At 49.3% G+C, this 126,515-nt stretch overlaps 1 protein-coding gene and 3 long non-coding RNA genes across 9 annotated transcripts; 2 read left to right on the top strand and 2 right to left on the bottom strand.

Annotated features, from left to right (window-relative positions):
- The first annotated feature begins 38,536 nt into the window (after positions 1-38,536).
- LOC128797713 (uncharacterized) lies at positions 38,537-39,344 on the top strand. The gene is made up of 3 exons (XR_008434222.1): positions 38,537-38,625; positions 38,732-39,090; positions 39,219-39,344. It is a non-coding gene; the product is annotated as an uncharacterized LOC128797713 (long non-coding RNA).
- MAP2K6 (mitogen-activated protein kinase kinase 6) lies at positions 38,953-102,812 on the bottom strand. 5 transcript variants are annotated; one of them, XR_008434218.1, is made up of 14 exons: positions 102,688-102,812; positions 76,154-76,220; positions 75,225-75,273; positions 70,969-71,082; positions 68,535-68,654; positions 67,678-67,794; positions 67,189-67,240; positions 64,192-64,319; positions 63,630-63,707; positions 61,792-61,931; positions 58,093-58,138; positions 54,848-54,963; positions 48,750-51,740; positions 43,183-48,715 (listed from the first exon to the last, which is right to left on the bottom strand). XR_008434218.1 is itself a non-coding variant. In XM_053960506.1 (13 exons), exons 1-12 carry the CDS (start codon positions 102,701-102,703, stop codon positions 54,886-54,888), a joined length of 1,005 nt encoding a protein of 334 aa, XP_053816481.1. In that variant the 5' UTR covers positions 102,704-102,812; the 3' UTR covers positions 38,953-39,036; positions 54,848-54,885. The 5 variants fall into 5 exon arrangements, 4 of the variants coding, with proteins under 4 accessions (XP_053816481.1, XP_053816480.1, XP_053816479.1 ...); XM_053960506.1 differs by lacking the exons at positions 43,183-48,715; positions 48,750-51,740 and adding an exon at positions 38,953-39,036; XM_053960505.1 differs by lacking the exon at positions 48,750-51,740 and having other exon boundaries at positions 43,183-47,007.
- Positions 102,813-115,846: 13,034 nt separating this feature from the next.
- Positions 115,847-117,829, bottom strand: LOC128797711 (uncharacterized). 2 transcript variants are annotated; one of them, XR_008434220.1, is made up of 2 exons: positions 117,732-117,829; positions 115,847-117,123 (listed from the first exon to the last, which is right to left on the bottom strand). It is a non-coding gene; the product is annotated as an uncharacterized LOC128797711 (long non-coding RNA). The 2 variants fall into 2 exon arrangements; XR_008434219.1 differs by having other exon boundaries at positions 117,723-117,829.
- Positions 117,830-117,930: 101 nt separating this feature from the next.
- LOC128797712 (uncharacterized) lies at positions 117,931-124,251 on the top strand. Its single transcript, XR_008434221.1, has 4 exons — positions 117,931-118,005; positions 121,064-121,195; positions 122,359-122,466; positions 124,182-124,251. It is a non-coding gene; the product is annotated as an uncharacterized LOC128797712 (long non-coding RNA).
- Positions 124,252-126,515: the final 2,264 nt, after the last annotated feature.

The raw sequence follows: 126,515 nt of genomic DNA on the forward strand, positions 1-126,515 counted from the left end.
AAAAAAAAAAGCCAAATCGCTGCCTACCTTTGGTGTAAAGACCCAATCAACAGCGTTTAGTGCATGAATCACATGGGAAGCCACACTCCCAAAGTCTCCTTGTTATTATTAGAAGAATTGAAGATAAAGTTTGATTCTACACAATGGGAAATTATTGTAGAGAGGGAGAGGGGCCTAAAGAGATAGCACCAGGTTGGATGTGGAAACACTTTATGTTTCCTCTCCCTTGAAATCTGAGTGCACTTCTCCCAGGTCGGCTGGAAAGGAACAGGTTTGAAGCTGTCACTCAACATTTGTGGAGAGGAGCCCTCCCTTTTCCAGATGGGATGCTCCCCGATACTGTTCTTCATCGTGGAGTCATGGAATGGGCTGGAAGGAACCCTACAAATCATCTTGTTCCACCCCCTGCCACGGGCAGAGTGACCTGAACCATTTACTGAGCTCTGGTGGCCACAGCTCCATTCTCACATGTGGGGACAGGGCTTGTCAAGGTCTGTGTGAGTCCAGCACATCCCTCTGGCTGCCCTGGCTGTCTCCAGACCCTGGCAGGGGGCTCAGAGACCTTGGCACGAAGTCAAAATCACCTGTGGCTTCGATTTTAGCCCGTGGAAAAAGCTGCCAACTTTGTGTGAGGAATTACAAACCACAAGGGTTTGAGTAGTGTGGTGGTTGAATTAACACAGGGTGAAAAAGTGGAATTTTGGGGTTTTTAGAATGGGGTTCAGGGGACAAGATGGAGGGATTTGGGCGTGTCCTGACCTTCTTCTTCTTCTCCTTCTCCTTGCCCTCCATGTCTCGCTGTGCTGGTGACACTTTTCTGTTGGTTTCAGGCACAGACACACTGTCCAACACCAATGACAGACATTGGCACGTTGTTGTAACCACGGCACACGGAGTTTTTGGTATAAAATGGTAACACCACCCTGAGGGCAGACAGAATGCCATGGCCGAGCTGCTGGACAGAGCTCAGCAGGGCAGAGAGAGAATGTTCTAGAGAAGGGAAAATGAACATTGAGAAGCCGACCCTGCACATTCAGACTCCCCCTTTGGCTTCACGGGCTGGGAAAAGAGGACTTTTACAATCTTGGGGTCATCCCAGCACTACAGACCCTGAGAAAGGTCCCTTTGGCAGGAGCTGCCAAGGCCACAGCCTTACCCAGAGCATCTTGCTCTGGAAAGGGATGGATAGCTCAGGGTGCACCCGAAGCTCACGCTGCTGGTGGTGAGAGCAGGTCGATGGAAAAAGGAGCAGGAGGGGCTCTTGGTGTGGAGTTCCAGCTGTGGTTTATTGCACCTACACACTGACGGGTCCAGGGACAAGGAACCAGTGACACAGGAGGGTTATAGGGGTTTACAGGGGACGGGGGAGGTGGAGCATCGGGTCTGAGCCAATGGGTAAAGGGAGCAGAGGCGGTGTGTTGTTTTGGTTTTTTTTGAGTTTTAAAGTTCTTTTAAAAGTTTTTTATGCTTTCTGATGTTTATGTATTTTTACTGTAGTTTTTATACATTGTTCACATAATCAATGATTGTTTTGTATTCTTTTTATTCCTTTAACCCTCCAGTGACACAGGAGGGTTATAGGGGTTTATGAGGGACAGGGGAGGTGGAGCATCAGAGCCAATGGGTAAAGGGAGCAGAGGTGGGGTGTTGTTTTGGGTTTTTTTTGAGTTTTAAAGTTCTTTTAAAGGTGTTTTATGCTTTCTGATGTTTATATATTTTTACTGTAGTTTTTGTATGTTGTTCATATAAACAATGATTGTTTTGTATTCTTTTTTGTGAGTGGAGAGAGTTGATGGACTGTTGGTTTAACCAGTGTGGTTGGAGAGGTGGCAATTTCACCCTCCAACCCACTGTCCCTTTTAGAATCTCATATATTACAGAGTTAGAAAATAAAATTTTCTTTAATTCTTTTCTTCTTTCTTTTACATGTAACGTCTGTGTGAGAGTTATTTTGTGTTGTGGTGTAACGGCGGGGGGTTGTAGGGTAACAACCAGCTGGGATCCAGGGGAGGAGCTTTCAGCAGAAAAGTGTCTGCAAACAATCATGTCTGGTCCTACAGTCCTACAGTCCCTACAGGTAGGGAATGGAGAGCAAGAGGGAAAGCAGGAGTGGGGAACCTTCCAGAACTGGGGAGGAGAAAAGGGATGATGTAACTGGGGTTATTAACGTAATAACTGGAGTAATTAACATAAAAGTACAAGGAACTGTGGGAGAGCATCTCTTTGGGTCACCCCGTCCTAAAGGTGGGTATCTTCCCATGGCATCCCTGTCTCAGCATCTCCTTTGGAAATCTGGGATGCAGCAGGTCCCAACTCCTGCTGACTGCTGCTGGCAGCCCTTTTTGGGAAGCATGAAATGGGAAAAACAGCCAAGGGTCTGTCCACAGGAAATGGACAGAGTTGGGAAATGTGGGATTATTTCTCCTAGAAAAAAGTGAATCGCTGTTGTGAAGGATGAGATCCCTGTCGCCAAACTGTGTCGTCGTCATTGTCCCTGCCCTGGGGCATCCCCTGTGTGTGACGCACGGTGTGGTCCCTGTCACCTCCCATGAGGATGATGTTGGAGCTTAGGGATACTTTAGGAGCACAAAACACTTCCTTGTGAAGTCTTAAGCTGCCTCTGCCTCGAGCACTGCAATCAATACAAAGGAAAATAATACTTTTGTTTTGCTAATCTTCTGTAGACTTGGTAAAATATATAATAGGTTCCATTAAGGCCGAGTTAGTTAATTACTAGGTAGGAAATCCAATATCTTCTCAGGGTTATTTTCCAGTTGTCATTTTGCAAGAGAATTTTTGCTTTGACGTCATTGCGAGACAAAAAACACTCTGTGGACAAAAGAAACCACAAATCGGGGGGAAAAATACATCAATATTGTTTTTCTTATAGCCTGCCACTCATTGGGTGGAATTTTGTGCAATATTGTGAGCCTGCCTCTGGCAAAGCTCCGTTTCCAACCCAAATGTGTGCAATAATAGGAGACAGCTCATGGAGCCATTCCTGGAAAAGCTTTGCAGACTTTGCAGGTCCTTTCAGGGCCACCTTCAGGTGCTGACCAACACCTCAAGCATCACTCCTCGTTGAGGAAAAAATAAAAATATACGTGGGCGTTTTCACGCTGGAATTCAACGTCAGCATTGAATTAATTTTCCGTAAATTCCGCTGCATCCCTACACAGGTGTAAATCAATTCCATGACCTTCCTTGGTTAACAAGGATATTCCCATTACCAGGATGCCATCCTTGGAGCAGAGAGGTAATTATGCTGATTAATATTAATCTGATCACCCACTGCATCTATTTTCCTGCTTCAGCAGGAGCTGAATTAAAATGCAAACTGACTTTAGCAAGGTTTCTAATCTGATTAATTACTATTCAACTTATTTACATACAAAGCCATAAAAGCACCCATCAAACCAAAATACCTGGTCATTTGTTCTGCATGGTTTTGTGGAAGTACTGACTGCAAAAGTTCCTGCAAAAAAAATCCACTATTCTGTTGGAATCTGCAAGGCTGAAGTGGAAGTTAAATATAATTTGATGTTGGTTTTTTTTTTTTTTTCCTCTGGAATTTTGTTTTGGAAGAGAACCTGAGGGGAAAAATTCTGACAATGTCAAAATATTCTGTTTTGACTATTTCAGAACAAAATGTTTAGAGTTTCCTGTTCGAGATGGATTTTGTTTTGAATTTTTTGGTTTCGTTATATTTTTTTATAATAAGTACATTATATTGTACGATAGAAGGGAAAGTTCGAGTGCCATAATGAAAATAAATGGTTTTATCTACAGAAAACATTTTCTGGAGTGTTTCTATGGAAAATGTGATTTTGGAGCTCTGCACAGATTCAGGTTTGTAACAAAGGGCTGGAGGCTGCGTTGGCCTTGAAGGACTCAACAGGGAGAACCCGGCCTCATCTTTCATAGTCCTGCTGAAGGACCCACCAGATCATTTTTTATCAGAATCCCAGCTTGGATTCAACGCCCCAGGTGCTGTTTTATGAAGGGTAAATTGATGGAAAGTGGCACATTTGCTTCGCTTCCTTTTCCCACCTGATTCCTTCAGACTTACAGGCAACGATGACAAATGATGAAGGAATAAACAAAGTTTATGGACTTGTCCCATCATGGATGGGATCCTTCACCAGCCCGTCAGACATTTGTGACTCAGCTCAGGGAGAAGGGAATTCCCTCCCAAGGAGACCCATTAGAATTACAACAACTTTTCAAAGGCATTAATAGAATCACAGAATGGTTTGGGTTGGAAGAGACCTCAAAATTCATCTCATTCCACCACCTTCCACTATCCCAGGGTGCTCCAAGCTGCACCCAACCTGGCCTTGGACACTTCCAGGGCTGGGGCAACCACAGCTTCTCTGTGCCAGAGCTGCACCACCCTCACAGGGAAGAAAAAATATTTAATTTCATTCCCTTTGCCTTCTCATTGCTGCTTATTTAAAGGGTTAAATGCCAGCTTTGGACCTGCTCCCTCTGGCACACAAAATACCAGCACTCCCTGGGCTGAAAGAAGATGTGTTATATTAATAAAATTATTTCCCAAATGAAATTTAAGCCTGAAGAAAAACCCCAAACCCAACAAGGTTTTTCCATGGAAGGAGAAAATTTGTTTGCCATAATTTGCTTTGCTTCTCCCTGTGGTGATGGCTGCTGGGAGGAGTCTGGGAGGAAGGAAAGAAGCTCCTGGGCTGAAAAGTTATGGTCTGAAGGCATAATGATGAAGGAAGCTTATTTTTAAACCCTTGCTGAATAATTAAATTGATGATGGGGCGTGACCTTGCTCCTGCTGCCCCCTCCCAAGCTGAAGAGGTCTGAGCAGCCCAGGCTGGATCCTCACCTGGCCCAGCAATGCCAACAGAGACCTGGAGCCTGCAGGTCCTGTTGGCATTGCTGGAAAATGGGAATTTGGAAGCTTTTTGCTGCAATCTGTGGTTGTGATTCCCAGCCCTGCCAGCAGTGCCGGGAATCCAACCACAGCCTGGATTGTAATCCGATAAAACCCTAACAGCCCCTCACAAATTGAGGGCCTCGCTCACGCTGCCGTGGCCTCCTTGCCCTTTTAAGTCTCAGTGAGGCAGGAGCACAGGCAGGGAAAGCAGATCCCAGATTCCCCCTTTTAGCTTTGAGGAACACAAACAAAAATCGGATTTTCCCGATAAATCCAATTTCCAAGGGGTGCTTTGGAGCACCTGGGAGCTGCGGGGCTGCATGGGATGAGCTCCAGTGCACCTTCTCTGCATTCCTGCCCAGCATCCCTGGTTTATTTCTGGGGAAACGCCATCAGCTGTGAATCTGAGGCTTCTCCCACGCTGGCAGGAGCGAGCTTTAGCCTCAGACTGGAAACCTTCCAGTGAAACTTCCAGCTGGGCTGGTTCCTTCCCTGTGGAATCCTCCCAGGGCGAAGCTCTCTCCCCTCGGATGGAGCTGTGTGGGTGTGGATAACCCACGGGAATTGCAATTCTGAGCTTTGTGCCCAAGAAGACATAATTTTAGTTAATTTTAGTTTGCTTCAGGGAGTCCTGAGCACCTTCAGGGATCTGTGTCTCTATGGGACACAGATGGGCTCCCCAGGGACACTGCTGCTCCCCGGATCCCTCTGCAGAGAGAGTTTCCATAACTCCGGGGTAGTTGATTTAGAAATTCCTTCTTGTTTTTGGCAGAGTCGTGCTCAGGCTGAGCCCCTGCACCCCAAACACACACAGCTCATCCCCCTGCCCCACTGCTGAGCGTTCATGCTCAGCCCCACATCCCATCCCTCAGCCCCACATCCCATCCCCTCAGCCCCACATCCCATCCATCAGCCCCACATCCCATCCATCAGCCCCACATCCCATCCCTCAGCCCCACATCCAATCCCTCAGCCCCACATCCAATCCCTCAGCCCCATATCCAATCCCTCAGCACCATATCCCATCCATCAGCCCCACATCCCATCCCTCAGCCCCACATCCCATCCATCAGCCCCACATCCCATCCCTCAGCCCCACATCCCATCCCTCAGCCCCACATCCAATCCCTCAGCCCCATATCCTATCCCTGAGCCCCACATCCAATCCCTCAGCCCCATATCCAATCCCTCAGCACCACATCCCATCCATCAGCCCCACATCCCATCCCTCAGCCCCACATCCCATCCCTCATCCCCACATCCCATCCCTCAGCCCCACATCCCATCCCTCAGCCCCATATCCCATCCCTCATCCCCACATCCCATCCCTCATCCCCACATCCCATCCCTCAGCCCCACATCCCATCCCTCATCCCCACATCCCATCCCTCAATCCCTCATCCCTGAACACCTCAACCTCTTCAAAGGCACCCCAGACCTCCGGGGAGTCCCTTTGATTTGGGATTTCCCCAATCATCTCGGAGTTTGGGGCTGCCTTTGCAGCACCCTTCTGTTATCTCCTCCCTTGCGGCTTTTTTTTCCCTCTGTGGGACTGAATCCTGAGAGGGAAACATTTGGGAATTGTTATTTTGGGCTGATTTATTCAGCTGTGGCCTCAAGAGCTGCCACAGAGCTGCCACTTCTGTGCAGTGGGGTCGAGGAGGGTTTGCCACATTCCACATTTCTCTGAATGATTCCATAAATAGGTGTCGACCCCCTCACAGCTTTAATAAAACAGGATAAACATGTTTCAACAATGTTTTTTTTTCTTCTGTCTTGATTATTTTAATGTATTTTCCCTCAAAATTACAAAACAAACAAATTAAAAAGCACAATAGTTTTCAACACTTCATCAGAAAGACATTAAATTATCAGTTCCTTCGGGTAGGTAAATAATGGGGAATTACAATTTGAATTTTGCCCCTGACAAGAAATAATTTTAATTTCTTTAAAGGAGTCCCCAGCACCTTCATTTTCCAAGAGCATTTCTGAAAAGTCAGGCCTGAGAGAGATCAGCCTGGATTTCCAAAACTGAAGAAATCTAAATGAGAAATCAGCTTAAATCGTTGGTCTGAAACGCCTCAGGCACCTCCCCTGCCCCTCTTCTTATTTCCCGGAGCACAAACTTGAGTGGAGCTCATTATCTGCCTTAATCACCCATAGAATCACAGAATCCTTTTAAAAGGCAGAACCAGCAAACAAAAGCAGCTGGAAAGAAAATTTCAGGCGTCATAAAATAACGATTTTCGATAATGCCATCTTGATTTAGGATTTCTCTTTCAAAAAAAAAAAAAAAAACTGTACATCTTGATTATTCCTGGGAGATATTAAAAAAAAAAAAAAAACAAAACAAAACACCAACAAAAAAAAAAAAAAAAAAAAAAAAAAAAAAAAAACAAACCAAAACAAGCCTAAACAACCAATCTTGGTGGTATTTTTGTCAAGTATTTCCATTATTTTTCCAAAGGAAATGGTTGATTTTATAACTGCAGATGCCTTTTGGTGAGCTGTTCAAAAAAAATCCCAAGATTTTCCATTCCTTAGCCAATCCAGGCTCACTCTTGCATCCACAGAAAGGTGCTGCCATCATAAAACTGGGCCACAGTGTTTGCATTTTTATGATGTTCTCATAATTACTTTCTTCTCTGTCTCTCTGGTGACTAATTAAAAAGCAGCTGATCTTCAATGGAAACTTTAAGAACATCCTGTTTTGAGATTATTCTGCTGCTGTGGCCCATATTTTCTGCTTTTTTTTTTTTTTAAGCTGAGGATAATTCTACAAAAAATAAGCTCGTTGTTGTGTCTGGTGGGACGTGGTGCTGATGAATTCTGGAGTGGTCCTGTTCTGCACGGCATCATAATGTCACCTACAGCCATCTGATGTCACAGTTGCACCAGAATTTCTGCACTCAGGACATCTCTGTATGTGAAAAAATAAAGCAAATTATCCAGCTGTGGAAAATACGGCTCTGAGAACGCCCCACACCTGGCTAAAATAATAGCAAGAAATGAGTATTTTTTTTGGTATTCCCTCTTTTGTGGGGATTAATCTGAAATAAAAATGTTTCCACCAAGAGGTGCCTTTTGATTTCCAAGCCTGGGGGCTCCAGCAGGACCCCCCAGTCCTGCATGATGCCAAGAACCCCAAATGTCTCATGAGGTTCCACTGAGGTGAGACCAACCTGCTCCTCATCTCATACCCATGGTCATCATCATCATCATCATCATCATCATCATCAGACCCTCTTGCATTTGAGTGGAGTGACAGATTTGTCTTTACAAACCAGCTGTGGGTCTGCTGGTGGATAAAACCAGCACTGAGAGATAAAAGAAACAATGGGAAGGATTCCACAGATTGATGAATGGAAAATATATTTGCCTTTACAAACAAACGGAAGGTTTGCTGATAAATGGAATTGGTTGTTGAAAGATGAAAGAAACAATGAGGAAAAAACATAAATTCTATAAGAATTAAAAGTTAAAAGGGAGGGTTATACATTAGAGGGAAATCTCTGGTATCAGGCATTCTGGGAAGTCTGAACCTCTCTGTGTGAGTCCAGCACATCCCTCTGGCTGGCTCCAGACCCTGGCAGGGGGCTCAGGGACCTTGGCACGAAGTCAAAATCACCTGTGGCTTTGATTTTAGCCCGTGGGAAAAGCTGCCAACTTTGTGTGAGGAATTACAAACCACAAGGGTTTGAGCAGTGTGGTGGGTGAATTAACACAGGGTGGAAAAAGTAGAATTTTGGGGTTTTTAGAATGGGGTTCAGGGTACAAGATGGAGGGATTTGGGCGTGTCCTGACCTTCTTCTCCTTCTCCTTGCCCTCCATGTCTCGCTGTGCTGGTGACACTTTTCTGTTGGTTTAAGGCACAGACACACTGTCCAACACCAATGACAGACATTGGCACGTTATTGTAACCATGGCACACGGAGTTTTTGGTATAAAATGTGAACACTGCCCTGAGGGCAGACAGAATGCCATGGCCGAGCTGCTGGACAGAGCTCAGCAGGTCAGAGAGAGAATGTTCTAGAGAAGGGAAAATAAACAACCTTGAGAAGCTGATCCTACACATTCAGACTCCTTTGGTTGCACTGGCTGGGAAACGAGGATTTTTACACTCTCGGGGTCACCTCGACACCCGGACCCCGAGACCTCTCAAGTACCTCAGGCAATGGGGAAAGAGAGAGGGAAATGTGGCTTGGAAATTGGGATAAAAAGGAGGCTGCATCCTCCAAAAATTGGAGAGAGCCCAGGGGAATGCCCCGTGGCCTCTCCCTTTATTTGAATAAAGTTACAGGACTCCTCTGTCTCCTTTTTGGACATAAACCTCTGATGTTTGTGGATTCATTTTCCTGAGAACAGATATAAAATTTATTTTAATATTTGTGAGAAGCCAATATTCTAATATGTATTTATAACACCGTGAAAGTGTTTCTATGGAGGGCATCCAAATTTATGACAAATTGTGCTCGTTTCCAGCCAAGCAGGGATCCTCTCCAGGGACGTGGGATTTGGGGGTGAGCAGCTTCCATCAGGTCTGCGCTGCAGGCCTGGAGTCAGGGGTGTAAATTACAACTTGAGGTGGCAGAAAGGCTCCTCTGGACACTGCTGAGGGACTTCAACCCCAATTCCCACTGGATCCAATGTGTCAGGAAAATGAATCCACAAACACCAGAGATTTATGTCCAAAAAGGAGACAGAGGAGTCCTTTTTCTTTATTCCAATAAAGGGAGAGGCCATGGGGCATTCCCTTGGGCTCTCTCCAATTGCTGGAGGATGCAGCCTCCTTTTTATCCCAATTTCCCGGCTGCATTTCCTTTCTCTCTTTCCCCATTGCCTGAGGTACTTGAGAGGTACAGACTTCTCAATACACCCAATACCAAAGATTTCCCTCTAATGTATAACCCTCCCTTTTAACTTTTAATTCTTACGGAATTTAGGGTTTTCCCCATTGTTTCTTTCATCTTTCAATATCCAATTCCATTTATCAGCAAACCTTCCGTTTGTTTGTAAAGGCAAATATATTTTCCATTCATCAATCTGTGGAATCCTTCCCATTGTTTCTTTTATGTCTCAGTGCTGGTTTTATCCACCAGCAGACCCACAGCTGGTTTGTAAAGACAAATCCCTCATTCCTCTCAATGTGGTGTTAAAGTAACTTTGTTGTAAAGATATAGTTTTTATTTCTGTTGTTAATTAAGCGTAGACATAATAGTAAAATTGCTGATATAAGTACACTTGTGTTGAAATACCTGCTTGGATGAGATAACATCCAATAAACATATGAAGAAGACACCTACTACAGATACACAACGATCAACGATCAGACAGTGTGGGCTGGGGCCAAAGTTAAAAGTGATAATAAAAAAATAAACTAAAACCACAACCAAAAAATACACCTACTCTAAAAAAGCAGACCCAAAGAAAAACCATAATAAACAGTTCTTAGAATACATAAATTAGTTAAAACAAAAGTTTACTATACATAAGAATCTATGAACATGCAACAGGCTGAGGTAAAAGGAAAAATATTTAAGAGTATCTCCGAAGACAATGGTGTGGTCTTGGCTGAGTGCCAAAATGCACCTGGTTGTATTAACCTTTACTCTATAATCCTTTTCTCCTATTATCCTTTTATTCAACTTTTTAAATTTTCACAAGAGAATAAACATGTTTTTCACACATGATGGATCCATCTGTGACGAGCAGGGGGAATTTGTGCTTTCTGCTCTGCCTGGGTTCAGCTTTCACAGCTCCACTGCCTGCCAAAACAACAACCAAAAAACCAAAGCAACCACCCCCAGAGAAGCTGTGGGATCACTCCCCAGTCCTTGGGCTGGGAGGTAACTCGGAATTAAAGGAAGAACCCAAAAGTGACGGGTCCCACCCACAGCCCTTTGCCCTTTCTGTCCTCATGGATTGCTCACTCCTCAGAGCTGATGGCGTTCCCAGGTTACACGTGACACTGAACTGCTCCAAAACAGGGTGCATGTCACCTTTTAGGTCTGCAATTCTCCTGCAATTCACCCCTTGGAGCTGGGACTGTCTGTCTGCCTGCCAGGCAGAAAACAAGACGTGGGCAGAGAGTTTGTTTTTCCCACTGGGTGACAAATTTTGAGACTTCACCACTTCTCCTTCCCTCTGCTCGCTCCTCCGGCTATTTTTGGATTCACTGGTGTGGCTGTTGCTGCTTTCTGGCCAAAGCTGCTTTGCAAATGACCATTTCCCCCTGTGTTTGCTGAGTGTAAACATCTTGCAAAACAGAACTTCTGCTTCCAGGAGCTCTGAGGAGCAGCAGAGGAAAGGGGAGTTGCTCAGAGCCCGGCTGGTCTTGTAGTAACAGCAAAGAGGTTCTCAAATTAGAAATCTGGCTGCAAGATTTCAGTGTCTCGGGCTACTGGAGCCGTCAATGAGTGAGGAAATAAAGAAGAGATGGAAAAAATAAGCCCTGCAGGCACACAAGAAACGCTTCAGTACTGCACTGAGCATGGTGGTGGGATATTTCCTGTTTTATAGGGTAAGGAAACATTGGTATCCCCCTTGTAGCAGCTCCGTGGGGAGGAGTGTCCCAAATCCACACTCCTGGACTGCAGATAAAACACAGAAGAAGTCTCACTTCAGTCCTTCCTTGCAGCCAGCCTGGATTTTCTGCATCTGCAACACCAACACTGCCTTTGCCCAGCAAACATCTCGCCTCTCCCACCATGAGGGCAGGGTTTGTTTTCCTGCCTTTGCAGCCACTTTCAGAGAATACTTAAAAATACTTAGAATTTAAAAATAAAAGCCAGGTTCTGCCAAAAAACCAGGTGTCCCCTCATTAATTGTCCATCCCAGGGATTTTACAGCGAGTGACGGGACAATGAACACATGGGAAAACACAGAGCTCTGATCCTGCATTGTTCCTCACATTTTTATATCGATAAACACTGACTCACCTTCAACAGCGTAATCAGAGACAATCAAGGGAAGTACGTGGGGATCTTGTGATCTTTGCTGACTTTGTTTTGTTTACGACCCCAAAACACCGCAGAAGACAAGTCCTTAAGTGTGCCCCGTGTCTGCAAAGTGTGGGCTACAAATGGGAAAGAGATGAAAAAGCAGGGAGAGCCTCTTTCTTCACACCGGAGCTGCAAATGTGGGGTCGGAGTTCAGCATTTCAATTCTGCACACACTGTCCATTTCTTGTGGCTATGACTTCTTTCAGAGAGTGAAAAAAACACCACGTTTTTCCCATTTGTCTTTTTCTTTCCCACCAAAAAGGCTGTGTCTCATAACATTTGAAATGCTGGGAAAGCACTTTTCTGACTTTTAAAGGAAAAGTCGTGGAATCAGCTCCAAAAGGGCCCAGCCATGCTCACAACTGATCAGCATCAAAGGGAACATTCTTCTCCTTGTACTGCTTGCTGTAAAGGCACCAATATTCCAAAATTTCAGTGGCTCTCTGGGCATTAGGAATGTATCCTGAACAGCATTTTGATAAAATTCAACAGAGAAATGACCCTAAAAATACTGTGCAACCAACATGTCCTGAGAAAATGGTGATGGGATCCCAAGCTCCACACCCTGATGGCTTTTGCAGGGAATCAGGGAGGATGTGCAGAGCTGCCAGACCAGCAAAGGCCGGGAGATCATTTCTACAAGGTGTAGGCACGGGCAGGGATGCTCCACATGGCAAATCCTTCCTTGCAGAAGTATTGCTGGGTATGAAAACTCTGCTACACCCCCCCCAAAAAAATCAGTGGGAATTTCTTGTTATTCTCACAATCATTAGAAGTGTTCTCATTAAAAAGGAAAGAGGCAAAAAAGGCAGAGCTTGTCCCGTGGGCGGTGTGGCTTGTGCTGTGTGAAATCTGCCAGGATTTCATCCCCTCAGAGCCTTCAGTGGAGCTCAGATTCCCACATTCCCACGAGGCTCAGGGTGATGAGATGGGAGCGCTTGGAGTCCCCAGCCAAGCTGACTGCACAGCTCTGAGGGGGATTTTTGGTGACAGCAAGGCCTGGACAAGATGTGGTGATGGGGAAGAGTCAGAGCAGGGGCTCCCAGCACGTTTTACTGCAAACCACAGCCCAGGCAGGGGCAGGGACGGACTCTGAGGGATCAAATCGTGCCAAATCCACAACCTCCACGACCTCCACAAAGAGCTCCACGTCCCCTGTGACCCAAATGCCACTGGAAACTGCAGCCAGCTCTGCCACCAAGAGCACAGGGCATTTCTCTTGGTTCTCCTCTTTCCTGGAATGCTGTCCTTGCTCAGGGCCTTGCCCAGGCCGAGGAAGGACCCCAGTGAACCCATGGATGTTTACCTGCTCCCAGGAAACAGCTCAGCTGCTAAAGCAGAGCCCTCACCCTCCCTGTGTTTATCTGTTCCTACTTTTACCTGCTCTTCCAAGAAAAGTCGCTTCTCTCTTTCCCTTAATTTTCCTTTCATCACGCACAAACATCCCACCCGAATTTCTCGTCTCTTTTTCTTTTTTTTTCCCTTCTTTTTTCTTAGTTACCACACAACAAAAACGTTTCTCTTGCATCATTTTTGTCACTCAGGCAGAGCAAACCATCGCTCCTCAGTGCATCCCCCAAAAGCCAGAGCAGAGTGACTCAGGCAGGCAGGGTTTTATTCAAACCATTTGTCCTGTGGTCAGAGCAGATTAAAGGCAGATCAGGTTGCCCTGGGAGCAATGTTGGGACAGTGAGAGTGAGAGATGTTGGCGCTTGCTCCTCAAACCACAGGCAGCTCGCGTGACTGCGGCTTCCTCCGGCCTCTCCTGCCTCCTGCAAGTGCCATTTCCACGTGGGAACACCTGTGTGCCCCAGGGATGGGGGAGCAGAGTGTCCCTGGCCACAGGTGTGTGCGGGGCACGGCGGTGGGATGGTCCCAGGGTGGCCAGTGCACTGCAGGGATGGCCAGTGCACAGCAGGGATGGTCATTAAAGATCAGGGATGGCCACTGCACAGCAGGGATGGCCACTGCACTGCAGGGATGGCCAGTGCACAGCAGGGATGGCCAGTGCACAGCAGGGATGGCCAGTGCACTGCAGAGATGGCCAGTGCACAGCAGAGACGGTCACTAAAGATCAGGGATGGCCAGTGCACAGCAGGGATGGCCAGTGCACAGCAGGGATGGCCAGTGCACTGCAGAGATGACCACTGCATGTCGGGGGTGGTCACTAAAGATCAGGGATGGTCACTACACTCCAAGGATGGCCAAGACACAGCAGGAATGGACAGTACACACCAGTGATGGCCACTTCACAGCAGGGATGGCCACTACATACCAGAGATGGCCACTATATTCCAGTGATGGCCACTTCACACCAGTGATGGCCACTGTATACCAGTGATGGCCACTTCACACCAGTGATGGCCACTACAGACCAGTGGTTGCCGCTACATACCAGTGATGGCCACTTCACAGCAGGGATGGCCACTATACACCAGGACAGGCAGGTCAGAAGGAGGAAAGGGTAAAAAAGCACATTCAGCCTCTCCTCATCCCTCCCCATTCTGGGGTACCTGCAGGTTTTTTGCCCTGGCCCATCAGCAGAAGGGTTAATTCAGTCTGAGAGCGTGGGTCAGGCCCACCAAAGGTTTTGGGGTGAAAACCCAAAGCCTCCTGGGAGATCTGAAAGAAAGTTCATGCGATGAGCTGGCTGTTGTGTGCAGAGGTCCCTGCTGCACCACGAGGATTGGAGAAGGATCCAGGAGGGTTTAAAGTGATTTAATAATTCCTGTTACAGTGTCACCCCATGCACTCGGTGCAGACACGGAGGGAGATGAAAGACAGTAAACCCCAAACCTCTGGAGCTTCTCCTGACCATGATTTCACACTCTGGAGTGCTCAGGGCCGGTCCTGAACCCTCTGCTCAGCTCCCAGCACCCCGAGCCAGGCTCCCTCTGTGCCAGCACAGCTGGAGATTGCACCACCGAGCAGCCTGGGGATGGAGCTGGCTCAGAAAGAGCCCAGCAGCAAAAGAACATTTGGTTTAATTTGGAGGAGCATCATTTCCCTGATCTGGCTCGCAGCACGTGCCAGCACTGGAGGAGCAGGAGCTGCTGCAAAGGGAAGGAACCAGGCAGGGAAACACCTCGTGCTGCCATCCCTGCAGGTACCCACAGCCTCCCCGAGCATTAACTTCATTTAGGAATTTAATTTAGGGCTTTATTAGCTCTACACAAAGCATTTAAAGCCCTGAGTCTGGCAGCAGATGGTCAGGGTCTCTTCTGGCTCTCACTGAAACACAAAGGATAAAACCACAGAAGTGCTGTAAAAAGAGAGAATAAACACAAACCTGCAGTGGGAACTGCTGCAAATTGTCCTTTTTGTGGCTAGAAAGGACATTTCTAGGGGTTTATATATGTTTTGATATATTTATATCACATTGGAGACTGGCTACCTAAGTGCAGGCAGTGCTCATGCCATGCACCAGAGATTTATACAAAACCTTTCTCCCAAACTGACCAATCCAGCAACTCATATAAACAATCCTTTTCCCCATATTAGAAAAAGATGTTGAAGGCTTTGATGAAGTGCCTCATCTTCCTGAATCCCCCCTTTAGATCCAGGGCATGGGGTTGCAGTCTGGGATGCATTCAGTTAATGCCAAATCAACTCATTACCCAAATCCTTTGAGAAACAAAGCCTGGCAGCTTTGCCTGGACTTTTATTATGGATTACAACTCTTGTGATCAGTTAATCCAAGAAATTACTCAGTTCTTCCAGTTGACAAAGTCAAAATATGATTGCTCTTCAAAGAATGCAAACTCAGAGGAATTAATCTCTTCATCTCGGGGATTTAATCATTTTTTACTAATTTTATACCAAAATATTGCCATGTGTGGGCTCCATAAATCTGTCTCACCCTGTTAGCAGTTACTTTTCCCAGATGCTTTGAACTTTGAGAAGAAGTTTCTTAACCAAAAAACCACAGCTGCCACATGTTGTAATTTCCTCTTTGGGGGCATCTGGTGCTGTCTTTGCAGAGGTTCTGCCAAATTTTCCCCAAGACTTTTTCTCTCTTTGTTGTATTTCTCAGTATCTTTGGGATTTTATCCCAGAAAACAAAGCCGCGCTGTCAGCACCTTCCCAACCCCCCTCCCCCTGAAAGATGCAGTTGCATAAACTCAGGTTTAGATACAACGTTTAGCAAAGAAATTACATTTCCCAGCCCTTTGAACTCTCCTGGACCAGATTTCCAATGATTATTGGGTGTTTGACTTTTTGCCTGACCAACATCAGTGTCAAATTCAGGCAAAAAGTTGGGGGGGGGGGGGGGAAGGAGGGAGGAAAGACTTCCGTGAAACAATAAATTAAGAAGAAAAAGAATAAAAGGTCATGATGTGAAATTTACCTTCATGTTCCAGTGCCCAAAATTTCCCCTTGTGCCTGTGAAGCGTTTCTCCCGACTTCAAAGGCGTTATTTTGGGAGGTGAGTAGGACTTGGCCCCAATCCCTGACGACAAACATGGACATTCCTTGGGTGACCTCTCAGCCCAACACATCAAAGGTTTTGCTGGAGTTGCACCTACAAAGAATTTGTCTGGAGAGGCACAAAAGCTTCTCCATTGTGGAAGCAGCAGGCACCTGCCAAAATACACAAAGCAACAAGCAGGAGGCGGGGAAAGATCCTTGGGCTCTCAAAAAGGGGTCCTGGGGGTGGAAACAAGAGGAATTTCCACTGGGAAAAGCAATGTGGGAACTCTCTGGAGCCCCCAGATCCCATGGGAAGTGGGTATCTGGAAAATGCCCTGGAGATGGGCTGAGATGCCACACGGAAAGTGGGAACAGTGATTATGGGGTCCGGATGGTTTTGGGGTCTCCAGCGTGCCCTGGGAATTCTGGAGGAGCCAGGGAGATGCACTGGAGGATGCTGCCTCCCTTTAACTCCCTTTAACTCCTTAAACTCCTTTTAACTCTCCAGGAGAGTTCAAAAGGCCGAGAAATGTAATTTCTTTGCTAAATGTTGAATCTAAACCTGAGTTTATGCAACTGCATCTTTCAGAGGGGTTGGGAAGTGCATAGACTTGCAGAGGGGTCCCTTTGAAAATTTTATCCCTTTGTTTTCTGGGATAAAATCCTAAAGATACTGAGAAATCCCAAAGGTTCTGAGAGATACAACAAAGAGAGAAAAAGTCCTGGGGAAAATTTGGCAGAACTTCTGCAAAGACAGCCTCCCTGTGAAACCATCACCATGAAAAACACCCCAAAAGTTGGTGTTGCAAAGCACAGTTTGCGCGAGTAAATTCCTTGGGAATTCCGGGAGCTCCTCACCACAAACTGCTCCTCCTCCCCAGCACTCAGCACTGCTGGGGGCTCACAGGTGCTCCAGAGGACACTGCTCTGCTCTCTCCAGCCCAGAAGTCTCCCTGATACTGGGGAAAGAGGAAAGGTTTGGCAGGAAAGGTGTTCCAGCACCGCCATGGGCTCCTCAGGTGAGTCCCAGCATCTCCTGCTTGGCCTCGGGCACACGTGCCCAGGTGGGATCCCAAAAACAGGAGAAGTGACACAAACCACTGCACTCCCACCCAAACCAGCTCAATTGCTCGGATGCCTTGAGAAGGCTGAGCTGGAGCAGAGGCTGGACAGAGCTAAAGGATAAAGCAGGGATTTATTCAAAGGATCTCCTCCATGGATCCACCTTGGGCAGCACCAGAGCCCAGCCAGGGCTGCACCCAAGAGGAACCAAAATGGTCCCAAAATGCACGAGCGCTCCCGGGGGCTCTCACTGGGATCAGCTCTGCTCCATTTGCACCTTGCAGTTCATTGTCCCATTCCAGCTCCAGCCCATGCACTCCCATCCTGCTTGTTTTTCTCTCTCCAGCCCACGCTGTTTGTGCTCCTGGGCCTGAGCTTTGGATCATTTGTCCTTGGTGCCCAGCTGGAGCAGGAATTGTTTTGTCTCCCTGCTCTGTGCACAGAGCTCAGCATCCCCTCATGTGAAGCCCAGACCCACAGACTGAAGCAGCACAGGATGTGAAAAATAGAAAAGTTAAACCTGAGGCATCAGCTCCATCTCTTGTGTAGATTGCAGTAAAAAATTGGTTTAAATAACTCCCTATTCCCAGGTACCAGGTACCAACCAGCAGCAAGGTGCTGTTTCCCAGGAAATCACAGCACAGTTGAAGTTCCAGCAGGAATCTTGACTCATTGTTTTCCAATTACCCTTGGGGAGCTGTTTCCCTGTGTTCCCATCTAAAAGTTTATTCTCCTCCTGACTAATATGAGCAGCAAGTGACGGATTTTATTTGGAAGATATTGCTCATTTCTCCCATTGCTCTGTTGTTTTTTTTTTTTTTAACTGGCTTTTTTGGGGGTTGTTGTTTCTTTTTTAAAGCACAGATAAAATGAGCTGAGTCTGAATTTTGTTTTGCTTTCTGCAGCTTGGTTTTAAGTGGAAATCTTGTCATAATGAAGACACTGAGAGGGGAGTGTGAGTAATCTGAGTTTATCACCTCCTTCCTGCAGAGCAGACGTGGCTTAGGTTGTCAGAACACTGAGAGCTGGGATATAAAACATAGCCTGAAAGTAAATGTTTGATTTTTCCTCTTAGATTACACTGGAAGGAATCTTTTTCCTAAAAAAAAAAAAAAAAAAAATCCAAACAAACAAAAAACCGACCCCCCCCCCCCAAAAAAAAAAAAAAAAAAAAAAAAAAAAAAATAAAACACAACAAAACAAAACCAAAAAGCAAATTTGGTCTAAAAGCTGCCATGGATCAAGAGGAATTTTAGGGAATGTGAACGTGCAGAGCTGAAGGGATGCAAGAGGAGCAGTCCTGGTTGGATGAGGTCCTTCTCTCCTCCTCCTCCTCACACACCAGTGGAGCCACCACTCATCCCATCCCACAACCAGCTCCAGGAGTAACAGAGGATGGATCTGTTCCATAGGATCCCAGAATATCCTGAGCTGGAATGGACCCACAAGTCCAACTCCTGGTCCTGCACAGGCACCCCAACAATCCCACCCTGTGCCTGAGGCATTGCCTCAGCATTTTCCTTGGAGTTCCAGTTGTTTTCCACCTTCCTTGGATTTATGGCCTTGCCTGGGGTTGCTCCTCTCTCCCATCAAGGCTGGTGGGCAGGGTTTGTAGTGTCAGTGCTATTTAGGGCTTGGATTTCAATTCCCACGAAGCACAGAGGGAGTCACGAGACATCTCCACAGCCCCCGGAGGTGGCTGCTCAGTGCAATCCCAGCTGCAGTGCCTCTGCTCTGGGAGCAGTGCAATATCCTGTCGGAATGGCAGCAGGACAGCTTTGCAGACACATCATCTCATGGAATTCCAGCGGGAAATCCAAAAAGGGAAGAAGGAAAAAAAGGCCAACCCAAGCTCCAGGAGCTCAGCACCTCCAAGAGCTGCACCACCCATCACAAGCAATTCCTTAGCAGGGTCCCTGCTTTCCTTCATTAATGGTCCATTTGACTGCAACTTGCAGGAGCAGAGCTCGGTAATAGAATTAATCTTTGACTATAAAGGAACTGCTGTGAGGCTGAGGAAAATTCACCTTCTGGAAAGTGCTTTGTCTTGTAATGGGCTGCTCTGCTCATATGTGCTCTAATTCCAGTGCAAAGAGGAAAACCATTTGGAAGGGGATGTTATTCCTCAGGGCTCCCTGTTGGAATTCATGTCACTGTAGAAGTTATTATTGTAATAAAAAGTAAAAATGAGTTCTCAAAATACACTCGAGCCTATTATTCAGGACAGCCTGGAAGCAGAACCTTAATGTTAAGCACATGCATGGATCACTCTGAAGTCAAAGCAAGGGGATGGATTGAGGGGAGCTCTTTTCCTGACTCAGGAACTTTTCCTGACTCCACACTGATCCTCCAGATATTATAAAAAGACAGGCACGAGCTCACAGGAAAAAAAAAAATCCTAATCACATTAAATCAGTGGTAAATTGCCTTTTACCGTATTGCAGCCCAGTTTAGGACAGAGTAAATGATTTTATTTGTTTATTTTTTGGGTTTAGAACCATTTCTGGGCCAGCTGTGAAGCCAGGCATGCACAGGGGCACTTCGTCCTACACCCCATCCCACTGCACACACACATTCCCAAAGGGATTCATCTCCACCTTTAACATTTGGTTGATTTTCCTCTTCTGTGGGGGAAGGTTCCTCCAGCCCCTCTTGCTCTGATGGTTAAAAAACTTCCCCACTGCACCCAGGGTCAGTTTTGCCTTCTCCCACAGTTTCCAGATCCTCCCATTATTTGCAGGTTCATCCTGATGTTCTTTTACACCTTTAGAGCCTTCACTGCACAGGGATGAGCCAAGCCAGCCTCTCCTGTTTTCCTGTTAGAGGGGAGATCCATGTGCCACTAACACAGGTGACCTCAAGGGGAGCATGAAAATCCCTGACATTTAAGGAGCAAATGGAGGGAAAGCAGAAATGCAGAAAATGTGGCAAATATGGACTGAAATTCTGGAATTTCAGATCAGATTGTTCCGAGGATTTCCAAAGTGAAGCAGTAACTCCTGCGAAGCATTTTAACAAACCCTCTCTATGGCATTCCTCATTAAAAAAAAAAAAAAAAAAACAAAACCAAAACTCATACTGAGGTCAGCACAATGTATCTGATCTTTTATTTGGTTCAACTTCCAGCAGCCTGAATTCAGGGGGAAAATTTGTAGCATTTTGGGAAGATTTCCCAGCCGTGGAGAGTTGTGAAGAGCCAGCCTTGTGTGCAGGGACAGGTGGTGCCACCCAGGCCAGGAGAGCTGCCCTGATAAACCCAGCAGGCAAATTTCTTTCATTAACAATGAAAAGACAATAACATCCACAAGGTATGCCCATGCAAACTTAAGGTTTTTAAACAACGTATAAATTAAAACTGATCTATAATTATATAGAAATTAAAAAAGCTGGAGACTGTTAAGTGAGATCCTGAAATTGAGATGCAAAGTAGATGCCCACAGCAGTTTTGCTTTTGATTTTCAAACACAGTGGGGTTTTTAATCCTTCCCATGAAGTTAAAAAAGCCACTACCCCATATCTGCACCTGCCAGATCTTTGGGATCCACGACCTGTCCCTGCTTTATCCTCAAATCCACCGTGCACCAACCGTGGCCACTGCCAGGAACACGACTCATAGAGGAATTTCTCCTCCTCCCCATCTTCTCAAGGCTCACTAAAAGAACTCCACCAGGGAAAAGTCAGGAGTGAAGTGTCCTTCCTTCCTCCCCTGCAACTTGTCGAGACACTTAAAGGAATTTTAGGAAGGCAAACTCACTTTGAGCATCAGCCTGGCGGGGGCGGAGAGCTGCCAAGTTATTATTGCAGCATTTTGTTATTATTTAATAGGAAGCATCCCAGACATCTTAACAAACAGGAGTCCCTTGTGGCTCTTCTGCTCAGGATTCCTTGGATCCTGTGACTCAGCACTTTATCCTCACAGAAATGGTGTGGAAAACACGACTGGAAGTTTTTTCCTGTGAATCAGCACTTTATCCTCCCAGAAAACGGTGTGAAAAATACGACTGGAAAAGGCAACAAGCAGCATTCATAGATGAGAAGAGCTGGGGGCACTCGTCAGGAAAGCCTTGGTGGGTCCTGTGGAGCCCCCAGACCTGTGGGATTGTCCTTTCCAGAACAAAATTATCCATCCCACTGCCCACAGGAAAGATGCTGCTCCCGCTCCGGGTGACCAGGATAACAAATCCTCCTGGAGGGATACTCCAGTGCTTTCCCCAACCTCCTCGTGGTGGCCACATGAGGGCTGCAAACTGGTTTCACACCAGCATTTGCTGACAGCGAAATATAATGGAAAACATTTCCGTGCAACAATGCCAACCGCATCCTAATGGCATTTTATGTAACCACCCCGGGATCATCAGATTCCAGTTCAGCAAAACCAACCAGTGGTGCTCCAGGGGTGGCACTGCTGCCATCCCTGGGCTCCAGAGCTTGTCCCTGTCCCACCCTTGGGCGCAGGAAGTGCCGTGGTGGTGGCCCAGGGGCAGGTCTTGTGGCCGGATCCCAAGGGAAGGGAAAAGAAGGAATTGCAATTTGGTTCAGTCTGGAATTGGCCATCCCTGGGGTGTCAGTGGGTGTTGGGAAGCCTGGAATTCCTTGAGCTTCTTCACGAGCAGCTGGGCCTGGGATCCTTGGACTTTCCATCTTAGATTATCCACAGGATGGTCTATGGGATCACAGAATCATGGAATGGTTTGGGTCGGAAGAGATCTTAAAAATATCTTGTGCCACCCCCTGCCATGGCAGGGACACCTTCCACTGTCCCAGGGTGCTCCAAGACCCACCCAGCCTGGCTTTGGACATTCCACGGATCCAGGGGCAGCCACAGCTGCTCTGGGCAACCTCAGGGCTTTCCCAGCCTCCCAGGGAAGGTGGAAGAAAGGAAGGGGACAGGAGGACCCGGCTGTGGGGGACAGGAGGACACACCCTGGCAGTGTCACCGCACACCCCAGCATCTCCACCACCACTAAAATCCCAGCAGGGATGTTCCTCCCACAGCAATGAGCAGATGCCCAAAGGGAGATCTGAGCTGGCCCTATTTGAGTGTTGGATCCGTGACCTCAAAAAGAAAATTTCAAACTCCAGGAGCCTCGTCTTCCTCCCAGATATTTCCTAGAGAAGCACACAGAAAAACTGGATTGAACAAAATGATTTCTCACACTTTATGAGTGTTGAAATATGAATATTTACATCACACTTCAGCTTTTTTGAGCCATTTCTAGCTAAACACCATTTCTGGCATAAAATACTGGGCATTTTCTACTTTGATTTTTTTTTTCTTTGCAAGAGCATCCAACTGTAAAAACCTTCATTTTAATGCAAATCAGGGATGGATGAAGCAGCAGAGAAAATTTTGCTCCCTTTTTGGGGACTTTTGTCCCAACTTTTGCTCCCTTTTGCTGGCTGAGGTAGGCAAGGAGGCACTTTGAGTCCTACTGGTGTTTTCCTCAAGCATTCCCACAATTATCCCTCAGCCTTCTGCTCCGTGTCCTGAGATTCAGAAGCAAAAAAAAAAAATGACAATACAGGAAGTTTTGGTGGATTTTCCTTCCTTTGAGCTGTTGTGGGGCTGCTGTGCTCCTCCTGAGCTCTCAAAGAGCCTGAAGGGTTCATTTTCATCCCTCCTCTCCAGTTCTGCCTCTCTACTCCAATCCAGGGCATAAAAACACAACCAGTCACACCAGAGAAGCATTGAAAAAATCCAGGATCCAGCGCTGGGGCAGCAGGAGGAGCTTGGGCTGGGGCAGGACAGAGCGTGCAGCCACCAGCCAGGGTGAAAAAGTAGGTCCAAGGTGATCAGAGTGAAAAACAAACCCGCCACGTCCCATCCCGTGCCACGCCACGCCGGGGTTGTTGTTTTCTCCTCGGAGGTTGCTCAGGAAGTTTGCAGCAGGATACGCCGCTGACCTCTGCTCCGCTCGCGAGTCGCGGCAACGCTTCGCTCACCTTCTCTCCCACCACAAACAGAATGCTTCCTCCCCGGGAATCTGGCTCTGCCTGCAGGTTTCCTGTGCTGGGCAGCAGTTTAACCCTTCGGGATGTCCCATGTCCCATTTTGTCCAGTGGGATCCCTTGGGGAAGCAGCTTTGATTGGGACTCATTGGCTGCCAGAATGCTCTCCTCAGTTATCTGAGCTTTGTGGAGAGAAGGAAGGAATAAATGATGAAAAATAAAAGTTGTCTGCTTTTGTTTTTTGAATTAGTCAAAATTCAGGTCTGTGTGGGGTGCTCTGCTTGGTGCCATGACCAAGGAGTCTGGAACACCAGAGAATGCATTCCAGAAATGTGGAGATTCTACCACCTGGATGCAAAATCCAGAAAAACTCTCTTCCTGGTGAGGAATCCTCTGGAAGGAGCACAAGTGAGTCTGTGGCAAAGCCCCAGCTTTGTCCCAAGAGATGCTCTGTCCAATGTGCTTATTTCAGCCCCAAATGAGCTTTGGATTAATCATGAACGGCTTGGAAGGTGGAACTCCCATCCTACAGGTACATTCCAGCCCCAAACATCTCCTGGGAAGGAGGCAGGAGTTATTCTTGCCCTCCACCTCTGCAGCACTTGCCGTCGCTGGGTCCATCCAGGGATGGATGGTTGGAAGAAGCAGTGGGACAGCCCCATCCAGGGGGCTCTGGTGGTTCCTACTTGGTTTAATTTCACTTTGTAGCTGGAGGGGCCATGGGGACACAGCAGCAGCTCGAAAACAGGCTCTGGAAAGAGCGACTCACTTGCTGAGCCATTGAGGATGTTGTTTATATGTGAGATCCTGTTTTCTTCCTCCAGCAAAGTGCTTCTCCTCCCAGGTGCATCTCCCGTGGCTCCCCGGGGCGAGAGCGGCTTCCTGGCAGAGTGACCCCGTGGGAGAGGCCGGGATCAGCCAGGGGGACAAGCCCCTTGTCCAGGGGAGAAGCCCCCCAGCCAAGGGGCTCGGGCTGACCAATGTGAGGTGGTAAATAAAGCCCCTGTCACTTCCCTGGTGGGAGAGCAGGACCTGGGTTGAGCTCTCTGTCATTTGGGTCCATGTGGGGCTCCTGGAATCCTTCAGAATCCCTGGAAACAGCCCCAGGTGCTGGGGGAGCTCAGGGTGGAAGGGGCCATCACCACCACGAAACCCAACACTGCCTGGGCAAGCCCTCAGGATCCAAGTGTGCAGTGGGATTTTCCAGAGCAGTTATTGCAGGCAACACCTCAAAACGATGGAAGAGTGGGCGCTGGTGGCACCCATCTCCAGCAGACACCTGCAGGAGCTGCTCTGCACAGTGCGGGTGGCAAGGAAGGAGACTTGGAAGTGGAAGAACTGACTCAGGGGGACAGGGCAAAAAATGGGATAGTCCTGATTATGCTCCAAGAGTTTGGAGAGGAGGCGTGAGCCCGGGGGGGCTGCGGTGGCACACACGAGGACGTGGTGGTGTCACCATCCCAGGGGGGTCCAATGATGCCCTGGGGGGGATACCCAAAACTTTCCCCCACCTTCAGCACCTCCCAATTGCTGGAGGCGCTGCCTGGGCTGGCACGTCCCTGGTTACAGGAGGGGAGGACAGGGCCTGGCAGAGCAGCAGCTGCCAACATGGGAATGTTTGAACAAGGAGCGAAACCTCATTTAAACAAATAAATAAACAAGCTGACATCCTCCGGGCCCAGGTTTATGATAATAAAAACAGAGCGCGCAGCTTGTGGGAGGAAAATACATCGTGTATTTTCACATCTCCCGCTTCCTCCGAGACCGTCGCAAGAATTTCCTCCGAGTCCATCGCTTCCTCCTGACATTTCTGAGCTCAGAAATCCCTATCTGAGCCCTAGTGCCCTCTCCTTGGTGAGTGACGCAGGAAGAAGAGCCTTTGAAGGATCCCTGTCAGGCAGATTTTCGTGGCTTTGAGGCGCTGGAGGCAGGACAGAGACGAAGCAGAGCTGGGGATGGGGACCCAGCACATCCCAGCCTGGGGGTGTCCCCTTTTTCCAGCCCCATAACAGCCCTGGAGGTCTGTGCAGAGCAGCACTGGGCAGCTTCATTTACCCACGTGATGGTGTCCTCCAGGCAAGTTCTTCCTGTTGAATTCCAAGGAATTTTCTGGTGGAATCATCGTGGAATGGTTTGGGTTGGAAGAGATTTAAAGCTCGTCTTGTTCCAGGGCAGGGGCACCTCCCACTAGACCAGGTTGCTCACAGAGGTTCTGAAAAAGGAAGCTGCAACTGGGACCTGCACCTGCACCTCGAGCTGAACCAATTCCATCTTTATTTTAAAATAAAATCCTCTCTTCCAGTCTGCAGTGGAGGAATGGACAGAGACATCTCCCACACTGATAACGTGGGGTGTAATCAGGAACTCAGTGCAAAGTCATGGTTTAGGAACGGGAAAAATTAGGCAAGAAATTTGTTGGAGTCACAAATAAACCCTTGGAGATTTTAGTGTTATTTCTGTGTGAGGGTGCTTAAAATTTTCTATGCTTTCAAAAATTTTCCTGGTGTTCACATCCTTGAGCAGTACTCAGTTGTTTGCACTAAGTTGTGAATGAGCTTGGGAAACTAAATCTAAATTTCAGTAAACAGGTTGTGGAGATGGGAGCTGGGATATCCTGGAAAGCCCCAGCTGCCCTGAAAAGGAAAAATAAAAAGGGAAAAAAAAAAAAAATCACAAGTGCATTCCAGAGTCTTTTAAAAGGAGGTCAAGTTGTCCCAACTCTGGCTCCAGCCAAGGCAATTTTTTTCCTAAGGATCAGATAATTTAGGCACCTCTGCCCTAAAGCAGTGACCTCCAGCTGTCCCCAGGGGCCGTGTCCCCAGGGCAGTGCCATCCACACCTCACCAGCCCCGAGCCTGAGAGCAAGCCCCAGCAGCACTATCACAGGGGGAAAAAATAAAGTCACCTTGGGAAGAGAATGCTTCCCATTTTTTGGCTCTCAGAGGTGTCAAAGGAAGCAATCTGACGTCGAAGGGCCGGAAAAAAACAGCTCCTTGGCTGATGTTGCTGCTGCACGGCGAGGTCACTCCACAAGCTATCAGTGGCTTAAAAATAAATGCAGCGTGGAGGCTGCCATTCAGCCATATCCTGTATCCGAAAGCTGCAAGCAGGAAGAAACTGGAATGACCTTCCCTCCCCCCCGCCCCCCCCGCCCCATTCCCATGGTTTTTTTTTCTTTTGCACACTCCTGGCTGTAAATCACTGAAATTTCTGCATTACAGAGGTTGAAAGCAGCCCGATGAAGGGCTGCCACGGGTGATGCCAGGCTGTGTGTCACCTCCCTGGTGTCCTGCACAGGGCTGGGAGCTGTGACACGGAGCTGTGGCAGGGAGCTGTGACAGGGGACGTGCTCCCAGGTGTCCCCAGGGGCTTGCTGCGTGCAGTTTGTGTGTTCTCTGCCTGGACACCTGGGCTGGAGGCCGAGCTGAGCCTGCACGACAGCTCTGGGCACGGATGGAGGGCGGTGCGGGGGTCACCATCCCTCGATGGTTAAGAAATGTGTGGATGTGGCACTTGGGGACAGGGTTTAGTGGTGGCCTTGGCAGTGCTGGGTGAGTGGTTGGACACAACAATCTGAAATACCTTTTCCCACCCCAGTGACTCTGTGATTTGATGATGATGATGATGATGATGATGATGATGGTGATCGGCTCACACCCCCGTGCTGCCTGCAGAGCGAGTTCTCAGACACGCACACGGGAAAAGAGAAATTCCTCTGTGCAATATATTTAGTAGCTTCTCCAGCAGGTTAAAAAGACATCAGAAACCCATCAGTATTGTCCCAGCGTAGCCTGTCCAGGCAGGAGTCACTCACACAGAGGATGAGACACGGGAGGTGACACTGCTGGGGACACAGGTGATGCTCCCTTGCTCCAGGAGCAGCTCAAGAGACGCTGCAGCAGCTGCAGATCTGGCCCTGTCCACTCCTGGTCTGTGTAATTCACCTTTTTTTACCTTCCTCCCTTCTCCAGCCTCCATCAGGGATGGGAAGGAAGCCCTGAACGAGGAACGTGGGGCAGGCAGGGTAAGAGCAGACCCCTCTGGGAGAGGAGCTCCCAGGTAGAGGTGTAAGATTTTGGGTACTTTAAACAGTCCTTGGCCAGGTGATCCTCACCTGAGAAGACCCCAGGGTCCCATTTCTGCTCCGTCACCCAGAGGATTTTGGAAGAGGCCCCGCAGCCAAACTGGGAGCTCTGTGGGAATGGGCTGCCCAAGCTCTCTCCTTGCAGTAAAATCAGAAATACTGATTTTTTGCCCTGCACTTCCAGTCTTAGTGAAGCTTCCTCAGTTAATGCCAGGGATGTCCATGACAGGGATTATTTGGGGAGCCTGGCCATGCTGAGAAGTTGGCACCAGCATTACCAGCATTACCAAACTGCTGGAAGCTTCTCCCCACCACAGCAGCACAGCTGGGGTTTTACTGAACCAGGGCTGTTAAAACTCCTGCTGTCCCTTCTGCAGCCGGCTCTGGTCCTTCCCAACCCTGTCAATCCTTTTTCCACCCAGCAGCAATGATGAGGATCACCAAGGTAAAAATCTGTGGGCAGAAAATCAGCTTATGAAACCCGTTTACATTTTCTCCTGAGAAACTTCAGAACACAGGAAAGAATCGACACCCAAACAGAGAAAGAAAGAGGAAGAAGATTTATATCTCCTCTGCTGAGAGGATCAAAACCAGCCGTGATGTAATCTGTGATGGAGCCCACAATCCCCTTTTGATGTCTGCAGGAAGGAAAGAAGATGCTGAGAACTTTCTCAGCTCTCTGGACGTTATTTCCACATCCAAGGTCAAGAGGTGGTGGAAAGAAAAATAAAGGCCCACTGGGAAATGAGGAGTTGAAAGAGCCCTTTCCTTCCCCGGGGCTGCTGGGCAGGGGCAGAGCTGTGCCCAGGCGTGGTGGGATGGGTGGGTGAGTGGTGGGATGAGTGGGAACCACAATCCCATTCCCAGCTGTGCCAGTGGCTGTGCAACACCTGCGCAGTTGAGGGGCCTTCAAACAGCTGTGGAAGCTCACAGAGGGATTTGGGAAAGCAAAATGTTGTGGTCACGGGCTGACCTGAGTGTCCCCTCCCACAAGAGTGCGTGATCCCACCACGCCACTCACAGGGAACCCCTAAATTTAGACCCACCAGCTGTAAGAGGCATGAGAGGTATTTAAGGGGCTATAATTTTAGACAAAGCATAATAGTGAGATATATTTAATTGTGTTCTGTGGGGGGCTGAGCCATGCCAAGTATTTTCCATGGTTATTCCTGTAGATCTTGACGTGAGTTAGCAGCAGCCACGGCGATCCCTGGGCAGAGTCTGCAGCACGAGGGACAGGAGGCAAAGCTGAATTTTGGATTTCCCCCCAGCTGGGCTTTGTGAGGGAAGCACTCAGGCATGCACTGGAGCAGGGAAAAGAAAAATCCCCCAGGTGTGAATCCTCAGCAAGGCTTCAGCCCCAGCTCTTCCCAAATCCCCCCACCCCTGCCCCTGAACAGGGCAGGCATTGGAGTGGTCAGAGCTCCACAACCCAACTTCCTGAGCTGTCCTGATCCCCTCCTCTTGTCCTCCTCCCTTCTTCTTTTCATCTTCTTGCATTTCAGGAGGGAGAGGAGGACAAGGAGGAGGAAGGGAAGGGAAGGGTAATTTTGACTGATGATGAGGAAATGATTTGGTGTAACTCGAGCCAGTTTTTTGTCAAACACTCAGCACCCAGCATCATTTTCCCCAGCCTGGGGAGGCTCATCTTACCCCACTACCTGGAGGGTGTTTAACCTCCCTCCATCCCCCCAGAAGGTCAGAGTTTTCCAGACATCCAAGGAAAGGAGAAATTTCTGTTTTGTTTTGGTTTTTTTTTTTTCTCATTTGTCTGTTTTCCAGCACCACTTGTCCCCTCTGCCTTGGAGTATTTGTGCTGACAGGAGAAGACCAAAGTGGAGAGAGGAAGAGGCTGGAGAGCTACAGCTGCACTGGAGGGACGTGATGCAGCTCTAGGAATGGATTTAATAAAACACAGGACAGAGGGATCAGTGATCAAGAGCTGGTCCAGCCCACATGGGCCACGGGGTAAGAAAACTCCCTTTTTTGGTCTCATTTTGGCATCTGTGGCCCCTCCAGTTCAGCTCCTGGGGCTCCCCCTTAGCTCAGAGGTGTTTTATTTCCCCAGCATCTTCTCAGTGATGGTGGCCAAGGGTGGAAGCTCCCCCAGCCCCACTCTGGCCATCCACAGCCCTCACTCCATGTTCACAGAGCTGGATGGGAACAATCTTGGCTGATAAAATTTCAGGAAGGTCTGGACAGAAAGGTGAAGCAGCTCAGAGGAAGGACAGCAGGAAGAGAAGAGTCACAGCTCCTGAGTCACAGGTCCAGGCAACACGTTTGCCTGCATTATGAATAACTCCCCTTCCTTGGCTGACTAAAAAAGGATTAATTTTTAAGAACCCAAGTGATTTTTATTATTAATGTCCTACCTGGGTGCCTCACGCTTGCAAATAAAATAAATTTGGGTTGGTTTCACATTTATCTTCAAGTGGTTTCACATCAAGTGTTACAGAGATAAAAAGTGGCCTGCAAAGAAAACAGAAGTTTTTTTAATATGTTTGCCATCAGATGGTTTCATGGGCATGTTATTCTCAACCCATAGAATCTTATTAATTTCAGTTTTTATATCTGATGCCTGTTTTGAATAAAAAAAAATTGGAATTTGTTTGGGTTTTTTAATGATTTGGGACAAATAGAAGTACACAGCATCTGGTGAAGTTGCGTGAGCATGTGGTTCCAACCTGGCTCAGAGCAGTTGCAAGTGTGTTCTGAATATTTATCAGGTATTCTAACCCAATTATTCACTACTAGTCAATAAAAAAAGGAATTATCCCAACAGCTTCCCTGTCACGCATGGGATCACAGCGAAATGAGGAAGGAAGAGTGCATGGTTAATCACTCCAAATGCTTCCTGGGTGTTTCACAAGGTGCCTTTTCCAGGGAGAAATGACATCCTGAAGATGCTGTGGCTCAGCAGCCGCGGCCTCGGGGCCAAGGAAAAGGTGACAGGAGCAAAGCAGTGTCACCTCCCCGCAGCGCACACTGCCTGCCACGCTCCCCAGCCCGTGCTCCTGTGCCACAGAAACCTCTGGAAAGGGACACGACCGAGAGGATTTAGGACCTGAACGACTTCTGCAGGTCTGGGCAGACGCGCTCCTGTCTCACAGCCAACAGGCAGGGAAATTGAAGCCGAAGCCCTCGCGTTAATCCCGCTACGGAAAAACGGGTTTGAGCAGGGAAAGCAGAGAGGGGACGGGCCGAGTGTTTGACTGGAGCACAGAGGAGGCACGGGCCAGCAGGGATGCTGCCTTTTTGGGCTACCTAAAAATGGAGGCCAGACAAAGTTAACGGAATAAAAAGCAGTTTTATTTATTGAAAGGCCTCCAGGTACATTTAGGACAGACAAAGCCCACCCAAAGTGAGCAACAGGTTTTCACACTTTTATAAGTTTGGTCCATTTGCATATTGGGGGTTAATCTTCCAATTACAGCTCCAGCTAATGAAGTCACTGACCCCAAGTTTGCTGCCCCCAACTCACTTTTGTTTCCATCTCTCAGGGCCTGGGGCAGTGAGGTGTCCTTGATTGCCAGGCCTGGAGAGGAATTGTTGTGTCTGCCCAAACTGGGAAAGCAGCAGCTCACACTGGACATGGAGTTCAGAGTTACACACTGAAGAACTGCAGGGTTGCAAATAGATGAAAAATATAAAAGGCAGAACCCTAAGGCACCAGGGGTGACCTGGACAGTGGCACCGAGCTGCTGCCTGTCCCTGCAGGGCTCAGGGGGTGCCAGCAGTGCCAGGCGAGGCCGCGGTTCCCGACGAGGTGCAGGGGAAGCTCTGCACGACAGCACTGGGGGGCTGCAGGCTCCTTGTCCCTGTGGGCTGCTCGGGTGGCTGTGAGAGAAGCCCCTCTGTCATCACCCAGCTCCGTTTCCTCGGGCTGCTCCTTTTCCTGCCCCATCCCCATCCCGGAGCGCTGGGATCGCTGTCGGAGCTGCTGCTGGCCCAGGGGCCTCTGCTCTGGCCCTTTCCAAGCACAATAAAAGCCTCGACCACCAGCCCCAGAAGTCTCTCCTAATTAAAGGCTTTAGGGATGGATGTTCCAAGAGCCGCCGAGATCCGGTGGAAGCGGGACAATGTAAACACCTCGGGAAACGCCTCGGTTTCCAGATGAGTTCCCCACACAAAACCCCGAGCCACCAGAGCAGAGCAGCAGTGAAGGCCGTGCATTGGCCCTTGTGCTGCTCAGACAGCAGAGAAATGGAAAAATTCCTTCATTCCTGATTGTTCCTGATCAGCAGAGGTCCAGAGATTTGGCAGCTGGGAGCTTTTTTCCCTCAGCTTCTGTGTGTGTCCATTACTGTTATTCATTCCCCTCCTGCAGCACCAAACTCCCTGCTCTAGGGTGGGTTATAACACCTAAGAAGCAAAAGCTTTTCTTGCCCTGTGGGCAACAGGGATTGGAAATATTTGATCCACCTTTTCAGTGCTGTTCAGGGATTTTCCTGTCCGAGGGAGGCTGTGCCCTTGGACATCAGGGGTAATCCATGACATTATCGTCCATCAGAGAACACTGAGGCTGTTTTTACACTCATTAATTAAGGCCCACGTGCTGCCTGGGAGGATGATACAGGCAATCCACCTCAAATTAACCTGGAAAAGGTGAATTGGCTCCTCGGACCTCACAGGTGCCCTTCCATTCCTGCCCAGCTCCCGGATAAGCTGGGACCAGGTTGTTCGTGCTGGTGCCATTCCCTCAAATCTGTCACAGACCACACAGGGGAATCAACTGAGCAACACCAAAAAAAAAAAAAACCCTGTCCTGCCTATATCCATCATCTCCTGCTTCCCCTCTTGCTTTTCTTAGCATCCAGAAGAAAGAAAGGAAAAAAAAAAAAATTTAAAGGCAACCTGAAACCACTCCACACTCCCAATGAGAAAATAAAAATGGATGTTGCAGGCTCATGTGTTCTATACGTTTCCAAATATTTCCATCTGCTCCTGAAATTTCCATTAGGAGTTGCCAAAAACTCTTACAGAATTGTTAACACGATGGTAAATTTAGACTCTTTTTATGGAGAGACTTTTCCCCACCCTCATAAAAGTCTGGTATCAATTTGTCCTGTCACTGATAAGCCAGAGGTATTGCTGGATTTGCCCTTTTGCTCCCTGGGATGGGATCAGGGAAGAGAGGCAGCACCCACATTTTGGGTCTGGGTCTGTCTCCTCCATCCTTCTGGTGGCAGCACAGAAACACCTTCCAAGGAAATCACCATCCCCAGCTGCTCACCCCACGGATTGTTCTTCAGTTTGGAAGCTCCCAAAGGAAGGTCAGAGGCTGTTGAGGCGTCCTGCCCATCCACCAGCCAGACCCTGACTAAAATCTTGCTGTTAACGAGCAGGTTTCAGACCCTGATTAAAATCCTGGTGTTAATGAGCAGGTTTCAGACCCTGATTAAAATCCTGGTGTTAACGAGCAGGTTTCACGCTCAGAAGGAATGCAGGGCAGGAGTGGGGAGTGGCAGGACAAAGGGAATGGCTTCAGACCCGCAGAGAGTAGGGTTAGATGGGATATTGGGGAGGAATTCCTCCCTGGGAGGGTGAGGAGGGGCTGGATGGATTTCCCAGAGCAGCTGTGGCTGCCCCTGCACCCCTGGGAGTGTCCAAGGCCAGGCTGGACAGACTCGGAGCAGCCTGGGATGGTGGAAGGTGTGGGTGGAACTGGGTGATCTTTAAGGTCTCTTCCAACTCAGGTGAGTCTGTGAGGGCAGATCATTGCTCAGGGGTGATGGAAACCCCCCCAAAAAAAGCTCAGGGTGAGGTGGAGAAAGCAGAGAGAGGCCTCAGCATGCAGGGGACGCTCTCATTAATATTTCCATGTGCTGTGACACATCCAGAGTTGTGTCACTGGGCAGCTTCACCGAGGGTGAAAACCCCATTGTATTTTCAGTGAAACAGGGCAATCTTTCCTGTCAGAAAAGGCCTTTTTGGCCCTCTTGTGCGTGCTCCACCTGGGGAATTACCAGTGGCATCGCTCAGGGCTGACCAAGCTGTTGTTGGAGTCCCTGAGTGAGAGCACAGCGAGTGCTCTGCAACATTATTCTAAAGCACTCACTCCCTGTGACCATTTAATAATAATCCTGTTCCCACAGCAGAGCAAATTAGGGCCATTTTCCAGAGGAGAAAGTAAAGATTCAGAGCCCACACCAAAAAAAAGCAGAAAGCACCAGTCTCACCTCTGGGCTGATGTGAAGAACCTGTGGAGCCTGAGCCTTTCCCAACCTCATTTTGCACCTCCAGACAGATCCCTGTGGCTCAGCCAGGAGAAATCCCTGCTCTGCCCGAGCTCCTGGGTGACACCAGAGCCTTCTCCTGCCCTCCTGGCAGAGCTGCCCCGTTTTCAGAAGCATTTCTCCACATGGAAAGGGATTTTTTCTCCTCTCCAGTATTCCCAGGCTGTTCTGCCAGGCTGCCCCCTCCGTGTCCCAGGATTAAAAATGCTGATTAAAAAGGGGCTGAGCAGCAAAACCCCAGCAGAAAATCCCCTCAGAGATGCCTTTAGCTGTGAGAGAGCCCTGCTGGAGCACCCACAGGAGTGGGTTTGCTGTGTGGACACTGCAATCTCTAAAACACTCAGGAATGTTATAAATCATCACCTAATTAATTAATCTGAGCTTTACTCTGCCTAATCTTCCTTGAGGAAGGAGGGAGAGCTGCGAGTCTGGATTCTTGCTCCTGGGGGAACAACACAACAATGGGGTCAGGGAAGGGGAATTAAAATGCCTCATTTCATTTTTGTTTTTCCAATTTCAGGATATATTTTGCCCATCTCCCAGCTGATTTCTCCACTCAGCTCCTGGCACCACACGAATTCCAGGGGCTGGGGACAGGCTGGGAGGGTGACACGGAGAAAGGAGCCCTTCCCAGAGAGGAAACCCACCTGATCTCCTCCTTGATGTTGAGTTTTATTTGTTTTTTTTGGTCAGGGTTGGGTTTAAATGTGCTGGAGGGTATTTCTTGTTCAGACTTGGATGTTTATTAGTTTTTATCTGCATTACAGTTTCACAAATGGTGAGTTCTACAGCACTTCACTCTAACAAACTAAAATGGAGCTGTATCTCTCTCTCTACAAGGTTTTTTAAGGATGAATTGTCTAATTAAGAAATGACATTTAATTATTATTCTTTTAATAATTATTATTTTAATAATTGTTATTTTAATTTCATAACTAACTACTCGTGGCTTGCAATGTGGACTTTTTTATCTAGTTACATGATACTATCTAAACTTATGAAGAATAAGGTGAAGAAGGAGGACCAGCTTCTGCTTAAAACTTCTATCTTGCTTTATATATATTTATATTATATATATAATATATATATATATATAAAATATATTACTCTATTCTAAAAAGCTTAAACTGTAAGTTTTCTACTATGTGGTATTGCACACTTCTGTTTAAACTACACACTTATAATTCCAGTTCTGTCATTTAATTTCGGAAGCTTTCTCCACGACCTCAGGTCAAATGCAGTGTTTCTCTTGGGGGTCAGTTCCTGCCAGCACAGAAATCTCAAATTCTCAGCAGCCAGGGTTCCAACACTCCTGACCCCTTCCCTGCAGTCAGATTTCCCTGCCCATGGATTCCTTCTTCGACAGCAACCTCCTCCTCCTCCTCCTCCTCCTCCTCCTGGAGCCGGGGCTTTCAGGGAGAGACACCATCAGGAATAAATGTATTGCCACCTGCAGCCTGCTTGGGAAAGAGCTGCTGGAACCAGCCCTGCAGGCTGCTCTTACAACCTGCTGCTTCCAAATCCCTCGGATTTCCAGGGATGACGGGCATCAACCCTCGTTTCATTGTTGTAGGAGTTAATTGGTTTATTTGAGTTCTAATTTTGATCCGTGTCCAGAGATGCGAGCTCGGGGGGAACAGGGACGTTTCCATCTGGTGATGTTATTTACAAGCTGGGGTGGTGTTGTTCAACCTCGCTGTAAAAAAAATGTGGTTAAAATCTCCCTTGATTTTAATGTTCCTTTTTAGTTTGAGACCAAAACTTCCCTGTTTTCAGTGTTAAATTTACCCAGGGATCCACAGCAGCCTCCTCAGTGAGTGTGTTTATTTGTACTTTAAGTAATTTTACCTTAAAAAATGCAATGTTAGGAAATATTAACAGTTAAAGTATCAGTGGCTGTGCTCTTAGCCAGATCTGCTTTGTTGGTTTTTTTAAATACATGTAGGGGGGAAAAAAAAAAATCTTATTTGCCTGAAGAACACGTCAGAACTTGAACAGATGGGAGTTTTTACCAAAAGGAGACTGTTTTGTTCAGACATCATTCCCTTTCCAAAACCTCAAGTAAAGTTTTATATCTTTCAGCAAATCTTGGAGTGGGACTGTAAATTCAAAATAAAAATACAGAAATTTCCTATGGCAAGCTTATAAATGCCAGTTTACAACATTTTCTGGTGTCTTAATGAGAGCCATGTGACCAAAGCTATATATTCTAGGAAACAGCCAAAAGGCACATATGCTTTTACAAGCCCATTTTTAAATGCAGAGGACTGATTTTCACAGTTTTAACACAAGAGGTTATTATCCTTTTTTAATTAAAAAATTACTGGGTTATTTTATTATTTTTTTTTTCCATTTTCAACAAGCTCTGCACTGCTGGAGAGAACCAAGTCCTCTCTCCAGAGACCTAGTGCAGTTCAGGGATGGTGACATTCCCCTGGCAGCTCCCAAAATCCCAAAGTCACCCATTTTCCATGCTGATATTCCCCTGGCAGATCCCAAAATCTTAGTGTCATCCATTCTCCATGTTGATATTCCCCTGGCAGCTCCCAAAATCTCTAATTCGCCTATTTTCCATGCTGACATTCCCCTGCCAGATCCCAAAAAGGTCACCCATTTTCGCAGCTCCTAAAATCCCAAATACATCCATTTTTCATGTTGATATTCCCCTGGAAGATCCCAAAATATTAGTGTCACCCATTTTCCATGCTGATATCACCCTGGCAGCTCCCCAAATCACCCATTTTCCATGCTGACATTCCCCTGCCAGATCCCAAAAAAGTCACCCATTTTCATAGCTCCCAAAATCCCAAATACACCCATTTTCTATGCTGATATTCCCCTGGCAGCTCCCAAAATCCCAAAGTCACCAATTTTCCATGCTGATACTCCCCTGCCAGCTCCCAAAATCCCAAAATCATCCATTTTCCATGCTGATATTCCCCTGGCAGATCCCAAAATATTAGTGTCACCCATTTTCCATGCTGACATTCCCCTGCCAGATCCCATAAAAGTCACCCATTTTCATAGCTCCCAAAATCCCAAATACACCCATTTTCCATGCTGATATTCCCCTGGCAGATCCCAAAAAGGTCACCCATTTCCCCTCAGTGTAGCTTTGGTTGTGTGAATGTAGCACCAATGACGATTTTGGACTGCAGCATCATTAAACCACATTTATTTTACTTAAACCCTGCAAAATAAGACAGTGGCCCTAATGGCACATAATGGTGTCAGCGGGGGAAGACTCGGGGCTGTTCCTAAACCGCTCCAGTTGGAAATTGTTGGTCTTGGTGAGCTCTCTGCTCCTCACAGCCCAGCCCAGTAATCGCCCCCAGCCCCATTTCTGCTGTCAGTAGTGATCTTCATCCCTCCTGAATGCCCCGTGATGGGTTGTAGCCTCCAGCCATCCTCCCTCCCCATCCCCAGCGCCGGGAAAACGCAGATGAGGCCAGGCACTAAAAGGGTGGGAGGCCACTCTGCCTGGAGACAGAGGTTCCCTGTTGTTGGAACCCTGGATACTGCTGAGAATTCCAGACTTTCTGTGCTGCCAGGCTCTGACCCCCAGGAGAACACTGCACTGACCTGAGGCCGTGCAGAAGCTTCCAGAATGGAATGACAGAACTGGGATTGTGGGGGTGGAGTTTGGGTAGAAGTGTGTGATGTCACAGGGGGCAAAACTCAGAGTTTGGGGTTTAGAATACAGGAATAGATAGAAAGCAAGGTGGAGGTTTTAGGGTGGAGGCTGGGCCTTCTTCTTTATCTTCTTCCCTCTTCTTCACCTTTTTCTTCACCTTCTTCTTCCTTCTTCTCCATGGGTTTGGGTGGTTTTGTGTAACTGGACAGAAAAGCCAGCATTGCGGGCTTCGAGTGATCAGTTATGGGGTTAAAAGTGAAAATAATTTAGGTGTCATTTCTTAATTGGACAGTTTATCCTTAAAGGACCTTGTGACAAGAGATTGTTGGCCATTTTGTGCCTTGTTAGTGAAAGACTGCAGAACTCCCTGCTGTGAGACCGTAACCAACACCGTGCAATATTTCCAGTGGAGCTTCCAGGGCACACGGGGCACACCCCAGAGGGGTCCTGGGGGGGCTCTGTGTCTGCATGTCCTAAATGTCAGCTCCAGGCTCAACTAAACCCATCAGCTGCCAGCACTGAGGCTGAGCAAGGAGGAAACTCGCTGGGTCAGGCCCAGCAGAGGTGCAGGGACGTCCCTCAGCCCAGGTTGGCTCCTTGCTGGACTGGTTCTGACTGGGATGGAGTTGGTTTTCGTCCCAGTGGCCACTGTGGGGCTGTGTTTTGGCTTTGTGCTGAACACAGGGTTGATAACCTGGAGATGTTTTTGTTTTTGTTGAGCTGTGCTTGCACAGTCAAGGCTTTTTCTGCTCCTCACCCCTCCAGTGAGGAGGCTGGGGGGGCACAAGGAGCTGGGAAGGGACACAGCCAGGACAGCTGACCCCAAGTGACCCCAGGGACATCCCAGGCCATCCAGTGTCAGGCTCAGGGGATAAAGAAGGAGGGAGGGGAGGACATTTGGGGTGATGGCCTTTGTCCTCCTGCTGTCCTGGGGATGGCTGAGCCCCTGCCTGCCACGGGAAGTGGGGAATGAATTCCTTGTTCTGCTTTGCGTGCATGTGTGGCTTTTGCTGTAATTATTAATCTGTTTTTATCTCAGCCCAAGAGTTTTCTCAGTTTTACCCCTCTGGTTCTCTCTCTGGTTCTCTGTGGGGCCGAGCTGCTGGGGCTGGGGTTAAACCACCACAGCTGGGAAGGAGCCACAGCTGGAATCTGTGCTGGCACCTGGAATCTCCGAGTGGACCACGAAATCAGCACGTGACCCCCAGACTGTCCATAGGAGCCTTCAGTGGCATCGATCTAATTGTTAAATATTTGCATGTTTCCAATTAAAACTGAGCCCAGGAGACTCTGCAAGCCTGGGATGGGCCATGGATGTGTCCTGTGCTCCCCTCCAGCACTGCCTGGTAGGCCAGGGAAGCTCTGGCTGTGCAAGAGTTAAGGGCTGGGAATTAATTAACATCTTCCATCTTCATCTGATCTCAGGTGGATACTTAATGTTTTTGTCTGCAGAGGTTTATTTTCCTCCAGATTGATTGGATGAGTTGTGTTCCCAGAGATCAGAGAGTTCAGATGGCAGAGGATCCTCTTACCAGAAGATGAAAGCCAACATAATCAACTGCACAACTTCAAAACATGCAGCTTGTTCTTGTTGGCTGTGCCTAAGTTTTCCCTGCAGAGAAGCTGTCGACAATGATTTGATATCAATCCAGTAACAATCCCTGGTTTCTAATAATAATTTGCACTTCAGTAGAAATGTTCATGTGAGGCTCTGAGAGCATTTAGCAGATGGTCATTAGTGAAGCTCCCCAGTTCTCCTGCGAGGAAGAGATAACAATTACGAGCCTTGTTTTACAGATGGCGACACCGAGGTGAGGCACTGAAAGGTGAAATAACTCTCCTAATTTTCCATAATGAGCCAGTGGCAACAGATCCATGAATGGAACCCAGGCATCCTGCTGCGATTACTCCACAAACCCTATATCCTTATCTTTCACAGGAAAACGTGGTCAAAGAGATGAGCCTGGAAAGCAAAAAGCAAATGACTCAAAGGCAGGATTCATGACACATTTCTGGAAATAAGGAATTAGGTCTGGGTCAATAAATAACTGGGAAACCAGGGGGACGCAATCCGAGAGGCATGTGAAAAGAGGATAGATGGAAAAGAAAGAAGATAATGGAAGGGAGGGGAAGGAAAACAGAGCAGCTCTGACTTTTTATTTCCACTCTCGGTTTCAATCAGCCTTGTAAAATTAAAGGTTAGGCTCTGAGAGAAAGGAGAAAGCTCCATCTGCTCCCGTGGGGATACATCCAATGGGTGAGGCTTCAAACTGCCGGTAACAAAACCCTCCGACGGCTCCTCACCCTGCAGCCACGCGCCAGCTGTGGGGACATTGCTTGTGTTTGGGTACCTCGGAGGCCATGGGGAGGGCAGGGAAACGGGGCTGCAGCTCTAGGAACAGCGGCTGGAGCTCTGGGAACAGCGGCTGGAGCTCTGGGAACCGCGGCTCTGCCCCGCGGCATCACCCACCAAACCACGGTGGGGTTGGAGAGCGCTGCAGGCTCAGCCTGGCTGGAGGTGCGAGGGCTGGAGCTCCAGGGGCTAATTTTAGCTTCCACCTGCACTGCCTTTGCCTTTCTCACCCAGCAGGGCTGCCCTGCCAGCGCTGAGGCACTGGCTGGTGCCCCGAGCCGCCCCGCGCGCCGCGCACACACGCCGAGGGGAACGCGGCCCGACTGTGCAGTTTATAAAACAGCCAAGTGGAAGCCAAAAGACTTGAGTCTAATCCCTCCAGTTAAGTCATCTAGATTCCTTCTCGCCACCAGCCATCTGATCTCAATCAGCAAATCTTGGCCTTCCTCTCCTGACCCAGCCGAGCGCGGTGCTGAGGCCTGAAGTAATCTGCATGCAAAATGCTTTAGTAATGATTCCTCCAGGAGGGGCTGCTTTGATTGTTATTTCCCAAAAGCCCTCCAATATGAAAGGGGTAGGCAAACAACAAAGGTGGCTTGGTAATGTTTGCCATCAATAATTTGTCAGTGCTCTGTAATGTTCCTCCATTTATTTTCAGTGCCTGTGGTTAATAGAAGCCTATTGAAAGAGACCTATTTATATGATTGCCTTAAAAGCAATCACTGGGTATTAAATGGGATGTGCTTTTAGTCTGAAGGTGCCTCCAATTGTCTGTTAGGGGGATTCAGCAAGTAAATGAAACAGAATTAAACATCTGTGTCTTTAACATCAATAAACTGCATCACCTTTGGGTGCAGTGTATGCTTCAAAAACGTTGCAATATCTTCACAGATTTATAAACTCACAGAATGGTTTGGGTTAGGAGGGACCTTAAAGATCAGTCCAGGGACACCTTCCACTATCCCATGTGGCTCCCAGCCCTGTCCAGCCTGGCCTTGGGCACTTCCAGGGATCCAGGGGCAGCCACAGCTGCTCTGGGCACCTGTGCCAGGGCCTCAGCACCTCCTAGGTAAGAATTCCTTCCTAATGTCCCATCTAACCCTACTCTCTGTGAGTTTGCAGCCATTCCCACTCGTCTAATCACGATTATATTGATTTCACCATCATTCCCAGCACCAGAAAGCCAGAACTGGAACCGAAAGTGTGCTGGAGTGGTAACACCAGGAAAATTTGGGAGAGCAGCAGCGATGTCTGATGGGCAAAATCTTTGGGAAGACTTGGAGAACCTCAGCCATGAACACACCCACGAGTGCTCCTGTTGCAGGTGCCCCTCAGGGGCACAAGAGCTTGGTGGAAACTGCTCAAAGGCAGCTGGTTGGGGTGGGAATTGGGATGGGGATTCTGGAATGCTCATTGGCACTGGCACTTTGGATGCCAATATTACTGCCCATCCAGGAGGGCTCCCAAAGGAGAGGAGAAAAGAGAAGATCACAGAATCACCAGGCTGGAAGAGACCTCCAAGACCATCGAGTCCAGCCCAGCCCCAGCACCTCAACTCAACCCTGGCACCCAGTGCCACATCCAGGCTTTGTTAAACACACCCAGGGATGGGGACTGCACCACCTCCCTGGGCCATTCCAGAACTTTATCACTCTTTCCGTGAAAAACTTTTTCCTGTATTTCCCTTGAAAGATGCAGAGGGGCAGTTCTGTTCAGTCCCAAGGATCCAACTTTCCCTCTTCTCTTCCTCACACCTCAACTTTCCCTGTTCTTTTCCTCACTTCCTTGTGATGTTAGTTGGGATAACGCAGGAATAACTTCACAATTTCATACATGGAACAGGCAGGGGAGGCAGAGGAAACAGGATCTGCCATTTTCAACCCAGATAATTGCATTACAAAGCTCAGCACGGTTTTCATTATTGTGCCGTGTTCAATCAACCTCCATCCCAAAGGTGCACACGGATCTCAGGCTATTCCAGGCCTTGGCAGCTGCTTCGCTGTACTTGCTCCTTTTTATTTGTTTGTTTTTTTTTTTTTTCCATCTTGGGGCTTTTAAAATTGATGGGAGGCTGAAGGCAAGAGCTGATGCATTGTAGATGACAACAAAAGAGGCTCCATAAAATTGCTTTTGGCATCTCGTGTGCGTTCCGTCTACGTCTTATAAATTACTGCTGCATTACAGCGATAAAAATAGGTTAGTATTTGGAATTGATTACAGTGAGATAAAGCCCTAATAAAAAAAAAAAAGCACTGATGCATAAATATTCTGAGCATACAGGGGTAATTTGATTTGATAAAATAAAAATATGGCTCTTAATTTCTTCCTTTTAAACAGAACACACACGCACGTGCAGCGCAGGGAGAACTTCAGCAGCTGTTCAGTTTAGGATTCTCAGAAATGGGTCTGTGCCTCTTGCAGCTCTTCCCTTCAGACATTTTTATGGCAATCTCTGCATCGCCAGCATTCCCACTGCTGGGTTATAATATTCCTGCTGCAATCCCAAAGCATTCAGCCCAGGCCTCTGTGCTTCTTCCAGGTGACAAACATTGATTTTCCTTACACCTCAACTTTTCCCGTTCTCTTCCTCACTTCCATGTGACATTAGTTGTGACAGCGCAGGAATTCGTAATAATTTCATACATGAAACAGGCAGGGGAGGCAGAGGGAACAGGATCTGCCACTTCATCAACCCAAATAATTGCATCACAAAGCTGCATTTAAAACCTGTGCCCCTCAAAGCTTTTTATTAACTCTGGAGGTCACTGTGCAGCACTCAGCTCTGCAGCCAGTGCTCTTGCCCTCACTGGGACTGCGGGATCAGCAGAGGGAGCTGGGATATTGTTTTCTGCAGTTCTAACATAAATGGAAGGATAATTTTATTTACACGAGGAGGAGGGAAGCAGCGATTCATGTTTCAGCGCGACCAGCCCAACACACTTCACTCCAGCAAAGCGGTTTGGCTCAGACAATAAACTCAGGGTGAACGCTGGCCTTGCATCAGGACAAGAGCACGGCCTGAGAGTCACCCTGGAAAGAAAGGCAGGTAACAGCGATGGGGCTGGCAGGGAATGCAGGGAAACACAGCAAAGCAGCACATCTGCTCTGCAGCCCAGCAGCTGCAGCCAGCCCTTCGGCCACACCGCCGGGAGCTGCTGAGCCTCCAACCCGGCAGAGCCCAGCCCCGCAGCGAGGCTGGGCACGGGGCTGTGTCCCCTTGAACCCCTGGAAAAGCTGATTTTTGGGAGGGTTGGGGGCAGGAAGCCGCTGCTGCCGTCCCTCCGGGCCGTGCCTTTGATGTGGGCTGGACGGGATGTGGCTGCGCCTGCTCCCGCCAGCCCGAGCAGGGAAAGGGAAACCAGCGAGAGCAGGGCTGACAATTATCCCTGTCGAGCAGCTTGAGCGTTCCCGAGCTTTCAGTAACGTACGATAAGCTGTTGGGAGTAAGATGATCCCCAAAAACCTCCAATAGGAATGGCAAAAGCAGCCCAAAGCGTGTCCCGACACAACTGGTAGCACTTCCACTGAGGGAAACACAGGTAGGCTGAGAGAACGTTACTTTTAAATTTCATTTATTTATTTTTGTGTACATTTTCCATAATTCGACTGACATACCATTGCTATAAAGATGCCCTGCTCTTTGAATTTTTCCATCCAAGACCACTAGTTTCAAGTGTGGTTATGAAAAGTCACGGCAAACATATGACTGGAAAGAGGTGGTTGGTTTTTGACTTCCAGGCAGTTGTTTGAAGCATTTCAGAGATGCACACGATATTCAGCAGAACACACGCACGCACAGTGCTGGGTTACACACACACACACGCACACACACATCTGGAAAAATGTTACAGTGGTTGAAGTCTCCAAAAAGGTGTACTGTCCCCTCTCAGCAGCAGTGAAAAACCTCTGAGTATCCTGAGAAATCAAATCAAAGCACAGTAAAGAGGAGTAACCTATCCCATCAGCAGGGTTTGGGGTTGTTTGGGGTTTTTTTTGTTTTCAAGTCAAATGTATTTTGCCAATCTGATTGAAGTGAAGAGAGTGGGGGGAAAAGTATCTGTGGCAGTGAAGGTTAAAGAATACCAGTTCAGCAGGGATCCTAAAAGCATCTCATTAAAACAACAACACGGAGTAAAAGCCTCTCAAACGTTACACACACGGCCCTACTGTCACTCTGCTGCTCCTGCTCATCCCCAGAGCACGAGGAACAGCACTGAGATGGGTGAAGACAGCACAGGGGAGTGTTGCAGGTGGAGCCAAGGGGAGGGGACGTGCAGCTGTGCAGGTGGGCAGCCAGGTGAGCACGGAAGGGCTCTGGAGCACGGGGACAAGCCTGGGAGCTTGGCAGAGTGTGACTGATGGGACTTGGCAGTGTCTGCACCTGGCTGGGAACGGGAGCTCGGAGCGCCCACCCCGCACGGGGCAGCTCCAAACCCGGGGCAAAGCCCACAGGACACTGCCAACCACCCAGTGCCACCTCACACCCACGTCAGTGCCACCTAACACCCTCCAAGCTGCTCTGTCTGGCCAACCCACCCTCCCCAAGGCTGTGATTCGGGGTGCTGCCTCAGGCTGTCGTGGTTCGGATTCTCACGAGGAAAGAGTTCACTCGACAAGGCTGAAAACTGAAAATCACCCACGTTGCACTGTGCTGCCTTTAACCCAACACCAACTCTGCCTTTGGTGCCCTGCTTGCACCCCAGGGCTCTCCCGAGGAGCTGGAGCTGCCCTGTGCCCTGGCTGAGACTGGGGTTGTGTGAGGTGACAGAGCCCTGCGGAGGAAACCAGCAAAGCCTGACACAACACAAACAAACACCAAGCAATTAAAAGAAGGATGGGAGATGTGGTCTGATGTACTTCTGCCAAGAAATAAATATTTTACACTGCCTTTTTTTTTTTTTTTCCAAAAGCACTTGCATTGTGTTTTTGTAAATCTCAAAATGGTTGAGTTACTCCCCCCAAGCACAACGCGTGCTCACACACACACACACACACACCTCACACTCTCTAATGCACATAATTCCAGCTTTGTAGAGCTACTGGATTTACTTTGAGACAAGTTTCTTGTGCATTTGGACAATTTACTTTGAGACAAGTTATTTGCAAGAAGGCAAAGTTCATGCATGGCTTTGACAGCTCCACTTTCTCATAAATGGTTTTTGAAAAGCAGAAAGCAAATGAGGGCCAAAGCTCCATTTAAAGTTCACCTCGGATGCCTGAAAAGCATTTATACCCACATCCTTCTGAGGTCCCTGCTTTATGAACTTCTAATCAATTCCACATTCTGCTACCCAACGTTTCTTATACGTTGGGGAAAGAAAACAAACCAGAAAAGCAGCGTGAGCTGTCTGAAAACAGCTGCACCACAGCGCCCAGGCTGCCCAGGGAAGGGCTTGAGTCACCCTCCCTGGAAGGGCTTAAAATGTGTGGATGTGGCACTTGGGGACACGGCTTGGTGGTGGCCTTGGCAGTGCTGAGTTTTTGGTTGGACTCGATGATTTTAAAGGTTTTTCTACCCTAAATGACTCTGTGGTTCTCTGATTCTGTTATTCTTTATCAGAAAGGCTGGGGAAGCTTTTGAAGGACCTTTCCAAGGGGAGAAAGGGAATAAAAAGAACAAAACCTGATGGGTTTTGAGCCCCCAGTCCTGATTCTCTCCCACACTTAGGGGATTCCCCTCAACATCCCCTGGAGAGCAAGAAGCTGCAGATGAACTGCTGCATTATTTCTGCAGGACACGTGTCCTCCATCCCCAGAGGTGACACCTGGCTGTCCCCAGCCCTGCCCTGGCCAATCCTGACCACCCAGGGCTCCAGCAAACTCCATGGAAATCTGACAGAGGAAAGCCTGGCACGAGCCTCGGACAAACCAAGTTTGTCACCAACCAGATTTTAATTTCCAGGTGGAAAGGGGTTGTTTTCTCAGAATTCAGGGTGGTTTTAATGATGTGGCACACAGCGTTTTACCAGCTAAACTGAACCCTGGTGCTACTCAATCCCCTCTCAAAGGAACAAGAAACCCACCTCGTGCATCCCCCCCTAGAAACATAAAAATGAGCAGGTTTCTTCAGAAGCCTCCAAGATGTTAAAAGAAAACTCAAAAAATTACAATTTTTTAAAAAACAAGATTGCTTGTCCCCATCCCTAATTCTAGAGCAAACCAGGACACGAAAAAAATACCAATCTAAGTTGCTATAAATTTAATTTAAAATCATAATTAGCTGTCTAATGCCAGCCCAGCTGTTAGGAGATACCACAGGGATTCCACATGGCTCAAGGGCAGGCTGGGAGATACCTTCAGCACCTCTTGGATAGTACCAGAAAGGGATAAATAATAAATAAGAACATGAGAAAGAATAATCAGCCTTCCACAGGGATGGAAAAGCAGAGACTTTCACAGTTAAGCAACCAAATGATGTTACTGTAAAAAAAAAAAACAACTAAAAATAAAGTAAAATAAGGACTTGCATTACAGCAGGTTGGAAAGTCTCCCCCTTCCTAACAGGTTCATGTGCCCTCTTCAACACCAGAGACCACTGGGATCTTGGAGTTTTTCCATTTTTTTGCTCATATTTTGGTGTTTGGGGTTTTTTTTTTCCCTAGCCAAAATTATGTAGAAATATTCTTGTTACAGGTTCCCACCATCTCGAGAAAAAGCAGACTTCACACCTTAAGACAGAAAGTCTAGAAATCCCATATATTGATGCTAAACATGGATCTTTGCCAATAAAACTGTAAATCCTTAAATTGAAGATTTTGGACAATTTTAGAGAGTTGTTTTTTTTTTTCCCCTACAAGAAATGATAAATTTTACTCCAACACATTTCCAGCTTACAAGAAGCTCTATTTAGCAGCTTCCCCTCATTGTACTGCTATTAAAAAATGCAGAATTCCAGCTCTTTTGGATGCTGTGACTATTTCCAGCAGCCCCTGGCACAGGGACAGCTCTCACCAAGCACAAACCACTCGATTCACCAAAATAAAAACAGCGGCCGAGCCCTGCAAATTCACTTTACACATGGATTTTAAAGGGAATATTCAGAGCCAAATCCTGAGTTGGGGGATATTGGATTTTGAGCCCCAGCCTGCAAGAAGCCCCCCAGAAGGCACAGTCCATGCTGTAGGTGTTTCTGCAGGATTTGTGACTAAATTTGGGTTAAAAATGGATGGAGAGCTCTGCAGCTGTACCTGGATTTGGGAAAATTCGATCCTGGCTCAACAGCTCTGACAGAGACTGGGATTTATCTTTAAACACACCTTTTTTTTTTTTTTTTTTTTTTTTGGGCTTTTACCAGGCACTTAATCCACATTTCTTCACCCTGGCTGAAAAAAAATCGAGGACACCTGGCCCTTCCTGACTTTTCACAGTATCCATCCTGAAAATAAAAAAAAACATGAAAATGCTGAAGGCTTTTGGGTGTTCTGGGACATTTCAAGATGGCTGAATGTTCTCTCCTAGAGGGAAAAATCCCAAGATATGCAGAATCCAACACCTCCACCCCACAGTTCCTGGGGAAAATGTGTCTATGTGAGTTTTTGGAGGCCATGGATACTCCAGGCTGCTCTTCCAGCCTCCAGACATTGGCCCCTCTCACTGGAGCATTTATCTCCATCCTCCTCCTGGAACAGTTTGGTGTGTCAGGTCACAGCCTTTTTGGCCTGCTCTCATTATTTCCTCAAAAAGAATCATTATCTAGGGGCAAAACCAGACCGAATTCAAGCCTGGGCTGGCCTGAATTATTCCTGGAAGATAAACCAAGCAGCAGCTTTCCTGATCGGTTCAGGAATACTTGGGGTGTGTTTAGTCTTTATTCAAAAATTACACCACTGCGAGTTTCCTGGATTTAGCTAAGCCCAAAAGCGAAAGTAACAGATCAAAATACCCTGAAATAAAACTTCTAGGAAGGGTTTTCAGGTCTGGCTAACACCAGATAGCTTTGGAAATGGCCGGAAGACGTCTGATCTTTTGAGATTTCCATCTCCACTTCCAAGCTTTTCCCGGCTTATCCCCGCAGAACCTCGCGGCCGCTGGACGCTCGCCCCATCCTTCAAAAACCAGGAGGCTCCCAGGGAAGGGATTGTGGCTCATCCTGGCTGAGCCACCCTGGAGCAGGGCTGCTGCAGCCCCAGAGCTGCCCAGCATTCCCAAAGGGAATTTCAGTGGAACAGCAGCAAACGAAGGGACGAGCTCTTGGAGGGCGGCCGTGCAGCCGATTCCCAGCTCTGGAATCAGGGAGCAGGGAACTGGAGAGGACAGGCAGCTCCTTCCTCCCCCAAAGCACTCCATGGACTGCAGGCCCCTTCCCCTTCCCACTGGCTGCCAGTAAAATCCCACGAAAATAAAAATATAAGAAATATTTGGACATGAAAATAAAAATATGACGGTGCCCAGGATGTCAGGTGTGCACGGAGGCCGAGAGCTCTCCAGCATCCCAGGGCTGCTCTGAAGGACACATCACAACCATCCTGCAGCCCCAGCTGCTCCCTGGCTGTCCCTGCTCAATTCCCTCCTCCTGCTGGCCTGAAAATGGGGAATTTCCAGCATTAAGCTGGTTGGAGACCACCTTGAAAGTTTCCCCTCTTCTCTCTCAGCTCCAGAGGCCTCTCCCAGGCTTTTCCCTTTTTTTAAGGAAAAAGCAGCAGCAGCAGCAGCGTGCCCTGGGTCACCTGCAGGTTTTTCCCTGTGGGTTTCTTTTGGGTTTTAGATTTTGCTCCCTTTACTGGAACTGGGCATGAGTGGGACCCAGTGCCCACAAATCTGGGCCTGAAGGAAGATGTGGGGAGGGAAAGGGCAGCCAGGCTGCTCTCAGGCTGTGTCTGCCTCTCCTGCTCCCCCCTGGCAGGGTGGGCTGACACCAGCTGCCCATCAGAGCACTCGTTTTGTCCCCATGCCATTAAATCCACACTTGAAGTTCACTGCACTCTCAGAGTCCTTTCCATTTATCCAGCAATGGACCTTTGTGCCTGCAGCACTGGCACCACCAGCTCCTGGCTGTGTTTATTCATCTGCAAACACCTCAAAGCTGAGGTGCAGCTTTTTCTGCAAACACCCCGAAACTCAGACACAGCTTTTTCTGCAAACACCTCAAAACTGAGATGCAGCTTTTTCTGCAAACACCCCAAAACTGAGATGCAGCTTTTTCTGGCCCTATTTATTACTAAAAGCCACTGGTTTTATGAAGTGGGGTTATGTGAAGGAGCACAGTTCTTTCAGCTTTCAACAGAGCTGCCACGATCCAGGGGGGAATCTCCCAGCTCTGCAGAGCACAGGGCAAATTTCACATTCTCCATCTGCTCCAGCAAAGGCTGGAGGAGATCTGATTAATGAGGAGATCTGATCCCTTCTCACCAGAAACAATCTGGGTTTGATAGCCCAGGCAGAGGCCAGAGCAGCAGGCAAAGCTCTGGGATCCATCCTCTGCTGCTGCTTAAGGGCTTTCAAGGAAACAAGGAGCCTGGGGGCAGGACACAGAGTGCAAACCGTGGACATGTGGTGTGTTCTGAGTGTTCTGTCCACCCTTCCTCTCCCCAGGCTCAGCCCCCTCAGCTCTGCAGAGAGGGGAGCCTGCTCTAACATCAACAACCATAATATGGCAATAAAGATTAATGAGCAAAACTTGCCATTTAATGTCTAATCCGTGGGGATTTATGATCATTAATCTTTATTAGTGTGTAATAACTGTTTAGACACTAAGGACAGATTCTCAGCTGGACAAAACTGGCCTTACTCCAGCCAAGGCAATGGAGCAGTGCCACTTGACACCCTCCACGACCCCAGCTCTACATGAGACCCATCCCTTCTGTAGGAATCACATCACTGACAGTATTTCCCCAACAGCAGGGGCACAGAAGTGAAGGCAACTATTTGTCTTTGCCTGTATCCCAAAAAAGAGAGCTGCATGTGTCCAGGAAGCTCAACAATAGACACGTCAATAAACACGAGGAAATTCAATGAAAAAGCAACAGCAACAAAAGGAACCCCAAGGAGCAGGGAAGTGGATGGTTTCAGAGGCAAGGCTATAAGATCTGGTTTGGCAGGAGCATAACTAAGAGGGATCTTTGGCATGTGAAAGAGTGAAAGCACCAAGACAGGCTCCCAGAGTTCCTCTAACAGGAACAAGATGGAAAGGGAAAAAAAAAAAAAAAAAGGAGCATCTTGGCTGGCTTTTCTGAGAGAGGAGTTTGGGGGTTGTTTTGAATAAAAAAGATTTATTAAACACAGGAGCTGGTGGGAACCTTGTCTGAACCACACCAGACCAGCCACTGAAGCAATGCTGTGTTGACCAGGCAGGAATTTCCTCTTCCAGAAGGTGTAGGGAAGAAGGGAAATGTGCAGGTACACACCTGGCTGGCAGCAAGCATGGAGAAATCCCAGCTGAGGCTGTGCCCTCAGCCCCTGGCAGCCCCTTCCCACCTGGGCAAGGTGCAGCAGCACTGACCCAGCAGCACCTGCTCAACAGCAGGGTTGAGAATTGAGATTTTTTAGAGATTTTTTCAAGTAGGGACTCACCAACTGCCTCCTGCGTCACACACCTGCCTCCAGAAATGAAGTTTCACCTCTTTAACAAGTCAGAGTTGCCTCTTTGTCACCAGTAAACACAACAGAAGTCAGGAAAACCAGAGAAATACAGTACAGAGATATCTGTGTCAAGGTTTGTACCCCTGGAAGGACTCCAGGGAAGATGGGCATTGCACCCAGTGCAGCAGCATGAACCTGGTGTTTAAAAACAGCAACCAGAAAATGCCCTCCAACTCCTCTTTGAGATTTAAGGGTCCAAAGGGCTCCTGGGGACCCAGAAAACATCTTTGCTACCAGTGACACTTGAGAGCTCCAGCCATGGCAAGGCCTCTGGCATCCTGGAGATTGCAGGGGCTGTACAGTGGGGGAAAGAGGAGGGTGGACATCACACCTGGGGATCCCTGGGGATGGGCTGTGCCTCCTGATAACCTGTGGAAGCCTGGAGAGGCCCTCCCTGCCCTGCAAACCCACCCACAGCTTTTTGGCCTGCTCTCGTTATTTCCTCAAAAAGAATCATTTGGGTCCAGCTCAAGCCCAGTGCTGAGCTCCCAGCAGCTTTGCTCTCTCTCTGCTCCCTGGCTTTGGGGTTCTTCCAAGTTCATGGCATTTGAGACCTGCTGCTCTAAAAATCCCAGTTTGGGGCAATCCCAAGCCCTGTGCTGTGTGAACACAGACAACCTTTGTGAAGAACATCCCTAATCCTCATCACCTGGGCTGTTCAGGGGGCCAGCCTGTCAGGAAAGGTTTCCCAGAGCCTGTCTGGCCTAACAAAGATCTGAGCAGCAACCAAAGGCTTTTCATCTTCACAGAGGTGACAATTAAACAGCAGAGAGAGGAGCCTGACTCTCATCCTGCAGGTCTGCAGGGCTTTGAGGCACACGGGAGCCCCTGGCTCTCCTCCCTGAGCTGAAGCCACCAAGCTCAGGCTTCTCTCTAAGAAATTCCTGGGTCAGGCCAAGCCTTGTGGCCACCACGAGGGATGCAGGGACAGCCCCACAGCTGCCACAGCTCCCCTCAGCACTTCCCATCCTCACGCTCAGACAGCTCCACACTTCCTCTGGGCTGACACAAACGACTTTAAAAGGGACCAAGTCATGGAGAAGGAGCAGGGAAGGGGAGGGATTTGCTGTGTGCCCAATTGTAATGTCATTAAAACAAAGGGATTAGAGCAGAAAGCAGAAAAGCAAGGCCTGTGTGGAGGCACGGAGGAATCCTTTCAGAGGGTTCCTAGCTGCAGACAGCACTGCCATTAATTCTCTACTGAAAAACGCTGGTGACATTAATATCTGCTATTAATACTGAGCTTTGACAGTATCTCATCAATTCAACCTGTCAATTACAATGGCACTGAAATGAAGGTGCTCTGAGGTCAAGGAGATGTGGTGTCCAAATGAGACTTATATTGCAGGGGAAAAGCAGCAAAAACAAATCTTGAACGAAAGCATCAGATCCATATGTAGGAAAACCAAAGGGTGGTTTTAAATGTCATGTTTTTCAAAGTGAGAATTGATGCTGGAACCAAGTCTATAAACTGGCTGGCTGGACTTTCAGCTGCAGCTGAGGACAATCAATCAAAACAGCTCTGTGACTCTGAGAAAGTGAGAGAGAGAAAACACACACACACACACCCCATGGAATATGAGAGGGCAGATCATGAGCCATGCGAGGCCTCTTAAAATTACACTGTGAAGTAAAACATCCTCGTGTTTCACCCGCCACAAAATGTAACCTGAAAGGTTCCCCTCGGCACAGGGTGAGACATGGAGCCTGTCCTTCCCCGAGGGCTGGGCAGGCTCCTGGGGCAGGGCTGAGCAAGGGGAACCTCCTCCCCAAAGCCTGCAGGAGCTGTGAAACACACCCTGATTCCTCTGTGAGCCCCTGTGAGCTGAGGGCACAAGGACTGAGGAACCCCACAAATGCTCCCCTGTGTGTCACTGCCAGCCCAGGGCAGAGCTGCAGCACCCCGGGCTCACAGCCAGCCCCTGGTGGCAGTGACAGTGGCAGCCCAGGCACTGGCGGTGTCTTTGTGCGCCTCGTTGAAGTGTTGGCATGTCCCCAGCACCCCACAGCCCTGCTCTGAGCACTGCCCTCCCCTTCCAGGGCATCCCTTCCCAAAATCCCCTCAGACTGTTCCAACCTGCACCAGCAGAGCCTGGAGCTGCTCACCTGGCACAGCAGGGTGCAGTGGCACCTGTGCAGGTGCAGTGACATTGTGCAGAGGTTTAGTGACATTGTGCACACGTTCAGTGACACCTGCACAGGCTCAGTGACACCTGCACAGGCTCAGTGACACCTGCACAACTTCAGTGACACCTGCACAGGCTCAGTGACACCTGTACAACTTCAGTGACATCTGCACAGGCTCAGTGACATTGTGCTCATGTTCAGTGACACCTGCACAGGCTCAGTGACACCTGCACAGGTTCAGTGACACCTGCACAGTTTCAGTGACATTGTGCACACGTTCAGTGACACCTGCACAGGCTCAGTGACACCTGTACAACTTCAGTGACACCTGCACAGGCTCAGTGACATTGTGCACAAGTTCAGTGACATTGTGCACAGGTTCAGTGACACCTGCATAGGCTCAGTGACACCTGCACAGGCTCAGTGACACCTGCACAGGCTCAGTGACATTGTGCAAAGGCTCAGTGACATTGTGCACACGTTCAGTGACACCTGCACAGGCTCAGTGACACCTGCACAGGTTCAGTGACATTGTGCACAAGTTCAGTGACACCTGTACAACTTCAGTGACACCTGCACAGGCTCAGTGACACCTGCATAGGCTCAGTGACATTGTGCACAGGTCCAGCACTGCAGAGCAGGGTTCAATGACACTGTGCACAGGTTCAGTGACACCTGCCCAGGTCCAGCACTGCAGAGCAGGGGGTTTCTGGTCAGACCTGGCTCCGAGGGGCTGTGCCCAAGCGAGGGGTGGGGATGGAAGCGCGTGCAGGGGCACGAGGCACTTGTGCAGCCTCCCCAGAATGCACAGGCAGGCCCCGTTGCAGGGCTGGGGGAAGGAGCCACGGGCAAAGGCAGAGGAGCTCAGGCAGCTGGGCAGAGGTGCCTCAAACCAGCGGCCTCGCTCCGGGCTCAGCAACACTCACAGTGCCCCCTGCTCCAGACAGTGACTGACCCGAGGGCAGAAGGATCTCCAGCTCCTCTCCCACCTCACCAGCTCCCTTCTCCTGCCCCTGGCTTGCAGTTGTCCCCAGGGAGCCGGCCAGCAGAGAGGAGCTCCTGGGCAGGGTGGGCTGTGGTGTCCCTGCGTGGTTTCCCAGGCTGCAGCTCCCACCTGCAGCCCAGGCAGAGCCCGGTGCTGCTGGATGCCTGCAGCATCCCAGCTGGGGCTGGACACAGCCCAGTCCACACGGGCTCCTGGGAGCTGGACACAGCCCAGTCCACACGGGCTCCTGGGAGCTGGACACAGCCCAGTCCCAGCACGGGCTCCTGGGAGCTGGACACAGCCCACTCCACACGGGCTCCTGGGAGCTGGACACAGCCCAGTCCACACGGGCTCCTGGGAGCTGGACACAGCCCAGTCCCAGCACGGGCTCCTGGGAGCGCTGGCACTCCCAGACTCTGTGGGCAAGCACGGAGGGATTGCTGCCAAGGCAGTGCCACGAGCCCTGGAAACCAGCACTAAAGCATCCCATTTTTCACAGGTGCCATCCTGTGATCCTGTCTCACCCCGAGAAGGAGAGAGGAGCTCCCGTTGAGGCCCAAAGCAGCTCATCCCCAGCCCAAGGGAGCCTCGGGCACTGCAACGCTGCTGGGCAGGTGGGCACTGACCAGGGCAGCCTCCTCCTCCTCTTCTTTGTGCAACTTCTCTGACAACCTCCTTCCCCCTGGGCCTTTTGTCCCAGACATTGCCCCAGACACTGCCCCAGTGACTCCCAGAGCTCCCAGCCTGCCTCTCCAGCAGGGCAGGGGGTGGGACAGGGCTGGCCCAGCCCAAGGCTGGACTCGGAGCGTGGTGTCCGGAGAAGAGGTGACCACAGGGGACACCGGGGCCTCCCTCCCTGACACAGCTCGAGCAGCTGAGCTGCAAGTCTTATCAATTCCTTTTGTGATGCACATTAAATATATTCCACAACAGGGACACTTCTCCTCTCCTCTCTCCTCTCCTCGGACATGTTTTCCCCAGCAAAGCCCTACAAGTGCTGCTTGCTGTGGCCTCCTTTTGCATCATCATCATCATCATCATCATCATCACCACCACGCACTCATCCTCATATAAAACAGAAATCTATTCCATCAAGCACTTAACATAAATATTAAAATAATGGAAGGGACAAAATATAAATCTACATACAACTTCATGACTACCATAGCACCTATTACCATGACAAAGCAAATTCTGGTTCAAGGGGAAGGGAAGGGGGATGAGGAGCAAGTTAGGAAGAGGAACCTCGACTGTCATTAAATATGTAAATCACTCTTTCAAAAAACATTTTTTTGTTGTTGTTGCTTTGTTTTTTTTTTTGTTTTAAGGTTACCAACCTTATTAAAATTCATTCCACTAACCAGCTCGTTCTATGTCACTATGGATACCAAAGAACCCTTTAAAAAAACTCGGGCGAGGCGGGGGTTTCTCAGAATCAAAACAGAACAAAACAAAACAAAACACGGCGACTTTCTGTTGGTGCTTCCATGACAAGTCCTGCCACGCGCCCCTCCCCTGCACCCACCAGTCCACAGAAGGGCAATTCTTTCACAAGTCCAGTTCTCAGTCTCCCAGGATGAGCTTGACAAAAGAGGCGACGTCTGTCTCTTTGGATTCGTGCAGGGTGAAGAAAGGATGTTGCTGGGGAAGCAAAGAGAGAAAAAAAAACCAGCCAAGTTTATTATTTGCCATGCTGAGCAAAAAAGGCTTTTCAGACAATCCTCTAGACAGTGAAGAAGGTTTCCTCCTTAGCATCATGATATTGGGTTTTTACAGCTGAGGCAAGCTAGGGAGCACAAGGGCTGCTCCATGAAATTGTGATGCCACCCTGGATTCCCCCCAGCCCCTGCCCTGGCTGGCAGGGCTGAGTTGGGCAGTTCTGGGGCAAAGGGAAAGCTTAGAAAACCCTCTCCATCTGCCCCAAAACACCTCCCAGACCATGGTTACCCATCCCACACGCTCCAGCTGGAGCAGGGAAAGCCTTGCTGACTGCAGTGCTTTTCCCTCGGCTCTATCTGTGTATTTACCCTCTGGTGACTCCTGAGTCTCATTTCTTCCCTGAACTGCCCCTCCTCGCAGCAGGAGAGGCTCCTTCACCCCAGCCACCACGCAGGAAAGCCATCCCAACTGGAAAACCATCCCCACTTGTGTGTTTAACTACTTCATCCTGACCGACGTGGGGAGACAGCCTGCCAGAAAACCCTGCCGACATTGCAGCGTGAACGGAAAAATACGGGTGAGGAGGAAAAACACAACCAAACCCCCCCCCACAGCAACAAAACCCCTCTCCACCAGGACCAGCAATTCAGTTTGGTTGGCTCAGCAACACACCAAGCTGAGACCCCCACCTGAAAACCCCCAAAACCCTGCTTGACACCCGCTGTCCTGGCAGATAATTGGATTTATTTGTATGGATAAGGCAGCCAGGGCCCTGCAGGGCTCACAGTGATCTCTGCTCTGTACAAGGGTTTGATTTCCAACCCTCTCGTTTCAAGTTGGATTTTTAAAGGTCATTTGGAGTTTCCAGGGTTTTTCCAAGCTGCCCCTCACCTCAGTTCCTGAGCGTTGGCTGTTTCTTGGCAGTGGCCAAGTGGAGGGAGAAGAAGAGCAAAGAAAATGAGATTTTTCAAGGTGGGTTTGAGTGGAAAGTCACCCAGGGAATAAGATGAGGCAGCTCAGAGTGGCTGGGAAGCGATCCAAAGACACACCAGTAAGGAAGAGGAAGCACAATTATGTGGGAAACAGGGCTGGAATGGGTTGAGGCAAAGATCCAGACAAAACTTAAGGTCTCCCTGGGTCAGACAGTCACAGGAATTGAAGTGTCCTGACTAACTCCGAGGTGACCCCAATGTCTTGTCATTATCCCAGCATGACCACACTGCTTTCACACCCCCCTGAAGTGACACCCAAAGCACAGCTACCACAGCCTGGAAGCACCCAAAAACGTGCCAGGGGTGGCAGCAATGCCCTCCAGCCCCGTGCCCCGGGGAAGCCAAGCCCTGAGCCCGGCACAGAGCCCCGTGCCAGGCAGGGTGTGCAGACCACTGCTCCTGCAGTAGTTTCACGCTCCACTTCACCTGGGGAAGGGGGTTTTTAAATGAAATTAAGCACCCCTATCAGCTTTCCTGATGCTCAAGATAGCACAGAGTCATATTTTCCATGAGAAACCTCAATTCCACAGGAAAGCAAGGGAGCAGTCTTGGTCTAAATGACAAGACCAATCCAGCACTGCAACTTAATGCTGTAAGAGAGAGGAAAAAACCCCAACAAAACAGCAACCCTCAACCACAGGACCTCACAACATCCATGTCAGCCATAAAATACCACAGCATTGAGATACTCTGCAGGGGTGATCCAAGAAGCTAATTCAATAGAAATGCACTCCCTTGCCAATGGGTATTAATGCTGCAGCAGACGGAGCTGCTTCGCTGAACCTTTTTTGATAAAAGGCCATTTGGCAAAGTCCAGAAGTTTGCTTAAAATATACAGATGGATTTATTCAATAATATACCCCCCCCAAAAAAAAAAATAAAGTTTCTTTTTAAAACAGCCATAAATCTCAGGCCTCCCTTTGTTTGAAACCAGTGATGGGGCAAGCTGTGTGTCAATCAGATCTATTTATAGTTTAATTGCATTACAGGGCCCAGCACCAAATGCCATGGGAATTACTCACTACTTACAACTCAGGGTTGTGGATTTCCAGCGTGACTTGCAGGTAAAAATCACCTTTAACCTGCACCTCCTCACCTCTGAGCAGAAGGTGTGAGGTGGTGATGGGTCTGACCCTCTAGTGGCAGAATGTATATCCCAAAAATTGTGGGGTAGGGAATCCGAGTGCCTAAAGAAATCCCTCAGCAGTTTCCACCCTTAATCCAGGTGATCTTGACACTGAGACTGGACAGGTGTGGGAATGCAGGGTCAGGATCTTCAGAAATAACAAATTTAGACACCTTCCTGCCTTTAGAAAGCTGTGAATTGTGTGAGAATAAAAAAGGATTAAATGCCTGCAGGAGTGAGACACCAACTTCCTGAGCTCTCCTGCTTTTTGCCAGCTTTTAGGAGCACCAGGATCAATACCAGAAAGTCAGGAGAGAGGAGGAGGCCATGAAGCTGTGGAGCCCAAGCAGAAAAATCTGTTCTTGCTAGCTGCAGCCAGAGCTCTGGCTGGGCACAGACCAGTGCCCTGCATTTCCCCTGTCACCAACATTTATTGGCATTTTCCTCCTTAGTTACTCCTCAGTTATCCCTCCCAGTAAACAGTCTCTAGGCAGCAGATGAAATTCAATAACTGGGATTATTAGTCAAAGACTCATCCCTGTCCCCAACATCCAGGAGTTACTCTGTCCAAAAATCCTCCTCTCCAAAGCACCGGGGCAGCAAAGCCCAGCTGGCCACTGGGCTCCTGCAGCTCCTGTGGAGCACCTGTGGCACACTGGGGTGTTTGAACTGATCACACAAACCCCAGAGGAGGATTTGAGCCTCACTAACTGACTCTTCACAGCCTCATTCTTGTCCATGACCTGCTTTAACATGTATTTTCTCCCTTGATTTCCAAAAAAAGGTGGAAAAGCACCTGGCTGAGATTTCAAAGGGCATCTCTGCTTTGCAGCCACCCTCCCAGGACTCTGAAGTGTCACAATTCTCCCATCTGGTATGAAAAAGGAGATGCAAAGCAGCCCAAAACACCATCACTATTGGACTCTCTCCCTTCAGCACCTCACTGTGACCCTTTCCAGCTCTGAACACGCTGCTTGATGCAGCCCCACTCACCATAAGCTCTGGGTATGTTGGCCGTTCTTTGGAATTCTTCTTCAAGCTTTAATTGGGGGAAAAAAAAAGAAGAAAACAATTAGAATTTACATTCTGTCTGCAATTTAAGTAATGCCATGAAATTACACCATGACAAAAGCAAGGTTTAAAGACTCTGCAGAATAAATTCAGCTACTCCTCCAAGTTGAGGAAACAATTTAGGCCTTGAGGACAGGGACAGCCAACGGTGCTGGGTACAAGAGCTCAAGCTCCACCAAGAGATCTGGAGCCACCAAAAACACCACTTTAAACATTGCCTCTTGCTGGGGGCCAGGTACAACTGGGAGTTTGGGTGCTCTCCAACAGGCCAGTGACTCAGGGAAGGGATTCAGCCTCCAAGCTCTGCCTGGGAGCAGTGACTGAGTGGCTGCAGAGCACGTGCCCAACTGTTTGTTTATCACCGTGCTGTTATCAGCGGGGACGCTTCCATGGGACATCCTTTTTTTCTCCTCTCCTACAACAGATGGCCCTGGAGGGTTGTAGCTGGAAGTTATTTTGGTTTCCCTCCAGCAGAAAATAGCTTTTTAAAAGACAGGACGTAATCTCTACTCACTTCCTGGCAGTGTATTTAGGGGAAAGACACTTGGAGCAACTTGAAAAGATCTTCACACACGTACGCGGCGGTGGCGGGGAAAAGGTGTCACACTGAGCAAAACAAAAGTGAGAACCTCTGCTGGGATTTGCTGGGGCCCAGAGGAAGCAGAGGACACACACTGAATAGATATTTCCTGCTTGCTGTGTGTAGAGGGCTCGTGTTCAGTGTCATGTTGTGAATGAACAGAGGAACCCGGGGCCCATACGTGCCAATATCGCCGGCCCGAAGGTACGGGATGTGTCACATCCTCCCAGCCCAGGAGCAGCCCCAGCCAAGATGACAAGGTGGATTTGAAGGTTAGCCATGTCCAGATTTGGTGTAATTCTCTTAATTTAGACCCTCTACAAAACCAGTTCATCCCCAGATTACTAATAGCAGGAAATCTGGTGCTAAGTTACCGAAATCGATGTAAATTTTCAGGAATGAAGAGTTATATTGGGATCTGATCCTGACTCAAATATCCCAAGGACCTTCCTGCAGTGCCTACAGGTGACCAGACTTCAGGCAGCAGATGGATAAACACAGTCCTAAGCCAGGCTTGATACAGAGTGGCTGTGACCTGGATCGGTGTCAGGAGGAATTCCCAGACCCCCAATAGCACAAAACTGGTGCAAACTTCACCCTTCCAAGTCCTTTCCACAAAACTGGTGCAAACTTCACCCTTCCAAGTCCTTTCCACAAAACTGGTGCAAAGTTCACCATTCCAAGTCCATGCCACTCTGCTGGCAGTGAGGGATCTTCAGTGACGCTGGAGGACAGGATTTGCAAAGACAGGGGTCACCACGTGCTCCCCAGAGTGGCTGGGGATGTAACTCCTAAAGCAGCCACAGCCTGAGCTGCAAGACACAGGGCTTGGAAAAGCAAATCCCCCAGAGAGGAACAGCCTGCCTGGCACAAGCAGGGACATAGCAGAGCCAGCAGCACCGTTTGCAGGAACAGCAGCTGCTCCAAAGCCTCAGCGTGGGCTTGGCAAGAACGGGGGGCATCTTGTGAGAGGGTTTTTCCAAGGCAGCTCCCACGTCTCCCAGAGCCAGGGCACAGTGGGCATGGCAGGTATTCCCCAGCGTGGGTCAGGAGCTGAGCAGCTGGAGCACAGGGACATGAAAACATGTTTGAACAAGACTCTGAAGAATCTAAACGTGGGTACTGAGAGTCCCCGGGCAGGAGCAGCTGACAATCCCCTTCCTGGGGCACGGCACAGCCCCGGCCCTGCTGCTGGCAGCTCAGGAACAGTCTCACATTTCTCTGTTTGTCCATGTGCCATCCTTTGTGGCCACCACGCAGAGCCAGCAGCCACCTGCCAGCTTGGCAGGTGGGTGGCACTGAGGTGCCACCCTGGAGCACCCAACCCTGCAGGGAAGCTGGAGGGAGGCACAGCGAGGGCAGGGGCTGCCCGAGCTCTCTGTGCAGCCTGCAGACAGCAGCGGGGCTGCTCCAGCCCTTTTCCTACAGCACAGCCAAATGCTCCTGCTGCTCCCAGCTCCAGGCCCAGGGAAAGCAGAGCAGCAGCCCCAGGGCCCCAGGAGAGGGACAGACACCGGGCAGAGGGGGCCACCACGGGGCAAAACCTGCCCTCAGAGCCGTGCCCCCCTGTAGGCACAGAGTTTGTGCTCACTGGCACTGGGGCTGTGTGTGGCACACAGTTTGTGCTCATTGAGGCTGTGTGTGGCACAGTTTGTGTCTCTGGGGCTGTGTGTGGCACACAGTTTGTGCTCATTGAGGCTGTGTGTGGCACAGTTGGTGTCACTGGGGCTGTGTGTGGCACACAGTTTGTGTCTCTGGGGCTGTGTGTGGCACACAGTTTGTGCTCATTGAGGCTGTGTGTGGCACAGTTTGTGTCTCTGGGGCTGTGTGTGGCACACAGTTGGTGGCACTGGCACTGGGGCTGTGTGTGGCACACAGTTTGTGGCACTGGGGCTGTGTGTGGCACACAGTTGGTGGCACTGGCACTGGGGCTGTGTGTGGCACAGTTGGTGGCACTGGGGCTGTGTGTGGCACACAGTTGGTGGCACTGGCACTGGGGCTGTGTGTGGCACACAGTTTGTGTCACTGGCACTGGGGCTGTGTGTGGCACACAGTTTGTGTCACTGGGGCTGTGTGTGGCACACAGTTTGTGTCACTGGCACTGGGGCTGTGTGTGGCACACAGTTTGTGTCACTGGCACTGGGGCTGTGTGTGGCACACAGTTTGTGTCACTGGCACTGGGGCTGTGTGTGGCACACAGTTGGTGGCACTGGGGCTGTGTGTGGCACAGTTTGTGTCTCTGGGGCTGTGTGTGGCACACAGTTGGTGGCACTGGGGCTGTGTGTGGCACAGTTTGTGTCTCTGGGGCTGTGTGTGGCACACAGTTGGTGGCACTGGGGCTGTGTGTGGCACACAGTTTGTGTCACTGGGGTGGGCTGTGTGTGGCACACAGTTTGTGGCACTGGCACTGGGGCTGTGGCCCAGCCTCATCCCCAGTGATTCCAGCTGTGAAAAGCAGGTGAGCAGCACTGACAGCAATGAGCTGTGGAGTGCCCAGGTGTGCTGGGAACAGAGGGCACACAGGTGCAGTGTGTGGACATGAGGGGTGTAAAAGGCTGGCTAAAGAACAAGAGGAGCAGATGCTTGCAGCCTTCTGGAGTGGAGTCATTCTGTATGGGCTGAAGCTTTCTGAAATTGAACAGTGATAGTTTGTGTTTTGTGGCTGTCTCCACTGTGACATGTGCTGTGACATCCCCTGGGACAGGATGCAGCCATTCCATTCCCTGCTGCCCTTCCAGCCTCGGGGCCATGAGCTGCCTGGCTGCACCTGCTCACAGCAGCCCTGTGCTGCTGTGCTCCTGGCAATCAGGGCCAGGAGCCTCCTAAATCCCCTCAACCAGCCCAGCCTGCTCCTCAGACAGTCCCCACAGCTGCCACCAGCACCGCTGTGTGCCAGGCACCTGCGCCGCGCCCAGTGAGGGCACAGAGAGCCCAGCCCTTCCAGGGAATGTTCTGCCCAAAATCTGGGTTGAGAGCTGCCTGTGGAGACATGGTGAAGGTGAGCGGGGCCAGGGAAAGAGAGGGAAAAGAGGGAATTTTACCACTGCGAGGTAAAATCGACGAACTCTGCTGAGAACCTCTCTGCTGGGAGCTGCGGCGACGGCTCCTCCACCACCTGCTTGAGCTGCTGGAAGGGCGTGCCCCAGGAGTCGTAGGGGAAGCGCAGGATGGCCAGCTCGATCTGCACACACAGAGCCCACGCCTCAGGACAGGGGGGGACACCCCACAGCCCGCCCACCCCACGGATTTGGGATGGCTGCGTGCCCACCGGGGTGTGTTTGTGTAGGCTCCACACAAAGGGGGTTGTTCAGCCTGCAGATGGGAACATTCCAAGGAGATCTTAGAGCCCCTTGCAGTGCCTAAAAGGGGCACTCCAGAAAGGAGGGAGAGTGATATTTTACAAGGGCAAACAGTGATGGAAGAAGGGGGATTGGTTTTCAACTAAAAGAGGTGAAATATCAATTAGATATTAGGGGGGAATTGTTCCCTGTGAGGCTGGTGAGGCACCGGGTGCCCAGAGCGGCTGTGGCTGCCTCTGGATCCCTGGACATGTCCAAGGCCAGGCTGGACAAGGCTTGGAGCAGCCTGGGACAGTGGAAGGTGTCCCTGCCATGGCAGAGGGTGGAATAAAATGGTTTTTAAGGCCCTTTCCAACCCAAACCATTCTGGGATTCTAGGATTTCCTCACCCCACCTGGCCACAGCATTTTGCTTCTCCTCCCCCAGCAAACAGGAGAGGCTGGAGGAGCCCCAGCAGCTGCACAGGCAATCCCTGGCAGCCCCGTGCCAGGATCCCCTGGGCAAGGCTGGCACCTCAAGCCAGCCCCACCCTGCACAGGGTAACAGCGCTGTGGAACCACTCCGGGAGCAGATGGATTCCCCCAAAACACCGCCTGGGAGCTGCCCCCATCCCTGCTCTCCCGAGGGGGCCTCTGTGGATGGCTGAGTGCTGGGAGGACTTTCTGTGCTGGGAATCCATCATGCCTTAGCCCATGCTGCCATCTCCCGGCAGCTGCAGCCTCCACATCCCACAGCAGCCAGGAGCTGGCAAAGCAGCTCCCTCCCCCTTCCCTCCAACCCTGGGGCACCTTCCCGAGCTCTTCCCCTTCCCACCCCGTGCCACCAGCATCGCTGTGGGGAGGAGAATGAACCCATGAGGCACACCGAGCCTCCCTGGTGGCCCTGCCAGCCCCCAGGTGACCCTACCACGGTGATCCCCAGGTGACCCTACCAAGGTGATCCCCAGGTGACAGCCCTGGCAGCCCCCAGGTGACCCTGCCACGGTGATCCCCAGGTGACCCTACCAAGGTGATCCCCAGGTGACCCTGCCACGGTGATCCCCAGGTGACAGCCCTGCCAGCCCCCAGGTGACAGCCCTGCCAGCCCCCAGGTGACCCTACCACGGTGATCCCCAGGTGACAGCTCTGCCAGCCCCCAGGTGACAGCCCTGCCAGCCCCCAGGTGACCCTGCCACGGTGATCCCCAGGTGACAGCCCTGCCAGCCCCCAGGTGACAGCCATGGCAGCCCCCAGGTGACCCTGCCACAGTGATCCCCAGGTGACCCTGCCACGGTGATCCCCAGGTGACCCTACCACGGTGATCCCCAGGTGACAGCTCTGCCAGCCCCCAGGTGACAGCCATGGCAGCCCCCAGGTGACCCTGCCACAGTGATCCCCAGGTGACCCTGCCACAGTGATCCCCAGGTGACCCTGCCACAGTGATCCCCAGGTGACCCTGCCACAGTGATCCCCAGGTGACAGCCATGGCAGCCCCCAGGTGACAGCCGTGGCAGCCCCCAGGTGACCCTACCACGGTGATCCCCAGGTGACAGCCATGGCAGCCCCCAGGTGACAGCCCTGCCAGCCACCAGGTGACCCTACCATGGTGATCCCCAGGCTCCAGATGTCGGATTTGACGCTGTATCCCTTCTGGTTCAGCTCCGGGTTAATTCTCTCAGGCTGCCAACAGAGACAAAGGTGGGTGAGGAGCAGGGATGCCCCCAGTGCCCTGCCCACGCCCAGGGTGGGTCTCTCAGGGTGGCAGCACAGCCCCAGCTCTCCAGGACTGTTTTCACCCTGGTCAATGCTCCACGAAGGGTGAACCCTGCACAGCAGCTCCCAGGAGCAGCCCGAGGCACCCAGTCCCTGGTGGGTGCTTTTCCTCCCCACGCTAAGCACAACTCTCCCCACGGGGCAAAAGGCAAACAGGGAATGGGGAGCAATTCCAGAGCCTTCCCCAAGGGCACCGGCAGGCGAGAAGGCAGCAGGAAGCCGTGCCCAGGAGATGTGATCTGAGCCATGAGATCTGCCTCCCCTCCCAGGGGGATTGTGTCCCTTCACTTCAGGGCTACCCAAAGGAATCCCCAGGATAGGTGCTGGAGGCTGATCCTTCCCCCCGGGCTCACGTTCCTCTGGCTGCTCCCCACGCAGCTTCTCAACTTACAGCCATGTAGGGTTTGCATCCTGCATCCATGGTTTTAGCAACAGAGTCAACGAGGTAACCGCTAATCCCAAAATCGCACATTTTCACCTGCCCCTGCGTATTGATCAACACGTTAGAGGGCTTTACATCTGCAAGAAGGAACACAGACCACAGTCACTGTCACCTGGGGCTGCCTGGGCCAAGCCACAAGCAGCCACAGAGGGTTCTATCAGCAGAGGGCACAAGGAGCCCAGCAGAGCTCCAGGCGTGCCAAAAGCCCGCTGGCTGCGGCTGCGGCGCGTTCAGGTGACAGCCTCATGGCCTGCCGTGTGTCCTGCAGTGCCCCTCCAGTGACACGCTCCCCTCCCCGCTTTAGGGCAGCAGGAGGTAACTCTGCACGCCACCATCACAGCCCCCTGCTCGGGGAATGGCCACGGGCAGCAGGGAGCTCACGGGGGCAGCGCCGCGGGGCTGGGGTCATTCTGTGGGTGGTTCTGTGGGGTGATTATATGGGGTGATCCTGTGGGGTCATTCTGTGGGTGGTTCTGTGGGGTGATTATATGGGGTGATCCTGTGGGGTCATTCTGTGGGGTCATTCTGTGGGGTCATTCTGTGGGGTGGTTATATGGGGTCATTCTGTGGGTGATTCCGTGGGGTGATTCTGTGGGGTCATTCTGTGGCTGATTCTGTGGTGTGAGTCTATGAGGTCATTCTGTGGGGTGGTTATATGGGGTCATTCTGTGGGTGATTCCATGGGGTGATTCCGTGGGGTGATTCTATGGGTTGATTCTGTGGGGTGATTCTGTGGGGTGATTCTGTGGGGTGATTCCGTGGGGTGATTCTATGGGTGATTCCATGGGGTGATTCCATGGGGTGATTTTATGGGTGATTCCATGGGGTGATTCTGTGGGTGATTCTATGGGTTGATTCTGTGGGGTGATTCTGTGGGGTGATTCTGTGGGGTGATTCCGTGGGGTGATTCCATGGGGTGATTCTGTGGGGTGATTCTATGGGTGATTCCATGGGGTGATTCTATGGGTGATTCCATGGGGTGATTCCGTGGGGTGATTCCATGGGGTGATTCTATGGGTGATTCCATGGGGTGATTCCGTGGGGTGATTCCATGGGGTGATTCTATGGGTGATTCCATGGGGTGATTCTATGGGGTGATTCTGTGGGGTGTCTGCAAAGGGCTGGAGCTCTGGCAAGGCCCTGTGGGTCTGGAGTCATGCCAGCAAAAGGAAAAACCCGTGGGGGAAGGCTGTGGGGCAGGAAAGGGTGAAAGGGCTGCAGGGGAAGGAGAGAGCAATAAACTGAGACAAGGATCAAAGGGTCAGAAACTCTGATTTTAAGGGTACAAAGCCTGACTGCAGCGTGAGCAGCAGCAGGAGAGTGGGAGCTGCACACCCCGTGGAAATCAGGCCAGAGTCTCATCCCTCTATTACTGCCAGATTTCTCTTCCCATGGTGGCTCTACAAATCCCTGGTGTGTTCATCAGGCTCGTGAGGGCAGCTACAATCCCCAGCACAAAGGGGAATTAAGGCACCCAGAGGTGCCAGGAGGTGATACTCAGGAGAGGTGTTCTCCTGCAGAGCAGGACATTGCTCTCTGAGGCTAATCCCAAATGGAATTCCAGCACAGGTGACCCTGCTTTCTCTGGGATGCTCCAAAGGGAGCAATCCTTTCCCTGCTGCCACCCAGAAATAACAGGTCACTTCCTGAAGATCCTCTGTCTCCACATAATAAAGAATTAAATGGCAGAGCTGAAACACCCTTTGAAGGATGCCAGAAGCTGTTTTTGAGTCCTGCTTATTAGAACTGTGGGTTTGCAGCTCGTTAACACCTGCTCTCTAATCAGCATCCTGCAATCAGGTATCCAAAATCCTCTCACCCATCTGTCACTGCGCTGAAATAAGACAATTTTCAGTGGCAATCAAACCAGTACACACAGAAACCCAGCAGCCAAGAAGGGCTTTCCACCTCCTGTAAGTGATACAGAAGGCAGAAACTCAAGGCCCAGGCACAGGAAGAATACAGCCAGTGCCACTCCTGCTCCAGCTGAACTCTGCTGCTTCCCAGGCACTCACACCCTCCAGGGAGGGCTCCTTCCTCCTCAGGACCAATTGAAAACGACCCTTTAAAAATAAAGGTGTCAAGCAGCAACTGCAGATTTGTTTCTGAGTGTGCTCACAGCAGCTCTGAGACCATCAGAAGAGTTTAAGGAGGGAATTCATTATTATCTGAAGCTGTTTCAGGTGTCAGACTGCTCTGCTGCACTGGTGCTCAGGGAAGCTCAGGGAAGGGGTGAGGATGCCTGGAGCAGTGCAGGAGGAAGAGGCTGGCAGGGAGATCCCTTGTGGAGTTTTAGATATAAAACTTACACACTTTATATATATAAAACTTTATATATATATTACTATATTCTAAAACCTTAAATTCTGAGTTTTCCACCCTGTGATTTTACACACTTCTATCCAAAATCCACACCCACAATCCCAGTTCTATCATTCCATTCTGGAAGCTTTTTTTATGGCCACAGGTTAAATGCAGTGTTCTCCTGGGGGTCAGTGCCTGGCAGCACAGAAAGTCTGGAATTCTCAGCAGCAGCCAGGGTTCCAACATCCCCTGTCACTGCACATCAGCACAGAGCCATGGAGCTGGGGGACAAACCTGGGCACAGCCTGCTCCAAAGCTTTCCAAGGAGAAAGGGGGAAAAGCCTGAATTTCAGCCAGACTGAATTGAATGAAGACAGAATGAATTTCATGGGTTTAGGGTTTAGGTCATGGGTTTAGGGAAACAGCCCCTCCTTCCCCTGCCAGCCCCTTCTCCTCCCCTGCAGGGGAACACTGGGAGCAGCAGATTTTCAGGAGCAAATAGCATCCATCTCCTCTGCCTGGGTTTTGCTACAAGTCATGAGATGCTGGGGAGTATTTCTGCTGTCAGAGGCTCACTTTATCTCAGGTATTTTGGGGGCCCTTGCCAGGCTGAGAGCAGGGCAGTGTGTGCCTGGCACTCACCTCGGTGGATCACGGAGAGCTTACTGTGGAGATGTTCTAGAGCTTTTACAATCTGAAACGACAAATCCAGAGTCAATCACAGCTGGCAGCACCACGAGGAGGAGAAATTGATGCCTGGCTTCACCCTCAGACCCACCAGGAGGGCAGGGAAACCACATCCCCCCCTGAGTCCTGCACCCTGCCAGCAGCCTGAGGTGGTGGTGGGTACCAGGGATCTTCCTGGGGGCTCCAGGACCCCGATGAGAAGGGAGAGGAGCTGCAGGAGCCTCCCCACATCTCACACAGGGCCAGCTCTCCATCGTGTGTATGCATGGGCACACTCATGGCTTATAAAGAACATCACCTCAGACCAGACATGGGAACGGCCACACGGGCTGGCACATGGACCACCCTCTTCCTGCTGCACACAGAGCAGGGAGCCCGGGTCAGGCAGGACTTGCCTTGGAAGAGAAACCCCTTTCCTTCCCCCCTCACCCTGCTGCTACTCACAGAGACTGCGATTTTCCCCAGGATGTCCTCGGGAATCGTCAGGCCTTTGTCAATGACATGTTTGTAGAATTTGTCCAGTGAGGTATCCATCAGCTCCATGCAAATCCACACATCTCCCTGGAGAGTAAAGCAAGCAGATACCCAGATATTTGAACAAAACATCTTTCCTTCCTCCTCTCCTCTCCTCTCCTCTCCTCTCCTCTCCTCTCCTCTCCTCTCCTCTCCTCTCCTCTCCTCTCCTCTCCTCTCCTCTCCTCTCCTCTCCTCTCCTCTCCTCTCCTCTCCTCTCCTCTCCTCTCCGCTCCCCTTCCCCTTCCCTCCCCCTTTCCCTCTTCCCTCCCCTTTCCCTTCTCCCTTCCCTTCCCTTCCCTTCCCTTCCCTTCCCTTCCCTTCCTTCCCTTCCCTTCCCTTCCCTTCCCTTCCCTTCCCTTCCCTTCCCTTCCCTTCCCTTCCCTTTCCTGTTTTTTAAAACCCATTCAGAGCTGTCCTGGGCTCTCTTTTCCCTGCTCTGGAATTCAGTGCTGTGCACATTCCCTACCATTTAGGGCGTGCTCTTCCCAAAGCAGAGCCACAGTGATTTAGGAGCCCAGAAAGTTATCAGGAACTGAGGTTCCCAGTGCCCAGCCAGGAAAAGTTCAGCTCTTCAATAAATCCTCCTTTCCAGAGCTTTCCACACTTTTCCTCCACACGGATGAAACCAAGCCAGGGCAATTTTAGCGCTGTGGGACCAGGCTGTCCCACACACAGCCACGGGACGTGACACCCCTTAGGCCAGGACTGAGCAAACCCCCGTGCCCAGGTGGAGATGAGATCCCTGGCACTTGCAGGAGCAGGAACTGAGCCCTGGGAAGCCTCACCTCTCGGAAGAGTGCCCCGTAAAAGGTGACAGTGAAGGGACAATCCACCGTCCTCATGGAGATATCCAGATCCATCAACAGCCTCTTCTGCTCCTGGCTGTTCACCGTGGCTCGGATCCGCTGCAAGGCAGAGCGGGTCAGGCGCTGCCCCAGGCCTTGGCACCACACCTGGACCCTCCCACAGCCCTCGTGCCACCCTGTGAGTTTGCTGGCCCCAAGTTGGGCAACTCCCTGGGCGCTCCCCTGGCAGGGAGACCCTCCTGGAGCAGTTCTGTGTCAGGAACCAGAGAGGAGTTGGACTTTTTCGGTCTTCAGCTTCTGTTTATTGTTATCTTATCAAAACTTCAGCACTGTCTGCACCAGACTCTGCGTGCAGGAAAAACAGCACAAAAATGGCCAAAAATCTCTTGTTGCGAGGCCTTTTAAGTCTAATCAAAAACTAAGCTACCCAATTAAGAAGTGACACCTCAATTATTTTCCTTTCTAACCCAATAAATGACCCCTAAGGACCTGCAAAATTTTTCTACCCAATTACAAGGTATCACCTAAACCCAAGAAGAAAGAGAAAGAAGAAGAAAGAAGAAGGGAACTCAAGACAACACCCTGTACCCTCCATCTTGAACCCATCTATAACAGCCTAAGAATCCTAAAACTTAAATTTCTCACTCATGTGACACACTCCACTACTCTCTACAACCTCTACAATCTATTTCACACTTTTGTGGTTTCTGGTTTACCTTGAGGCTTTGGAAGTTTTCTCCATGAATGAGGGTCAGAGTCAGTGCTCCCCTGGGGGTCAGGACACCCCAGAGCAGACAGAGGAATATTCCCGGTGCCCTGGATTTCCACACCACCCCTTTGTCACAGGCACATCCCCAGCCTAACACCCATGGGATATTTAAAAGGATATTTATGTTTTTGATCCAATCCTTAAATATTTTGTCTTACAGACTCATGTTGCAGTGTGAACTTTCTTAACCAATCACGTTATGACACACAAACCTACAGTGCTGCATTCTGAACTCCTTGTTCACCTTTGTAACTACTTTTATTTTTTCTATACCCTGAACTCTAAAACTCTAAACTTTCTTCTTCTTAACTTAACGTGTCTCTGCTTTAAACTATAAATCCACATTCTCACCTCTAGCACTTAAGTTGGGAAGCCCTTTCCAAGGTCTCAGATCAAATCCTGGGTTTAATTCTAAGCTTTGGTGCAGGAGCACCCAGGGGTTTGCTCACCACTGGTGGTTTTGCTCTTCCCTGCAAACACCACTCTTTATGCAAGAGCCAAAAGAAAGAAGTGGCTTGGAGAGGAGAAAGGAGCAGGTAAATTCTGGGCTGGTGGAAAGCTGGGATTTTTGGAGTGCAGTTCTGTTCCATCAGCAGGTTTTGGGCACAAGAGAAGCCTCCAGAGCCCGTGGGCTCCCCGTGGCTTTGGAAAAGGGGCATTTCCCAGTCTGCCAGGAAGAGATGTCCCTGATGTGAAATACCTGGAGAGCCTCAGCTGCCAAACACCACAGCAGGGCAGGCACGGGTCACACACACCCTGCAGGCTCCCTGGCCAAAGCCACCCGAGCAGTTCTGGGACAGAATCAAACTGCTCAGCATCACAGGGAGCCTGAATGCTCCTGCCACGCCCAGCCGAGATCCTCCATCACCCCCAGAGAGGCCTTTGGCAGTTTGGTGAACACCAAAGCAAACAAAAACACCAAATGCAGAGCACAGAGGTGCTCACAGCAAAATCCACCCACAACTGAGGAGCAAGGAGCTTGCTCAGAGCTTCCAGATCTTTTTCTCTTACTCTGAAAGGAAACTAAAATTCAGCCAAGCAAAAACTGGTCCTTCCCAAACTACAGTTTTTCCCATGACCATTTCCCTAATCTCCAAATTTATGAGTCTAAGCTGTTGTTATGAAAACTTTTCATGATAGCATCTACAAGCCTGCCATGAGTCAAGATCCCACTGCGGCAGGCAAAACGTGAAAATCCCAACAAAAACTTCCTGTTCCAAGGAGACTGAAAAAGTCCCAGATGAAGAAGAGTCTCTTGTGCAATTGGATTTAACCTTCATTATAATTATGAAGTGAATATGAGGGGCTACAGCAGAAACAAAAAATTGTAAAATTGTATATAAATATATTTAAAAATATGTAAAAATATGTAAATTTAAATGTATGTGTGTATTTTAGAAATGATGGTGTATTGAATTCTAGGCAAAGAGGAATATTGTGGATAAAGGTGAACAATGTGATTGATGCACTACAGTGCTGGAGCACCCCAATTTTAAAACACCCCCCTTTTCTTGGTTAAACCACCCAAATCTCCCTGTTTGGAAAGAGGATGAGGAAAGCAGCAAATGTCAGGAAAGGAACAAGGGGGATTGCAAGTGTGCCCAGCACCCCAGAATGGACAGAAGCCCCCGAGGCTCACTCTACCTTCACTGCCATGATCTGCCCGCTGGGCACGTGCCGCATCTTCTCCACCACCCCGTACGCACCTCGTCCCAGCTCGGAGATGGGCTCCAGGTCATCGGCCTTCACCTCAAAGTTCTGGGGACAAAAGGCAGCAGCGACCCTGGGTGTGTGAGCTGGGCTGGGCTGAGCTGGGCTGGGCTGAGCTGGGGTGGGCTGGGCTGAGCTGGGCTGGGCTGAGCTGAGCTGGGCTGGGCTGGGCTGGGCTGGGGTGGGCTGGGCTGAGCTGGGCTGGGCTGGGCTGGGCTGGGCTGGGCTGAGCTGGACTGAGCTGAGCTGTGCTGAGCTGGGCTGGGCTGAGCTGAGCTGAGCTGGGCTGAGCTGAGCTGGGCTGGGCTGTGCTGAGCTGAGCTGGGCTGAACTGGGCTGGGCTGAACTGGGCTGGGCTGGGCTGAGCTGGGCTGAGCTGAGCTGAGCTGGGCTGGGCTGGGCTGAGCTGGGCTGAGCTGAGCTGGGCTGAGCTGGGCTGGGCTGGGCTGAGCTGGGCTGGACTGAGCTGGGCTGGGCTGGGCTGGGCTGGGCTGTGCTGAGCTGGGCTGTGCTGAACTGAGCTGGGCTGGGCTGGGCTGTGCTGAGCTGGGCTGTGCTGAACTGAGCTGGGCTGGGCTGAGCTGGGCTGAGCTGGGCTGGGCTGAGCTGAGCTGAGCTGAGCTGAGCTGAGCCCCCCAACTGCAGCCCTGCTGCCCCCCACGTGCAGCCCCACTGACCCTCGATTGCAGCCCTGCCTGGCACATCCCCCCCCCCGTGCATCCCCTCCCTAGCTGGGATAAACCCCCAGCCTTGGGAGTTTAGATTTATATAAAAATTATATCTATGATATAAATAATAAAATAATAAAAATAAATAATATTCAATATAATTATATAATTTAAATATTTTTATATATATATATATATAAATTTATATTTCTGTTTATTTATTCTATATTTATATATTTAAAGAATAGAATATTTAATAGATAGATTATATACTATATATTCCATATATAGTATATAAATACTAAAATAATAAATAAATAAACAATATTCAATATAGTTGTCTAATTTATATATGTATTTATAGATCTATATATTATATTAATATTTCTATGAGATTTATATATATTAAATGGTATAATATTTAATAGATAAATTATATATTTTATAAATAATATGATAAAAAATAACAATATCATTTTATGATTTATATATGTATTTATATGTCTATGCCTATGTCTATGTCTATTTATATTTATCTATCTTAAATAATATAATATTTAATATATTAATTTTATATATTGCATATATATTATATAAATAAATAAAACCAAAATCAAAAATAAAATTAAAAATACAAATTATATATATATATATATATATATATATATATATATATATACATTGAAAATACAATGTAAGGAGGACCAGCCAGCCCCACGGTGACCACAGAGCTCATTTCATCCTCCTCATTTCATCTCATTTCATTCTCCTGCCATGGCAGGGACACTTCCACTGTCCCAGGCTGCTCCCAGCCCTGTCCAGCCTGGCCCTGGGCACTGCCAGGGATCCAGGGGCAGCCAGAGCTGCTCTGGGCACCTGTGCCAGGGCCTGCCCACCCTCACACGGGAGAATTCCCTCCTAAACATCCTCATATCCTATGTCCTAAAGAGGACACAGTCTCAAGCTACATCAGGGAAGGTACAGGTTGGATATTTGGAAAAAAAATTTCACCAAAAGGATAACAAAGTTCTGGAATTGTCCTCCCGGGGAGGTGGTGGAATCACCATCTCTGGATGTGTTTAAAAAAAGACTGGACATGGCACTCGGTGCTATAGTCTGGTTGAGGTGTGAGGGCACAGGTTGGACTTGGTGACCTTGGAGGTCTCTTCCAACCTCATTATTCTGGGATTCTGTGATATCACTCTAACCCTGCTCTTTTCCCTTTTGAAGCGATTTCCCCTTGTCCTGTCACTCCATGCTCTTGTCTTGTCCCTCCCAGCCTCCTTCAGCTGGCAGCACTTTGAGCTCTCCATCCTGGGAGGGCTGGGATGGAAAACACCACAGCAGCTTCTCCCCAGGGAACCACCTTCGGTCTTACTTCATTTTATCTTCTCTCCATCCTCTTCTCCCCCCAGACAATCATGGAAACATCTCCAGGTATTTAAAAGCTTATTTAAATACCAGCTGAATTTTTAAATCGGGGAGGATTTTTTTTGTCCATCATCATTTTCTCCTACCTTTACACAAAGGATGAATTTGTATGGACCCTGCATCCCTGCCTTTCTCCTTTCTGCCACAATATTGTGCAGCCACTCTAATAATAATAATAATAATAATAATAATAATAATAATAATAATAATAATTTTGGATGTTTCAAGCCTGCCTCTGCCACTCTGCTTGCTGCAAGCACAGCCCCATCAGTCAATCCCTCAGCAGTGGGTGAGGATGAGCTGATTCCCAGGGAAAAAATCCCACATGGCTTTTTGCTGGCACAGCACAAAAATCCCTGCAGCCTGCAGGGAGCCAGCTGGGGATGCCACAGAGAGCAGGGACACACTCTGGGAATGTGCACAAGGAGCCCTGACCAACATTTTGGAGTCCCAGCAGAGATTTGGGCATCTCTGAGTGCCTGACCTGTTCACCAGGAGCCTCTCCAAAAACGGAGCGTTCTCCTCAAAGGAGCAGCAGGGTTTAAAGGGAGAGGAGGGAAAGTGGCCTCCCCTCGGGATTGGGGAGTGTGGGAATGCTGGTGCCCATCCCAAAGGAACCTGGCTGGAGGAACAGGTCACAGAGCCAGGGGAAATGCAAAACAAGGCGTGCCAGTCCCTGTGGGGCAGCAGAGATCCCTGCCTGGAGAACAGCCTGAGCCCTGGGGCTGTCAGTGGGGTTCCCTTTGGGGCTGTCAGTGGGGTTCTTTTTGGGGCTGTCAGTGGGGTTCCCTTTGGGGCTGTCAGTGGGGCTCCCTTTGGGGCTGTCAGTGGGGTTCTTTTTGGGGCTGTCAGTGGGGTTCCCTCTGGGGCTGTCAGTGGGGCTCCCTTTGGGGCTGTCAGTGGGGTTCCTTCTATGGGCTGTCAGTGGGGTTCCCTTTGGGGCTGTCAGTGGGGTTCCCTTCGGGGCTGTCAGTGGGGTTCCCTTTGGGGCTGTCAGTGGGGTTCTTTTTGGGGCTGTCAGTGGGGTTCCCCTCCTCTGGGGCTGGGAGTGGGGTTCCCTCTGCACTATCCAGCCTGGCCTCACTGCTCCTGGAGCATTTTGGGAGCCCTGGAGCCTTCCCTCAGCCCCAGGACTGCAGGGGACAGGTGATTTTCTTGGAGCAGGCATTTGCTCTGCCTCCCTGCTGCACCACGTTTCCACCTCCCAGCCCCTGCTCCAAACACAAAATCCAAAATGAAAGCAGAGCCTCCAAAATCAGGCACTTCAAACCACTGCTGGATTAGCATTTCACTGCATAAATTACCTCACTGACACCAAGGCCTATCTTTTGCACCTCACACATTTACTGTTTTAAAGTGGTTTTTTTTTGAATTTTGCTCTGCCTTTTTCTCCTATCAAAACAACTGTCCCTGGGTTTGCTTTTTTCCCGTGATGTTTTTTTTTTTTTTTAATCCAGGTGGATTGGTTTCCATGCTGTCAGGATGTTGCTTCCAAGGCAGGAACATCCACCCTGAGTTCATCTCCTGAGGAGATGACCTTCAATATCAGCAAAGAGAAACATTTTGGGGTGAAGGCTTTAAATCAGCAAAGGAGATGCAGAGGCGAATAAAACACCTCTGTTAGCAACCCCCTTGCTTGATAATGGTTATTTCCAGGGGATTAGCTGCACCTTAGTGCAGCAAGGAAGGAATTTCCACGGTGGAAAATATGAAGGGAGCCCACGTGCCACGGGAGGCAAAGGGTGGGTGCCAGGGGCACGTTCAGCAGGGCAGTGGCAAGCAGCAGCTCCAGCTGGCCACGGGGCCACTCTGGGGTCCCACTCACACAGCCCTGGCTGCAGGAGCACCAGCACCAGGTGCCACTTGGATATTTATGGCTGCACGTGGCTCACAAGCCCTCCTGAGCTCCCAGCTTGGATCTTCTCAGCTTTTATTCCTCCAGCAACTGCTTTTTTTCTTTCAGGTGAAATGGGCTGTGTTAATTATAACAGCTGGGTTAATTCTGTGCCCTTTTTTTGGGGGGGGTTGAAGTGAATCCCACAAGCAGCCAGCCCAGGATGGTCTCTGGTCCCAGAGGTCTCTCAGTCTTACCTCCTCACCAATAGAGATGCAGGCTTTGGAGTCCAGATCTCTGGGTGGCCTGCACGAAAGAAAAGGGAAAAAATTTGAGATATTCCCTGCAAAGATGAATTTTCCCTCAGTGACTAAATTCAGCCCCCAAAGCATCCCCTCACAGCTTCGCTGCAGCCTCCTGGCTTTGCAGGATCAACAAAGTCACCCCCAAAAAAGGGAAAAAGCGACTGGAATTGGCATTTCTGACAGCCAGCCTGCCCCTGCAGGATCCCAGAGGGATTCGCTGTGAAATCAAGCACCAAATCTCTGCCAGCCTGCAGGAAAAGTGGATTAAATGGGCAGGAACATCCCAACCTGCTGTAAATCATCACCTCAGTCACACAGCACAGGTTGACAGGCTAAAAACACCCAACCCACAGAAGCAAAGAAAGCCAAGCAGGCTGGAGTTGCACAAAGGGCCTCAAAAAGAGGGAATCCAAAAGGGAATCCTTGTGCAAGGATGAGGAGAAAGGGAAAGGGATGAGGTTCTGTGCCTTCACCAAATGCCTGCCACTCAAACTGGTGGCCAAAGTGCCACACCAGTCAAAACTGGGGGCCCATTCTGGTTTTTATCTTTTTCTTTTTTTAATCTTTTTCTTCTGGCCTTTATCTTTTAATCTTTTACTGCACATGAGACTGAATGATGCATCTCAGATGGGGCTGAGACCCCCTGGGAAATGCAAGGGCTGAGAAATTATCACAGAATCCCAGACTGGTTTGGGTTGGAAGGGGCATTAAATATGATTTTATTCCACTCCCTGCCATGGGCAGGGGCACCTTCCACAATGCCAGGGTGCTCCAAGCTCCATCCAGCCTGGCCTTGGGCACTGCCAGGTGCCAGCCAAGGCTGGAAGGCAGCTGGGCTTCGTGGTTTGCTTTTCATTCTGCCTCAGTGTTTGCAGACTTACGTGGAGCTTGTCTGTGGTTGCTCAAAAGCTTCTTTAGGAATTTTCAGCCCAGGGTTTCTCTTCTTGCCTGCGAAACAAGAAAGAGGCAGAGGTAAAGAAAGGCACTTTTTTGGTTGCTGTTGTTTGTTATGATTTGTTTGAGGTTAATTTGCAAAACACAGCTTGTCTATATTTGTTGACCTCATTTACAGAAATGCCCAGCCAGGCTGGTGGGGCAGACTCAGGGCATGGAGTTCAAACATAAAGTGCCTTTGTTCAGCAAGGTTTCATTAAAACCTTCGAGCTCTGCCTGCCAGCTCGGTCCAGAAAGCAGGCAGGAGCTCTGGCAAGGGCAGGCCACGAGAACATGCAAAGGGAGAGGTATTTCTCCTCCTACCCACATGGGATCCCTTCAAACATTTCTCAGATTTAAAACCATTCCAGATACAGAACTTCAAACCCTGGCAGGATGAAACATCTCCGTCAAATTGCATCTGAAAAGTGCAGGTTATGATTCTGTTTAACTGCACGTTTCATCTCCTGGTCACTAAAGTTATGATGCAAACCCAGCAAAAAATAAAGCAGAATTCAAGTTTGCAGTCTTCAAAGCCATTTGTTTCTATTCACACTGACCAGCCAAGCTTTTCTGAGCTGGAGGCAGCTCAAGATGTGAGGCAGCTCTCCTGGAAAAGGGGTCCAAAGCAGCAGCCACGAGAGCCAGGCAGAGCAGAGAAACACAAGAACCTTTTTATGACCGCACAGATCCAGCCCCATTGCAGCACGGGGGCTCCAATTCATGGAGAAAATAACCTGGAAACATCACTCATGTCACCAAGCCCCAAGGGAAACATCTGCCTGCTTGGCTGGGTAATAAAATCCCTGGTGCACCCCCCCCAAAAAAGGCACAATCGTCTCATTGAGGTACTCAGCATTTTTAATCTAACAATTTATATGGATTACTCTTTCTTTTAAGCAGGAGTTTTACTCTCTGCATCTCATTGAGGTATTCAGCATTTTTAATCTAACAATTTATATGAATTACTTTTTCTTTTAAGCACGAGTTTTACTCTCAGTTCCCAACCCTCTCTCTCAAACTTCACCTATACATGTCTGAATTTGTTTTTCCTTCTGACACATCAATAGATGCCTGTGCATCCCAGTGCCAGAGGGGTGCTGGATCAAAGGGCAGGCATCCAGGATGGAAAATTGCATTTATGAATCAATTAATCAATTCAGATTAGCAATTTTTTTTTGGAGTTTTGGTTTTTGGGTTGTTTTGTTGTTCGTGGGTTTTTTTTTGTTTCGCTTTGTTTTTGTTTGGGGTTTTTCAAAGATTTTTTTTTTGTTGTTTGTTTGGGTTTGGGGTTTTGGTGGATTTTTTTTTCCATTTTTAGTGGTTTTTTGGTGAGTTTTTTTAGTATTTTTTTTCTTCATCTGCTCCAAAAGATGGGATCATTCCCTCTCCTTTTGACAAAGGATGGGGCAGGCTGCAAGAACCCAGCTGACACCTCATGGGAAGAGCATTTATTGGAAACCCCTGTGCACACTCACTGCTGGGATTAGAAATCAACAGAGCTGTGAACACACAGGGGAAAAAACAAAACTGGAAAAAACAAAAGGCCAATTCTCTGCTCCCAGGAGCTCCCAAGCTCACACAGGAAAAGCAAAATAAAAGCAGCGAGGTCATGGAGAGCACAGAGAACAGCTCTGAGTTTTCCCAAAAAGTAAAAGCTGGTGCGTAAGGAAGCAAAAACGATTCTAAAAAACAGTGGAGGAATTCCTCCAGGGAGCTGAGCTGCTCTTTGACCCTTTTCCTCCCAGTTTTTTGGTTGTATCCAGGAGGCAGAAGTGAGGAGCAAGCCCTGCTGTGCTGGATGCTCCAGATCCCCCTTCCTGCCCAAGCTGTGCCAAGTGCACCCCAGATCTGTGGGATGTTAATGGGGAGAGCTGTTCTGGGTGTTGGCACGTCACCCAAAAAAAGGAATCTCAAAAATACAGGTCTGGCAGGGCAGGCAAAGAAATTCCCTGCTCCACTGGCATTTTCCAAGCTGCCATCCCAGCCACCTCTCTGCATCCTCAAGGAAACGAGACAGGCACTGGAAAAGCGTCTTCAAACTGATTTTGCACGTGGAAAAGAAGACACAAAAATCCACCAAACTGCCCATGGAGGAAATGCTTCCTTTAGGGCTGAACTGTCCCTGTGAACACTCGACGATTCACGCTGCTGCAGTCACAGTGGCACAACCCAAATCGAACAAGAAACAGGCACAAATTCGCTCTGTTATTCCCTTTTTTCCATGTTAGCATTCGTGGCTTTGCTTGCACCACCCCGTGTGCTGTCCCTGAGGCTCAGGGACCTGCTGTGGGAGGGAGAAAATGAACCTACTGGGAATGAAGCTGACTTGAACTGGGCCCAGAACAGGTTGTGCAGCGTTGAATCTTATCGTGGCTCACGAGCGGTGTCAGCGGAACCAGGGAGCAAAACGCCAAACCCAAATAAACAGTAAAAGCCTTTCCTCCCGGGGAAATAAAATCTGCATCTTGGGGAGTTTATTTGCCTTGTCTCTTCTTCACAGAACACAATATTTTGAAACTTTGCCATTTTTTGGAAGCACAATCTGTCCGTGCCTCCGAGCTGCCAAAGCACCGGCAGGGTTTAACATTCTTTGGGGTTTTCAAGCAGAAAGCAACAGCAGTAGCTTGAATAAGACATGGATTTCAGGATGGCACCAGGAGGAGGGATGGGAAATGGGAATTGCCATGGCCAGGACCTGCACCTGCAGCACCCAGAGGTGTGTGGATGGTGGAGGGATGTGCTGACTTTATGGTTATTTAATGAATCCTGGGCTGAAATCAGGCGATTTCATGGCTTTTAACTGGATCAGGCCAAACTTCTGAGCTCCTTTTGTTCCAACATGCAAAGCACTCGCCTCTCCGAGCCTCTGGGGCCAAGGTCTGCGAGTGGTTTGCAGGAAGCAGCAGCAATCCTGAGCATGGCACTGCTCTGAAACCAAAATAAGCAGCAGACCCACCCCAGCAGTGGGATGCAGGAACCAGGATCCCCCCTCACTCCAGAATTCAACAGGGCAGCTCACAAGATTGACTTTCTCCCCAAACACAAACACACTTAAAAGGCTTTTTTTTTTTTTTTTTTTAAGTAAAAGAGTATTTGGAAGCCTCAAGATCAGCTCTGTTCAATAGGAACTGCCAAGCAAGTGTCTCTCTGTCAAAATAAAATCCCCCAGTTTGCCAGAGCAGACGTCGGCTCGGGGAGATGACGCCGTATTAAAATCATCTGCACAGGAGCTCCAAATGTGGGGGCAGCTTAATAGCCCACAAAATTGGATGGTACCTGTTCCATGCACCAGAAAAGCAGTATTTTCCACAGTGTTTTTATGAATCATTACTATTTTTAGCTTTGTTTCCTGGACAAAACCACCGTGTGTGTTTATCTGCCGGTCTGCGTCGCTCGTGGCCCCTTCCAGCCCCATCTGACACAGAAACTGAGCTTTTGGAGATTGCAGATCTGAGGAAAGCAGGTGATTCAATAAAGGAGTCCCCAGCTCAGGGACTGAAAGATAAAAGCCACCCATGGCAGGCTCCAGGTGCTTCAGACACCAAAAGAACAGCCCAGGGCTCCAGCCTGGGGCACAACCCACCAGTGCAGAGGGGTTTTCCTGCAATCCCTTGGGATTTGCAATAAGGAAAGCCCCAGTGAAGCACCACACACAGCTCAAAGTCTAAATGTGGCTCCCTCTGCAGAAGGTTCTGTTGGTGGCTCAGCAGATGGGATGGTGCATCTGCTCCCCAGCATCCAAAAAAACGTGAATTTTCCGTGTAAACAACCCCTGGAGCCTTGCTGGTCCCTGAGCCTTCGAGCTCAAGCTCATTTGAGAGCTCTCCCTGCAATTTGGCACATGGAGACATCCACAAGCACTTGACTCAAAAGCCAAGTTTTAAGAATAATTGAGGGAGAAAGAAGCAAGCCTGGTTTGGAGTGATGCTGAGAGACATCTCCAGAACTCCATAAACAAAACTTCCAGGGTATCTGTGACATTAAGCAGAAGCTTCAATCTACTTTCTTTTAGCAAAAAAAAAAAAAAAAAAATTAAAAAAATACCCCACAGTAAATACTGAAGAAGGTGCCACCTTTACAAAGCCTTTCCTGCAAGTTCCCCCTCAGGATGAGAGAAAACAGCCTCAAGCTGTGCCTGGAGAGGTTTAGATTAGAAATCAGGAGGATTTTCTTCACCAAAAGGGTGGCCAGGCATTGGGAGAGGGCCCAGGGCAGTGGTGGCATCACCATCCCTGCAGGGTTCAACAGATGTGGGCACGTGGGGACGTGGTTCAGAGGTGGGTTTGGGAGTGCTGGGTTAATATTTGGATTCAGTGGGCTGGGAGAGCTTTTCCCCCCTCAGTGATTCCCTGATTTTGGGGTTCTAATGGCAGCAGTTGGCTGCAGCATCCCTCGAAGCTGCCGTGCCCCAGCACCGACCCCGAGTGCTCCTGCAGGGCCTGGACCAGCCCAAGAAGCAAACCAAGCCTGAGAGCAAAACTGGAGCAGGAAAAAGAAACCCTGACTCAATGAAAACACATGAAACACTTCCCTGTGAAGGTCTTAAAGCCAATTGCTGAGGGAGGGGAGGGAAGCACACACTTCCAAGGGGCTCCTTAACCTCTTCCCACTGACAGAGCACAGGGATGGATGCTGCTAACCCCCTTCAATTAGTTAAATATCAATACGGAAAAAGGAAACTTCAACGTTTCACAGTGAAAAGAGCAGAGAATAACAAAGGAAGGGAAGACAGAGGAATTTGCTGCCCACATGGGCTGCAACAGAAAATAAACTTCGACTTCTGAAGGAAAATCCCAGTCTCCAGACTTTTCACTGCAGTCAAAAACTTTTTATGATTTAATCCAAAATAAATGGTTCCCTGCCACAAAAAGCTCCTATTTCCTTTAAAGGATATTAACTAGCTCTGTCTTCACCACAATTTATTATTAAAAATGTGTTCAATAGCCATGTAGCAACATTTCCTTTCAAACAACACTCTTAGGCTTATAACTTGCTGGTAAAATTTCACAGGCAGGAAATGCCTCTTTCTCCCATTTTTTAGGAGATAAAAGTGGCTCATTTACGATTCCTGTCTCTCCCAAGGATTTTTGGTCTGATTTCTTGGAAGGTTTTGAAAGCTAAATGATCTGGTTTTCCCCTATCAGCTGTAGCCTCCCTGTGAGCAAACTCCCACCCCTAAAATGAGGGCAAAATGGGAATGTTTCATGGGTTTCCATGGAAGAAAAGTGAATTTTGGCAGCTCATGGGCAGCTCCCAAGGCTCCACAACCAAAGTCTGGCCTGACCCTGCAGTGCCACTTTGCAGAGGGACAGGACCCACGGCCATGGCTCAGGTGCAAAACTCCCAACCCAGATGGTTCTGGCAAAACCAAGGAATTAAGAATATTTCTTTCGTGTCCCAACCACCCTGGAGATGCTGGGCAGGAGAGAGTTCTTCCTGCAAAGCCTTGGTGTGCAAGTGCAAAGGGCTTCTTTTATCCACAACTCTGCTCCAGCCCACATTTCACCAACAATGCTGGGTTTGATGCTGTGAGAGAGAACTTTAAGCCTTGCAGGACACCTGGAAATACCCAAATCTCTGAGAAATTCACTCATTAACCCTCCTGGGTACAAACACTGAGATATCTCAAAGCAGCACCCAGGGCAGAGCAGGGTTACCTGGAGCAATTGCTGCTGTAGGTGTAGCAACCTTGTATTTAAAAATATTTTGACAGAATGACCAAAAATTACCAAATAAGTGAAAAAAAACCCCATTTTTAACAAGTATTACAAATGGTCTCACGTGTTCATTATTTCTATTTGTGAATTCTTATGGCTGTTACCCAAACCATCCTGGCACAGCCTGAGGGCTGGGGACGTCCTGCCACCTGCCCCAGCACCAGCTCCTCACCACTGCCCATTGCCCAAGGTGTGAAGCCTCTAATCCTGCCCAGGTCTCTCCCCCAAGGAATTAAATTCTTCCCCCACACGTGGGGACATCCCAGCCCAGCGTGAGAGGAGCACTGCTGGTGTCCCCACTCAAACACTGCCCACTCCAGACTAAACAACACCCGTGAGCACAGCCCGGGGCTGCATGCCGAGCTGAAAAATTCCAACACGCAGAGATAACAAATAGATTCTCAATGAGTGGGCCTGAGGAGAAGCCGTGCTGCTGGAGCTGCACCAGGACTCCTTCTGGCTCCACTCCAGCTGGAATGGAAAGCAAGCCCTCAAAGAGAACACAAAAGGGGGGACATTCCTCAAGCAGCCACTTCTGTGGCCTTGGTGGCCACATCCCCATGGGGCATCTCCACATTGATTCCTGCACCACCACCTAATGCTTTGTCTCTTCCAGCCAGGTCTCATAAGCTCTCAGAGACAAGCATTATACCCCCGATAGCTCAGCTACCTCAGGTGGCATAAAAGTAGCAGGATGGCTCCTGTGACAGTGTTGGAAACAGAAAAGTTTTAATAAAAGGCAAAATAAAAAAGCTCTTTACAGAGAAAAACCGAGCCAGGGTAAGAAGTTCTTGCTCCTGCTAAGAAACTTCACAAAAGCCATTTGCTTCTTTTGTTCTCTTCTTTTTCTAGGGAATTGCTTAGGTGGGACTTTTTGGCTCCTGTCCAATTGGCTATCCTTAAATTTGAGGTGAAGTCTCCAAGGTACTATGAGGTGTCTTTTAACCAAATTGAGGAGAGAAACTTCTGGGCTTTTGTCCTTTTTAAGGAGACAAAGGGTGACTTGTTTACTCCATCAACAGGGGGCACATTCCCACATCCACCTTCCTCCCACGGGCTCCAAATGAAAACCCTTTGAAATTTGCCTTTTGGGCAGTCCAAGTGTGGAACCAGGCAATGGATTCTGGATTTAAATGCCTGTGGGATGGAGCAGCAGGTGACAGCTGCTGGTGACAGCGGTGACTGTGGTGGGGAGGCACAAGGGAAGTTCTCTCACCACTTCTGCCCCCGTGGTTGGGTTGGGTGCCTTGGCAACATTTTGGTGAAGGTGCCTAAATCCCCTGTGTGCCAGGGACAGGCTGGGTGAGTGGCTGAGCTGTGCTCACCATCCAGTCTGTAAACACAGAGCTTTAGCCAAGCCCTCATCTCTGGAGAAAACCAAAAGCCAGGTGTTCATGTAAGCACCAACAATGTGGAAAAGTGGGTCTGAAAATCTGGTTTAGGAGCCCTCAGTAAGCCACAAAAAGAATTTAATATGCAAGAGGTGTTTAAAAGCTGTAGAAGTTTCAACCAAAGGCCAAGGGATGGGATGAGGTGGATTTGTGCTTTATTTCTCTCCTTGAAACCTGAGGGAGCTGCTCTCTCCTCAGCCCTGCCAGTAAGTGGCCATGGGCCACTGGCTGCTCTTCCATCACAGCAGCTGGATCTGCTGGAAGCAAATGGAGATGCTCCAAGGATGGTGGCGTGTCCTCTGTGCAGGACAGGGACATTCCCCACACGTCCTTTATCTGTGCCAGCCTCGTGGCTGTTTGCAACAACTCCTTGGAAACGGCCAACTTGAGATGTGTCTCCTTAACAACATTTCTGGGCTGCCTGGGGAATGGAGCTGAGCCTGCCACGGTCCTGGGGCCGAGGTGGCTCCCAGCTCCAGCCTTTCCTCCTCTGCTTTGGATGCCATGGAGCTGCTGGCACAGCTGGAGCTGCTGGCACAGCTGGTGGCCACTGGCACATCCAGCTCTGAGCACACCACGGCCCCACGGTGCCCACACTGCAACTCACACCCTAATGGCTGAATTAAAGCATTATTTATTTTCCTTTCTGTCCCCCAGGAGCCGTATTTTGGGTCAGGCAGCAGGAAAGGCGAGAGCATTTTTATGGCTGTGGTGAATTTTTCCAACGTGTACCAGAAGGAGAGCGGAGCAGGAAACCCTGAAACACTGGCACACCTCAGGAGCAGACGATGCTGCACTGGCATCCCATCTAAATTCCCAAGGCTCCTGAAGAGAAGAGCAGGGCCTGGCATGGCCTGGGCACAGCTGCCCCAGTGACCAGGCACCAGCTGATCCCAAACTCGCCACGGCACCGTCAGCACCCGCATGGGAATGGTGGGGATGGAAGTGACTGTCCTGTCCCGAGGGTGCCATGCCCAGCCTCTGTCTGTGCCCCAGCGCCCAGATGTGACTCAGCACCTGTCTGTGCACCAACCAGATGTGCCCCAGCACCCAGATGTGACCCAGCACCTGTCTGTGTACCAACCAGATGTGCCCCAGCACCCAGATGTGCTCTAGTACCAGCCATGTCCCCAGCCCCTGTCTGTACCCCAGTGCACAGATGTGACCTAGAACCTGTCTGTGCACCAACATCCAGATGTGCCCCAGCACCCAGATGTGCCTCAGCACCTGTCTGTGCACCAACATCCAGATGTGCCCCAGACCCTGTCCGTGCCCCAGCACCCATCCACGTCCCCAGCACCCATCCACGTCCCCAGCACCCATCCTTGTCCCCAGCACCCAGCCATGTCCCCAGCACCCAGCTATGTCCCCAGACCATGTCCCCAGCACCCATCCTTGTCCCCAGCACCCAGCCATGTCCCCAGCACCCAGCTATGTCCCCAGACCATGTCCCCAGCACCCATCCTTGTCCCCAGCACCCAGCCATGTCCCCAGACCCAGCCATGCCCCAGCACCAGCGCTCGCCCGGGGGTTTCTCCGTCGCAGGGCTGAACTCGCTGCTCTGACTCAACCCTGCAACCTGTAATAAACACAGGGCAGGAGAGGCTCCAAACCAAAATAGCAGGGCTGTGCAGGAGCTGCGAGGTGCACCCGGTGAACTGGGGCAGGCTTGAGCAATGCCAGGGTTATTTGTGTCCCAGGCCCAGCTCCGCGCTCCCGACCGCCGGCGGCTGACGCAGGCCGGCCCTGCTGAGGCACCAACGCCGCCGAGACAAAGATCTGCAGCTTTGCTGCCAGGTAAAATCACAAGGTCAGGGCTCCGTGCCTGCCTCAGCCCGGCCTCCAGCAGGAGCAGCTCTGAACGGCACCAGAAGAAAAGGCTGGAACAAGGCAGAGCAGCGAGCTCTGCAAGACGGACTCCAGCAGGTTTAATCTGTGGATCCTGCGGTGCAGACATGGACAGAAATGTCACCAAACTCTGCAAATATCGGGACCTATTTGCCCGCCTTTCAGCAAGCTCTGTATTTCAGTAATTCAATTTTGAAGGTAATTTCCTGATTCAGGCTAATCTCTCTTACTCTGCCCATTTTCCTCTTAACACACCCTGCAAAAGGGCTGCAGGCCGCTGGGTTACTCACGACAATACTGAAACCAGAGGATGCAATTTTTTCTTGTTTATCTGCACATTTTGGTTACGAGAGTCTGTCTGTCCCCCTGATAAGAGTGCATTTCCAAATCTCAGAGGAGTTCAGACCTGCCGAGTGCAAAGCGGAAGAGACACTTTTGATAGAGATCAGACGTGGGATCCTCGGCTAAGCCATGCCCTGGAGGGGGCCTGCAGGGACCCTGGGGAGGGGACACGCAGCTGATACAGCTTTGGGGCAATTCTGGAACCCCCCACCAAAGAGACCTGAGCCCCCCTGCAGCTCCTGCAGGGAGCACTGGGATAATCACAGGCTGGAACAACCATCCAGCAGGTTTTGTGGGACACCAGCACCCAGGGCCAGTGTGGAGATGAAGGCTGGTTGTCTGATGGAGATGATCCGACAGGTATGGGTGTTTAGGATCCTCTGTGTCCTGGGGAAGTCATTGACACCTCACTGAGCTGTTTCATGGGCTCCCACACTGGCCTGGACATCCCAGCACCAGGATTCCACTTCCCAACTGGGCTCTGCCCCATTTCCTCTACCCCATTCCTGCAGGAAAACCAACATGAGAGGAAACAGGGCCCTCAGTGCCCATTTCCACGCTCAGAGATCAGCAAAGAGCAGCCGCATGCTCTCTCCTGATGCTGATGGGGAGGTGACAACAAACAGCTTCACCAGACAATGTCCCTTTCCAGTTAACGCCCCTTTCCAGTTAACGCCCCTTTCCAGTTAAGTCCCTTCCCAATTAACGTCCTTTACCAATTAACATCCCTTCCCAGTTAATATCCCTTCCCAGTTAAAGTCCCTTTTTAGTTAACATCCCTTCCCAGTTAAAGTCCCTTCCCAGCTAACATCTCTTCCCAGTTAACATTCCTTCCCTTCCCAGCTAACATCCCTTCCCAGTTAATATCCCTTCCCAGCTAACATCCCTTCCCAGCTAACATCCCTTCCCAGTTAACATCCCTTCCCAGTTAACGTCCTTTCCCAGTTAACATCCCTTCCCATCCCAGACACGGCGTCACTTCCAGTCTGTGCAGGGAGCAGTGTGGGGCCACCCGTCCTGTTCCCGCTGAGCTGCTGCCAGCACCACGCTGGCATCTGCAGGTGTGACAAGGCCAGCCAGAGCCCTGCCCTGACACCCTGCCCTGGCAGGCAGCCTGGGCAGCAGCCAGCTCCCTCCAGACAGCAGCTGCCATGCACAGCATCCCCAAATCCATCGTCCCTCAGGTGCTGATGGGAGATGGGAGTGATCTGCCTGCCCCCAGCCTTCAGCACAGGCCACGGGAGATGGGAATATCAAAATCCCTCTTACAACACTTTGGCTGAACCCACCTGGTGTGTGCATCCAGCTGCTCCCACTCTGATGGCCTGGGGGAAAGGGCACAGCTCCCCCCAAACACACAGTGGCATCATGAGCCTGCAGGAGCAGCACCTGATCCCAGGGAATTCCACCCACCTGGGGCAAGGCTGGCCCAGCTGAGCCCAGCAGCACCTCGGGGATCCCACACACCCTCTCCCAGCTGGCTGCAAGTGGGAATGCTCAGCTCTCTCCTGACTCACCCCGGCTGCAGGAGGCTCTGGGAGGAACAGGCAGTGCCTCAGGTCCATGGGATGAAGATGGGAGGAGGAGGTGGTGCAAGGGATGGAGCACCAGGACGTGCACATGCAAATTTCAGCCCTAATAACTCCGTCCATGGCCATAGGTGACATGGAGAATCACAAACATCCCCACTGGAAGGGATCCACAAGGATCCCACCAACTCCCCGAGTTGCACAAGCCTTGTCTGTGTGTCCCCTCTGCCTGGCGTGTGCAGTGAGTGAGGAATTAATGCAAAACCACCTCTGCTCCTGTGGGCTCTGAGTCACATCCACCAGAGCAAGGGACTTCCATGGATGAGGATTTCAGCAGCTGCCAAAGGATGCAGCCCACGAAATGCAGAATTGCATGCCTTGTCCATGCACCCTCCCATCTCCAACAGCCTGACAGGCATCAGGACCAAAGCCTCTTACTCCTTCTCACCTTCCTTTGCTTAACTGTTTTTCCACCCAGCAACTTGGCTTCATGGATGGCCCAAGCCTCCCTTCCACTCCTCCCATCACACCATCTCAAACGCCCTCAAATCCTAAAAATCACTCACAGCTGCACGACAGGGAAGCTGCAAGAAACAGAGGCGAGGTTCAGGGAAATCCTACAGAGGTCCAAGGGGTGCCCTCCTAAAGGACTTGGTTTTCTGCTCCTCGTGGTCACTGCATCCCCCGTGGCTCCCAGCAGTGCATGGCCACATCCTCCTGCTGCTCTGGGAAAGATGTGAGAGCCATGGAGATCCCACGGAGCAACAGAGGCCACTGGAGCCTCGTGGCCTCTCCCCTTCCCCTGTACCATGAGAAATCCCAGCACTGGAGCTCTGGGAGTGAGGGCGTGGGGCAGGCGCTCCCCCACTCAGCAGCACACCATAAATCATAAATCACACCCCCATTTTCCCTCTGCCAAGGCCCACTGGCTTCCCTGCCTCCCCATCCCAGAGCCTGCTTTCTTCCCTGCTTATCTCAAATCAGGAAATCCACAGGAGATGCAGGCCAGGGAAGCTGTTAGAAAAGAGCCTCCAGCCCTGGCCGGGGGTTTTTTACAAGGAACTTTTCATTTTGCTGCCACTTTGTTCTCAGCCCTCGCCTGTCTTCTTGCAGTGGGAGTTTGCTGGAATCAAAAGTGGAGAAAAGCTCTTGGAATTCACCCTGGGAACAAAAGGGCTTTTGTGCAGGAGGATTTGGAGGACGAGGCTGCTTTCGCTGCCCTACCTCCGTGTCTGTTTTCCCCGTGCCAAAGAGCACCTGGCCGTGGCAGAGCAGGAGTGGCATGGGGAGGAGGTGGGCACAGGGACCCGTGGGCAGGGGCACGGACACCTCCCACACCTGCCAGCAGTGCCAAAGCAGCACAGAGGGCCAACAGCCTCCCAAATATTCCTGCATCCTGGCTCACCCAAGCATTTGTGCCTGGCTCTGCCCCTCTGGCAGCAGGAAGGCAGTGGCAGCAGCACCCTAAAAAGTCTCCCAGGGGACCCTGCTGTGCCAGTGGGTGCTCCCCATCAGCCCCATGGATGAGGGGATGAAGCTCCCAGACCAGTTTGTGAGCTGAGAGGATGCTGAGGGTTCATCCACGAGCTGGGCATCATCCCAATACTGCACTTGCTTTTTTATTTCCCCTTACCCAGCAAGATTCCACCCCTGAACACCACCATGAGTGACCACGGGGCTCCAGTCAACTTCCCACACGAATCCCCAGCAGGCAGCAGCAACTGTCCTATATTTAACACAAAAGCAGGTGCTCCATCTGCCTCAGCCACAAGGGGAGCAGGATTTGCCTTAAATCCATGAGGCCCAGCCCAGCCACAAACACTTCTGCACTTCCCAAACCCACTGTTCCCAACAGTGAAGCATCCACCTCATTATAAATTATAAATATCCTGAGTTGGAAGGGACCTATATTATCAAGTTCAATTCCTTTCCCCACTGCCATGTGGAGCCTCAAACCCCAATTTTCTCAGGGTGACAGGATGCACTTGTATCAGACACCCCACAGACACATTTTTGCCCAAGCTCTCCCTCCAGTTCCAATATTGCTTTTCAGCTTTTTAACGATTTCCTCCCAGCACATCTTGCACAGGGGTTTTGAAGCAGCCCAGTGGGAGCTCTGCAGCAGAGCTGCATCTCCCCCGAGCACACAGCCCAGCTCCTGCCTCTGCAGGGCAGTGCCAGCCTGGCAGTGCCAGCACCACTTCCCGAGGAGCCAGGGCCTCCTGGAGCTGCCAGCTGTGCTGCCAGCAGAGGGAAATGCACATGGCTTTGGAAAAGGAAGGTGACATTGGCACCTGCACGCTGATGCTGCTGCAGGCACAGCTGGGAGGGCGCTGGGCCTGGCTCACGCTCCCCTTTAGGCTGGCCTAAGTGCCAGGCTGAGCAGGATCAGGGGTGTAAAGGCAGTGCCAGGCTCCTGGCTTAGCTGCAGCACCTGGTTACAGCCTTCAGCCCCAAAAGGGACACGGTGGCTCCTCACCACCACCCTCCCCATGCTGCCTCGTGGCACCCACTGGCAAAGCCCCGCGGGCAAGTGCTGAGCCTAAAGGGGTCAGGAGGATTAAACCTGGGAAAAGCAGGGCTTGGATATCACAAGGGTGTGTTTGGGTCAGGAAGGGCTCGCCTGGCACTGTCCCCAGAAGAGCATGCACAGAGATTTCTGCTCCAGCTCCTGCTTCCCACCCCTAATGCAGCCCCATTTTCTCCCAGAGCTGTTTTTGCTCACTGAGCACCCTCCCTGTGGGATCCCTGTCGTGGTGCCATCACCCTCACAGCCAGGCTGGAATAAAATCCAATCAGGGCAAGGTGAGGTACAGTTTTATTTCTGTTACCAGGGGCTCCAGGCAGCCACGGGACCCTTGTTTTACCAAGCACAGATTGGGTTTGTTCAGCATATTGTAAATTTGGATATTTCAACTGCACTGCCAGCACACATCTCCTGCTGATGCTCTACATGTAAAACCTGGAGGTTAAAATTTTCTGCTCATGAGTAAAGATACTTTGGGATAAAATGGGAGAAAACTGCCCATTGATTTGGTGAGTTATTAAACATCAATAACCTTTAGAGCCATATGGGAATACCCATGGAAACAGAGGAATGTGCCACAAGCCATTTCTTTACTGAGCATCTTCACCTTCTGCAGAAGGCCCTGATGAACAGGAGGGCTGTGTTAATCCAGGTGCAGGTCAGAAATTGGGTGGCAATTCTGCCCAGAGTTTTCTTTCTTGAGAGGAACACCACAACACCAGCATGGTAGGAAAGGATCTGCTTCCTTGCATTTTATCACTGGGAATTCTGGCAAAGGTTCAGCCAAATATTGTGATTAAGTTTCAACATGTGAAGGTCAAGGCTTTGATTATCCTGCCTTTGTGCCACACCATCACACAGCTCTCTTGCTATTCTTTAACGATGCAAGAGCTTACTTGCTGACTTTTATATCCCAGTTATTAAAGATGGTTTTTTACAGTTCTGACCAGTGCAGAGGGGAGGAACCAACTCCTGCTCCCTCTGCTGGCAATGCCTCCAGCCAACGTGGAGGTCCTGCTTTCAAACCACCCAGGAACACCACTGCCAGGGGGAAGCCACGGGAACTGCAGGAAAACCAAAGCTGTGTGCCCTCTGTGTGCCAGCCCCGCAGCTCTGGGCACTGCCCCAGCACAGGCAGCCCCTGGCAAGGACTTGCCACCTGTTTATGGCACTGCCAGCAGCCACCAGGGCACGGAGAGCCAAGCACTGGAGCTGCTCCACCAGCAGCAGCAGCTCTGGGTGCTGCCAACGCCCGGGCAGCGCAGGCTGGCACAGGAGGGAGCATCCAGGAGCTCCAGGCTGTGCAGGGCAAGGTGGATGCAGCTTCCAGGGAAGCTCTTTCAAGTTCAAACCTCCAAGTTCCAGTTCAAACCTTTGAGTTCAAACCTGCTTAAGCCAGAGGTCAGAGAGCACGACCTGCCAGACACCTCCTTAACTGTTTTTCCACCCAGCAACTTGACTTCACACGTGGCCCAAGCCTCCCTTCCACTCCTCCCAGCACACCACCTCAAATGCCCTCAAATCCTAAAAACAACGGGAGCTGGAAGGGACCCATCAGGGTTATCCTGTCCAGCTCCTGGCCCTGCACAGACACCCCAAAAATCAAAAATCCCACCCTGGGTGTCCTTGAGATCATTTTCCAAACACTCCTGGAGCTCTGGCAGCCTCAGGGCTGTGCCCAGCACCCTCTGGGGGAAGAACCTGCTCCTAAAATCCACCCCAACCCCACTGGCACAGCCCCAGCACTGCCTGGTCCTGTCCCTGTCACAGAGAGCAGAGGCTGGAGCTGCACCCAGGGAAGAAGCTGGAATTGCTGAGATCTCTCCTCAGCCTCCTCCAGGCTGAGGAACACACATTTGCTTGTCTGGCATATAAAGAACACAAGCCATTTATAAAGAACGAAAGCCTTTCCCCAGGTTTTATCATGCAATTTTATCTCAATTTGGAAAACACACTGAAGAATCCACGACAGCACAGCACGGTGACAGACTTGTGACAGCAAGTCTTGTCCTCCCTATAAAGTGACACAAGTGGGCAGATTTTTTTTTTCTCTCTACATATGTCCACATGGATCAAAGCCCGTCAGGACACATCTCTCCACCCAGCCTTCTAAAGCAGAAGCTGAAAATACAAACCTCCCTTTATGAGCCTTTCTGCCAAAGCCTCCACAGAACTCCCCATGTGAGGTTTGAGGCTGTAGTTTCACTCACACACTCCCAAAAAGGATACTGCTTTCCACGAGCAGATAAGCAGAATTGGGGAAAAAAGAAAGCAGAAACAGGGAGAAAAAAGGAAGCAAGAGAAGCAGGATAACATAAATTATCAACACAGATCTATAATGTCCATCCCACTTAGCAACCAGGACAAAATACATCCCAACCTTGTAAATTCTTTTATGTGTGTGCTCAACCCCAACCAAGCACATTCAGTCCCACTGAGTCCTGCAAAAGGACTCAGATGTTCTGAGTTTACCACGTGCACTTTCAGCCTGAAGACATGAAAAAAAAAAAAAAATCCTATTTAGCCTCACCATTAAGGGAAAAGAAAAAAATTCTTCAGCCCCTACTGTTCCAAACAGGGCCCTGCTCTGCATCAGCCCTGAGTGAACCTCAGGACTGCTCCTGCCTTTCTGCTGTGGCAGTGCCATTTAAAAAACCTTTTTAAAACCCTTTTTAAAGCGAACTGCTGGAAAAGGAGCCCCCCTTGGCAGGAGATGCTCGCACAGGATGGACCCTAAATGAGATTATCCGAGGTAAAGCGAGGCTGGAAGCGCTGGCATTGTTCTGGCTCTGTGCAGGAAGAGCCAGAGGAGAAATTCTCTCCTACTGCAGGAAGCTGTTCCAGCCCCTTATCAGACAGAAAGCTCCTGATTTCTTGCGGGGGAAGTACCAAATGTTTTTGAGGGGAAGGAAAAAAAAAAAAAGAAAGGGAAAAAAAAAAGAAAAAAAAAGGCATGGCTGGCTCTAAAGGAAGCTGCCTGATGACATGAATGGAGCTGGAGTCCTGCTGGGACAGCCTGAGGTGCTGCCCAGCTCAGGTGGCTCTGAGCAAGGGGACATTGCCAGGGCACATTGCCTTGCTGTCACCCCACAGGGACCTGCAGAGGTGCAAGCCCTTGCTCCTTCTCTCTGCCAAACACTGCCACTCCAGCCCTGAACCACCCACAGAACCACAGAATGAACCAGGCTGGAAAAGACAGAATCACAGAATCCCAGAATAATGAGGTTGGAAGAGACCTCCAAAATCACCAAGTCCAAACTGTGCCCTCACACCTCAACCAGACTATAGCACCAAGTGCCATGTCCAGTCTTTTCTTAAACACATCCAGAGATGGTGATTCCACCACCTCCCCGGGAAGACTATTCCAATGCTTTATTATTCTTTCAGTGAAAAATTTTTTCCTAATATCCAACCTGTACCTTCCCTGACCTTTGAGACCATCGAGTCCAAGCCACGACCCAACAGCTCCCCATCAACTAAACCATGGCACTGAGCGCCACGTCCAGGGACAGTGGCCCCACCACCTCCCTGGGCAGGTGATTCCACTCTTTCAGTGAGGAATTTTTTCACTTCTTGCCTCCAGAAATCAACTTGTTTCTCATCATCTCTGAATGCAGCATCTGTGTCACCCTCCCCAGCTGCCAGGGGCTATTTTGGGCTCTCCCTCCAGGTCTGACGCTGCTGTCGGGGGCTGCTTTGGGATGTGGGATGTCCTTCCCTGCAATGCACGATCTGCTCTTTTGGGTAATTTATAAAACTGATTGCTTGGCAGGCATCCAAGGTTTCTGTAGATATGTTCCAAAGTTTTATTAGCAATGAGCAAATTGCTGGTGTCCTTGGGAAAGGTAAGCAAGTCAGAGTCTCTGTTATTTGACTTTGTTTTTCTCTAGAGGGTCTCTCCCAAAGGACAATTCCATGTCACACAGCAGCAGGCTCTGGCTGCACAAGGACCTGTAGATATGATGGTTGTCTTGGCATATTCCATAGATAACTAAAAAACTTAGATTTTAACTCTGTTCACTCACTATTTTATCCTATTTTATGCCTTATTTCAGCCAAGAACTCCTTGTCTCAGCCCGGTTTCTCCTGGTAGGTCGTTAAGGCATTGTGGTTTTCATCTTTTAGGAGTTAAAAAGCAGAAAAGCACTTTGTAACAGGTCAAAACCCAGCAGTATTAGAGCACTGCCTTTCTTCTCCTTTAATAGGCTACTCTGACAACCCTCTGCTTGTTAAATGAGAGAAAAATCTGTGGGCAAGCAGCGAAGGTCAATCTTGTGGGTTTTTGAAAGCATTTAATTAACACAGTTAAGTACCAAGGTCTGCTTGGGAGGGAACTTCTGCATTAACCAGCAGCATCTTTCTCTTCAGAGAAGCAAACCTGCACGGGGGGATGACTGCAGGATTTATCCTCCTCCCCCCATCCCAAACCTCAGTGGTGCTCAGCTTTGGCTGCAGCAGCTTCCCTGCCCCGTTGCTGCTGCCAAAGCTGCAAGGAGATCACGGGGAGACCCGTGTCTGCACCTCTGGCACCCAGCTGGCCTGGCACCCACCCTGACCTCCTTCTGCAGGCCTTGGGGTGACCCCCTGCACCCTCAGGGCTGCCAGAGCGCCGTGCTGTGCCTTGGACTTCTGCTCCAGGCCTTTTTGTCAAGTGCTTAAACAAATCTACTTAAGAGGTAGCTTAACCCAAAGGGGTTTTGGCGTTTTGATGACAGCATGTAAAGTCCCTGTCTCTTCCTTGAGCTGCTCTCAGCTCCTACAGGTGCTCCTCTCCTTGGATAAAACTACAATAAATATCCCATATTTGTGCTTTAACCCTGGGCAGCCACATGCACAAACCCCACAGCCACAGGCTGACAGTTCCTTTCTGAAAGGTCACAGCATCAGCTGGTTGAGAGAAGAAATCAATCCCAGCCCTTACAGAGCCAGGCTGGGGTTTATTTCTTTATACTTTTGCAGCACTGGAGACCCTAATTGCAGGCAATTAAAGCAGCCCTAGGAAAAAAGGGGCTGTGCTGGAATCCAGGCTGGGAAGTGTGGCTCTAACTCCAGTGCTGGAGAGGTGCCCTGCAAGAAGGAGCCGTGCCCAGGGCTGTGCCTGGTGCTGCACAAAGCCTGCAGGCAGAGCTGCTGCCAAAAGGACCTTCTGAGCTCGTGTGCCCTGCTTTGGCAGGGATTGTGGCCGGGATTGTTCCCCCTCCTACGTGCAGGGACTCGAGGCAGCGACTGCAGCGGGCTCTGCCTGGGGCTGCTGCACACCAAGGATGGGAGAGCAGAGAGAAGGGAGCAAATCCAGGGAAAAATCACCCAGTCATGGAATGGGTTGGAAGTGACCTTAAAGCTCATCTCTTTCCACAGGCAGGGACACCTTCCACTGTCCCAGGTTGCTCCAAGCCCCATCCAACCTGGCCTTCCAGGGGTGGGGCAGCCAGAGCCTCTCTGGGCACCCTGTGCCTCACCACCCTCACAGGAAATAATTTTTTCTTAATATCTAATCCAAACCTACTTTAAAATGTTAGTAATCAACGCTGGGTTTGCCTTTAAAATAGTCTTTCTCCCTTCCCTTTTCGTTCTCTGGGAAGGTTTGTCTTTGCTGGATTGGGCCTTCCATCACCTTAGTGCTCTCAGAGCAACAAAAGACTTTTGAGTCATTTTCTATATCTGACCTTGAACTACTGGAGAAGCAATAAACATTCATAAGAGGAATGACACCACGGAGAGAAGCTGTAATTTTTGTAACTTGTTGCTTGAGTGTGGAATAAGCCCAGCTGAAAGCCCAGGAGTGAGGCAGTGGGGGATCAGCCTCACTGCAGGGTGAGCACAGGCACAAAAACCACCACGCCTGGGACTGGCACAGAGCAGCCACGCGATGCTCTGAGGCCATTTGGCACCGAGAAGCATTTTGCATTGAGTGCAATTACATATTTTTGTTTAGAAAAAGATTCTCCTTCAAAAACAGCTCCCAAGTCCGTGCTGATTCAGCCTTCATTAAAAGCCTCTTCTTGCAGACACAGTCAAGTGTTGACTCCTGCACTGATTTCCTATTGCTGCCTTATCTTTGGCATCTCATCTGCAACTTCTGCTGGGTTTTTTCTTTTTTCTTTTTTTTTTTTTCCAGTGTTTTCATCTGAATGCAGTGAAAGTGGCTTCAGCTCTTCTCACGATTTTTGATCTGCCTGGGTGCAGGCTAAGAAAACCCAGCCTTGATGATAAAATTGCAGGCTAAGTAGGCTAACAAAACAGCACCAGCAAGAAACTGGATCAGCTCAGCTCTGTGAAGTTTTCCTGCTCGAGTAAGGGAAAAATAAATGCTTTTTCTCTTACAGATCTGAAACCCTACCCCAGCTGCAGAGGTTGTTTGCATTGGGCTTCACAGGACTCCGATTTTGCAGCCCAAAAAGCCACAGGCACTGCTCCAACAGCAACTGGGGGATGCAGCCAGAGCAGCTCCTACCCCTGAGCCTTCCCTGATGCCATCTCTGACCCTGCCCCTCCAAATCCAGGCTCCTGCTTGAGGGTGGGATGCAGATCCAGAGGGATTTGCTGCAGCTTTGACAGCGCCAGCCACGCACGAGAGGCTTCTTGGAGCTGCCACAGAGGATGCTCAGCATCCCTCTGCACCATGTCCAAAGGAAAGATGACTCAGAAATGCCTCAGCACCCCAGAGACTGCCCTGGTGGGACGAACCCTCAGTGTTTGGAACCCCCAGTTTAAAAGGATGGGGAGATTGGAAGGATGGGTTTAATTCTGGCTTTGAGGCAAGAGAAAGCCCTACAAGCAACAGCCTCACACCTCCCCTCTCCAAACTGCTCTTCACCGAGCCAAGGCCACTGAGCAGGAGTCAGTTTTCCATTCACACTTGTCAAGTGCACAATATTGTGGATTTGGAAGACAAAAGCAAAAAAAAGAAAACCCAAAAAACCCCGAACTTTTTTGCGCAATGAGCAGAAATGGAGATTGCACCCAACGGCCTTCACCGCTCGGCCACCACAGACCATAATATCTGCCGTGGCACAGCTCCAACCTCCTGGATCTGCTTCCCTGCTAACACTGCTCGAGCTGATAATGCTAATCCCTTAAACTATTCCCAGACAGGCCCTAAGGAAAGGAGCTAAGGAACTCCACAGGTAATGAAACAGATTTTGATTTTTTTTTTTTTTTTTAATTATAGCTCTGTCCACGTCTCAAACCAAAAGAACACTCCTGCAATTTCTCTGGCCACTGGAGGCTGACTCAACATTTCATTTAATGATGCTGCCAACTTGTAAATGCACCCCAAAATGGTCCCCCAAAACGTGAGTGACAGCAGGAAGGGACTCCTGGTGAGTAATTCTTAGCCAGAATTGCTTGTGCCACCGCTGCCATCACAGCTGTGACCTGCCCTGCCCCTTCACTCCCTGGGAAGGGCAGAGCTTTGCCTCTGGAGCAGCATCAGGAATGCAAGTTCATGGGGTGAATCCCTCGGGGCAGGGCTGGGAACCATCACAATGACCAGGCTAAGGAGCTCTGGGCCTCTGCATTTGCAGAGGGCTGGAAAAGCAACCCCACTCCAGTGCTAACAAAACTCCCACGCTATTCTTCTTTTCCCAGCTTTTGTCAGGTGTGTTGGTTTTCAATCCTTTTCGGAGAGGCTTCTAGAGGTGCTGTCACAGCTCTTTTCAGGAAGAGAAAAAAAGCCCAAGTGACAACAAACACAGGCACTGGTTGGGGGGAAAAGGACAACTTTTTAGTCACCTTGTGCATTTTCAAGGAGGGGACCCAGAATCTGCAAACCTGCTGCAACCATGTTCCACATGAAGCGTCTCATCTCTCCAAATTACTCCTGTGGTTTTCATGGAGCATCATTTGCTTCACCTTAGCAGCTTGTGGATGTGTCAGGGGAGGGAATTCAGCCCTAAGGAAGCCCCGAGGTTTTGGTGATTTAAACACCAAGAAGGAGCCACGCTTGAGGTGGCACTGAGGAGCCTGGCAGGAGCACTCAGCTCTCTGCTCCCTTCTTCCTGCAACTTAGCACTTTTATTGCTAGAATTGCTCCCAGTTGGAGCTTTTAAATATTAAATATGTGCTGGGTAGCAGCAGGGAGCTGCTGGCCTGAGCAGTGGTGTTGGGACATGCTGGGACCTGTTGGGACACGGGGACAGGGCAGAGCAGGGGCTCACCCAGGTGTCTCAGCTCACCTGGGCACAGCTTTGGTTCATCTCCAGCCCCAATCACATTTTCCCCTTCCCAAGCTGGGCAATTCCTCCAGCCTGGCATTGCACGAGGTTTTTAAACCTCTTTATAAACATTTGCCCCCTCTTAACCCAAAGCAGGCACACAGGCACCTCCAGCACTGCAGCACAGCTCCTAAACTAATTCAACAGGGGCACCCTTAAAAAAAAATAAAAAGTAATTAAAAATAAATCAACGACTTGAGCTGATATTTGCTGCTAGTCCAGGCTTTGCTAGGCTTGCACCTGGCTGACCGTGCCACGGCTTTGCTGGCTGTGCCCTTGCCAAGTGCCTGTGCCATGGGAGTGTGTGAGTGGGGAGAAGCTGAGGTGGTGCTGATGAGGCAAAATGCACATTGCACAACCCACAGGAGCTGCCTGCAGGTTAATCCTACACCAGCAACAACCTGCCACCTACCTAGGGCTGCAAAAAAACCCAACAACAAGGAATACTGCAGCTTTACAGCTGCTCCACTGAGACTTCTGGCGGGGGAAAACATGAGTGTTTCACATAAAACTGTGGTATTTGGACTAGGTGCAGGGCCTTTGGTCAAAGTCCATAGGGTGCATGCTCAGCCAGCATCACGTGGGATGTGCTGCTCATAATCTCAGCTTCCCTTTGCAGCTGGAGCACTGAAAATTGTACTTGAAACAAGGGTCTGAGCTTTAGGTGTGAGATCAACAGGCAGCAATGCTTAGTTTAAATATCATTTCAATGTATTTATGAATCAGTGCTCTCATGGGTACTGCTCCTCCTTCCCTTTTCTTAATTCAATGGAGAAATTTGCATATTTGCAGGTGTTTTCTCCCATGTGGGCTTGCCAGGGAATAATTTCCCCCGTTGCAAGGAGTATGGGAGACTCTTGAATACATCTGCTGTCACCAGAGTGCAGATTTACAGCCTCAAACTGTGCTTGGCTTGAAATGAATATGGACTTCCTCTTTTTTTTCTTTTTCCCCCTCCTCTTCCAAAATAATATCCTATTAGTCATGACAGCCAAATGGGCTGGATTTTGGGCAAGGATTCAACTTCTGAGTTCCCATCAACATCAAGGCCCTCCTGGCCAGAGCAACCCCATCTCTGAAAGGTGAGGAACACGCTGCAGGAACCTGCTGTGCTCAGGAAAAGCTGATTTGCTATGGGTAGCTACATCCAACAAAAAAAATACCAGTCTGCAGCTTGAAAGGGGGAATGAACAAGCACAGGGTGAAATGCAGGGGTGTCTTTGGTGAGTTTTGTATTTGGGGGGACCCTCAGGAAGCCCATCAGGGACAGGTAAGGCAGCTCAGAACCCTGAGCACAATGCTGGAAGCATCTGCTCATTCCTGCTGCAGAAAGGGCCAGAAGAAAAGTGCTCTTTCTGAATCCCACGGGGAGTTTTAGCCTTTACAGACTGTGCAGGAAGCAGATCCCTGCCCCCATTTTTTTGCTTAGCACAGGTAAGGTCTCCCTGAACCAGGTGGGATTCCTTGCAGGGAGTAAGAACAACTCTGCTGCCCACATGTCCCCCTGACACGCTGCATCAAAAAAATTAATCTCTGGCAAATTCTCAGAACAACTCTGGAAAGGATTCAAAGCAGGGAGAGGGCTCAGCAGCTGGCTGGGGCTCTGGGCTGTACTTTGCAGAGCTGCCGAGGAACCTCCTGTGCAGCACATGAAAGCTGATCCCAAAACTCAGATTATCCCGAAGGACCCGATCCCAAAACTCAGATTATCCCACAGAACCCGATCCCAAAACTCAGATTATCCCGAAGGACCCGATCCCAAAACTCAGATTATCCCACAGAACCCGATCCCAAAACTCAGATTATCCCACAGAACCCGATCCCAAAACTCAGATTATCCCGAAGGACCCGATCCCAAAACTCAGATTATCCCACAGAACCCGATCCCAAAACTCAGATTATCCCACAGAACCCGATCCCAAAACTCAGATTATCCCGAAGGACCCGATCCCAAAACTCAGATTATCCCAATGACCCCGATCCCAAAACTCAGATTATCCCACAGAACCCAATCCCAAAACTTAGATTATCCCAAAGAAACCCGATCCCAAAACTCAGATTATCCCAAAGAACCTGATTCCAAAACTCAGATTATCCCAAAGAGCAACACCTCTGCTGCAAACCCCAGAGCTGAAACCCCTTCCTGAGCAAAAGCTGGGCCTGAACAGCTGAGCTTGGAAAAGTTATCTGTGCCAGGAATGCAGGCACTGGTGCTGCAGAGAGCGAGGAGGACGGCAAAGGGAGTCAAGAATGATGCCATTCATTGAGATCATGTTTTGTGGGTTGGCTGCTTCCATCCTCCCTCTTTCCTGGTACTGGGGAGGACACAGAAAGCTGTGCTGGGGGACACTCAGCACTCAGGGCCACCAGCACAGGTCCCTGCCTGTCACCTCCCCTGCACGCTCAGCCTTTGCCACCCCCAGGATTTTTGGGGACCCCCCTGTCCTCCCAAGGACCCTCCTGGCAGGGGCAGAGTGCTCTGGGTATCACCGGGTTCAATCCTGCATTATCAAACTTCCTTGGCTCTTTGCATCGGAAACTTTTACAATTCCCTGCTCGGCTGGAAAAGATGACTGCAGCAAACCCAAATTAGGAATAAATTATACAACAACTTTACATTTTTCTTTTACAAAGGAAAACTGTGTGGCAAGAGCTGTGCAGGCACCTCCTTCCCAATGTCCTCCCTTGCAAGGATCACTGTGGAAAGCTTAGTTTGAATAAATAAATAAATAAATAAGCACAACACAAGCTCCAAAGCCACTTTGGGACCTGCTCCTGCCGGGCCACGCGCTGCCCCTCACCCCCAAAATCCCAAATATGTGCGAGGGCTGCAGGATGCAGGCAGAGCCAAGCTGCAACATCCAATCCAAGCGCTTCCAAAAGCTGCAAAAGCTGCATCTGTGTGGCCTCTCGCTGACACACGGGCATGGATTTTCACAATGAATGGCCGCAGCTACTCCTCCTTAAAGCTCTCCCCGCCTGCTCTTGCAGGGGCTGTTGCATTCCCGCAGCATTTTTGCAATATTAAATTCTCCAGCTCCTCCCAGCCTGCCCCCCCCCCCCCACCGCCCTTGCAAGGGCACAAGGCAGAGCCACTGTGGAATAAGCAGCGAGTTAAAAAGCAAAGAGCCAGCGCTCTTTGCCACCACCAGCACGCTGGCAGAAATAAATCACTGCTGTCCCCTTCCCAAACCCCCTCCTGCTGCTCCTCGGCGCTCAACTCCTGCCCTTTTGCAGCTCTTAAACGCTCAGCCTCTGCCCTTTTGCAACTCCGAAATGCACAATTCCTGCCCTTTTGCAACTCCGAAATTCTCAAATCCTGCAGCTCCAAAATACTCAACTCCTGCCCTTTTGCAACTCCTAAGTTCTCAACTCCTGCAGCTCCAAAATGCAGAATTCCTGCCCTTTTACAACTCCTAAATTCCCAACTTCTGCAACTCCTAAATGCTCAATTCCTGCAGCTCCAAAATGCCCAATTCCTGCCCTTTTGCAACTCCTAAATTCTCAGCTTCTGCAGCTCCTAAATGCTCAACTCCTGCAGCTCCAAAATGCAAAATTCCTGCCCTTTTGCAGCTCCTAAATTCCAACTTCTGCAGCTCCAAAATACGCAACTCCTGCAGCTCCAAATGCATCATTCCTGCCCTTTTGCAGCTCCTAAATTCTCAACTCCTGCAGCTCTAAAATGCAGAATTCCTCCCCTTTTGCAGCTCCTAAGTTCTCAACTCCTGCAGCTCTAAAATGCTTAATTCCTCCCCTTTTGCAACTCCTAAATGCTCAACTTCTGCAGCTCCAAATTGCCCAATTCCTGCCCTTCTGCAGCTCCTAAATGCTCCAGCCCTGCAGCTCCAAAATGCACAATTCCTGCCCTTCTGCAGCTCCTAAATGCTCCAGCCCTGCAGCTCCAAAATGCACAATTCCTGCCCTTTTGCAACTCCGAAATTCTCAACTCCTGCAGCTCCAAAATGCACAATTCCTGCCCTTTTGCAACTCCTAAATTCTCAGCTTCTGCAACTCCCAAATGCTCAATTCCTGCAGCTCCAAAATGCTCAATTCCTGCACCTCCAAAATGCACAATTCCTGCACCTCCAAAATGCACAATTCCTGCCCTTTTGCAACTCCTAAATTCTCAACTCCTGCCCTCTGCAGCTCCTAAACGCTGCATTCCTGCAGCTCCAAAATGCTCCCGTTCTTGCAGTTCCAAAATGCTCCATTCCTGCCTTTCTGCAGCTCCCAAATACCCAATTCCCGCACTTCCCAAACGCTCCATTCCTGCCTTTTTGAACGCTCGGGGCGTGCTGGTGTGACAAACCCCACTGCTGCCTCTGACCAAAAGTTACCAAATATTAAAAGAGAAAGGGGGAAGGGGGGGGGGGGGAGAGAAACGGGTGGAAAATGATCTCAGCGCTGGCACGAGAACAATACTTTCCCATGGAAACATAGGTATATATTTAATTCCTGCTAACCCCGCTCCAGTTTCACCTTTCATCTCCCTCGCGGACTTGTTTAAAAGTTTGCTTTAACCCCGCGCCGAGCCCCGGCTGCAGCTGCTCCTCCAACACCCCCCCGCCCCCCCCCCCCCGCCCCATCCCCTCGCTCCGGGCCGTGCCAAAGGCTCGCTCATCCCGGGAGAGGCTGCGCGCACCGCCAGCGAGCAGGAAACGCGCCGGGAGCGGCGCCGGGAGCGGCGCCGGGAGCGGCACCGGGAGCGGCGACCCCCGCGCAAGGCGGGCGCGCAAACGCGCCGTGCACCCGCACGCGCACGTGCACCCGCGCGTGCACCCGTGCATGCACATGCACCCGCACCCGTGCATGCACGTGCACGTGCACCCGCGCCCCCGCCCGTGCGCGCCGCGCGCCCCCGCCCGCGGCCGCAGGCGCGCGCCCGCGTGCACGCGCGCCGCGCTCTCACCTCGGGGCTGAGACATTGTCCCCCGGCGGGCTGGGGGCAGGGACGCGCGCACAAAGAGCCGGCCCCCGCGCGCGCGGCCCCGCCGAGGGGCGAGCCGCCCGCCCGCCTCGCGCGCGCACACGCGCGCACACACACACACACACACACACACACACACACACACACAAAAGAGATGCGAGCCGCGCGCTCCCCCCCGGAACGCCGCGCGCGCTCCCGCCTGGGCGGCGCGGGGCTCGGGGCGCGCCGGGCCGCGCCGCGCCGGGCCGGGCCGGGCGGGGCCGGGGCGGGGAGGGGGGGTCCCTGCGCGGCTGGCGCGGGGCCGGCGCGGCTGCACCTACATGATGGGCCGGGGCGGCCGCCCCGGCCTGCGGCGCGCACGGGGGGGGGGGGGGGGAACGCACTGCGCGTGCGCGGCGCCGCCGCGGCGCCGCCTGGGAGCTGTAGTCCCGCGGCCCGCACACGCCCCCGCCACCCCGCCCGGGCGCCGGCAGGGGGCGCAGGCGGCTTCGGCCCGCTCCGAACCGCTTCGAGTCGCTTCAAACCGCTTCAAGTCGCTTCAAACCGCTTCAAGTCACTTCGAACCGCTTCAAGTCGCTTCAAATCGCTTTGAACCGCTTCAAGTCGCTTCAAACCGCTTCAAGTCACTTCGAACCGCTTCAAGTCGCTTCAAATCGCTTTGAACCGCTTCAAGTCGCTTCAAACCGCTTCAAGTCACTTCAAACTGCTTCAAGTCCCTTCGAACCGCTTCAAGTCGCTTCAAGTCGCTTTGAACCGCTTCAAGTCGCTTCAAACTGTTTGAAACCGCTTCAAGTCGCTTCAAACTGCTTGAAACCGCTTCAAGTCGCTTCAAACCACTTTGAGTCGCTTCAAACTGCTTGAAACAGCTTCAAGACGCTTCGAACCGCTTAAAACTGCTTGAAACCGCTTCAAGTCGCTTCAAACAGCTTCAAGTCACTTCCAATCGCTTTGAACCACTTCAAGTCGCTTCAAACTGCTTGAAACTGCTTCAAGTCACTTTGAACCACTTAAAACTGCTTGAAACCACTTCAAGTCGCTTCAAACTGCGTCAAGTCACTTAAAACTACTTCCTATCGCTTTGAACCTCTTCAAGTCGCTTCGAACTGCTTCAAATCACTTCAAACAGCTTCTAGTCACTTCAATCTGTTTCAAGTCATTTCAAATTGCTTCAAGTCACTCCAAACTGCTTCAAGTCACTTCAAACTACTTAAAACTGCTTAAAACTGCTTCAAGTTACTTCAAACCACTTCAAACCGTTTCAAGTCACTTCAAACCGCTTCAAATCACCTCAAACCGCTCTAAAATCGCTTCAAATAGCTTCAAATCACTTCAAACCTCTTCAAATCACTTACAATCGCTTTAGGCCGCTTCAAACCGTTTCAAACTGCTTAAAATCTCTTCAAATCCCTTCAGGCTGCTTCAGAGCACTTCAGATTGCTTCAGATCGCTTCAACCTGCTGCAAAGAGCTTCAGACTGTTTCAAACTGCATCAAACCTCTTCAAATCGCATCCATCCCTGCATCCATCCCTGCACCCATCCCTGCATCCATCCCTGCATCCATCCCTGCACCCATCCCTGCATCCATCCCTGCATCCATTATTGCACCCATCCCTGCATCCATCCCTGCACCCATCCCTGCATCCATCCCTGTATCCATCCCTGCACCCATCCCTGCACCCATCCCTGCATCCATCCCTGCATCCATTATTGCACCCATCCCTGCATCCATCCCTGCATCCACCCCTGCATCCATCCCTGCACCCATCCCTGCACCCATCCCTGCATCCATCCCTGTATCCATCCCTGCATCCATCCCTGTATCCATCCCTGCACCCATCCCTGCATCCATCCCTGCACCCATCCCTGCACCCATCCCTGCATCCATCCCTGTATCCATCCCTGCATCCATCCCTGTATCCATCCCTGCATCCATCCCTGCACCCATCCCTGCACCCATCCCTGCATCCATCCCTGCACCCATCCCTGCATCCATCCCTGTATCCATCCCTGCATCCATCCCTGTATCCATCCCTGCATCCATCCCTGCACCCATCCCTGCACCCATCCCTGCATCCATCCCTGCACCCATCCCTGCATCCATCCCTGCATCCATCCCTGCACCCATCCCTGCATCCATCCCTGCATCCATTGTTGCACCCATCCCTGCACCCATCCCTGCACCCATCCCTGCATCCATCCCTGCACCCATCCCTGCATCCATCCCTGCATCCATCCCTGCATCCATTATTGCACCCATCCCTGCATCCATCCCTGCACCCTGTGCAGCTCCTTTGTGTTTCCGTGAAGATTTCGGGTGACTGTTGGAAAATCGACCACCGGGCCGGATCTAAACCCGGCTGTTTTCATGGAATTGTGGTGGATCTGTAATGCCATGGTTGGATCTCACCACTACAAGGCAAATAACATATATAGATATATCAAATATCTAATATATATATATATATCAAATATCATATATAGATAAATAATATCAAATATAAAATATATATCTATCAAATAACATATATAGATATATCAAATATCAAATATATATATCAAACATCATATATAGATATAGCAAATAATACCAAATATATATCTATCAAATATCATATATAGATATATCAAATATCAAATATATATAGTATAATATATAGATATATCAAATATCAAATATCAACTATATATTTATCAAATGTCATATATAGATAAATAATATCAAATATCAAATATATATCAAATATCAAATATATATATCAAATATCATATATATGATATGATATTTGATATATATATTTGATATTTGATATCAAATATATGATATATCATATATGTGATATATCATATATATGATATTTGATATATATTTGATATATATTTGATATTTGATATTATTATATATTATCATATATATGATATATATCATATATATGATATTTGATATATGATATGATATCAAATATCAAATAGCAGTATATCAAATATCATATATAAATGTTAAGAGAAGTTTTATAGACTCACAGTTATGTTTCTCTCATGGGGTGGCCTGGGTTTGGGACATTTGGGAGGGTCGGCTCGTTTCTAACTTCCAAAAATTGAAAATGTTTCTTACAACCTTATCAAAAATACAACAGAAGGCTGAAGAGAGAAAATACTGCAGCGCCAGGAGCAGAGGATTTTCCCCACCACGTGCTCACCCACACAGTGGAGGGTTCACCTTTTAACCCTTTTTCCTCTCCCAAAATTCTGTCCATCGACTCCTTCGCTGTCCAGCGGTGGAGATCACTTTGAGTGGAGGTCAGCTGTTGCCATGGTAACGAGCTGATCCTCCCAAATGTCCCAAACCCAGGCCACCCCATGATAGAAACAGAACTATAAATCTACAGAACTTCTCTTAACATTTATACGTGATATTTGCCTTTTAATTGTGAGACTCAGCCGTGGCATTACTCGTCCATCACACCAGGCTGCTCCAGGCCCCGTCCAAGCTGGCCTTGGGCATTTCCAAGGATGGGGCAGCCACAGCTGCTCTGCAAAAAAATAAATTCTTCCTTCAGTCCAACTCAGGTGGTGCCAAAACACTTCATTACCTTTACTGTTCCTGTTTGCTCCACACGGTGCCCGGCCTTTCACCTTCCAGCTTCCTCTTTTCTTATGAAAATCTGAATTCTGCACACAGCACGAGCAGATCTCCTTTGTACAGGTGGGATTTACCCTCCTCCTGTCTGGTGAGCAGCTCAGGTCCTCATCTCTGCTGGGAAGGGGAAAAAAGGGGAAAGGGGGAAAGGAAAGGAAAGGAAAGGAAAGGAAAGGAAAGGAAAGGAAAGGAAAGGAAAGGAAAGGAAAGGAAAGGAAAGGAAAGGAAAGGAAAGGAAAGGAAAGGAAAGGAAAGGAAAGGAAAGGAAAGGAAAGGAAAGGAAAGGAAAGGAAAGGAAAGGAAAGGAAAGGAAAGGAAAGGAAAGGAAAGGAAAGGAAAGGAAAGGAAAGGAAAGGAAAGGAAAGGAAAGGAAAGGAAAGGAAAGGAAAGGAAAGGAAAGGAAAGGAAAGGAAAGGAAAGGAAAGGAAAGGAAAGGAAAGGAAAGGAAAGGAAAGGAAAGGAAAGGAAAGGAAAGGAAAGGAAAGGAAAGGAAAGGAAAGGAAAGGAAAGGAAAGGAAAGGAAAGGAAAGGAAAGGAAAGGAAAGGAAAGGAAAGGAAAGGAAAGGAAAGGAAAGGAAAGTTATTGCACAGCTGACTGAAGAGTTCAAACTTCTACATCTGGGTCTGGCCATAACTTTCTTCCCTAGGACTCCCTTCCTACTGTAGTTTGACTTTTCTACGAGTTCTGATTTATTTATTCCCCCTCCCAACTCACTCTTTCATTGCTATGGAACGAATTTGTTCCTTAAATTGGACAAACAATGTCTGTGTTTTCACTGCTGAAAAATCTCCTCTCTGTGTCTGTAAACAGAAGGTTTGCCCCGAAATGTTGTTTGTTTTAGACACGAGGTTGTTCCCAGCATTGGTTTGATCGGGGAGCTCGGGAGGCAAGCAGGGTCATGTGCTGGGTTTGTCCAGGGAAAACACAATTGGAGGCTTCAGTGTCAGTGTTTGTGTGAGCACTCACTCCTGGGCCAGAAATTCATCCCAGTGCTCTGTCCACAAAGAGCAGTATCCCCAAATTCTCTTGCTTCCCTCTTGCAGGAGCTTTGCCAGAGGTTGTTTCCGTATCCCATCTCTTTGGGGAGGGAGTTGCTTTCATCTCCCTTCACAAGGAATTGTTTGGAAAATCCAGATGCTGCTCACGTGGGATTTTCAGCTGTTATAGGTGGTGGGAAACAGGAGCAAAACTGTCCAGAGCACCTGTGGGACCTCCTGGTGCATCCTTGAACACCAAGACCAGGTTTTGGGGCTTGAATCAGGATTTTCCCAGCATGTCATGAGGAGGGAAGGGGCCATAGGTTTTGTTCTGAAGCTGTTGTGTATTTTGTATTTGTTGTTAGTATTCCCTGTGCAGGGACAGACAGAAACCGTGGTTTTTTTTCCAAAAACAATGCACTTTGCAAACGGAGAAACCAAGCAGAGGAGTTGGTGATCCACCTTTATGGAGCAGGAGGTGGGACAGGCTCCAGCAGCTCCTGTGCTGAAGGATCCAGTGGCTATTTCAGTTTCTTTGCTTCTGGTTTATGTTTTTATTAGATTATTCTGCTCCCAGCCATCCCTTCCCTTCATGGGAATGGGAGCTGTGGGGAAGGAAGGATAATTTGGGACGAGTGTAGCGAGGTTTGGCTTGGTCTGTCCTGTGAGAGGCAGTGAGACAATGACATTTCCAAGTGTGATCCCATCCTCTGGACAGAATCTCTTGAAATTTCTCATTATTTTTGAGCTCAGGTAGGGGTCAGTCCCCAAAGAACAGCTGGACAAGAGAATGCAACCATTCCCTAATGCTCCTAAGGTACAGGAACAAGCTGGAAATTCAAAATAGTCAGAATAATGACCCTAAAATAATGAGCTCATGGGGCAGCAGACAAGGCAGGCTCTCTGCTGCAGAGGATGAATAAACTGCAGGAAGTTCTCCAACACGAGAGGGACCAGCTGGGAAAAGGGACCCTCCCAAGGGATGTCTGGGGAAGGAGCTGGAAGAAAAACCAAAGCAAACAGAGGGTGCAGATGCTGGGGAGGAGAATGTGGCTGGGGCAGAGAGGAGGTGAGAAACAATGAGCTGTCCTGATGGCAGCAGCACCATCTGCTCCTCAGGGGCTGAGTGCTGCCGCCTGATATCCTGCATTCCTTTGTTCCCCGGGAGCTGCAGCCTGCAGGAATTTAAAGCCAAACACAGGCCCTGCAGTTCAGCCCCATCTTACCTTTTGTCTGAATTTCCTTGGTCTCCTCCTCCTCCTCTTCCAGCCTCTCCTCTTGCAGCCCTTAACTCCCAGCACGTTTTTCCTCCCTGGGTCCTGAAGCTGATGGATGAAAGCCCAGCAGGACTTGGTATTCTCAGAAGTTAAACAAACTCTGCTGCCCCGGCACACACAGGGTGGGACATTGATAAAATCTCTCTTTAGCTGAAGAGGTGGGGAATTGAGAGGATAAAATGATCCAAGAAGTACATGCAGCTCATAAAAGAGGCAGAGGCCAGTAAATAAAAATTACTTTCAGCTTCATAACGAGAAGGTTTTAGAGCCATAAATCTGGCTGGACAACAATGATGAGTCAAGCGTGCTCTTCCAGGAGGGGTGAGGGTGATGTTTGTGTGTGTTAACCTAAAGAGGAGGGACAGAGGTGGAAAACCAGGTAGGAATTTTAATTTTTTAGAAAAAATATGCAATGAATGAACAGGTGAACTAAAGCAGCCTCACACTTCTAAAATCATTGATCTTGGGCTGGGGGAAAAGGTCTGTCTTAAACTGCTTGTCCTTCCCTCTGAGCCCTGCACTCCTGCACTTGAGGATGGTTTTGTTTCATATAAAAAGCCTGCAATTTTACTCTTTTTGTGGTCACCTTTTGCTGTGTTGCTGCACGGAGATGTCCCTGCAGCAAGTCAGAGGTCCCATCCCTCTGTCACACTTTGGGGTTGTCACCGAGGGACGGAGCTGAGTGTGGTGGTTTTTCCTTGGCTGCTGGCATGGGTTTTAATGCTGCAAACACTGCTGGGGTTTTTCAGTGTTTGTGTTTGCTCCTTTGTGCCCTCTCTGTGTGTAACAGATTCTGGGTTTGCTTTGCTGCAGTAATGGACCCAAATGCATCCCTCGGGCAGCTGGGAGCACTTAGTGCAGCCCTCAGCCCCAGCCCTTTTGTGTCTGTGCACTGTCAGGGTCACATCCCCAGCTCCAGGCTCTCTGTGCAGAGCCCTGAGCCTGCTCAGCCCTGCAGGGACAGCTGGATGCTTCATCTTTTAGGGTCAGCTCCATCATCTTCAGCCCCCGTGGCTTTAACATCTGCAGGGCACTCACTTTGCAGGCATTGTCTGCGTGCCCGGTGACTCCATCCCAAAGCCAGGAGCAATAAAAGGAATTCAAACTCTGCCCAGTCACCCCCAGCCCTCTCACCAGGCTGAGCGCAGCACCTCTGCTGCTCTGGGGGTTTTCAGTGACCCCATCAAGGCTGCCCTGGAGTCAAGACATCTTTAAATCCCGCTCAGGAGCCAGCAGGCAGCCTGCCCCTGTTTGGGGAGGGATTTCCCTCCTTCCCAGGCAGGAGAGTGGGGCAGGAGCCCGGGGAGCTGGAGCTGTGGCTGCTGGGTGACACTGCTGGGTGACACTGTGTGGGTCACTGCTGGGTGACACTGCTGGGTGACACTGCTGGGTGATACTGCTGGGTGACACTGCTGGGTGACACTGGTGGGTGGCACTGCTGGGTGATACTGCTGGGTGACACTGCTGGGTGACACTGTGTGGGTCACTGGTGGGTGACACTGCTGGGTGACACTGTGTGGGTCACTGGTGGGTGACACTGCTGGGTGACACTGTGTGGGTCACTGGTGGGTGACACTGGTGAGTGACACTGCCTTGGTCACTGGTGAGTGGCACTGCTGGGTGGCACTGCTGAGTGACACTGCGTGGGTCAGTGGTGGGTGACACTGCTGGGTGACATTGTGTGGCTCACTGCTGGGTGGCACTGGTGAGTGACACTGCCTTGGTCACTGCTGGGTGGCACTGCTGGGTGGCACTGCGTGGCTCACTGCTGGGTGACACTGCTGGGTGGCACTGCTGGGTGGCACTGTGTGGCTCACTGGTGGCTGACACTGGTGAGTGACACTGCGTGGCTCACTGCTGGGTGGCACTGCTGGGTGGCACTGCGTGGCTCACTGCTGGGTGGCACTGCTGGGTGGCACTGCGTGGCTCACTGCTGGGTGGCACTGCTGGGTGGCACTAGTGGGTGGCACTGCGTGGCTCACTGCTGGGTGACACTGGTGAGTGACACTGCGTGGCTCACTGGTGGGTGACACTGGTGAGTGACACTGCCTTGGTCACTGCTGGGTGACACTGGTGGGTGGCACTGCTGGGTGACACTGTGTGGGTCACTGCTGGGTGGCACTGCTGGGTGGCACTGCGTGGCTCACTGCTGGCTGACACTGCTGGGTGGCACTGCGTGGCTCACTGGTGGGTGACACTGGTGAGTGACACTGCGTGGCTCACTGCTGGGTGGCACTGCTGGGTGGCACTGCGTGGCTCACTGCTGGCTGACACTGCTGGGTGGCACTGCGTGGCTCACTGGTGGGTGACACTGGTGAGTGACACTGCGTGGCTCACTGCTGGGTGGCACTGCTGGGTGACACTGTGTGGCTCACTGGTGGCTGCATGGAGATGTGGCCTCAGCCCTCCTCCGAGTCCCCTGCATGGCACCCCTCACTCCTAGAAGATGTCATCATTTGGGATTTGGGATTTTGGGGGGAGGGTTTCACCTCAAGGCACTGCTCTGCCCTTTGGGCTCGGTTTCTCTCTGTTTGTCCCCAACTCCTTCATGCCACCCTTTTTTTTCAGCAAAATCAGCTGCAGGTCCATTCAACAACTCAGTCAAGGCTTCAGTCATAAACTGCTCCTTGCTCTGGATCCCCAGGGATGCAGAATGATTTTTTGAGTGTGGATGCAATGCTGGGGTCCCAGCCAGCCTCAAAATTCCCCGTACGGAGTGTGCGAGGCAAGGAGAAACCTGGATATTGAGGGACAGAAGGAGAAGCCTCACCAGCAGCCAGGGAGAGGAAAGAAGAGGAGGAACGGATGCCTCGAGAAGGCTGAGCTAGAGCAGAGGCTGGACAGAGTTAAAGAATAAAGTATTTATTCTTGAAGTTAAAGAATAAGTATTAAGAATAAATTAAAGAATAGGGTTTTATTAAAAGGATCTCTTCAATGGATCCACCTTGTGTCGCTATTGGACACAAAATGAGTACACAGGAGGTTGGTAAGTTCAAAAGAGGAAAAGACACAATTTTATTTCTGACAATTTCACAATATATAGATTTCCAAAAGTGACAGTGGATTGGAGGATGAAATTGCCACCTCTCCAACCACACTGGTCAAACCAACAGCCCATCAATTCTCTCCTCCCACAAAGAAGAATGCAAAGCAACCTTTATTTTCATGAACAGTGCGTGAGAACTCCAGTAGAAATATGTAAAAATCAGAAGGCATGGAAAACTTTTAAAAGAACTTTAAAACTTTCAAAAGAACTATAAAAGAAAACTTAACACTTTTAAAAATCAGGGCAACAACCTTGGGCAGCACCAGAGCCCAGCCAGGGCTGCACCCAAGAGGAACCAAAATGGTCCCAAAATGCACGAGCGCTCCCGGGGGCTCTCACTGGGATCAGCTCTGCTCCATTTGCACCTTGCAGTTCATTGTCCCATTCCAGCTCCAGCCCATGCACTCCCATCCTGCTTGTTTTTCTCTCTTCAGTTTTCTGTTGTTTTTACTTTTTGGGCCTGGAGTTTGTACCAGTTGTCCTTGGCCAAGCTGGAAAAGGATTGTTTTGTCTGCCTAGCCTGTGAGGAGAATTTTCTAACACTTAATATGAAGCTCAGAGCTACACGCTAAAGCAGCACAGAATCTGAAAAATATGAAAGCTAAAACTTAAGGCATCATTTCCCCCACTGCAAAAATGTTCTAAAACATGGTGGAATGAGGCTGAGCAGCTCCAGTGCCAAACAAGGGCAGGTGGCACCTCTGTCTGAAGGGATCTTTTTATTGGGATGGCAGCAGGAAACATCTCGTCCTTTACCTGACATGGATATCTGGAGTGTGCTGCAGTGCAGAGCCAGCCAGGAGCTTTTTTAAAGCAGGAAATCATATTTAATAATCCATCCAGGAAAACCACTGGGAAGGGAACACAGCTGGAGGTGGGCAAGTGGCTGCAGGACCAGGGGATGGTGCCACACACGACAGTGGTGCTGACAAAAAATATTTATTTTCTGTCACATCCCCATCAGGAAGAGGTCACATTTTCCCCCCTCAAACTCTGCTGATTTCAAAGAGGCATTTGGCTTCTTTTTTCTGCAATCATGAGGTATTACTCATGGCCAGAGTGAATCTATGTTTGTACCCATCTGGGTGTAATTATGGCATTCTATATGCATTGCACACAATGTATATATTGTGCACTGAACTGCTGCCACGGCTCTTGTTGAGACTCTCTTGATGCTTCACTTTAAAGCTTTTTTTTTTTTGCTTTTTTTTTTTTTCCCAGAGGTTTTTAACTTCCCATAAAAATCTATTCTGGGCTGGGACTCCTTGTGCCAAGTCTCAGGCCAAGACTGAAATCTCTTTTATGAAATTTTATTCTGAGCCAGCCTGCATGTTGCTCCAGAAGGGGGGTGAGGGCATGGAGTAAAGTCCATGTCCTGCATGGCGTGAGCAAACCTGACTCTACAGAACTGAATTTTACATAATCACTTGTAGAGGTGCAAAATGCTGCAATTCTCAGCTGGGTTTTAAACCCTTTCATTTAAATCCAGGGATAAATTGTACTTGTTAATCATACCCTGGGTCTGAATATCGGGATATTTTTGGTGTCCAGGAGCTGGTGGCTTTGACAGTGGCCAAGGGCTCTTTGCAGTCTGGTGCAGCTGCAGCCTTGGAGCAGTAAACACTGGAGGAATTTGGGTTTTGCACGGTTTATTTCAGCCTCTTTCCAGCACCTCTAAATGAGGTGCTCTGAATTCCTGCTGAAGGGGCTCCCTGCCAGGGAATCTGGGCTGCAGAGGATGCAAATGCACGGTCCCTGTGCTTACCCACAGGTTTATTGATGCAAACACATCACTTCCAGCAAATGTGGAGAAGATCTCCTCAGCCAGTGCCTGAGCCAGCTGTGTGCACAAGAAAAAGAGATCTAACCAGTCACAAGATACAGACAGGAACAGGGCTCGAGTTGGTTCATAAGTCCAAAGGAAAATATAAAATAATTTGGGTTTTCCTGCATTTGAATCCTAGCAATTTCTGTGATGGGCCTCTGGCCCCCAAAGGGCTCTGCAAAAGCTTTGATAAAAAAAGAAGCTGTGAAAGAGCAGCTGCAATTTACCTGCAGCTTCTGCACCACTGCACAGAATCATTCCAGCATTCCTGTGCTTCTGAAAGGGCTCTGCAGGCTGGGAAGGGCAGTTGGAGCAGGTGTGCTCTTCCCAGACAGAGGGGATGGAAGGGCCACAGCCACCAACCTGAAATCCTGGGATTATGTTCCATTCTTGGCCATTTATTTGTTGTCTCTGTACTGAATTTGTTCTGCACAGCACAGAACCTCCTGGATTTCCCTTCCAGAAGCAGAGCCTGCCCTGCTGGAGGCACCTCCCTCCTGCTCTGCTCCACATCCAGCACAGAAAGAAGGTTTTCCACAGCACGAGCAGGGATGCACCAAAGATTTTGGGAATGGTCCTTTGTGATTTTGATAGTTTTTTTGTTTTTGTTTTTGTTTGTTTGTTTGTTTGTTTGTTTTTTGACTTTTTCCTCTTTACTTTCAAAAGGCTGAGTCACAGAAAGAAAGAAAGGAAAGAAAGGAAAGAAAGGAAAGAAAGGAAAGAAAGGAAAGAAAGGAAAGAAAGGAAAGAAAGGAAAGAAAGGAAAGAAAGGAAAGAAAGGAAAGAAAAGAAAGGAAATTCAGCCATTCATGTTTCCTCTCTGGATGAATTAATGCACTCCCTCTGCAGTGCACTGAACTGTGCTTCCCTGATGTCCTGTTTGCTGAGTTCCTGAGGTGAGCACCTGGGCACAACTTTCAATTTCAATGAAATACCCCTGGAAGGAGAACCTTTAAAGAGAAAGGGGAAGAGATGGCCCAATTCTACCTGTGCTGCTGTGACCCTGGATCTCCTGGTGGGATGCACAAAGTCCATCAGCCTGAAGTGATGAGGACTGGAAAAATTTCCCTCTGCTCCAGCGTGACCAGCTCCAACTCCCTCAGCCTTCTTGCACCTGGAGCCACTGGAAGTTGCCATCCTTTGGTGCCTCTGCCTGGTGGAGTTGTTTAGATCCCTGCTCCCCTTAAAGATTAAATTCTCCTCTTTGTCTTTAAATCCTTTTGCTTGGAAGTGTAACCCGGACAGGTTTGTGGTGCAAACACAGCAGCCACCTCCACCTCAGCACAGACTCCTTTTGGCCTGGAACACATTCCACCACCTTTGGCTCTTTGCATCCACAAACAGAGATGATGTTTGAGGCACCTGAGCGCACGGGGCTGCTGTAAAAATTAATTAGGTGCTGGTTTGAAGGAGCTTTGAAGATGAAAAGCAGCACAGTGCTTTAGGTTTAATGGCTCTCTGGAGGTTCTCTCCCCGTGGTGCAGCCTGGGTTGGACTCTCAGGTGCTGATTCTCTTTGGTGTTTCCCTGGCTGCAGCAGCACCCAGTGCCAGGGGTGTCTCACCCACCTGCCAGGAACATTTTAGGGGATGTTTTCCTCCCAGATGACACAGCCAGGTGTTTTGGAGCACCCATCTCCCGTGCTTTGTGCACACCCCTCACATTTTGTGGCTATGAATTGCCCTGGGGGCTGTGAACCTCTTCAGGAGGAGTTGGTGAGCTAAAATACCCTGAACTCCAAGGAGTTACAAACTTTGCAAGCACAGCATCAAATCACAGATTCATAGAGTGGTTTGGGTTGGATGTTGCCTTTCTCCAGCCTGGAAATGAAACTCGATTAATAATTTTAGTAAGGAGGTAATAAAAGCAGATTTTTAATGAAGGCCTTCAGGAGCAATTATGGAAAGAAAAGCCCACCCCTACAGGGATGAGTACACATTTCCAGGTTTTAGGAAATTAGCATGATTGTTAAAAAGCACCAATGAAGGGAACAAGAGGTGAATCAATTCCCCCCCAGGTCAGGCCCTTTCTCTGGGTCTCCAAGAGTTGTTCTCAGCCTTGGTTCCCAAGAACCAAGACAGCACTGGGGCCTTGTACCCCCTGGAGATGGAGCTCTGCAATCTGTTTGGTCTTTCTGCCCGGGGAAAGGCCGTGGAAAAGTACAGAAAACGAGCCACTAATACAATAGGTGACAGAGCTACAAATGCATGTGTGAAGAATGCAGAGAATATAGAAAAGGAAAAAAGGCAAAACCCAAGTCAACATCAGGAGGGAACCCTGGAGACCGTCTGGTTCCAACTTCCACTAGGCCAGGAAGAAGTAGAACATGAATATGAGCAGTTGCAACTTTTGAAGTATAAACAGAGACCACAACAAAGTGACCAGAAGAATTCAGCCCCAGACGGGCTTTTATTGTGTTTAATGCTTGGTGGATGAAGATAAAAAGTTTTGGGTTTTTTTTTTAATTGAAGTTGCAGTTCTGTCATTGTATTTACTCAGTATTCTGTTGGCAATTATTTAATTAGAGTCCTTTGAGCTAATACTCTTGGTTAAGGTGGAAACTAAGGGAAAAAAAGAAAGTTTCCATGAGATTTGTGCATTGAGAAGGCTGAGCTAGAGCAGAGGCTGGACAGAGCTAAAGGATAAAGCAGGGATTGATTAAAAGGATCTCCTCCATGGATCCACCTTGGGCAGCACCAGAGCCCAGCCAGGGCTGCACCCAAATGAACCAAAATGGTCCCAAAATGCACGAGCGCTCCCGGGGGCTCTCACTGGGATCAGCTCTGCTCCATTTGCACCTTGCAGTTCATTGTCCCATTCCAGCTCCAGCCCATGCACTCCCATCCTGCTTGTTTTTCTCTCTCCAGCCCACGCTGTTTGTGCTCCTGGGCCTGAGCTTTGGATCATTTGTCCTTGGTGCCCAGCTGGAGCAGGAATTGTTTTGTCTCCCTGCTCTGTGCACAGAGCTCAGCATCCCCTCATGTGAAGCCCAGACCCACACACTGAAGCAGCACAGGATGTGAAAAATAGAAAAGCTAAACCTTGAGGCGTCGCTGTGGGGCTTGAGCCAGGCTGGGACCAGGCTGGGGCTTCAATCCTGGATATTCCCAACCACTGCTGTGGGTGAAGGAGGGAATGCAAAAGCTTCTGCATGGCTGAGACCTCCTCATGCAAACAGTGCTTTTCACTTAATACTGTGCTGTGAGATCCTTTTCTTCTCTCCAGATGAGGACACAGTGTCCTGATCTCCATTTTCCAAGACAAAAAATGTGAAGTCCATGCTGTGCTTACAGAGCTTGGTCACTGCTGTGCTGATCCTTGTGGACAAACCAACCCCAGCAAGGAATCCCCCAGCCCTGCAGGGATCTGAGCAGCAAATCCGTGCTGGAGCAGGAGCTGCTGGGTGTTTTCCTGAGCGTGGATGCAGCAGGATTCAGGATTCCTGCTCAGCTCAGCCTCTAAGGAGGCTCTTAGAAAATCAGAGCACGTGGGGCTGTGCTCAGATTGTGCTCCCAGCGATGGGAACAGGGTGATGAACAAACAGCTCCGTGGGGCTGATCACATCCCGACGGCAGCAAAAGGGACTCGGGCCCATCCAGAGGGTGACAGGGATTCCAGAGGGGGAACAACTCCGTGGGAAGCATCACAGGAACCTCTGTAAATGGCAGGAATTCAGTGTTGGTATTCAGGGCAGAGTTTTCAATGCTTCAGTTATATTTTGGGGAATAACCTGGTGACCTTGTGGATGCAGGCAGGAGCTGGGAGCAGTGGATGGAGCGAGGCAGCTCCTGCCCAGCCTTAAACCTCCCAGCACATTTTTCCAGCCCCTTTCCTCTGCTCCCCACCAAGGTTGTGCTGGGAGGTGGAAGGGAGGGGGTGTCCCTGGGGGCTGCAGAAAGCAGGGGGTGTCTTCCCGAAGGTGTGGTCCGCAGGAGGAAAGAAACCTTGGAAGGGAGGTCACTTGGAGGAGGGGGTTACCTGGAGGATGGGGGTCCCTGGGAGGGGGATCTCTCACAGAATGGAATCCCCAGGGCAGGGTTTGGGGGGTACCGGGGGGTACCAGGAGGTACCGGGGGGTACTGGAGATACCGGGGAGTGCCGGCGGGGTTCGGGGGGTACCGGAGGTACCGGGGATACCGGCGGGTACCGGGGATACCGGGGGGTACTGGCGGGGTTCGGGGGGTACCGGAGGTACCGGGGATACCGGGGGGTACTGGCGGGGTTCGGGGGGTACCGAGAGGTACCAGGGGTTACCGGGGGTACCAGGTTCGGGGAGCTCGAGGGGTACCGGAGGTACCAGGAGGCGTTCTGGCGGGGTTCGGGGGGTTCGGGGCTCTGCCGGCTCCGCCGCCGAGGGGGCGGTCCCGGGGCCGGGGGGCGGTGGCAGGGGCCGGGCCCGGCCCCTCCGGCTCGGGTGGGACGGGAAGGGGAAGGAGCGGAGAGGAAGAGGAGGAGTTGGGCTGCACCTGGGTGCGCGTCATTACTCGCGGGTGCCGATGGCTGGGGCAGCGGCGCCGGCGGGGCCGGGCGCAGAACGGTGAGAAAACCGCATTTCCAGGGCTTTAGAGCGGGGAAAACGGGAGATGTGGAAAGCAGGAGTGTCCTCCCTGTGAGACACGCGGGGCTACCCGCGGCTGGGGCGCGGTGGGGACGCGGGAGGACGCTGGAGATGCTCAGGGGTGCAGGAGGTGCTCAGGATGTTCAGGGATGCAGGAGGATGCTCAGGGGATGCTGGAGATGCTCAGGGGATGCTGGAGAATGCTCTGGGGATGCTCAGAGGATGTTCAGGGATGCTGGAGAATGCTCAGGGGTGTTGGGGATGCTCAGAGGATGTTCAGGGATGCAGGAGGATGCTCGGGGATGCTCAGGGATGCAGGAGGATGCTCAGGTATGTTCATGGATGCAGGAGATGCTCAGGGACGCTCAGGGTTGCTGGGGATGCTCAGAGGATGCTCAGGGTTGTTGGCGATGCTCAGAGGATGCTCAGGGTTGCTGGGGATGCTCAGAGGATGCTCAGGGGTGTTCAGGGATGCTGGGGATGCTGCGGGAGCCGTGCGGGGACAGCCCAGCCCGGCTCTGCTCCGTGTCATCCCTTGTCCCCGCAGGGAAACAGGGATGAGTTTGGAGGGAAGGGATTTGCAGCCCCGGGCAGGGCGGGGCTCCCCTTAGGGGCTGATACGGGAGAAAATTCAGGGAAGGGAGAAAATTCAGAAAATGGAGAAAATGCAGCCTTTTTTTCAAAATTGCCACATAAAGCCTTGATGTTATTGCGTGTTGTTAAAGTCATAATTTAAATAATTGAAGTGCTGTAAAGAGCACAGCAGAGTTTTGCTTCAGGACCACCTCGGCTGCTGTCTTGTGGCAGCAAGATCAATAATCTTATTTTCTTGCTGTTCCACGGGGTTGTTCACTGATGAGTTGGTTTTGCCTCGAGCCAAAGCTCATTTAGCTGTGGCTGACACCCCTCTTGTTTGGTTTTCTTTTGGTTTTGGGGTTTTTGGGGTTTTTTTTTGGCCTGAAGGACAAGGCAAACGTGCTGTGCAGCACTAAGTCACCGTGTGACCTTTAAAGCCCGCTGCCAGCTTGGTGCCTGGGGAAGGGAGGGGAGGCTTCCCGAGGATCAGCTGAACATGATTTAAGAAGCACTGGCATCTCTGATATGGAATTAAAGCCCCAACCCAGCCATTCCCTTGAGATGGCTTTGACTGAGATGCCCACAAGCCTTCGTGTGACACCCACTTCCCATCTCAGCACAAATCACAAGGCAGTGCCTAAACTGAGGAGGGTTCTCACAGGCTGAGACTATCTTCATTTTTGTCTCTGTTAATCAATTAAAATGCTTTGGCAGCTTTTTCTGCTCAGCCTCTGTGTTCCTTCCCTTCATCTGGAGTTTCAGGGAGGGTTTTGGTTGGGTTTTTTCCTCCCCCAAATATGATTTTTCACCGTTCAAGTGATGCTTCTTCATCGCTCTGTCGCTTTCGTGGAGGTGGCAGGTGTAATATGAAAATTTAATTAACATTCTTCAAATGACCCTTCCTCCAACCTGGCTGATGCAAATGAAAGCATGGCAGAGCTCCAGTGGAGATGTGGGAGTATTTTGGGTTTTAAAAGTGGATAGAAAATAATTAGAGAAAAACAGTAACTGGCACTGGTGATTGAATCTCGTTAAAACATCTTTGCCAGTTTTGGGGGTTTTATTAAAATATAATAATTATTATTATTGAATTAAAATATTGTGGCTGAGGGGAGAAGCACAGTGGTTTTCATGACCTGTAAGCAAGAACTGCTGCTTGTGATTATTTTTCAAACACTCTTCTCTCACTGGGAAACGTTTCTTGCCCGAAAATATCCAGAGGAATTGTACTCATTTTTCCTGCAGGGCTTGGTTACTATCATAGCTTGGTGTTGAAGCATTTTGTAGCTGGATTGTTTTTTTTTTTTTAATAGCAAAATATTTTTTTATTTTTAATTTTTGAAGCAGTCTCAGTGTGAGGGCAGCACTCCAGGCTGCAGGTGGGATTCCTTCCCAGAAATTCTCTAGGCAGTGATTGTATCCCACATGCCTCGTGGGGTCACTGCTCCATGGAGGACCCCAGAGCCAGCCTGGGAGTGGGAATTCGGTTCCTTTTAGCCCCTTTTCCCTCCTCTCATCCCTCCCATGCTTACACAGGCCCTATGTAAAAAATATTTGTGTATTTATAGTGGTGTTGACATCTGAGGAACTTCCTGTGTCCCGCTACTGAGGTGATGTCTGTGCTCCAGAAAAAGATTTCCCCATTAAAATCAGGCAGGGAAGGAAGTTTGAGCCATGTGGTGTCTGACAGATAACTGAGAAGCCAGAGCTCTACACAGCAACATCAGCCTGCTTCTGGAAGGACTGTTGGGAGCTGTAAAGCTGGAATATGGATAAATTCCACTGTGTTTTGGCTGAAGGGTTGAGGAATTACTCAGTTTCTTGTTAGAACCCTGGTTACTGAGAATTGGAGACTTTCTGTGCCCCCAGGAGAACACTGCACTGACCTGAGGCCGTGGAGAAGCTTCCAAAATGGAATGACAGAACTGGGATTGTGGGGGTGGAGTTTGGATAGAAGTGTGTGATATCACAGGGGGCAAAACTCAGAGTTTGGGGTTTAGAATATAGTAATAGATAGAAAGCAAGATGGAGGTTTTAGGGTGGAGGCTGCTCCTTCTTCTTCACCTCCTTCTCCATGGGTTTGGGTGGTTTTGTGTAACTGGATAAAAAAGTCCCCATGGTGGGCATGGGTGATTGGTTATTGGGTTAAAAGTGAAAATAATTTAGGTGTCATTTCTGAATTGGACAGTTTATCCTTAAAAGGCCTTGTAGAGAAAGATGGTTATAGCCATTTTGTGCCTTGTTAGTGAAGAACTGCAGAACTCACCCCTTGTGAGACTGTCATCTGGATAAGAAACAGTAAACATCTGAGTCTGAGCACAGAATACCATCTCAAGAGCTTCAATCCTGACCTTGGCAGAGGCAGAAAAGAAGCCAAAACCCAGCAGTTTCTCACTGCTGTTGCTGGAGGCGGCTTTGTGGCACCCTCTGAGCAGCTCCTGCTCTTGTCTCACCTTCCCAGGTGAAATGTCCCAACATTCCCAGCTGAGGAAGCAGAGGGAGATGGAGATTGACCCCTGACTGCCAACAAAAACAGTGGCAAAACCCAGGAGAGAAGAACCCTTGCAGCCCCCAGCCCTCCATCCCTCCCCAGGTACGTGCAGGCATCGCCCGGAAAAACATTTCCCGTGTAATTCCATTTATGAATTCCATTTCTTTTTCCTCTCCCTAAGGCAGCACTGCTGGCTGGGGGTGATGAAAAGGTTAAAGTGGGATGAAGCAGTGGGTGGTGCTGGCCCTGCTCCAGCAGGGAAGGGGGTTACTCACACCCAATTGCACAGCTCGCCCCGGGGCAGCTGGCTGCTCTCCCTGCTCTGGCTGCCTGCCCACAGCTCCTGCCAGCAGCCTGGAATTCTGCTCCCGCAGAAGCAGCTGGGATTGGGATCCACGTGGAGAGAAATGGAATTAAGCCTGGCTTAAGTCAGGGCTAGTGAGTTGGCCTAGAGCTGGTCCTGCCCTGGCGTGGAGGGGTGGCTCCAAAGCATCCTGAGGCATCTTCAGCCCAAATTCCCGGCTGGATTCCCAACTGCTCTCATTCCCAATTGCCAGTTTCTCTCATTCCCAGTTCCCAGCTGCTCTCATTCCCAATTTCCAGTTTCTCTCATTCCCAGTTCCCTACTGCTCTCATTCCCAATTGCCAGTTTCTCTTATTCCCAGTTTCATTCCCCATTTCTCTGATTCCCAGTTCCCAATTGCTCTCATTCCCAATTCCCAGTTTCTCTCATTGCCAATTTTTCTTATTCCCAATGTCTCTCATTCCTCATTCCCAGTTTCTTCCATTTCCAATTCCCAGTTTCTCTCATTTCCAGTTTCTCTCATTCCCAGTTCCTCTCATTCCCAATTTCTCTCATTCCCAATTCCCAGTCTCTTCCATTCCATTTCTCCCACTCCCAATTCCCAGTTTCTCTCATTCCCAATTTCTCTTATTCCCAATGTCTCTCATTCCTCGTTCCCAGCTTTTCTCATTCCCAATTCCCAATTGCTCTTATTCCCAATTCCCAGTTTCTCCCATTCCCAATTTCTCTTATTCCCACTTTCTCCCCAGTCTCTCCCATTCCCAGTCTCTCCCATTCCCAATTCCCAGTCTCTCCCATTCCCAGTCTCTCCCATTCCCAGTTCCCAATCCTGACAAACTGAACGTGAAACCTTTCTGTGAAAACACAAACACAAGGGGCGCTGAACGCTGCAGCTGCCTGGCCTCGGCTCTGGGAATTATTTTGTCATTTAATAACAAATTTCCGTTTTTTTCTTCTTAAGCCAGACCTGAAGATGGCCCCGAGGGAGGCGGGAGTGTGGAGGCAAACGCGGGCTCTGCTCTGGAAGAATTGTCTGATCAAGTGCAGGACGAAGAAAAGCAGCGTCCAGGTGAGGGGCCCTGGGCCAGCCCTGCGCAAATGGCGCCCAAAGCGCAGGGAAACTCAGGCTTATCTTAAACCTCAGGGAAACTCAGGCTTATCTTAAACCTCAGGTTTAAAACCTCAGGGAAACTCAGGTTTTTTTAAACCTCAGGTTTAAAACCTCAGGGAAACACAGGTTTATTTTAAACTTCAGGGAAACTCAAGCTTATTTTAAACCTCAGGCAAACTCAGGTTTATCTTAAACCTCAGGTTTAAAACCTCAGGGGAACTCAGGTTTATTATAAATTTTAAAGTTTTAGAGTTTACCTCTGAATTTTGGGGTGAAATGTGCTTTTTCAGAAGGAGTTTTGTGACCCTTTGTTTAAAAAATATTCTAATATGTAAGGCTGTATCTAGATAATAGCCCTGAATATTAAATTACATATATATTTATTAATATATATTTATAATTATGCATATTTTATAACATAGTAATTATATATAATAACATATTATAATTATATATTATATAATTATATTTATGTATTATCATAATATATAATTATAAGTATATATTTATATATCACTGTATTTATATATAATCATACAATAATTTTATTATAATTTATAATAATATACATAGCATTATTATTTTATATTAACATTAATAATATAAGCATTGTTTATAAATTATAGTATAATAGTATAATATACAATTATATAATATATTATATATAATATACATAATATATATAATATATTATAATTATCTATTTTATAATCCTATATATGTAATCATATAATTATTTCATTATAATTGTAATTATAATTCTATATTATAACTATATTACTATATATAGTGATATATATCTATATATTTATAGATATATTTATATCTATAGATATATAGATATATATATCACTATATATAGTATCTATATATAGTGATATTTATATATGTCGATAAATATATATATTTATATCTACATGTTATAAATATATCTATCATTTTATATATTTATAAATATATATTATGTTATATAGTCTATAATATTATTATAGTGTATATAATATATAAATATTACAATAATATACATTATATAATAATAATATATATAAAATATTTATAAATGTATTGTGTTATATATATTCTATCTATATTCTATATATGATTATTATATTTATATATATTTTTGGTGCTTTTCCCACTGTTTCTCCCATTCTGGCTGATCCTGATGAGTAAATAATGAATTATCTTGAGCCTTTGAGATACTGAATTATAAAATATTTCATTTTTTCCCCATCCAGGAGATGCTTTCCCTATTGATGGCTGATCCCAATGAGTATATAATGAAATTTTTTGGTCCTTTAACATACTGAATTTTGAAATATTTACCTTTTTTTCAACCAGGAGGAGCTTTCCCTGTAGTTTCTCCCATTCTGGCTGATCCTGATGAGTATAGAATGAATTTTTTTGACCCTTTAAAATACTGAATTTTGAAATATTCCATTTTTTTTCCTGCAGGAGGTGCTTTTCCCACTGTTTCTCCCATTCTGGCTGATCCTGATGAGTAAATAATGAATTATTTTGAACCTCTGAAATACTGAATTATAAAATATTTCATTTTTTTTTCCATCCAGGAGATGTTTTCCCTATTGATGGCTGATCCCAATGAGTATATAATGAAATTTTTTGATCCTTTAAAATACTGAATTTTGAAATATTCCATTTTTTTCCTGCAGGAGGTGCTTTTCCCACTGTTTTTCCTCTTCTGGCTGATCCTGATGAGCATGATGCACCCTCACAGGAAATATTATTCTTTTTTTTTTTATTTAACCCATTTTTTTGTGCAGGAAGTGCTTTTTCCGCTGTTTTTTCTGTTCTGGCTGATCCTGATGAGTATAGAATGAGGTTTTTTGACCCTTTGAAATATTGAAATATTCCATTGAAATATTCCATTTGGAATATTTTCTTTGACTTTCCTTTGAAATATTCCATCTTTTTCATGCAGAATCGGCTGATCCCGATGAGCATAGAATGAATTTTTTTGACCCTTTAAAATACTGAATTTTGAAATACTCCATTTTTTTTCCTGCAGGAGGTGCTTTTCCCACTGTTTTCCCATTCTGGCTGATCCTGATGAGTATAGAATGAAATTTTTTGATCCTTTGACATACTGAATTTTGAAATATTTCTTTTTTTTTTCCATCCAAGAGATGCTTTCCCTGTTGGTGCCTGATTCCGATGAGTATCGAATGAATTTTTTTCACTCTTTAAAATACTGTATTTCGAAATATTCCCTTTTTTTTTCCTGCAGGAGGTGCTTTTCCCACTGTTTTTCCTCTTCTGCTTATCCTGATGAGCATATAATGAATTTTTTTGAACCTCTGAAATACTGAATTTTAAAATATTATATTTTTTCGGTACAGAAGGTTCTTCTCCCTCTGTTTCTCCCATTCTGGCTGATCCTGATGAGTAAATAATGAATTTTTTTCACCCTTTAAAATACTGAATTTTGAAATATTCCATTTTTTTCCCTGCAGGAGGTGCTTTTCCCACTGTTTTTCCTCTTCTGGCTGATCCTGATGAGCATGATGCACCCTCACAGGAAATATGATTCTTTTTTTTTTATTTAATCCATTTTTTTTTTGGTGCAGGAAGTGCTTTTCCCACTGTTTTTCCCATTCTGGCTGATCCAAATGAGTATATAATGACTTTTTTTGATCCTTTAACATACTGAATTTTGAAATATTTCTCTTTTTTCCATCCAGGAGATGCTTTCCCTATTGATGCCTGATCCCGATGAGCACATAATGAAATTTTTTGACCCTTTAAAATACTGAATTTCGAAATATTCCATTTTTTTGCCTGCAGGAGGTGCTTTTCCCACTGTTTCTCCCATTCTGGCTGATCCTGATGAGTAAATGATGAATTATTTTGAACCTCTGAAATACTGAATTATAAAATATTTCATTTTTTTTTCCATCCAGGAGATGCTTTCCCTGTTGATGCCTGATCCCGATGAATATCGAATGAATTTTTTTGACTCTTTAAAATACTGAATTTTGAAATATTCCATTTTTTTTCCTGCAGGAGGTGCTTTTCCCACTGTTTTTCCTCTTCTGGCTGATCCTGATGAGCATGATGCACCCTCACAGGAAATATGATTCTTTTTTTTTTATTTAATCCATTTTTTTTTTGGTGTAGGAAGTGCTTTTCCCACTGTTTTTCCCATTCTGGCTGATCCAAATGAGTATATAATGACTTTTTTTGATCCTTTAACATACTGAATTTTGAAATATTTCTCTTTTTTCCATCCAGGAGATGCTTTCCCTATTGATGCCTGATCCCGATGAGCACATAATGAAATTTTTTGACCCTTTAAAATACTGAATTTTGAAATATTCCATTTTTTTTCCTGCAGGAGGTGCTTTTCCCACTGTTTCTCCCATTCTGGCTGATCCTGATGAGTAAATAATGAATTATTTTGAACCTCTGAAATACTGAATTATAAAATATTTCATTTTTTTTTTTCCATCCAGGAGATGTTTTCCCTATTGATGGCTGATCCCAATGAGTACATAATGAAATTTTTTGGTCCTTTTACATACTGAATTTTGAAATATTCCATTTTTTTCCCTGCAGGAGGTGCTTTTCCCACTGTTTTTCCTCTTCTGGCTGATCCTGATGAGCATGATGCACCCTCACAGGAAATACGACGAGGCGCCCAACGTGGACCTGGGCCCCCTGGACCCCTCGGTGCTGCTGAACGTTGTCATCGGCTACACCCCCCCCACAGCCCTGGCTCGGGAAATCATGAAGAAAGTGGCTTTTGATAACTTTGAGGATGGTATTCAGACCCTAAATCCTTTTTTTTTTCACACCCTAAATCCTTTTTTTTTTCCCCTCCTATCTCATGCTGTGACTTGTGTTTGAAGGGGGAGCTCAGTGGTGCTGCAACAGGAAAAATCTGTATTTTCTAGAGGAGGGAATGTGAGGATGTTGGGCATTTTTTTTTATTTTTAGGGTTTTTTTTGTTGGTTTTAGGGATTTTTTTTGGTTACAGGGGTAATTTT

The sequence above is a fragment of the Vidua chalybeata genome, chromosome 19, assembly GCF_026979565.1.
Source record: "Vidua chalybeata isolate OUT-0048 chromosome 19, bVidCha1 merged haplotype, whole genome shotgun sequence".
In the NCBI taxonomy this organism is placed as follows: Eukaryota; Metazoa; Chordata; class Aves; order Passeriformes; family Viduidae; genus Vidua; species Vidua chalybeata.

What these genes read in the sequence shown, in the direction of transcription:
- MAP2K6 (XM_053960506.1), bottom strand. An exon ending in GGCAGATCATGGCAGTGAAG is followed by an intron (nt 68,655 to 70,968) that starts GTAGAGTGAGCC and finishes TCTGCCTTGCAG; the next exon opens with CGGATCCGAGCCACGGTGAA. An exon ending in GGAGCCTGGGGATCACCATG is followed by an intron (nt 61,932 to 63,629) that starts GTAGGGTCACCT and finishes CTGTGTGTGCAG; the next exon opens with ATCGAGCTGGCCATCCTGCG.